The 128961-nt window shown below is 39.1% G+C and overlaps 1 protein-coding gene across 1 annotated transcript; it reads right to left on the reverse strand.

Moving 5' to 3' along the window:
* Positions 1-44128: 44128 nt before the first annotated feature.
* Positions 44129-106718, reverse strand: TRHR (thyrotropin releasing hormone receptor). The gene is made up of 2 exons (XM_089898814.1): positions 102116-106718; positions 44129-53833 (listed from the first exon to the last, which is right to left on the reverse strand). The coding sequence occupies exons 1-2, from the start codon at positions 102902-102904 to the stop codon at positions 53426-53428; spliced, it is 1197 nt and encodes a 398-aa protein (XP_089754940.1). The 5' UTR covers positions 102905-106718; the 3' UTR covers positions 44129-53425.
* Positions 106719-128961: the final 22243 nt, after the last annotated feature.

The raw sequence follows: 128961 nt of genomic DNA on the forward strand, positions 1-128961 counted from the left end.
ATTCTTTTTATTCATTGATGGATTTGATTTGCTAATATTTTATTGAGGATATTTGTATTCATTTTCATGAGAGATATTGGTGTGTGGTTCCTTTTCTTATAATGTCCTTATCTGATTTTGGTATTAGGGTAATACTGACCACATAGAATGGGTTAAGAATCATTCCCTCTGTTTCTGTCTTCTGAAAGGGATAAGGAACTGGTATAATTTTTTTCTTCAATATTTGATAGAATTCAACAGTGAACTCATCTGGTCTTGGTGTTTTGTTTTGGAAGTTTATTAATTATTGATTCTATTTCTTTAATAGATATATGCCTATTCAAATTGTCAATTTGTGTGTGTGTGTGTGTGTGTGTGTGTGTGAGTTTTAGCAGACTGCATCTTTCAAGGAATTGGTCCATTTCATCAAGGTTCTTAAACTTGTGGGCAATATTGTTCATAGTATTTCTTTTATCATTTTTATATCTATGGGGTCTGCAGTGATCACCTCTTTCATTTCTCACACTAGTAATCTGTGTCCTCTCTCTCTAGCTTTTGCTTGTTTAGCCTGGCTAGAAGCTTATCAATTTTATCGATTCTTTCAAAGATCTGGCTTTTTGATCTTCTGTTTTCAATTGTATTAATTTCTGCTTTAATATTCATTACTTCTTTTCTTCTCCTTCTAGGAAACTAGAAAAAGAAGAGCAAATTAAATCAAAAGTAAGATCTTTCTTTTTTTCTAATATATGCATTCAATGCTATAAATTTCCTCTAAGCACTGCTTTTGAGATATTCCACACATTTTCATAAGTCATGTTTCAAAATATTTTCAATTTGTCTTGAGATTTCTTCTTTGATACATTTGTTATTTATAAGTGTGTCATTTAGACTCCACGTATTTTAGGATTTTTTAGATATCTTTATATTATTGACATTTCTAATTTAATTCCATTGTGGCCTGAAAGCAAGAAAGTATATGATTTCTATTTTTAAAAATTTGTTAAGATGTGCTTCATGGCTTTAAATGTCGTCTATCTTCATGAATGTTCCATGTGAACTTGAGAAAAATGTCTACTCTGTTGTTGGATGAAACAGTCCATAGATGTCATTATATCTAGATGATTGATGCTGTTGAGTTCAACTATGTCCTTACTGATTGTTTGCCTTCTGGATCTATCCATTTTGGATAGAGAGGTGTTGAAGTATACAACTATAATAGTGGATTCATCTATTTCTCCTCGCAGTTCTATCAGTTTTTGCCTCATGTAATTTTCACTTTGTTAGAAGCATAAATGTTAAGGATTGCTATGTCTTCTTGGAAAATTGGCTCCTTTATTATTATGTAATGTCCCTCTTTATCCTTGATAACTTTTCTTGCTTTGAAATCTGCTCTGTCTGAAATTAATATAGCTACTCTTTCTTTCGATTAGTGTTAGCGTGGTATAGCTTTCTCTATCCATTTACTTTTAATACTTATATGTCTTTATATTTCAAGTGGGCTTTTTGTAGACAACATAACCTTTGGTCTTATTTTTTGATTCACTCTTGACAATCTGTCTCTTCTGACTGAGGCATTTAGATCAGTCATTCATATTGATTATTGATGTATTTGGATTAATATCTGTCATATTTGCTATTATTTTCTATTTGTAGCCCTTGTTCTTTGTTCCTTTTTTTTGTCTTACACTCTACTTCTGCCTTTTAAGTTTTTAATTTCCTTTCCTAGACCATCAGTTATACCTTTTTTAAAAAACTTTTTTTTTTAGTGGCTGCCTTTGAGTTTGCAATATGCACTTACAACTAATCCAAGTCCATTTTCAAAAAACACTACGCAATTTTACAGTGTGAGTGGCATAGTAAGTACCTTATAACAACAAAATAATCCTTATTCCTTTCTTTCATCTTTTGTATTACTGCTCATTTCACTTATATATAAACCTACATAAACATATGTATATGATATATAGGTTTACGTTTCTGACCTGTATTATTTTTATTCTCACTAAAGAACTTCTTTTAACATTTCTTGCAAGGCATGTCTCCTGGCAACAAATTCCCTCAATTTTTGTTTTTTTGAGAAAGCCTATTTCTCCTTCACTTTTGAAGGATAATTTTACAGGGCACAGAATTCTAGATTGGTGGCTTTCTGTTCTCAACATTTTAAATGTTTCATTCCATTCTCTTCTTGCTTGGTTCCTGAGGAGAAGTTGGATCTAATTTTTATTTTTGCTTCTATGCAAATAAGGTATGTTTTTCCTTCTTGCAAGGTTTTTTCTTTACTTTCCTGTAGTTTGAATATGATATGCCGAGGTGTAGTCTCGGGGGGGCATTTTTCTTCTTGGTATCCTCTGAAATTCCTGAATCTGGGGTTTGTTTTCTGATATCCATTCGGAGAAATTCTCAGTCATTATTCTTTCAAATATTTATTCTGTTTCTTTCTCTTTTTCATCTCCAGGTATTCTCATTATGCATATGTTACACCTTTTGTAGTTGTCCCACAGTTCCTAGATATCCTGTTCTGTTTTTCCCAGTTTTTGTTCTCTTTGCTTTTCAGTTTTGGAGATTTCTCTTGTTTTGGAGAATCTGAAGCTCAGAGATTCTTTCCTCAGTCGTGTCCTTTCTACTAATAAGTCCAACAAAGGCATTTATTTTTTAACATCTTTATTGGAGTATAATTGCTTTACAATGGTGTGTTAGTTTCTGATTTATAACAGTGAATCAGTTATACATATATGTATGTTCCTATATCTCTTCCCTCTTGCGTCTCCCTCCCTCCCACCCGCCCTATCCCACTCCTCTAGGTGGTCACAAACCACGGAGCTGATCTCCCTGTGCTATGCGGCTGCTTCCCACTAGCTATCTATGTTCCGTTTGGTAGTATATATATGTCCATGCCACTCTCTCGCTTTGTCACAGCTTACCCTTCCCCCTCCCCATATCCTCAAGTCCATTCTCTAGTAGGTCTGTGTCTTTATTCCTGTCTTACCCCTAGGTTCTTCATGATCTTTTTTTTTTTTCTTAGATTCCATATATATGTGTTAGCATATGGTATTTGTTTTTCCCTTTCTGACTTACTTCACTCTGTATGACAGACTCTAGGTCCATCCACCTCACTACAAATAACTCAATTTCGTTTCTTTTTATGGCTGAGTAATATTCCATTGTATATATGTGCCACATCTTCTTTATCCATTCATCTGTTGATGGACACTTAGGTTGCTTCCATGTCCTGGCTATTGTAAATAGAGCTTCAATGAACATTTTGGTACATGACTCTTTTTGAATTATGGTTTTCTCAGGGTATATGCCCAGTAGTGGGATTGCTGGGTCGTATGGTAATTCTATTTTTAGTTTTTTAGGGAACCTCCATACTGTTCTCCATAGTGGCTGTAAGGATTAATCTCCAAAATTTATAAGCGGCTCATGCAGCTCAATAACAAAAGAACAAACAACCCAATCCAAAAATGGGCAGAAGACCTAAATAGACATTTCTCCAAAGAAGACATACAGATTGCCAACAAACACATGAAAGAATGCTCAACATCATTAATCATTAGAGAAATGCAAATCAAAACTACAATGAGATATCATCTCACACAGGTCAGAATGGCCATCATCAAAATATCTAGAAACAATAAATGCTGGAGAGGGTGTGGAGAAAAGGGAACACTCTTGCACTGTTGGTGGGAATGTAAATTGATACAAAGGCATTTTTTTTTTTCTGTTGTCATTTTTGATCTCTAGCATTTCTTTTTGGTTATTTCTTAGGATTTCCATCTGCCTTCTTACATTGTCCATCTATTCTTGGGTACTGTTTATCCATTCGAGCTCTTAGCATTTTAATTAATCATAGTTGTTTTATATTCTTAGTCTGATAATTCCAACATCGCTGCCATGTCTGGTTCTGATGCTTACTCTGTATTTTCAAATTATGGTATTTGCCTTTTAGTATGCCTTGTAAGTTTTTCTTGATAGCCAGACAAAAGGTACTGGGTAAAAGGAACTGCCTTTAGGAATGTGATTGTAAGGTGTCAGGGAAAGGAAATGTTCTGTAGTCCTATGATTAGCTCTCAGTCTTTCATTGCCTCTGGAGTCCTTCTCATTCTACCTCCACCTTCTTAGGTAGAACAGGATGACTAGAGCTGGCTGGAGTTGGGTATTTCCTTTTCCCCAGGTCATTTAGGTTCTGATAAAACCTCAGAAGATTAGGCTTTGGTTAAATAGTTTGTCCTACCTTCTTCTTGTCATGAAGAACGGTGTTTTGACATATTGCAAAATGGTTCATTCTCCTCTCCATGAGGGGATTTTTCTCAAATATTTACTGTGAAAACCTGGTCAAACTCCTGCAGGAAAAACTCACAAGTGTGGCAGACCCCTCTATGACTGTGTCTCCCTGGTGATTTTTAACTCTCAGACCATCTACTCTAAGCCTCCAGCAATTTGCAATTACAGTTCTGCTTTTCCTACCCTGGCACTGGCTCCCATGGAGGTTTCGGCTCATATGTTTCTGCTCTGGTAAGTTTTGATTCTCTGTGTTTGCCTGTTGCTCTCAATGATTTTGGGGGCATCAGTTTGCCCTGTGACCTCACTTCTCTTACAGATCTAAGAAGACTTATTGATTTTTCAGTTTGTTCAAGTTTTTACTTGTTATTATAAAGGAGTGGTGGCTTCCAAGCTCCCTGCATGGAGAACTAGAAACTGGAAGCTATGTGTTACTTTTTTTATTATTTAATTTGTATTAATGCAATGTGATGGATAGTTAAATAAGTAGTTGGGAGGAGTATAATAAATCAAACATGGTGTGTTTTTTTTTTTTTTCATGGTGTGTTTTTAACCTAAATGGGTTTTTAAGCACATATTGTATCAGTTTGGGGGAAGTGTTAAATAAAGAATTGTAAACAAATATTCAGAACTCTTTTGATATGATGATAGCATTTTTCTAGGGACCTTACGAAAGAAGAATATTTTTATTGTTAAATTTACCTGGCAACTAACATATAATTATATATTATGTAATAGGGGATAGAAAATATTAACCACTTTATAAGATGAACTAATATACAATTAGAGTAAGTATTTTACGGTCTGATTTGATAAACTACACTTTAATGACCTCATTGAATATTGCACATTAATCTAAAAGAAATCATAAAATCTTTATTTGTGGATGTACTCTCCATAATAACTAGAAAGAATTGAATACTCTTAGAAAATATTCCAGTTACTCTTAAAAGACTCAGCATCACCAAGCTATATACTGCTTTGGCAAAAAGGTGCTTTTCTTTTATAAATATTGTGATATCTGAAAAAATTGTCCCTTTTATAAAAGCAATTTTTAGCCTTTAGTGTTTCTTAACAATGCTCTCTTCACTTTGTTCTCAGATTCTGTCTCAGGGAGTCATGTATGCTTTGAAAAGAGTCTGGGGAAGGGAAGAGGTGAAGACTGCTTACTCTATTATACATGTAATTTTGGAAAATTCTTACAAGGGCCAACATACCACTATATCTCTAATGCCATATACTTTAGTTTTATCAGAAATGTGTGTAGGACAAAGGAAAACCGGAAGACAGTCTTGATTAACCAACAAAGGACACTTTCTACACTATTTCAATTGTCTTTTGCTCATGCCCTAGATGTTTTTACGCCCCAGAACAATGACATAATTAGATACAGGATGAGTCATGGGGATGCCTTTCTTATGTAAAGTGGGAGAAGAAAGGGCTATTTTGAAAAGGGAAGTAGGGGAATGGAATCTACCTGATGATAGGAAAAAGTACCCCTGAAAGTTGAGGATCTGAAAAATAGATCCTCTCAAAATTATACCCCAATTGAAGACCACATCTTATACTTTTCCTGTCCCAACCCCACCTTTGTTTGTACCACGGAAATTTTGTTATCTTGACTTTGCTTTCTCAGTATGATATTCCAAACCTGCTCTATATTGTGCTCTGTATATATTAGCTTCATCTTTGAAAAACAAGGAACGAAAGAGTTCTAATAATATTCTTCCTCAACAGATAATGTCCATGACCTCATATTCAGGGTCTCTAGCAACATTGCCATCCTTTCTAGTTGTGCAACATGCTGGCCCTTTAAGGGCACCATAGTAGCAACAGGAAACTGCAATATGACCAAATCAGAGTACTAAGGCAATGACTATAGATTGAGTACTTTTTCTTTAAAAAAAATCATAAAATATATGCACGGGCTTCCCTGGTGGCACAGTGGTTAAGAATCCACTTGCCAATGCAAGAGATATGGGTTCGAGCCCCGGTCCAGGAAGATTCCACATGCCACGGAGCAACTAAGCCTGTGTGCGACAACTACAGAGCCTGCACTCTATAGAGCCCATAAGCCACAATTACTGAGCCTAAGTGCCACAACTACTGAAGCCTGTGCACCTAGAGCCCATGCTCTGCAACAAGAGAAGCCACTGCAATGAGAAGCCCATGCATAGCAACTAAGGGTAACCCCCGCTTGCCGCAACTAGAGAAAGCCCGTGCGCAGCAACGCAGACCCAAGGCAACCTAAAATAAATAAATAAATAATAAATAAAATACACGCACATAATAGCAAAATCAGAAAATACAATAAGAAAGAGATACATACTGTCACTCAGAAATGATATTTTGAAGTGTATCTTTTTTCTATCTATCCTTATCTAAATAAATAAATTTATCTTTGAAATTATATAATGCAAGGTGTTTCAAAATGTAAGTTTTAGCTCTCCAGCTCATTAATAACATTTCCACATTAATAAATTCACCTCTACAACATAATCTTTAATGGCTGCAGAATGTCCCATTGTGTGATTGAATCACAATTTAATCAATTAATATACTATAGTTGGATGTTTAAGTTGTTTTCAGTTTTTCACAATTCCAAACATTATGTGATTAACATCTTTGTAGCTAAATCTTCTCATACTTCCTTAGTTATTTCCTTGGAAATTACTCCTAGAAGAGATAGTTCTGGGTCAATATTTGAGTCTTTTGATACATAACCTCCAGAAAGGTTATATCAGTATGCACTCCCACAAGTAACATATGAAAGTCTCCTTACAAAATTATGTGCTTCACTTGAGGAATGCTAACACATCAAGCTTTGGTAAGGAGTGTATATTAGAGGTAAGAGAGTGTGTACGTTGCATACTGATTCATGTACATGTAAATAATCTTTTTCCAGATGGAAGACTACAGAGACCTTTGGTTTTTCTGCCTTTCCTAGAAGTCTCTTCATGGCTCCTGTATTCATAGGCTTTATAAATAGAGCTTTAAATATCTACTGATTTGTGGCAAACCAGGCAAGATAATTATTCTGCCACACCTGAAAGCATGTCTTGCTCTCAGCATCTGAGTAGTTTGAAGCTTTGATTAGCTATACAATCTGCAGAGTCCTGAAGTTTGGCTTATTTTATTTGAAGAAAGTCTGCCAACTAACTTGAAAGTCAGAAAGTAGCAGAGGCAGGTTTAGAGAGACAAACTACACATTGCAGAGGAAAACCTGGTTCTGTATTCTGAATCCAATGAATTATTATTGCCTGAAAAAATTACTACCAATGATGATAACAGACAGGATACTGAGAGAGATTAAGAAATTCCTTTTCCTAGAAAGGCACTGAATGATGACTTGAATTGTCATTAATACAGAATTTATTTCTTCCACTGTTATAAATATGTGAAAGGGGCACTATGAAACAAACTATGAATTGGTAACAAGACTGTCTGATGACAGAATGATATCAGGGAGGCATATGTGTCATAGAAGAAAGAAAATTGGAATTGTATCTGAACTTAAGTTATTCATTTTTCCCCCACCCATTAAACAAGTACTTGTTGAGTATTTGCTGTGTACCAGAAGTTGAACTAGGTGCTTAAAGACAATAGTGAGCAACAGACACAATCTTATCTTTACAGGGCTTAGGGTTAGGGAGAAAATGGACAACAAAAAGTAAATAAATTTTTAGCTCCAGCAAGAAAAGAGCTTGAAAGTTTTCACTGCCATCATTACAACAATAAAAAGCTGAACAAACTGAACATTCATGACTTTTCTTGGATCCATCAGAGAAATGAAGTCAAGGGCTAGGCGTCATGCTGAAATCTGGAGAGACAGGTGAAACTGGAGAGTCACAGCTGAAATCTGCTTACTGAAGCAGAAGTTAACCGGTATGAATGTTTAAATGGTGATTTTGACAAATCATTTAAGCGCATGCAAATCTTCAGGAAATCATTTAGGAAGTCAGCAGGCGAGAGAGCAGTGGAGTTAGAATCACAGCTCTAACCCTAACTAGCACTGACTAGGCGGTTTGGCCATGAGTAAGTCACTGACCTTTCCTGCCTCTTAACTTCCTCTCTTGTTAAAGATGCGACATTCAGAACAGAATTCAATTCATAGTTGTCTCTTACAAATATTAAATTTCTACAAATTAGCAATGTTCGTTGTTTCAGAAAATAACCTTGTTGTTTATGTCATAAAAATTGAGAAGTAATTTTCCTGCTTACTAAAGCATCATGTTCTGTTTTGATCTTCGCATTTTAAAGGACGTTTTTAGTGCTGAGAATCAAAACCAATGAGATCTTAAACAGAACCAGTGAGGAAAGCTTAAATGAATTGAAGTCATTTAGCTTACATAAAAAGGAAGATTAAGTGATGATTTGATGACAATTTTTCAATGAAAGAAAAGTTATAGAAAAGGACATAGCTAATTATTCTCTCCTTTCATGAAGGTTTTAATGAGAAGTGGCTTAAATTGCTAGGAAGGAGTTGGGAAGTATTGTTGACTGTACCTGTGAGGTGTACTAGCATAGATTATAGAATTTTCCATGACCGAAACGTACAGAACTAGGTCAGACAATGATTTGCCTTAAGTATTCTGAATTTTCCTTTGTAAAGACAGTTGATTGGTCCAAAAGGCACCTGGAGGTCTCTTCCAATCCTTTCATTCTGCAGGAGAAGGGATTAGTACCTATTGACTCTTGCTTGGTGACAGCTGCTTTCATAATGTTCCTTAATCCTTACAATAACACTATGAGTTGGGATAATTATTCCTGCTTTAGAGATAACAGACACTTTTTCCCCCATACCCTGGAAGGAGCATCTTTTTGCAGGTGAAGGGAATAACAACTGGGTCCTCAAAACTGGGCATCTGTTTATGTGCATCACCCATCCCGATGGGTGCCTGGTGGGGTCACCATCTGCTACTGCTGTATCTGCTGACGGTATAAATTTCCTCCACAGCCTTCAGTTATCTGGGTACTACCATCTGTGTTAGCCTTATGTCAGCCATGAGCTTTCTTTCAGTCTACTATTAATTTTTATGCCTCCCTTGGGACCTAAGAACTGTTAGATCCTTTGCCTTATGGCTTTAGATCTGGAGGAGACTTGGGGGATGTATCAGGTCTGCTTTCTCTCTCCACCTATCCTATACCCATTGCTCCTCTACTGCCTGGTGCTGTTTGGATGCAGGGCTTCTCTCAGAGGTTTGCAGTCTCTTTGGGCTAAGCCCTGGGCAGAAAGGCCATGTCCCCTGTACCCCATGATTCCTCTAAACTGGTCTGCCGTCTGGGATTAGAACGGGGTGGAGAAGTGTGGCAGAGGCTTGGGTGTTTCACAGGCACATATAACTCTTTTGCTTTACTTTTTCAGTTCTTGCCAAATTCCCTTTTCCCCCATAGCCCATAAAAGGTTCTGATCACCTGTCTGGGTGTTAGGAAAGGTATTCTTGTGCCATCACACATTCTTCCCTGCTCTATGTTTTGACTTTTCCAAGCTTTGCTTTTAATCAATAAAGATATGCTTTTAAAATTCCCCCCTGAAGTCCACCAGCAACTGCCCACAGGAAAACCAAGCCACATAAAATTTATTTTCTCTTTCAATTGCCTGGCTTTTGTAATGGAAAGTTACTGCTTTCAAGACTATTTTGGAAAAAAAATTCCAAATATGACAGTTTTTTTCTTACTTGTTTGCTTTATCTTCTTTCTCCTTGGGCAATAAACCTCAGGTTTATGATCTATGCGTTTTGTTTTAAGTAATTTTGACATTAAAACATAACAAACATATAGAAGAGTGCAAAAAAAAAAAAAGCATACAGCTTGGTGGCTTACTACAAAGTGATTACTGGTGATACCACTACCTACATCCAGATATAGAGCATTACCTGCACCCCAGGAACACAGCCCCCTTCCAGAGACTAGTCCACCTTCAAAGGTCGCCACTGATCCAAATTCTAATACTCTACCTGTTTTCAAATTTTATATAAACGAAATCATGGAGGATGACTTATTTGTGTCTGACTTGTTTAGCTCAAATTTACATCACTTCTATTGCTGTGAACAGCAGCAGTTTGTTCATTTTCATTGCTGAATATTCCACATTGCATGTATATCCCACAGTATGTGTATCCATTTCATGGCTGGTGGATATTTAGATTGTTTCCAGTTTTCTGGCTGTTGAAAACAATACTTCTCAAATCACGCTTGTAAATTTCATGTGGCACATGGTCTGCATTCTGTCGGGTGAATTCTTTGAAGTGATAGTCTTCACCTTTTAATTACAGTGTTTAGATACATTATCATTATTTTAATAGCTTCTTATCTTGCCTTCTTGCCTTTTTCTAACGCCTTCCCTGTACTATATTCTTTCTAAAAATCAACTAGATCCTGTCATCTATATTTTTAAACCACTTCAGTTGTGAACTATTGCTCTGGGGTAAATTACAGACTCTACATGGCCCGTAGGGCCTCCTATGATTTGACTTCCTGCACCTTTTGCTCTGCTCTAGCCAAACCTTGTTCACTTCTCCTAAATGCACTCTTTCACGAGCTGCTTCCTCTGCTTTAATTGTTTTCTGTCACCCCTTGTCCATTTCCCTCCCTACCCCTCATCATGATTTCATCTGGCCAACTCCCACTTATTTCTTAAGTCACAACTTGTCATTTCTGAGACAACACTGAAGGTTGAATTGTCAAATTTGGAGCATACAAACACTCAAGTGAAACATGGGAAAGTCTGAGCCCATCAACAAAACTATCAAAGTCTGTTCTTCTCATATTAGGATGTATATTAGAACATGTGAAGTTCTCAGAGGTGTTTGGTGGATATGCACAAAGGGAGCCATTTCAGTTATGGAACAGCTCCTTTATATAGCCCATTAATACACAGTTCCATGACATTTTCTAGTGACCTATAAATACCAAGTTTAGTGACAATAAGCAAACTTGATAGACCATCTCTTAGAAATGATTCCTCTACTTCCCCCTAGAAAATACCATTAGGTCTTCACGTTTACAAAGGGATTTGACTGTGGTAACTCTTGCTAGGCATCCCTTAGAGGAAGAAAATAGATTTCAGACTTGCGGTTAATCTTTTCCTTTCCAACTTCTTAATGGAAGTGTTTCCAACACTCTAAGTCTGGACAAGTGTCTCTATTAATGTTTTCATAGTTTCTTGTGTTTCTCCCATCTAAGTGATTTCTGATGTATTGCCTGTAACCCCCTCAATACTATGAATTCCATTAAAATGAGGATTATGTATATTTTATTTACTGTTGTATGTCTAATGCCTGGCACCATTGCTGAGACATAGTAAGGCCTCAACAACATTTGTGAATTGCTAAATTGTTTAAATATATCTGCTCTTTTAAAATAAGGTCTTTTGTTTACTCAGTTTGACATTGTTGGTTTTTAAGCTTGTTTGAATAAAGTTTATACATAGTTAACTTTGATGAATGATTCTGGCATAGCAGAAAGAAAAAGACTCATGGGTTTCTTGTATAAACCTTGTCATAATAATTAGATTTTATATTCTCATTGAATATAAGGCATAATATGTCTTTGACCTTTCCAGAGATGTATTATTTATTTCCAGATTTACTTCTGCCGACTTTCTCTGTATTATTGTCTTCTTTCTTTCTTTCTTTCATTTTCTCACTCTTCTCCATTTTTCTCCTATTTTTCCATCCTCATCTGTTTGCAATTCGTATTTCCTTTTTGTCTTTCTTTAAAATCCATTCCTTTTCTTTAGTTTTTGTCACCTCATAGAATTAAATAAATCAGATTTCCCTGGCATTGGAATTTAAGATTGAAATAGTAAGCTTCTTGTTTGTAGAATTAGTGGTTTAGATCTACCTTTGCTCCACAAAGGCTGACCTCCAGTTTATCCATAGGTTGACTGATAAGGTTATGATAAGACTGGTAAGACTGAAAAGATTATGGGTTCTGGCTATTTCTAAGTTATGCCAAAGCATCTCAGTGAAAAGGGATATATTCTCTCATTTACCTGGATTCAAACAATACTTCACTCTAATATAATTCATAATAATAATATTGAGTTTATGTGACAACTGACATTTTCATGAAACTAAGGCAGCATTCGTGAAGAGACTATTACACTGACTGCTACTGAGTTCTTTTGAATTTGACCCATGTATACTTTCTTGTGCCATGGAACGGTTCAACTCTGCCGATCCTTTTGCTCTAGCACACTTTTCTATGCAAATTACTGCTAAATCTCTATTCAAATAGCACTCAGAATTTCATTTGGTCTTCACTGAATAACAATGCACCCTTTATGCATTTAGTCCTTATCCCATTAGCCAGTCTTACTAGCAACAATTAAAGTAATACTGTTTGGTGAAAGATGTAATTATAATCATAAAGGCAAATATGGGCACTGACATTATACAACAATAGTTAGCAATAAGGTGGTTATCTGATGTTTTAAAGTAAGTTGATAATAATTTATTTCAGATAATTATTAAAAAGATACACAAAACTCAAAAATTTTATAGAGGGCTCCTGAGCCCTTGAGACTGTTTTTTGATCCCCATATGTCCACATCTTTGAGACATCGTAGCTTCTTCCTTGAATTCTTAGACCAATAATTCTCAAAGTTTGCCCCCAAACCAACAACATCTGCATCACCCTAGAATTCATAGAGATGCAATTTTTGGCCTCACACTGAACCTACTAAATCAGCAATATTGAAAGTGGGGCCCAGAAACCTGTGTTTTAGCCTTCCAGGTGATTCTGATGCACACCAGTTTGAGATCACTGTCTTAGACCATGAGGAGATACTATCTGCCCTGGGCTAGAATATAAAAGTAGGGCAGTGTGCTGCACGTATTCTAGAAGGTGCACATGACTTGATGTATATGGCATGAATCATTTAAGGAGCAGTATTCAATCTCAATTCTATAGTGGGGCAAGGGTCTTGTAAGTTTAATGCATGAAGAGGGCAGTAATAAAACTAAAATAAAGTTACTATTCTAAGATGGGAAGACCAGGAGCTACTGCTTATCTATGAAGATCAAACTGAGTCAGGAGAGAGCCGAGGTCAGAGAGTCTGGAGAGTGTGTGTCAGAGGGAAAAAATGTGAAATCCAAGGATTAAGAGTTCAAAATCGGTGTCTATGGACAAACCAAACTGAGATTCTAAACCAGTTGGAGACAATAGCTGATTGACTTTCTGCTGCCATCGAGAGTTTGGACCAGATAAGACCCTGTTGCTGTGAAAGGGCATAGCTCTGTTACCCTTAAGCCTTTGGTGTCCTGACAATCATGGTTTAGAGAGATACACTGAAGGCTATTATATGAAATTATATTTGAGAAAGGAAAAGAATCTTAAGATCAACTGCATCCATGTAGCTAGTACCTTATTCAGGATTCAGTGGGAGCTTCACTTCTCCAGGAAGATTTTCATGACCCTGTAAGGATAGGGTCCTGAGATAACTACCATGTGCTCCATAGTACGCTGAAGCTCTGCTATCATAGAAATCTCATACTGTAATGTAAGGGTCTTTTACCAACCTGTCCTCTCTAATCATAGTAGATTACGAACTGCATGAGGAACTGTGTTGGGAGTTCCCAAGATTCCCCTACCTTTGGAGATTCCCTAGAAATGTACACGAAACTCTTCATATAGACGTACTCATGGCTAAGATTTATTACAACTGTGTAATAAGGAGACACAAAAAGATGCAGGCAGAGTCTGGAGGAACCCATATATAATATATTGAATGAATGAATGTACATGAATTCCTTATGTTGTCTCTAGCCCATCAGGGGTCACACAGAATGTGCTCTTCCCCCAGCAATGAAAATGCAGCAAACTGTGTGTGATGTTTCTGTCCAGGGAAGCCCACTAGAGACATGATACCCAGGATTCCTACTGGGCATTGGTTCCATAGGCATGCTCTGCATAGCATATAACAGAATTCCAGACTCCCAGAAAGAAAACACGTGTGCAGCATAAACTCTCTAGCCATAGTCTAGCCCTTATCAGTTCACTGTTGACTGGGAACATTTGAAAGCCAAGTTTTCAGAGGCCAGACAAGGGTCAACTTTGCAAGGAGGGCTTTCTAAGGACAGCAGTGTCAAGCCTACTATTATAGCAGCTCTTTCTGCACAAGGACCATATCTGCCGTATTCCCTGCTGTTTTCCCAGCAACTAGCACATTGCCTGAGAAACAGTAAATCTTCAGGAAATACTTGCTAAAGGAATTTTAGACCCATACAGAGAAACAACATATTTCTAGAAGCTTTGGCCTGAGTATGGTTGTGTGTACATGCATACACACATGCCTGCGTACACACATACACACACGCCTGTGTACACACACGTACACACACACACACACACACACACGGCAAACACTAAAATATGCTTCACAATTTATTGACTGTAAACCTTTCTCAAGAGTTACTTAAGTGCCACAGTGCTATAGAAGATTTGGTTTCTGGATAGTTTGCTGTTTGAGGGTGCAGGTCACTGACTCCCTGGAGCTCTCTGCTGAACTGTCAGAGAATCTAGGGCCTGGTCCAAGCCTCAGGGCACCCTTTAGTGAGGCCTAGGGGTGGGGGTGGAGTGGATACGCAGGAGCATAGGATGGAAGCCATCCTCTCTTCCAACCTATTTTTAGGGGTAATAGGTCTCTCCCTTCTTTCCTTTCTTCCCTCCTTGCCACCTGCCTGCCTGTTAATCTCTCGCTTTTTCTCTAATGCATATGGACACATCAGCTTTGGAGTAAAGTGAGTATCCACCTTTGTTGACCATTAGTTTAAAGGCATCCCTGCCAGTACTCTCCAGTCAAATACCACCAGGAACATGCCTGAAGTTCAAGTTGGATCTATGACTTATTGACATGAGGGAGAAGACAATCCTTGGGGTGTCACAGTAAAAGCGTGTCAGGTGAAACTTATTATAGGATTTGGGCTTGTGTTAGGTGATTTGGGGAGGGTTTAAAGAAGCAGAATTTTGCTGTTGATTGGACGCTGTGAGGAATCGGGTAACTCTATGATTTAGTATCTTAAAAAATCTTTTTTAGGAGGAGGAAAAATAGAGAACAAAGCCATAATTGGTAAAGAAGATGCAGTTACTCATATAAACTGGGAGAGGTAGTTTTTTGTGCCTCGGACAGTATTCATGTTTTGTCTGTCTAGACACGATTACAGAATGGTCCTATTTTTGTCTTGATCCATCCTGGTCACAGGGTGGCCTTGTCTGATATTGACATGCTGTGAAATTGTTTACTGTTCAGCAGTAGAACACCAAGGGCTGGCTGGGAGTACAAGGCCAGCTCCTGGATATCAAGGACTGCTTTTCTTTCTCTCACCCCCACGGCTGAGCTGGAATTGACATACGGGGCAACTGATACACTTTTGGGGATGAGGTGAAGAAGCTGTGCTCCTATCAAAAGATAAAAAGTGACGGATCTACTTAACAGGGCCATGAACTCAGAGCTTAGGAGGGATAAATGTACCAAAAAGAGAGGCTTTATAGACAAAGCAATCAACAATTTGATAAGAAAATGCAATAAAACTACACTAATGTTACAGATTATTTTGGAGAAGGTGGGAGTCAAAGTTTTCTTCTTTGTTTCTATGCACATAACTCTTCTTTTCCAATTCAAGAGTAAGTTATAGTTCATTTTCTTGTCACTTAATAGTTTGAAAAGTGCTTTATAGCCTGTCATTAGTTTGATTCTCATAGTAACCTTGAGGCAAGTATTAAATTCTTATTATTGTTACTATTTACAGATTAATAAACTGAAGCTCAGAGAGGTTTAACAGATTTGCCCCAGAACACAGAATTAACTTATAGGAGTGAGTGACAGAGGATTTGACCTCTGATTCTGAATCTCATGCTCTTTCAAAAGGGACACCCAGCTTCCATTGGGGGGACTTCTTCCTTCTCATATAATTTAAATAAGTAGCATCAACACCCTCTTTGAGTCACAATCATAGTGCCAGCTTACATAGCACTTCCTGTGATTCAGACATTTTTCTAAGCACATTATATAAATTACCTCCTTTAATCCTCAACCCTTTGTGTAGATACAGTTGACCCTTGAACAACAGTGGTTTGAACTGCATGGGTCCACTTATAAGTGGATTTTTTTTTTCCAGTAGTAAATGCCACAGTACTACGCAATTCCCAGTTGGTTGAATCCGAGGATATGGAATCTCACATACAGAAGAAACTTGGATACAGAGGACCACTTATAAGTTATATGTGGATTTTCTACTGGTGGAGGGTCAGCACCCTTAAACCTGCTTTGTTCAATGGTCAACTGCTTTCATGTTCCAAAGGATGAAACTGAAGCAGAGAGGATGAAATTAAGGAAGAAAGAGATAACTTGCACAAGGTCATGCAGCTAATAAGGGGCAATGTCAGAACTTAACCCCAGGTAGATGGTTTCCAATGCTCATGACTTTTAACTACTGTGATTTACAGCCACCTGTGCTCTCTCAATTCTTACCCAGTGGGTGATTAAGTTGCTCTTGGGGTGCAGAAATTATGGATCTAACTGAAGTCTGTTATCCTCCTTTGGCCATCTCCTGTCTTCTAGGGTTCACGCTCCTCAAGAATACCTGCTGCCTTTATTAGCGCTTCCCACCCATTATTTCTGATGAGAAGTATTTTCAACTTGTTTATCTCAATCCTGGCAGGCAGACAGAGAGAAGGGCAGAGAGGGAGAAAGAGAGGGAGAGATGGGGGTGGGGGGGAGGGAGGCAGAGAGAGAAAGAGGAGAAAAAGAAAAAGGAGGAGGAGGAGAAGGGGAGGGGAGGGGAGAGAAAGAAAAGAGATCTCCAGGCCTATTTTTTTTTTTTTTTTGCGGTATGCGGGCCTCTCACTGTTGTGGCCTCTCCCGTTGCGGAGCACAGGCCCCGGACGCGCAGGCTCAGCAGCCATGGCTCATGGGCCCAGCCACTCCGCGGCACGTGGGATCCTCCCGGACTGGGGCACTAACCCATGTCCCCTGCATCGGCAGGCGGACTCTCAACCACTGCGCCACCAGGGAATCCAGGCCTATTTTTGTAATCTCTTGACCTCTTGCCCTTACCCAACTTTTTGCTGAATTTCACAGTCTTTGGTAGTGTCTCTGTTTCAGCTCCATGTTCATTCCTCGACCTTCATGGTGAACTTGACCTTTCTGGTTTGGACTCTGTTCACTAAGATCTGGGCCTGTGCTCACTTCCTGCTTTTGCCCCCCAGCTCCAGACCACAGGGTGCACATCCTGGAAATACTTCTTTCAAAGTTTCCCCTCCCAGGAGCTATGAGGAATGATCTAGACCCTGGGCCCAAAGATCACCTGTGCCTCAGCTCCTGTGGGGCCTCCAATGCCTTTTGCCTCCAGCAAACCTACCAGCTCTTCCTCCTCTGCTACTAAACTATTCTGAAGAACAGAGTTTATGCCTCAAAAAAAGAAGTGGTGCCTTTGTGTCAGCAGCATATAATTTTCCTGAAGTTACTTGGAGAAGCAGCTTCAAAGATGCTCTACTGTGACAGGGATGAGTGTGTGTAGAAAATAGAGAACTAAGCACTCTTCCTTGACTCTGCTAGTTGTTCTTGTCCTATCTTTGGTAATCCAGGCACTGGAGTGGGGCTGATCAAGTATATAAAGATCAATTCCGCCCTTCCCTGGACAACAGCCAAGTGAAGACTGTTCCAGAATAAGTTTACACGGTCAGCAGTGGGAGGACCAATCAGTTGTGTTACAATGTATCTTAAGAAAGCAACAGGATTTAAGTCTTTCTGTAATATTTCCTTTCTTTATTTTCTGCTAGATGCTATACTAGGAATCTGTGGAAGAAAGATAGATATTATTTGGCCTCTGCCATCAAGGGATTTACACTTGAGTGAGAAAAACAGGCACCATAAACAAACAGATTACAATATGATGTGATAAGTACAAAAAGGGAATATTGTATAGTTCTAGAAACAGCATACAGGAAGAAGCTATCGGTTCTCTGTATAGGAAGGCTTCCATATGAGGTTGTTTCTAAACTGGGTTTTGAAAGACGAATAGGAGTTGTCCAAAAAAACAAAGGGAAGATATTGGGTAGGAGGAAAGAATTAAAACCAGGATCCTGGTCACAATTAAAATCACAGAATGAGGACCTACTTCTAACAGTAGTATGGACTAAGGTACTATTAGAGGTCTCTCTGCCACAGCAAAACACTTCCAAAATGACATGTTAAGCTCACAGGAAAGTATGGAAAATCTTAAAGGGCCAGATCATAAGAGTGAATGCTGAAATCACAGAAGCAGATGAACACAGACACGGAAGCTGCTGTTGCTCTGGGGATAAAAAGTCTTATTTATAACCCAGAGTTTTATGTACCAAGGACCACTGCGTGGAAAGACTAAGTTTGGGGTATGTGACTCTATGTTAGACAACATCACAGATTGAAAACTGCTGAGAAAAGCAGATGACTAATTCCAGAGATTGTCTTTATATGCAAATCTCTTTGCAATAAAAGTTTCACTGTATGGATAATCAACATAAAATGAAAATGCTGTGTGACTGCTATGAATGTATATTCAAATTTCTGTCTTATGTGATAGTCGATACTTTTGAAATTATATTGCCAAGTATAAGAACTAGAAAATCTGAGAGAATATGACTAAAAGAGGATGAAAATTAGAAAGGTGAGCTAAAAGTAGCCTAACAGTCTAGTCCCCAGTCACCATCAGTAACTTGGATGGTAATGAATTTATACTTCCCAAGGCCACAGGGTTTTGCTGGGAGTCCAAATCCTTCCAAAAGCTAAGATAAATAGTAGTTCCCAAGACAACTCTCTGAAGCTGTACAAGTGAACCCTTTGAAGAATTTCCATAAAATACAAATGACAGTGGTTAAAATAAGGAGTTATTTAGAACCCACAGAGGAACATAAGTGAAAATAAATGAAATGTTAAAAAGTTATAGAAAGTTGCTGCAGAAGTCATTAAAAGAGGGGGGAGAATACAGTCTTTGAAGGATTTTCGTATTGTCATTGAATGTATGAGTTTCACAATTAACTCTTTTTGAAGAAAGATATTTATTTGTGCTTGCATTGATTCACTTAATAAACACTGAAAGCCAAGTATGTGCCGGATACCACGTCAAAAGCTGGAGATACGAAAATGAATAGACCTCACCGCCTGCACTTCTGTAATTCCACAGTCTACAGACTACAGTGTGGCCTTCGTGTAACAAATAATTGCAGGACTGTGAGATAAGTGCTGTAATAAGATATAGTGGTGACACACACAGCCCGGGGTGGATAATGAGATGGAACATATATTATCTTTTCATCTGGGATGAGCATCTACTTATGGCCGTGATCTTCCTTGCATTTTTAGAGTGGGGGCTGCACCAAGTCAGGGAAGCCTTGGGGGCTTTCTGACTCCCTTTCTGAGCTTTATCAGTGAAATTTTATACAAGTTATATTCCTATCTGTGTATATTTCACGTCTCTGTATACTCTAGCCAATGCATGCACAATGCAACAGCAAAATAAAAATATAAGGAAACAATAAACAAAGACGCATTCAGGTGTATCAAGGGAATAAATGAAGTGGTATGACTTTCAGGGCATGAATCTGTTTTCATTCACAGTACCTTCCTTTTTCTTTGGGGCTGGGGGCTCACAGGGGATTATAAAGAAATTACTTTCTCAAGGAGGTGTGGTGTAGAGTGATGACTGAGAGTGGGGGATACAGAACCTACATGGTCTGGGATCAACTCAGGCAGGGCCACTGACTACTCAGGGACGTCAGGCACAATGTTTAACTTAGCGGGCTTCCCTGGTGGCGCAGGGGTTGAGAGTCCGCCTGCCAATGCAGGAGACACGGGTTCGTGCCCCTGTCCGGGAAGATCCCACATGCCGCAGAGCGGCTGGCCCCTGAGCCATGGCCGCTGAGCCTGCCCGTCCGGAGCCTGTGCCCCGCAACGGGAGAGGCCACAATAGTGAGAGGCCCGCATACCGCAAAAAAAAAAAAAAGATAATAATAATAATAACTTAGCACAGCCTTAGTCTGCTCATCTGAAAAATGGGGATGTAATTTGCAATTTTTTTTTCCTTCATAATGTTATTGTGTGGATGCTTGCAAACAGCTTAATACATGTGATGACCATAATGATGATGAAAAGCCACCCAAGCTACAGGAGTGGGGTCTGGCCAGGGGAAACATTTGGTCCAATGGCTTTCAAAGTTTTTAGCGTATTAGCATCATGTGGGGCAGGGCTGGCTTCATGGATGTGAACCTGTATGGGGCCTTGTCCAAAGAGGGGCTCCCCCCGTGATTTAATGCTCTGCTGTTGCCATCTTAACACTTTTAAATTTAAACAGGAGCCCTATATTTTCATTTGAAAATGGGCCCTGCAAATTATGTAGCTGGTCCTGTCTGGGGAGCATTTAAAAATCCCAGTGCTTGAGCCCCACCCTGCATCAATTAAGTCACGATCTCAGAGGCTGGGACCAGAGATGCTTCTCATTTTTTAAAAGTTCTATAGATGAGTTTTATATGTAACAAAGTTGAGAAGCAGTGCCTTGATTTTCCAGTTGATTGCTGGCGGTCTAGGGCAGCTTTTGCCTCTGTGGCCTATGTCACCTTGGTGGGGGAAACTTGTTTTAGGTATAAATTTCTATTGCAAGAGAATTAACATATGTTCCTCGACTTTGAATCATGTCTATTACTACACTGCACACACTAGAACGCCCACCAATATAGCTGAGTGGTGACTGGTCCTGGAGTCAGACCATAGGAAACTTTCTTTAATCTGTAAAATGGGGCTTAAAATAACACCTATCAATACATCAGACAGTTGTTATGAGAATCAAATAATTCATATTAAATGCGTAACAGAAAGCCTGACACATAATAGGTATTCAATAAATGTGAGGTATTATTAATGTTATAATAATGTTGTTTTGGCTTTATTAGTAATAGGAAACTTTGATGACCTAAAAGATTCCTGTCATGAGAACATCCTTAAGGTACTTGTTTCAAAGTCCATGGTTATTCTTCAGAGTGTACAAGGCATTTAGTCCAAGGAAGTACAGTGGCTTGAGGCAAGCCACATCACAGCACATAAAGGCAAGCTGTGAATAATTTACTCATCCTGCCAAGCTGTCAAATTATTGAAGTTTTCCAAAGCACCATCTGACCTGATTTCTCAGACCACCAACCCCCACCCCCCCTTTACGGAGGACATGGCTAATTGGAAGAGAAAAGACATCCACAACCCTCATGCCCTTTGTACATCAAAACATGCCATCTGTCACCCCTATCCTTAGTCACCACCCCAGCCAACAAAATCTCTCCATCATCAATGACTGTACTTATATTTGTTCCTTAACTACTGATCATTATTTTTTGTTTATTCTGATATCCTTCATTTTTGATAGTAAGATGACAGAATGGATGCTGCAATACACTTTTAGAGCCTCAAGCACTGCTAAGACGCAGACGGATAGGTTTTTAAGCCTTATAGGGGGATGAGGACAAAAGGAAATATAAATGATATTTCAAGGCATAAACGAACCATAAACTTACAGCTTTAATTTTGCAGTTTGAAATTTTGTTTTCCTATTTTCCTCCATTTGAAGGATTACTTGGCATTTTGCTAGTACCGCAGAGGGAAAAAATTTATGAATGCCTTTTGGTAGAGAATTACAAAGAACTGTGTAAATACTAATTTAATTAGAATTCAGCATGGAAGCCAAAAGCCAGAAATTATTTATCTGCCTGACACCTGGTTGACGTGCTTACTTGGCACGGTGGTTCTTAACCCAGCAGCACTTCAAGATCACTTGGTGAGCTTCAATGAAATCTTACCTAAACTCTGGCTCCTCTTTCGACCAGTTAAATTTGAATCTTTGGGGATGGGGTCTGGGCATCATTTTTTTTTGTGTCTTTTAAATAGACAATTTTTAAAAAGCAGTTTCAGATTCACAGCAAAACTGAGCAGAAAGTACAGAGAGTTCCCAGCTACCCCCTGCCCACCCCCCAACAGCCATCCCCACTATCAACATCCCATACCACAGTGGTATGTATATTTGTTATAACCAATGAACCTATACTGACACATTGTTATCAAAGTCTACATTACAGTTCACTCTTGGTGTGGACAAATGTTTAATGACATGCATCCAACATTGCAGAATCATACATCACTGCCCTAAACGTACTCAGTGCTCTGCTTATTAATCCCTCTCTCCCCACTAATCCCTGGCAATCCCTGATCTGCTTACTGTCTCCATAGTTTTGCCTTTTCCAAATGTCATGTAGTTGGAATCATACTGTATGTAGCCTTTTCAGATTGGTTTCTTTTACTCAGTAATATGCACTTAAGTTTCCTCTATGTCTTTTCATGGCTTGATAGCTCTTTTCTTTTTAGTGCTGAATGATATTCCATTGGCTAGATGTACAGTTTTTTATCTATTCACCTATTGAAAGACGTCTTAATTGCTTCCAAGTTTTGGCAATTAAGAAAAAAGCTGCTAGGAACATCTGTGTACGGGTTTTTGTGTGGATGTAAATTTTCAACTCATTTGGGTAAATATTAAGGAGCAAATCGCTGGATCGTATGGTAAGAGCAGGTTTAGTTTCGAAAGAAACTGTCTTGCCAAGTGGCTGTACCATTTTGCATTCTCACAAGCAATGAATGAGAGTTCCTGTTGCTCTACATCCTCACCATCATTTGGTGTTGTCAGTGCTCTGGATTTCAGCCATTCTAATAGGTGTGTCGCAGTATCTCATTATTGTTTTCATTTGTATTTCCCCAGTGACGTACAATGTGAAGCATCTTTTCTATATGCTTACTTGTCATCTGTGTCTCTTTTTTGGTGAGGTGTCTATCTGTTCGGGTAGTTTGCCTATTTTTAGATTAGGGTTTTTTTCTTTTTAAATCAGGTTCTTATTGCTGAGTTTTAAGAGTTCTTTGTATGTTTTAATAGTTCTTTATCATCTATGTCTTTTGAAAATATTTTCTCCCAGTCTGTGGTTTGTCTTCTCTTTCTCTTGATGGAACATCAATTAAAAAAAATCTCCTCTGGTGATTCTAACATGTAACAGGATTAAGAACATGGAGCCCCAGCTAGAAATGTGAGAGATCCTTATAGAACCCTCAAGAGCTACATGCTTTAAGGGTTGAGAAAGTACAAAAGCAATCTTAAAAAACACCCTATTTGATTCTGGTGGGACTGTACCAGTAAGCAAACAATGTTGATGCCTGGTTAAAAAAAAGCACACACAAACACACCTTCAACCACGTAGGAACAAGAACTTTCTCAAGCTAAAAGCAAATTTCGAGCTGCTAGTTCCCTGGCCCTGAGGGCATCACAGCAGCAGAACAAAGTCAGTGCAAAACACAGTGTGGCCTCTTTTCTTTCTCACTTTTAGGTTTTCTCCACTTAGCTCAGGCGTTTGGAGTTCCCCTTGCACACTTCAGTTAGACCTGAGCCTCCCTGAAAGGCAGCCACACTAGCTGTTCCCAGAGGAGCATGGGAAGTGTTCTTCACTGCTGTGTGCAGTGCAGCCCACCCCCACTCACTGCTGGGTTCAGGTCCCTGAGGGACCAGATACTGCCCCCCACAAAAGTGAATGTCATCCCACTTCTGAAAGAGACTTCTGCCTTGAATCCCTACCTTTAGAGAACTTCCTGCCTAATATAGAAGGAATTGCAAAGGTCTCCTTTACTCTAATGCCTGAAAGCCTACATCAGTGTAGGACCTGCTTGCAATCTCTGGGGCCCCATCCTGACCCCTGTTCAATTCTGCAAAAGAGCCCCCTAAACTACAACGGCAGCTCTTCTACGCTGATGATATGCGGGAAGCAACTCTATAAAGGGATAGAGGGAAGGGGAAAGGACAGAGGTAGAAAGCATTTAATTATTTGGTAACCACTTAGAGTGAGCTACCCAATATCAATAATCCGGATTATGCCTGTGTGAAGTCTCTTCTTCACCCAGTAACCAGTGATCCTTAGTTATACGAGTCAGATCATGTCACCCCTCTTCTCAGAAATCTCCAGTGGTCTCCCAACTCACTAAGAAGAAAGTCCAAAGTCCTTATCATGGTCTACAAGGCTCTACGGGACCTGCACCCCATCGGTTCTGCAACCCTGTCTCCCACTGCTCACTGAGCTTCAACTGCATTGGCCTCCTGGCTATGCTTGGTATGCACCAAGCATCTCAGCTTGTAATTGCTATTCCCTGGGTCTGCAAGGTTCTTCTTCTGGAGGTTGGCATGATCCCTCCCTTCCTTATGGGAGAGACAAGCTGACCCTCCTATTTAAGACATCACCCCATCCACCTCTGTCACTCTCTCTCCCCTTACCCTGCTTTGTATTTCTTCATAGTATTTACATCCCCTTGACACGTCAGAGAGTTTTTGTTTATTGTCTGTCTTCTCCCACTAGAATGCAACCTCCATCAGAGCAGAGGCTTTGTCTTGTCCACAACTGCATTCCCAGAGCCTATATTGGTGATTATTAGACCTACACTGGTGTCAAGTAAAGTTTCAGAACATGTGTGGAGGGATCTTTCAAATGACACCCCTTAGCAGAGCCCCTTCTCCAGAACGCTAAGGACAGCTGTCCAACATTTCCACTTGAATGTCTCAGCATGTTAAAAGACTGTAAGCCACAGCAGAGCAAGGACTCTATTGTTTTGCCCACCAGTTTCTCCCCAGCACCCAAGACAATGTGGGTCTATGGCCTGTGCTCACTGTTTGTTGAATGAATGCTCAGAATTGAACACTTTCCCACCAGCCCAGCCATTAACTTGGGAGACAACCTTGATTTCTCCTCATTCTTCATCTTGTACATAAAATCATATCAATCCTTGGGGATTGTATCCCATTTACATCTATGAAATATACAGATTTCTCTCTAATCCTATGGCCATTACTCTAGTCTAGACTTCGTAAATCTCTGATTTCTTCAAATTCATTCTTTAGTTGACAGGTTTAAAAGTTTTTCTATTAAAGCAGATCTGATCATGCCTTTTTTATTATGCTTAAAACTTGTTAAGGACTTCACACTGTGCTCAAGATACAGTCCAAACTCTTCAGTGTGACTGGCACAGATTGCATGATTAGATCCCTGCTTTGCTCTTTCATATCAAATTCTATACACCAGACACACTGGCCCAAGGTTCTGTCTTAGCTCTGGACCTTTGCACAGGGTGTTCCTGCTGCCTGAAGAGCCTGGTTCTCTTCTCTCCATCCATACAGCTAACTCCTACTCCTGTCTTCACCCCCCTTTGAGATTGGATCATGTGCCTTTGCTGAAGCACCTCCTCAAAACACATGCATTCATTTGTACCCTTGTGAAGGTAAGGGCAGTGTCTAACTTGTTCTCCATTGTGTCACCAGTACTAATCCATCCCTGATACATAGCAGAAATTTAGCAAACTTTTAAAAAAAATAGATCTTTATTGGAGTATAATTACTTCACAACACTGTGTTAGTTTCTGTCGTATAACAAAGTGAATCAGTCATATGCATACATATGTCCCCATATCCCCTCCCTCTTGAGCCTCCCTCCCACCCCTCTAGGTGGTCACAAAGCACGGAGCTGACCTCCCTGTGCTATGCAGCTGTATGTTTCTTGATCAACTGAATCCTGTGTAGGCATAGTGATTAGTGTGTGTGGTGGTGAGGAGAGCATGCTGTGTTGTTTAAGTTTAAACATCTAGTATTTAGAGCAAGCCCTGTATTTCCACAATTGTTAGTTTCTTTATATGGACGGGGTAGGGTTCACCTATGTATCCCTGCGGCCTAACACTGTGCCTGGCATGTTGTAAATGCTCAGAAAATGTTTGAAAAATGAAGGTTGCATATATTATTGCAGCAGAATTTAAAAACACACACACTGCACCTCAACTCTGGTAAAAAGGCAAAATAGTGGAAAGAATGAGAGCTTAGACAAAGAAAAAAATTCAGATAATTTTGGTTGCTTTAATGTGGACTCTACTCCTGACTGTAGCAGAAATGGTCTTAATGCCTTAACCACCAAATAATTTCCAGTTTTACCACATTTTCTAAGATATTTGAACTGTTTAAGGGACATGCAGTATGAGTGTGAATGTGATGTTCACAGGATAACAATTAAATACACACACACACACAAACACACACACACACATACACAAATCCTGACTCTTAGGTAATATGGTGTAGTGGTTGAGAACCTGAACTTAAGGGGTCAGACAGACTTGGAATAACATACTGATGTGTCATTCCCTACATGTGGGAACTCAGGTAAATTACTTAATCTCCCAAGTCTCAGTGTATTAGACTGTAAAATGGTAATAATAATACCTAAATTTTAAAATGATGTATTGACAAGAGGGAGGAGATATGGGGATATACGTATATGTATAACTGATTCACTTTGTTGTAAAGCAGAAACTAACACACCATTGTAAAGCAATTATACTCCAATAAAGATGTTAAAAAAATAGAAATATAAAATGATGTATTGAAATACTGTATATAGCACTTGATATACCAAGCATAAAGTATTTTAGAAACTGTGCCTGATTATTACTAATTATTATTAAAAGATAATCCAATTACCCTTCATGTAACTGAATTCCTACTGAGCAGTAGTTCATCCTTTGCTTCAACAAAGCCCTGAAGCTCTCTAGTCGTCCTTTCATCAACACTAACTCGCCGTAATACCACCCGCAACAGGTCTAATATTTTAAGGTTGCAAACGGAATACTGCAGGCCCATTCTTCACTAGTCAACAGAATTTCTGATACAAAAATATCAAAGATTATGCATTCTGAAAGGAGAACTAGGGAACCTCTAGGTGATATCTCTAATGGAAATAGTCTTTAAATTTTCAATATAGGGGACATTATGGTGGGAGTTTTGGCTATTTTAAGGTAAGCCATGGATTAAGACTTGTTTGGAGGCAGGAGGATCAGGTAGCTATTTTATGAACATTCCCTCTGAAGATGAACAGTTAAGAGTGACGCATTGTGCATGAATGACAGGACGCAACACACCATCCTGAACTTTCAGCCTCTTGAGAAAACTGGGGGAAAAACACGAACATTTTCCATATAAAAATGGAATGCGTTGAATTTTCTGAATCTTAACAGGACAGAGCAAAGAAGCTGACTTGCCAGAAGGCTTTCTCCAAGTTTCGAGTAATGAGTCATTTAGAACAAAACATCTGTTGCATCTAGAAATTGACTATTGGGAGCAAAAACATTCACTGGAAAACAGATAATTTGAACCTATGTCACACGCAGTTTCACAAATAGTTTCCAAGACTAAAAAAAGAGAATTAGATTCAGCTCTCATGGCTAACAAACCAATATTGTTGCATCATGCCAATTCTATTGTTTTTGTTCTATTATGAGCACTGATCTTTAAGATTCTCCCGAGAAAAACAATCAGAGTGCAATTCTGAATGTCGTTCTCATTTGATTACCTGTCATCCAAAACTCTGTTCTCTAAACTTGGCGTGCACATGTATTTGTTCTTCTAAACTATAGTTACATTGAAAATTAGAAGACCAACCTGTCCAAGATTGATTCTCAGTGGCATTATTATGTGATGAAAAGATAGCAGGCTTTGCAGTAAGGTCTAATTTGAATCCTGGCTTGGCTGTTGATGAGCTGTGGGAATTTGGAGTTACTTACCTTCAATTGAATGGAGTTGCCTCATATGTAACATAGGGAACATAATACCTATCTCACAGATTTGTTGTAAAGATTCATGAGTATCCACTGTGCTCATTACAGGGTCGTTCTAAATGTTTTCCCTGTAGCTTCCCAAACTCCAGGGCAACTCTCATACAATCTCCTTATAAATATCCTGGAATGCAGTACAGGGACAAAAAGTGTTTTTGATGGAAAGGCATCTTGCATTGGTCCTTGGACCCCGTGGGTAGCCACTGTCAAATTCTGTTTTCCGATGAAAGGTGTTTCAGAAGGGATCTCACGTACTCGATAATCAGCTTAGAAAAAACCTAAAGTTTATTAACTGTTTCATGGTTCACAGAAAACCGAATAATTAAACACTAATATGCCAGTTGTTTATTGACTGACTTCTACGATCTTGGCCCGTTTTACACATCATTTCAACCTTAAAACAACTGGACTTAGTTTGTATTTTGATCACCCTAATTAACAGAGGGAAGCCCTGAGATGCAGAGTTGTGCTCAATGAAAGTGGCAAATTCAGTGTCTGATTCTAAAACTGGGCACTTCCACTTCATCACTCTGCCTCCCCAAATAATAGCATCTTTGGAATGTGTAAGTGGTTCAAGATACAGGATTACTTAACACACTCTACTCAGTATATTCACATTGTAATTTTAGGAATTTGATTTCCTTTGCTCCTTTCTATGTCCTTCTCCAACAACTATAAATTGTTTTTTATTACTTTAAAAATTTGATTCCAATCTGATGTCTAAATAAGCCAGACTTATACATCTAAATTGTATTTCTCCCTGAATTCCTACCTTCCTCCCTCAGGGCCTTCCCCACCTTTTATTCTCCTTCCTTTGGTCATGTCACTCTATTAAATATTATATATGCATTTACAAATACATACATATAGAAATATATCAAAGAACTCCAGATGTCTAGTCAGAAAATGATGCTAAAATAAACATGGCCTCCCCTTCCCGTTTTACCTATTAACTAGTCCTGGCCATTCCACAGTCGTTTGTAAAATATGGACATGCATCTCTGAACCTGGACCAATATTTCTTCCATATCTTCTCCATGGTTAGGGCATGTCTGGTCTAGGCCAAGAGTCAAAACTCCTTCTAATTTTAGATGTATACTCTCTAAATGAAAGAAATGCTATCCAATAAATTGTTTGGCAGTTCTTTTTCTCCTTTTCTTCCTGAGGAAGCAGATTACTACCTAACTTTCTTCTATTTGGAAACATTTCACTAGCCATTGAACTAGAGCCTTTGAGGTTTATTCATAACATACCACATGAAGAGTCGGAAAACATTCTGCTTTGATCACCAGAAAAAGCCCAAAGGTGGAAACAGTTGCAGAAAGGAAAAGAATGAAGGGTCAACATATATACAAACTAACTGCACTGAAGTGAAATGAAATGAATTCCAATGAAGAATGGATTCCCATGGATATATATGTTCTGGTTCTGAATTAAGTTTTTTAGAGCAAAGGAAACTAACAACCCCTTTTAATGATAAATAATTACGGAAACTTTTATATAAAAACTTTAAGAAATTAAGACGTTAAAGGAATTTTCTCTTTCCCTTTTCCATGAGAATTTCTGCCTAAAGTAATTTACTTGGCTTACTGTTTCCAGGGCTTCTGATGCTTTATTTGCGTTTGGTTAGAAATCCCCTAAAATTATATACTAAAGAATAAGTATGCTATAAAAGTATATACCTAAAAGTGAACATTAAAGAATATTCTAAAGGATAGGTACTACTCTAAAGGATAGGTACTACTCTAAAGGATAGGTACTACTCTAAAGGATAGGAGAAGGATGATGCTTTAATTCGTAGCATCAACTTATCCTAAAGATGATGGAGGTCATATATGTTACTAGGGTAAAATCCTCAAACACCATATGACACGTATACAATAATGCCCCATATTTCAAAAACAGTCCTCAATCTCCTATCTTCTGCTATTGTATCAGATACCATATATATGTTATAACCCATGCCTCAAGTTTTGGATTAGGAAATACTACCAAAGCACACATGGAGAAAACAACAACTAAAACAAACAAAAAAACCCACAACAAAATCCAGCCATTTCTTGTTTACAAGTGACTCAGCCAAAGGAAAAAAAATCAGGACACAGAAAGTCTGGAAATAACAAGATACAAAAAATGTACTAGGAAAATATTAACAAAGTAAAAGAGAACGTGGCAATATTAGTAGAGAAAAAATTATATTTCTATGAATTACTATAATGGATCTTTCTGGGATGAGAGTGTTAGATGAGGCAAAGAGATACTGCATATTTTAGAGGTAAAAGATTTTATATTAAACAAGTAAATATGACCTATATACATCTAAATGCATAGCTATAAAATATGTAAGGCAAAATATTAGAAATACAAGAAATGGATATATCTACAATTGTTGCAGAAAAATTTAACAAATTTTTCTTAGAAATTAATTGATAAAGAATAAAAAAGTATATGGCAGATATAAATAATTACCAAACTATATCTAATAAACATGCAGAGAACTTTGTATCCATGAACTGAAAGTATACAGTCACTTTTTGTATATATGGATATGGAAAGTCTCACTAAGAAAAGAGACTATATACTAGTCCACTAACTAAATAGAAAAATTATTTAAAAAATGGGTATAATAAGGAGTATTTGATCATAATGCAATCAAATTAAATAAAGAAATTTATAGTAAAACTCTAATCACTTAGAAATTTAATCTTTTCTAAATAAATTTTGGCTTGAAAAGGAAATCAAAAAATTAAAATTTATATTGTAACAGAAGACAAATGATTACATAATTTGAACATAAGTTTCATATGTTCATAAGTTCCATGGCCCTCCTCTGTGTACTCACGGGACCTGGTACTTCCCCCAGAAACATATCACATCACACATGTACAGGGAGCCCTTGGTTTACTGTTGTATTTCGGTGCCTGGCTCGCTGGCTGGCACATCAATAGTTGCTGAAAAAACAAATGAGTTGAAGCAACTGACGAAGGATTAATCTCCAAAACATACAAGCAGCTCATGCAGCTCAATATCAAAAAAACAAACAACCCAATCCAAAAATGGGCAGAAGACCTAAATAGACATTTCTCCAAAGAAGATATACAGATTGCCAACAAACACATGAAAGGATACTCAACATCACTAATCATTAGAGAAATGCAAATCAAAACTACAATGAGGTATCATCTCACACCAGTCAGAATGGCCATCATCAAAAAGTCTACAAACAATAAATGCTGGAGAGGGTGTGGAGAAAAGGGAACCCTCTTGCACTGTTGGTGGGAATGTAAATTGATACAGCCACTATGGAGAACAGTATGAAGGTTCCTTAAAAAACTAAAAATAGAACTGCCATATGACCCAGCAATGCCACTACTGGACATATACCCTGAGAGAACCATAATTCAAAAACAGACATGCACCCCAATGTTCACTGCAGCACTATTTACAATAGCCAGGACAGGGAAGCAACCTAAGTGTCCATGACAGATGAATGGATAAAGAAGATGTGGCACATATATACAATGGAATATTACTCAGCCCTAAAAAGAAATGAAATTGAGTTATTTGTAATGAGGTGGATGGAACTGGAGTCTGTCACACAGTGACCTAAGTCGAAAAGAGAAAAACAAATACCATATGCTAACACATATATATAGAATCTAAAGAAAAAAAAGCTTCTGAAGAACCTAGGGGCAGGAAAGGAATAATGACGCAGACATAGAGAATGGACTTGAGGACACGGGGAGGCAGAGGGGTAAGCTGGGATGAAGTGAGAGAGTATCAATGACATATATATACTACCAAATATAAAATAGATAGCTAGTGGGAATCAGCTGCATCACAAGGGGAGATCAGCTTGGTGCTTTGTGACCACCTAGAGGGGTGGGATAGGGAGGGTGGGAGGGAGTTCAAGAGGGAGGGTATGTGGGGATATATGTATACATATAGCTGATTCACTTTGTTATACAGCAGAAACTAACACAACATTGTAAAGCAATTACACTCTTATAAAGGTGTTAAAAAAAGAAAGAAAGGAAAGTGCTCCCTGAGAGAGTTTAATAATATGAGCCAAGGTATCTCAAAACCCACTACAGTTAAAATCCCAGGAACAAATCGAAAGAGAAGATAAGAAGGGTTATATACTCCATGCAAGCCTACCTTCTGTTCTAATATAAAAATTCCACTCTTGAGTATATATCTGAAAAAAATGAAAACACTAATTTGAAAAACTACATGCACCCCAGTGTTCACGTCAGCATTATTTACGTTTGCCAAAACAAGGAAGCAGCCTAAGCTTCCATTAACAGATGAATGGATAAAGAAGATGTGAGATATATACACATATTCATACAACGGAATACCAGTCAGTCATAGAAAAGAATGAAAATTTGCCATTTGCAACAACGTGGATGTAGATGGAGGGTATTCTGCTAAGAAAAATCAGACAGAGAAAGAGAAATACTGTATATCACTTACATGTAGACTCTAAAGATAAAACAAACTAGTGAATATAACAAAACAGAAACAGATTCACAGATATAGACAACAAACTAGTGGTTACCAGTGGGAAGCGAGGAAGAGGGAGGGGCAAGATAGGGGTAGGGGACTGAGAGGTACAAACTACCATGTATAAAATAAATAAGCTACAAGAATATATTGTACAGCACAGGGAATACAGCCAATATTCTATAATAACTATAAATGGAATATAACCTTTAAAAATTGTGAATCACTAATGTTGGACACCCAAACTTATAATGTACATCAATTATACCTCAATAAACCCACCCCACACACAAAATATATATATAAATTCCTAACTTGGAAGGAAAGAATTAATATGTTCATTTTATGGCTGAAAATGAAATTAGAGCACTTCAGTGAATGAATAATCTGTGTTGCTTATCTTGCTAAGTAGCATATTAATTTATGGTTTCTTATTGGTGCCCAAACACCAGGAATCATGGGAAGCAGTGTAATGTATTAAAGAAGGATGCTTTTACGTATCTGAAAAACATTCAGGTCAAATTAAGTGAGTAACAGTTCACATGGTAAGAATTAGGTTGTATCAAGAAGTTAGTCAATTTTTCAGGCAGACAGGGTTAATACTGCTAGTGATGGGGTGGGCAGCTATCAACATGCTATGATGGGTCGGGGACAAAAGATCTGCCTGCCCAAAGAGGCTTTTTCTTCCAGCCTTTCTGAAAATCCTCTTGGAGCCACTTGTACTGTCAGTGTCTCCAAGTGGATCTGGCAAATGAATTAATGCCTCATTGGACAGCATGATACCTTAACCTCCTTTATAAAAATGCCAATTTATTTTGACATGAGTGTCTGTCTGGTGGATCTAGGGCAAGGGCTCTCCGTGTTCCCAAGGTGATCAGGGATCACCTTGTGAATCAGTTAAGGTACAGTAACACTCGTAATCTACCGATGATTGGTTAAGTGGGAATAAGGGTTCAGTGTCTTAGAATCTAAGTCCTGTCCTTTATTGATTCCTACACCACTTATCCATTCTTTCCTGAAATCTTAGCAATTTTTCTGTTCATTAACATTCTTTGACATTTTCATGCTTGTTCATATTTTGTGCTTTGCCCATAACGTTCCCTTTTCCTGAAAAATGTATTTTTCAGTTTTTTTCTCGATCTCAAGATTTTACCTATTTTAAGGACCTTTCTTAAATGCTTCCTCCTTTGTAATGGCTGTCCTGGTATCTTCAGGAAGAATTTACCATTTATTATATGTGATTCCAAATACTCTGCAGATCGCTAGGTTAAAAAGCTTATTTCAGTGTAGCTGTGCATGTGTCAATTCACAACTGAGGATGGGGGTGGCCTTGACCTTGCACAGTGCACATTGTAGGTGCTCAATAAAAAATTCTTACTTAGTAAATGAGCTTTCATTATATAATTCACTGACTCCAGGTGGCATGGGTCGATGACTTGGAAAATGTGTAATCTAAGCTAACTCTCGGGAACTAACACTTGCAGACAGCTTGTATCTGAAGGATTTATAAACTCAAATCATTGCCTCAGATCGCAAAGTCTGATTTTAAAAAACTGGCCTTTGGAGTTCAACAGGCTATGCTCTAACCGGATCATATTCATTCTTCCATTCGGTGAAATGGATTTTAGCTTGAACAATCATTTATTCAATTCTCTGCAGAGGACAGCTTAGACTTAGATATATGCAGGTTATTCTGTCATTCAGGTTTAATTCTGTTTTTGATGCTGGAGGCTGCCGACATAGTGGAGTCCTGGATGGAAACCTAGGCTGCGCACCCACAGGGGGTTCAGGACCAGGTGCATCCAGCCTTGTCTGAATGGCTGACAGTGGGGAGTCACCAGCAACTGATTTTCTGGAGGTTATTTGAAAGCCTCGTGGTGAGGAGCTCACGCACAAAGAAGGAAAAGTTATGGAATGAAATCTTGGTGTGAATACAATGTGGCATTTTGAATTTAGGAGTGTGATTTATGGCTCAACCCTCTTAGCATCAATTAAGTTATCTGTGAACTCAGACCAGAACCATTTTTCTTTTTCATGCTACTTGCATACTGATGACAGAAATAACTGTAGACCTTTAGAAAGTTGCTCTTCCAAGTTGCTCAAAATAAAGAGAAACCCCTGCAATTTCCGAAATGTGCCCAAGTTGCTCAAAATAAAGAGAAACCCCTGCAATTTCCAAAATGTGTAAGCTACTCCCAGGTGGTTCTTGGTCCATAGTTTCTCTTTCCTACACCCTCTTCCTCAGGAAAACAATCTCCCCACATGACTACTAAACCCAGGACTGCTGGCTGACGGCCCTTCAACACACCTTCTTCCTTCCTGCCAGAATCCTGATTTTGCTCAGCTATCCATCCCTGCACCACACAGCACACATGAGTAAGAGGAAACTGACACCATCTCCAGTACCAAGTGTGGATGATAATTAGCCTAAAGGGATCATCACATGGAATTCTCTTGGCAACTATTACTGATGCAGGAGTGGGCTTCTGACTTTAGTTGGCTCAATTAGATTAAAGTGAAAGACATATTCCTTCCTTGAGAGCAGTGATTTCTCTCTCTCTCCCCCCCTTTCCCCTCCTTCTTCCCCTTCCTCCCTCTCCCCCTCCTTCTAGATGTGAACAAGAGACCACATGGCTATAGTTGCTGCTGGCAGCCATCTTAGGACCAAAACAAGAAGGACCATTAGGATAAAGCAAACACTATAGACAGCAGAGCAGAAAGACAGAAAAATCTGGGTCTCTGATATTGTAGCTTGAGCCCATGAATCAAATCACCCTGCAGTTTACTGCCATACTTCGTGTTACGCGAAATAATACAGTTCCTTATTGTTTAAGCCTAGACGAGTCATGGCTTCTGTTACTGCAGTTGAAACCATACCAACAGATATATTATGAAAATAGCTAACTATGAAACTGCGAACACAAAATTTTGTGTTGTCCTCAAACAAAACTTAAAGTTAACCTGACTCATTTAGTGATTTACATAATTGTTATCACACTGCATAATAATTAGATATAAATTATAAACAATGCACACAAATGACTAATTTCCCAGGGAGACGGTGGGAGAAGGTGACATGGAGCAATGAAAAGCTTACCTTATTCAGAACTATGGATGGAAATGTTCTACCCCACTTACTTCTAAGAAAAGGAGCTACACACACATTTGTGATCAATAATCAGCTCCCAATTGGAAAGGGACTATTGCTTATTGAGTACTTACTGGAAGACAAGCAGTCTCCTGGGTGCTTTTTATATAGCTGGAGTCATGCAGTCATTGAGAGCAGTAGATGTGGAAGAGTGGCTTAGAACTTGTTCCATTGGGGCACGTGCTGGATGCAGCCAATTTTGAATTGAAAGAGCAGATGGGGTATACATCTTCTCTACTCTGCTTCACCCAAATTCCACACTTGGATTCCCAAGATGACTGTTCTCTTAGCGAAATCAATCTTTCCCAGAGCACAGCCACTTTGCCCCAAGGGGCTGGTTCCAGAGGAACTTCCGATATCATCCACATACAGTGTCAGAATCAGCCCTTCCACATAAAACTCTTAGGCCCTGGTGTTAAGGCTGGATCAACAGCTGAAATAGCTACCCTTTTTTGTCAAGGTAAATTTATTTCAGGTGCCGCATTGCTTGCCAATGAAACCTGACTGGCGCAATCCCAGAAAGCCCCATCGGGTCTCACCAAGTTCTGTTCTCAGGAACAATGTTGGATCTGTGGTCCCTTATTCCCCAGAAGTCCTCTGGGCTCCTAGGTAACGCTTTTGAGATCCTGACTTGATCAAGTTTAAAAAGCACTAATCTAAGAGTGCCTGCTTTCCTACACTTGAACAACCAAGGGGGCTGCACAAGTGGTTCACCACTTGATAAAGGATTGTTAAAATTTATATAAAACAACACATATTCAAATTATACACATGTATATGTATGTAAAATCAGATCATTACACAAATGTTCCATATCTTTTTAAAGGTCTCATGGAATTCCATCTATAAGAATACCATAATTTACTAAATCAATCTTCTAACACTGAACTTTTAGATTGTTTCTATTTTTTCTCTTCTATAAATATTTCCTCACAATGAACACCAAATGCATAAGTTTAAACGTTCCTGGTAACATTTTAAAAGAACTGTTCAAACTGACCTTGGGGAAATCCAGAATCATTGTAAATGAATATGGGGACTATTGTGGAACGTGTCACTAAGTCTACCAGAAAGATTACGAGCCAGAACCACATAACTGCTCCTTTTCAGAGCAAATGCTACCCGCGTAATGGACCCTAATTCCTCTTCTTTGACCGTTTCCTTGCTGTGTCCTGTTGGGCCCTATTAGCCTCCCACATCTACTTCCTCAGCTTTTCGTGTTTCCTCTGCTCTCCCCCCAGGTGCCTCCTGACCAAGGCCTTGCTCCGATTCCGCCAGCCAGGCACTGGGGTGCTTCAGGGAGCCCAGTCCACGGCTCTCTGCTTTCTTCCTCAGCCTTTTTTGGAATTGACAGCTTGCCCCAGCCCAGCTCTCTGTGACCACACGAGGGTTTTAAATTGTTCTGAGTAAGGCAGGAGTTATGGGAAGGCTGAAGAGCAGTGCTGAGGCCGGGAAGTTGAAAACTTAGGGAAAACCCGCCATTGGGTTGCACCCACCGGCCCTGCAAGGCCTGTACTTGCCCAGCTTTAAGACCCAAGAAGGGGCCTGGAACCAGCAACAGAGACATCAGTGGTTTAATGCGTGGGGGAAACTTACGTGTCTGAAGCAAGGTCCTGGAGCAACACCCCACCGTGTGCAGCCGACTGCGGACAGGACATGGCGGCGGTCTTCTCCGAAGATTGCTAGTTATAGGGGGAATTGACAGCAGGTGGGCTCATTAGTTACCAGGGAAACCAGCAGAGGGGTACGCCCCTTCCGGCCCCTTTGATGAGAACAATCACCAGCTGGGGCCTGGGGCAAGTACTAGGCAAGTCAGTCACGTGTGAAGGGCTTAGGTGAAGCAGGCACTGGTCGAGAAGGGGATTACAGAGAGCGAGAGAACAGCCATGTTGAGTGGCCTGACCATACACCCACTTTCAGAGCACAGATCCCACTCTTTCCCTAGGTGCCTTTTAGCGATGATATTTGATATTCTACTTTATTTCCTTTTTGCCCCAGGCTAATGTTTCAACGACTGCACCTGAGCTGCAAGTTTCATTTATTTTTATCTTCTGTTGGTAAGCATCCGGACCCTACATTTTGAGAGGCACTGGCTTCTGATTCTATTAGTCCTTCTAGCCCTCCTTGGAGCTCCTGGAGACCCAGGTGCTTCCCCTGCCTCTGCTCTCGCGGTAATGAAGAGGCCGTGCTGCTCAGTCATTTAGTCATTCATTCATATTCATAGAAAAGCATAAAGACAATTTGCTTAATTACACGGCTTGATGCTGCCATGTGTCTCCCAATTTTCCGTGTGTGGTTTCTACAGTGTAACAGTCACTCTCCATGAATTTAAGACCTTTAATTGCTGGGGAAATTTCTCCAGGAGAAGTAAGATGCAAAGAGGGAAATTGACTTCCAGGATTCCATTTAAAGGATGCTTATTTGACTCTGGTCTTATTGAGGCTGAGCTGCCGCTTTGTGATTTGAATGTACAAACCAAAATTAAACTTCTGGTTTGCATTCTTCTTTTGCTAATGAAAGTTTGTATTTACCTGCAGGTGAAGATTTAGACCTCACTCTCTCCTGAGATCACTGTGAAAGAAGAGAATGAATAATTGCATGGTCTCTAAAACATGGAGAGAAAAATGCTGCAGGTTTTCACCATAAAATTGAATTACGTGAATCTATCAGTTAATGTCTACAGGTTGTGAGGAAGTAGAGTGTAGCCTCTGTGACTTTCCTCCAAATGCACTGAACAAATCCAGCCGTTCTAGGTTTGTTGGGTAGAATGCTTTGCGATGTCAGTGCAGAGTCTATAGGATTTCAAAACAACAGCTAAGGGGACTTCCCTGGTGGTCCAGTGACTAAGACTCCATGCTCCCAATGCAGGGGGCCTAGGTTTGATCCCTGGTCAGGGAACTAGATCCCACATGCTACAACTAAGAGTTTGCACAACGCAACTAAGAGTTTGCGTGCCACAACTAAAGATCTGGCAAGCCGCAACCGAAGATCCCTCTTGTGGCAATGAAGATCCCGCATGCCACAATTAAGACCCAGTGCAGCCAAATAAATAAATAAATAAATATTAAAAAACAAAACAACAGCTGGAAAGTAGAATAAATATCATCAAATACATTTGCTTTGAGCATCTTAAGAGCTAGAGCTCCCTGTTTGATTTCAAAATTCCACTTTTATCAGATGTCAGTTGGTCAAACTAAGCAGTATTTTTTTCTTTCCAGTCATTTAGGGTCTAATGAAAGAAATATATGTTTCACTCTGGCTCTGCCCCTCACTCAAGCTGTCTGAATGCTTGAGGCTACTGCTGGCTGAGATATGATCTGAAGCCAGGACTGATCATGTCTGAAGCTGGCATTAGTATTACTTGTTTGGGTAGGATTGAACTAAGATTTGAAGTAAGCTAAGGATCCCTTGAGTTTTGGGGTTTTTTTTCCATTTGTTCTTACAAGTTACAGAAAGAAGAAATAAACCAGCACATCTACTTTGTTCCTCAAATTTAATCTGTTTTCAATACAGCTGTAATTTTTACGGACCCGAAACTGGGATTTAGTCACCACTCTGGTGGGCCATTGCCCTTCATTATTTACATTCATGAGCTGAGTTGTATTAAAGGAGAAAAAGATGCCAGAGTTGGGAAGTTTTGTGATGAGTGTCTGAGAGGAGAGGTGGGGGAGAAGAAAAGGATATTATTATGTTGCTTTTTCCCAGCCTTTCAAGAGCTTATTTTTATAGGAATCATTGCTACACACAGAACATAAGCAGTGGTATGCAGGGCCAAGCTTATCTCAAAACATGGTATAAAATAGGGGAAAGAAGGGGATTTTACATGGAGTAAGGAAAAAAATGCAGTTGGGTTTTGTGTGTGTGTGTTCTTTTGTTGGGGGTGGGGGTTTGGGCAACTCTAACACTTTACATCTTTCAAAGTCAGAAGAGATGTTTCCTTGGGCAAATCTACATTGCCATGATGAGAACGTCAGCTAGGAGATACTATCTTGTTGTTTTGCCTCAATAAAGAGGCTGAAGTTGGAGACAAATAAGACAGGTCCTGAGCAAAGCGATATACCCCCAGGTCTGCAAGAAATACCTGAAAGGGAGACTGAGGCCTTGTTGTTAGGCAGGCGGGTTGACCAGCCAGTGAAATTATGTATAATACTAACGTTACTGTGACTTCATTTATATCCAGAGACCGGTGAATCCCAGGAAGATCCAGAATATATTTGCTTCTGTTTTAGACACAACTATCTATTTGGGACACCGGATTTCAATTTGCTTGGAAACAGAGACACTGCACTCTTGCCTTAGGGCACTTTGAGTTAATGTCACATTATTGGCAGACAAGATCATCCTCTTTTGCTTCATTTCCATTGTTTCAGCATATTTGCATTCAACGTCTTTTTCTAAAATCTGATGAGAAAACTTTTCTGTTTGTTTTGTGCTGTATCAAAATAGGAGATTGTAGAAAGTGGTATCCTCCTAGGGGTGATAAGAACCAACGTGAAAGCTGCCTCTTGGCAGTGGATAGTGTATGGAATGAGTTAGCTGCCTTTTTAAACAGAGGGCTGAGAGTGGAGGGGGTGGGATGTAGGAAGGGCAACACATAGGAGTTTTGGTGAGTCTCCTAGATTGTGGACTTGCAAGGAGAACAGTAAGAGGATGAAGGGTACCAAGAGTAACTCTTAAAAATTTTAAAGAAAGAATTTGCCACCCGTTAGTAGCTTAAATGTTCAAATAGCTGCCTATCTGGTTGGCTCAGCTATCTATCTATCATCTGTCATCTATCAGTCATCTATCTATCCATCCACCCATCTATCTTCCTTAAATATATGATGTCAACCCTCAGTACAATAAGGATATTTTCTTCAATTTATAGTACCAGAAACAGAAAAATTATAACTTTATGTTTATGTGGTTTTGATTTTAAAAATTGTATATTTAACTTATGACTTATATTGCTTTTTTGGTGGGTAAAACAGTGGTAAATTGAATACACACCTAGGATCTTTTCTGGGAAATAGTCCCTAATCAGAGTAAAAAGAGTCTCTATCAATGAACTCTTGCACCATGCTGATGTTTTAGCATCCTGACCTTAATAATGCTCCGTGAGGGACCAGGAGGAGAATGAATGGGAAGAAAATGAGAACGGTTATGAGAAAGAGATGGTGGAGAAGGAGGTAGCATACTAGCTCATTTAGGACAACTAGTCACATGGCACAACTTGCCTGCAGAGGGGTTGGGATAATGTGGTCTTCCTTGTGTCCATGATGGGGAATAGAGCCAGTAATCTTTATGCTTTATACGGTGCTCACAAAGATAACTTTATTGGACATGGAAGCTCCAATGCCTTTGAAATTCTAAAAAAAATTCTCACAATGTCTATTGTTATCTATCCTTATTTAGTGACTCTCATGTGTGTGTCACTGTGCCAGATACACTGCACACATTTCTTATTTAAATTTACCTAAATGTTGTTTTGGTCACTTTATAGATGCTCAGGGAAATTACACAGCCACCCTGAGATTACATAGTTAACAGTTGTACTAGTGGGATTTCAACCAACATCTACTTTAAAGTCTCAAAAGTAAGCTTCCACGTTGTGATTTGATATTCACCAAAGCTGGACTGGTCAGTTTTTGTAGCAGCTGGTGAATGTTGAGATCATCTTCCCTTTGAGTTGACTCCTTTCTTCCACTGGCTGGAATTCTAAAAGTCTGGAGAGTCTAATTCCTGACACACTCTTCTTTTGGAGAACCATACTAGAGGCCTGTATTATTCTCCATTACCATAATGATCAAAACATTTTTTTTCTTTTAAAAACTCTATATAAGCCTCAGCATATAAAATGTCCTAAAACGAAATAATCCTTTCAGTTATTCTGTTATAAACTGTATGGGTCACTACTTGTGATCCCAAATTAAAATCTGTCATGTTACTTGGGATAGATTTTTTTATAATAATACACACACACACACACACACACACACACAAACAAACACATACACAAGATTTTAATAATTTTTATTGGTTTCTGGGACATTTTTCATTCCTACTTTGGTGGTTAATCAGAATTTTAAAACCCGTAACTAAGAGGTTCTTTCTCTTCCCAATAAACACTTGTATTTAAAATACTTAAAACGTTGATGATCAAATTCTTCAAACATGCGCCTGCTTTGCTCTGGGAAATGCACAATCAGTAGTTGGGGCAGCATGTGTTTCTGCTCATCCCATTCCTGAAAAGACACTGAAATCCCCCTTCATGTGAATAGTAATCACAATGTTCAAGTGAGAACATAGGAGCTTAATGTTGGTCACGTCTGCCTGGTCTTTGAGTCTCTTCAGTCTCCTTTGTAGGGCTGGGGTCACTTGACCTCACTTTGAAAGCTCAGTCTCATTCCAGGCTCTCGAAGAAGTTGTGGCTTCAGCTGGGTCTATGTAAACACTTACAGCTCGTGACTGTGCTGCTCCACACAGCACCAAGCCACCCACACTTCAGCACGGCTCTGATTATTTACATTGATATTTGTCCAGTTAGATCTCTGAATATCATTAATTTCTTTCAAGTGCTCTCCTTGTCTAAGTCAATAAACAATTATGATGAACTTCCCAGTATCGAGTATATGTAGTGTAACATGTATGCTACCAGTCGTGGTGTTGGCACGTTGTAGATGCTTACTACCCATTTGTTGCCTTAAATTGAATTATGTAGATGCCATTTTTCCTAATAGACTGGACTCCCTCTCTGTTTCCACAGATGGATGGGCCCTCACCTCAACTTCCTTCTCACAGTGCCTGCTAAATGCAGGAAGCAGTTTTAATGCTGGGTTCCAATCTCTTTGGGTCTCCTAAGTGCCACTCTATTGATTATATCATACCAGTAATAAGACATGGTCATATTAATTTTCATAAAATCCCAAACATATGTAACTGATATAAGAAATTAAAGGACAGCAATTCGTACTCATCGTATCCATTGCTGTTTCCGATCAGCGAGCAGAAGTACAGTGTGAGGTATAACCTAGGAGAACAATATGAAATGTGGGTAAACTTAGCAAATGCTCAATTTGAAAGAAGCTGTAGTTCACCATTTGGCTATAAAAGTGAGTGTTTCCACATCCTTCATATCTTGGCATTAAAAAGAATGTGTTCAATGTTCCAAGCAAAGGCCATGATTCTTTCAACTGTCTCCGATCCTTCTGGTAGACAATTACATTCTTCTCAAAGAAAATGACTTATTATGAATGAAGTAGCAGTGCTCCTATTAAATGTTGAATATTAAATTCTGAAAGAACTTCTTTCAATAAATCCAACACAATATGATACTTGGAAAAGTTATTTTCATTAATCCTTGTTTTATTTCCTTTTAGTTGTTGTTATTGTATTTCTTCCCTTCGACTGTTGGGATACTGTCTAAAGATGTTTCTGTACACCTCTGTCCAGTCATAGCTAATAGTACTAAGAAGCTAAACAAACAAACAAGTATTTTAATTGTTGCTATTGTCACCTCTTTTTCAGGTTTTTTTTTTTTCAGTTTAAGAGTTAGTCTTTCTTAGACCTCGGAAATTGCCACAACCATGTCACCTGCCATAATAGCTGAAGACATAAGACGTGATTTTCAAGGTCTGGAGTGTGAGGTAAAAGTTGAAACACTGTTGAAACATTGTTTAATCAACAATGATGGAGTTTCTCTGAGGGTACCTTGGCAATGGCAGAGTCATTAGAAACTCCTTGAAGTCAACTAGTGTCCATTTTATAATACCTGTGAATGACTGAAGTCATGTAGTAGATGCATGATATATTTTAGTCAATGTATGGTTATACGGATGAAATGAAGAAAGCTGTCTATGGTCAGTTTGGTTTTTTAATTATTTTATGCTTCTCTATATTCTGTAATCTGGCAGTGTGTTTGTGTGTATTTGGGGTTAGGATGGGGCTTTTCTGGTTTATACTACTATATAACAAAATATGAAGCTAACTGATTCAAGTGAGAGACATTCAAAGAGCTCCTTGCAAAAAAAATCCCTGCACTTGAATTATGGTTTGACAGCTATGAGCTTTGCTAGTGGTTTTGTTAAGAAGGTTTGCCTAATTTTGCCATTTGACTAATTTAAAAAACTATCTTAATATCAAGATAATTCTGGATCTCATAGGGAAACATTCTAGGTCATACTTAGATGCTTCTATCTCCATTTTACAAATGCAATGATTATATGCTGAGTTACATACTTATAAATTACATAAGAGAGATCGAGAAGAAAAAAGATTAATTGAAATGACAGGATCCTTTACGGTAGTATAAACAACTTTTTTTTTTCTGTGATTCATAAATTTTGTGCTATATTAGAAGTGTAAAAACTGGTAGCTATATGCAACGTCAGTTCTTTGAGATTTTCGAAGGCAATCTGACTGGAAATACAGTGAGATCCGTTCTTGATGTTACTTTCTGATGATGATGTTTCTGACCTGCCACTGAGTAGACATTCACATAAAAATCGTAAAAAAATTGTAAAATCCCAAATCAGAGTCTCAAACAAAGATTTGGGTGTGAATGTTATATTTTGGAGGTGACTCCAGAAAGCAGAAGTGAGAAATTTAGGAGAGAGGAACAAGGTAGGAAGAAAAGTTAATGAAGGTTATGTCTTTGAGCTGGTTACCAATATGGAAACTGGGGGCTGGTCAGGCTGAAGACCTTCTAAAGAACCTTTTGAAGATGCTCAGAACGTTGAGCATCTTCCACCAGAAGATGAGAGGCTGGCGCTTTTGTCCACTGGTTTTCATCCCTCACTGTCTTAATGTTGTCCCCAAGGACATTAACTCCCTTGGAATCTATGCTCAAGCTGAGTGGCTTCCCACAGCTTTGAAGAAAGTTGTGAGGCAGAAAAGCAGAGTCACCTCTGTTTGCTGGAGCTGCGAGGGAAAAAATGTGCATGGAACTGTCCACCACAGCTGTGCTGAAATCATGGAAGCCAAAGAGGAGATGTGATGCAAGTCTCCACAGGTGGCTGCTACCACTGGTTGATTTGCATAGATTCATCTAATATTATCTCACCTTTTACAACAAATCTATCAGCAGAGGTCACAGTTTTGTGGAGTGGATGGAGTGATCACATTTGGTGGATTTTTATCTTATTTTATTTATTTTTATTTTTTAACTTTTTGACAGCACCGCACAGCTTGCAGGATCCTAGTTCCCCGATCAGGGATCGAACCAGGGTCCATGGCATTGGAGGCTCAGAGTCCTAACCACTGGACCTCCAGGGAATTCCCTGGTGGATTTTTATGTCAGAGGAAACAATATTAAATCATGAAGCTGAACATATTTTAAGGTTAGTATAAATAAGTGGATGATGTTTGAGACTGAGGAGATCTAAGACTTTCAGTGTCCACATGCAATTTATACTCTTAGTAGTTATCTGTGGCATAAAATGCTTTCTGTCCATTAAATTTAACCATTTGCTAAACATATTCATTCACATCCATTAACAGATACTTTTGGTGGGTCCATTATGTGCCAGGTAGTGTGCTAGTTGTTGCACTTTACTGACCATGGTGCATGAAAACGTGTCTTCATTGATTTTTATAGCATTTTTAGGAGATTTGGGAAAGAGGAATATGCTATTTGGTAAAATCCCACTAAACTAATGACCTGGGATGGGGGCTGAGGAAAAGTGACATTGCTGAAGGTGCTATCCATCATGATATAAGAACAAATGTTTTGGAAGATAAATAGGGTTAGTGGTGGCAAGGTTGTTTTATTCTTGAATAAAGAGGATTCAAAGAATCCACTGTTGTTCACTCAGTGCTGCAGTGCTTCAAATGTTATTTTTATTTTATTTTTCTCATGTTCTCCAAGTATGAAAGAATAAGGTCATTCCAGCAAAGTTTGAGATTTACTTAAGCAAGCATTTTCTTTTACATGGCAAGATGAACTTTATCAAATAGAGTCTGTATACTAGAGCAGTGGCCCCAGGAATAAGCCAAATCCACTTCTACAAGAGCTGAACTTTATAGTCCACGTATTTTTGCCTTGCTTATTCCAGGTAAGTTGGAGATTACTTGGAACTACAAAGGTAACGGAGCAATCTGCTTTTCAATGATACACACAAGTATCTGGGTTTACTTTGCTATTGTTCAAAAAGGGACAGACACCTGAAACAATTACTTCAGTGCTGTCCACACTTCAGCCACTTGTTTAAACCTCATGATTTTTCGTCTTATCTAATATCAACACCAAGCGAACTCATTAACATCATTGACATCGTGAATTTGATGAGCTAGGCATATTTGCTCCAATACACATTAAAATGACTATTGAAATGGAAAACGTCTATCTCTGTGTTACTTATAATCATCTCAAAAAACCACACTGGTACATGTTGGGTGCCACTGGATTAAAATTATGTTCTTCTGACCAAGTGGTTAAGAGTCAAGCTGCACCAAAATGAAATAATTTGGAAGACAAAGAAAACTAAAGAGCCAGTTCTTTCAGTTTGATGCTTTATTGCTCACAATACACATATTGGTACAGACAGTTTCCCACAGCAGAGCACATGATACTGTACTTTCTTAAAGAAGAGTCCTTGTCCCACAAGGACACAGTGATTAATTCCCAAGTGATGAAATGAGTCAGCATACAACTTTCTAAAACTGATAGAAGGAAGCCAACGCATTCAGGAGCACATCAAAAGCAACATGCAAGTCCACGGTGTCACAAGTGATCTGAAGCTAATCACTACTCGCTTTTCAACACAAAGTTAATCTTAAAGCTTAAGTTCATGAAAGGCCTAGGTCCCTGAGCTAGCTCTGATTTCTATGGTTAACATAGTTGGATAAATCCAGGGTTGTTAAGGACCCCTGGATAATACACCCAGGTATAAATACTTTAAAATATATGGGGATGATACGATATAGAAACAAAGATATACATGTATATGTATATATACACATATTTTCCACTTCGAAAATTAAGACTATAAGAGTACTTTTGGAATTATAATGCTTATAAGACAAATAGTGTACTATATTTTCTATACATAATAAATGAAATATTTAGAAAGTAAATATAGCTGACCTATATGCTTTTTAACTCTATATTCTAGTGTATGGGTGAATATTTCCTCACCAAATATAAGCACAGGTAGGTTCTTGACTTCCTTTACTTGGAGTTTTATTGGTGGTGGCAAATATGAAAGGACTAGCTGCCTTCCTTAATCTCTCATGAAATGGACATACTTTGGACCCGTATCCATAATGTCCAGAGCCTTGCTCTAATGTTTATTTGTACCTCCCTGACCTCACTCGTCTTATTTCTCCCACATGTATTGTCTTTTCTTTATCTAAATCAAACGTATCCTTGAAAGAAGTCCTGTGTTCTCTACAACGTTATCCTTAATGACTCCAGGCACCAAAGATGTCCCTTTACCTCTGAAGAGTTCAATTGTAGTCTGAAATCACACAATTTGGCTTCCAATTATGCATTCTGTATTTCTTATGTTTCTGTGTTAATATGTTATCACGAGATTGTAATCTCCTTGAGGGCAGAGGCAATGTATTAGTCTTGAATTATTAAATTAGGATGTGGAAGTGCTATTGAAATTGTCAAGCACTACACATATGTAAGGAATTGTTCTGACCCTCATCTAGCACACTTAATGTAGTGCCTTTCACTGAGCTGGGAGAACTGTTTAGAAAAATAAAAACCAGATAGAACTAGTTATCTTATTGTGTAGAAAGATTTAGAGGCAAATTGGACATTAGCAGAAAATTAAAAAATATATTAGCTTGCAATTCATTGATTTATTCATACATTTACCAGATACTTAGGGACATCATCCAAGTTTAGATAATTTGTGGAATACAAAGATGAAATAGACTTACTCTCAAGGATTTTTTCATGTAGTTTGTTTATTAAGAATTATGATATTAAAGAGCCTTGAAGGTCTATATTGGGGGCTAAGACTCAGTGGTTTTCCAGGTATGGTCAGAGGACTCCAGGGATCAAAATTACCTAATAAGAATCTTGGGGCAACATCAAATAAAGTGCATTTTAAGATAAGCTTCCAGGGCTTCCCTGGTGGCGCAGTGGTTGAGAGTTCACCTGCCGATGCAGGGGACGGGTTCGTGCCCCAGTCCGGGAGAGGCCACAACAGTGAGAGGCCCACGTACCGAAAAAAAAAAAAAAAAAAAAAAAGATAAGCTTCCAGATAATTCTTATGTATATTAAAGTGATTTATTATTCTTGGCTAAGGTGTAAACATTTAGCCTCCTTACTGGGGCATTTTGTGCCATTTCAGGAATACAGAAAATGTTCTTAATTGTCTTCTAAATTCAGACCTGTGGTTAAGTTCAATCTTATTCTACTGCCATGTTGTGTTTATTTTTCTGTTCTGGAAAGTCTCCATCTTTATCAATATCAGTTCATAACATTCTTGAGAAAGTTCATTCTCCCTTTCTTACAAGTCAGAGAACGACCATATGCACAAAAATTAAGTCCATTATTCTGTGAGGAATGAAATATTCACTTATGGGTGTTGCTTAGAGGCTCAATAAGTTGCAGGAACTCTAGCCAACTCCATTGTTTTTAATTCCATCCTTTTAACTTGTATAACATTCAAAATGCTTTTATTTCCATTATTTCAGTTGAGAGCCTGTAGTACAGACTTGACCCAGATGCTCCTCCACGAGGATATACAGGTGATCATTGTGTGGACTTGCTGTTTATTGGCCATAAAGCTGTCTTTTGTTCTCTTGCAGGATCCAGATTTGACAGTTCGGACAATGTGCTGTCCCAGCTGAACTATTTCATCCAGCTTAATTTTTCCAGACATAATCTCTAAAATATAAACCAATCACCTCATGTTGGATTTGCCATAAATGTACTTGGTGTAGAATAATGTAAACAAGCCTGACAACACTGTCTACAAACATTCTTGGCAATTCTTTTCACAGAGATTACTCGAATATTAAAATCAGAACCATATAGATTTAGTTTATATCAGCATAGTCCATTTGGTTCTAACCGTCTCAGAAACAAAACTATTCCCCAGTGGGCACTCTCGTAAATGAGCTTTTCTGCTGAGTGACTTGAGATTACAGACTAAACATAAAAACAGAATATTACAGGGCTGTATCTGACCTTTCTCCCCCGTGTGATCAATGAAGTTAAAAATTAATCAATATTTCTAATTATAGTTCATAAAATAGAATCATAATACATGAACGATCTTAATTGCTTCTTTAAAACATTTCTGTTTCTAATTCATGTTCTAAATATTGCCAAAATGTTATAACTTGAGATGATATTATATTGATTTAGTTTTTCCTCATTGGATTGTGAAATCCTTAAGAATGGGGAGAGCCTTTTATTTTCTTAAATTTCTGCAGTAGTTTTTCACATATGGAGTATCCTTTATTGGTTTCTCAGTGAAGCTCTGAAATGCCAGACTTGCACTTATCTGTGAGGGAAAAAACATTGAGCAGCTCAACTCTACACATGACTCCCCACCATGAAAATTGGGACCTAAATAGAAACTTTAGAAGCATCAGTTCTTCCACAATTTGAACATGATTTTATGAAACACACGTGTTCAGAGCAACTATATATATACGTATATATATGTGTGTGTGTATATATATATATACACACACATACATATCACATATATATACACACATACATATCACATATATACACACACATACCACATATATACACACATACATACATATCACATATATATACACACATACATATCACATATATATACACATATACATATCACATATATACACACATACATACATATCACATATATTTGAGAGTACACTTAAGATAGTTCAGGTCCAGGTTTAGTCTTGAATAAAGTCACATAAAACTGGCTGCTCTGAGGAAAACCATGTTTGCGGAGGGAGAAGAGTTTGATAGGGGAGGTGGGGAAGGAGAGAAAAATATATTTATTACTACAGAGTGCTGTAAGACTTCTTCATGTGTATTACTCTAAAAACTTATATTTGCTCAGCCAAATCTTGGTTTTGATGGTTATTTGCTGTGGACAACTACAGATAAACAGAAAACACATTGCTAGAGATGTTCATACTCTGCTTTTTCCAAGGAGAACAAGTGACTCCAAATATTTTAAATAAATGTCCTTTTAGCCTGGATGGACTGGTTGTCTGTGGCTGTTCCATCATTCACATCCAGTTCCCTTACTCCATGATCAAATAGTCCAACCCCTTTGTGAGCTGCACTTGGGAGACATAAATAATGTTGCATATATTATTTATAGAATTCACAGAACCATGGGTAAGCTATTTAAAATCTCCTTTTCCTCCCAAAAGTTAATCTTTTCTCTCTTCTCTCATGTTTATAGATTTAACATAGTTTGGAATGATGTAACTCTTATTCTTTAAGAGTAAGTCCATAACCATGTGGACTCAGCTTTACTATGACATACTGTCATTATTACTCCAACACATTCTTCTGAAAATGAAACAATTCAAGTATCTATTTAAGACTTAGTTACACTAACCTAAGTTTTATGGCTATAGTTTTCTTTGACTTAACTAGCTGTTTAGCACAAATCAGCCATGTGTTTGGGTATATTGTCAAGGTGTGCTGTTCCGTGCATTTGGCCTGTTTAAGAGTGATTACAGAGTTTTCACTTTTCTCATTTCTCTTTAGCGTTTAGAATATTTGTGTTGGAGTGAAGCTCTAGAACTAAACTCATAATACTGATGGAGAAGTCTTAAGAGGAAATTTATGTCTGCTTGTTTTATTCATGATCTGTGCCCTTTACCTAATTACCTCAGGTCCAAGATCTAACCAAAGACACTCAGCAATTAATGAAATTGGAAGTAATAAAATAGCTCAAGGAATTTTATTAAGGGAGGCCTTAATAACATCACTCCGTCAGCAATTTTTAATCTATTTTTCATTTGATGGTTTGTTAACTTTTGATTATTTATGGCAATATTTTATGATTTAGTACAGTGTGATAAAGAATACCTTAAAAAGTTATATTTCTGCTGTGTAAACCCAAATATCTATTGGATATTGCATGGGAACATTTAATTTCATAATGGCATTTGCTTTAGAGTTGAAACGCTATGAACTGTGTTCTTTTGAATTTCCCACGTGGTCTAAAACTAACAGATTATTAGCAAATAACTTTTTAAACATTAAAACAAAAACTGAGCCCATATATTAAATTTCCAAAGGTGGGAAGAGTATATTGTGTTCTGTGTATAACATATAAAACTAATCATAATTTTTTTCAACATCTGATATTACCACTCTGCAAAGAATATTTTTTTAATTATTTAAGCCATCAGGTCACAAGAGTTTTAATCAGCATGCTGCCTTATAAAAAGAAAAAAGAAAGGCATTTCTTCATTTTCTTTCCCTAATATCTATACAGTTCAGGGAATTAATCCCTGATCCCTGGTCTTATCATAAAAAAATCACAGCTGTAGTGAGACTGTGATGAAGATAATGTTGATTAAGTACCTACCAGCATGCCTGAGACAGAGTAGATGCTCAATGATATCAGTTCTTTTCCATAATGAAAAAAATCTAATATATTCCAATCTCCATGGATAAGCAATTTACACATCCATGTGTATGTACTTGTATGCACCTGCATACGTGCGTGTGTGATTTGGGGTTGGGTCACTCTAGTGCTCTATCTATATGATCCCAAAATTAATATTTAATCCAGGATGAAAAGTCAGTTAAAAATAGTTTTCTTAGTGTCGTGCATATAGACCTTTAGTGTATTTCCTGTAAGTGTTTGCTTGCATTTGTTTACGGAAACAGTGACAGGATAAGAATGTTTTCATGGAGTAGATGAGGCCAATTTTCACCAAAGCATGTTCGGGACTGAGGTTCTGGGTGGCAGAGTCTCCATGAAGCAGCATTTAAAAACTGAAGTTTGAAAAATATTCTTCGTAAAGAAGGTGTTTATGTGGGTAATTATCATTAGCAATTAGGTTTCAGGGAAAAATCCACAAGATAAGTATATACCGTGGAAAGGGAAAATGCCAGTCTATGGGGCACTTAGAAGTACACAGTACTTTTTGACCCAGTCATTAAAAGTCAGACACAGACCTACTAGAGAACGGACTTGAGGATATGGGGAGGGGGAAGGGTGAGCTGTGACAAAGTGAAAGAGAGATACAGACATATATACACTACCAAACGTAAGGTAGATAGCTAGTGGGAAGCAGCCGCATGGCACAGGGAGATCAGCTCGGTGCTTTGTGACCGCCTGGAGGGGTGGGATAGAGAGGGTGGGAGGGAGGGAGGGAGACGCAAGAGGGAAGAGATATGGGAACATATGTATATGTATAACTGATTCACTTTGTTATAAAGCAGAAACTAACACACCATTGTAAAGCAATTATACCCCAATAACGATGTTAAAAAAAAAAAAGTTATTACTGAACCAACACCAAGGACGATTTTTACACTTGGCCACATCTTAGTACGTGAGTCGATTGAAAGGGATTAAAGTAGGACCTGACAGATTCACATTCACAACTCTCTAATAATCACTGGAATAGAAGAGCAGGCCTTAGTCATAACGATAAAGAGATATTAATAATGAGATGAAATTAGTTTTAGCTCTATTGGAAATAAAGCCAACAAAATTTTGCATTGCTTTGATTTAGAAACTGTAAACAAAATGTCACAAGCATTTGGAAAAAAAAAAAGAGAGAGAACCTACAAATGACAAGCAGGCAGGAAGGAAAGACACTTGCAGACAAGTTGAAATCCATAGGCTACAATGCTCAGTGGGGAGTCTTCAGCTGGAAGTGTAATAGTCAGCCCTTGGCTGACTTAGAATAGCAAGTAAGCTTTTGAGAATGTTTCAGACTTTTAGCTAGATTCAGCTAAAAGGATTTGCTTGACATGGCTCAGTAGTTTATAGGATTTTCTTCTCAAATGCTCAAATAGGATTTTCTTCCTTAAAAGTCTCAGAGGAAGAAGTAAAACCTTATTTTGAATACTTGGTCTTGTCTTGGTTACTTTTCAATATTAATTATATGTTAGTATGTATCTTCACAGTTATTTAATCTTGATATTTCTCCGGTCTCACCCATCATTTAGACGCCTTGCAGAGTACAGAGCTGGATTTATCTAAATATCAAATCTACATGTCTTCTCAATGAGTAATTTTGGCTATTTTGGGGTTTGGCTATTTACATTAAAGTTGAATGGTGACTCACCATCTACACTTTGTAAGATATAAAAATCAACTCAGAATTTTATAAGCATTATGACTTTTTTTTCATATGGTGAATATATTTGTCTGAAATCTCATTTTTACTCCTCAAAATTTTTTTCTGTTTTCCCCTGTAGTTTCAAATATTCATGAAAATAGCACTGTACTTTATTAAAATGAAATGCTAAATGAAAACATTAAAAATTTTCATGTTGCCAAATTACCACATGTATAAATAATTTGGGAGGGGTGAGAAAATACATTTGATAAAGTTATTTTGAATAAGGTAAACTGATGTCTAGATTTTATCTAAACTTCACAGCCCCAGAAAATAAAGTCTCAAATTAAATGGAAAATTTCCACCATTTGGGTTTTTCACAGACCTGCTCAGTTTTTCTATGATATACATTTTCTTGATACGAGAAGGAAGCTGTGAATCATTCTAATGGGTTAAAGTGTCTTGGGGCAGTAGTGTTAGAGCACTGGCGAGGACTTTATCTGCTCTGTCGTCACATACCAGTATTGGCTGTTTCCTCTCTTGGGTTGATAACTGCACAGATTCTCACTTTCCTTATCATCCATTTTCTTCTACTTCATGAATCAACTTTGGCTAATGGTTATTTCAGAAGCCAAGCAGGTGTCATCAAAAGACACTTCCGTGGCAGACAAGTAAGTGTCAGTGACAGTGATGTCATCAAGCTCTGTGCTGACATGATCTGACTCCTTGATGACGCTGTAATTGAGGGCCACACTGTAGTTAGCCGGTTTCTCCACCGGCTCCTGCTTACAGTTGCAGAGCTTTCTGAAGGCTGCACGGAATTTCTGGGACATGAGATTGTAAATCACTGGGTTGATGGCACTGTTGAGATAAATGCAAATTCTGCAGAAGAGCAAGAACCAATTTTCTTGGAAAGGGCTGGAGAGAAATGAGTTGACAACCACAAGAGTTCTGTAGGGCATCCATAAAAGGGCAAACAGAATGACAACCACTGCCAGCATCTTGGTGACCTGTGGAGAAACAGAAATGCAAAGCAAACACAAATTAAAACAAAACAGAACCGAAACGTGAAAATAAAACGACTCCGCCTCTGCCCTCCTCCAGCATTTAGTTCCCAAGATGTAGTCTGAGACAAGGACTTAAGTGTAGGCAGTTTACAGTATTTGGGAGATGAACCCAGGAAGCAGGATTAAAGGCATAGAAGAGAGTGTGACAGAGGAGGAAAAGCCAAAATACGGTGTGTTTTTGAGACAACTCCTACTGCGGGCAACTGTGGATCAAGTAATGCGTTTCGGGATCATCTGTCCAGAGACAGGGAAGCTGAGGCATTTATCTACTGGCTGCCATCTCCCCTTTGTTGAGAGGTGCCTTAGGGGCTTTAAATGCACGGTACTTTCAAGTTTCACCTACCTGGAAACTCCTAGGGGCTTTAGACAGAACCTTGAGGCGGAGAAGAGAAGAGACAGTCAGGGGACATTGGATGCCTGTAGTGCGGTCTTCTCAGCAAGCAGGAACCATCCACAATAGCCATGAAATCATGGCTGAAACCACAGTCTGTCTCAGAGGATGTGACCCAGGGCACCAAAAGTGTCTGCTCTGAACGCTAGGACACCTAGGGTCTAATCCCATCTTTACTCACCTTTCCTTCAACAGCAACACTTTACATATTTTAAAATAAGTTTTTAGTTATCTATAGTCTCTTACAGAGTTTGACAAATTTCAGCTTCCTCAGCCCAGACTTTCTAGATGTTCTGAACTTGAAAACTACCGCAAATAGAAGGAACTGATACTTCCTCTTTCATCCTTCCCCACCTCTCAGCTGTTTTCCTAAAGCCCTCTCCACCAGCCTCTATCTTGTTCTGGCATTGAGAGAGATCCTGTTTTTACACAGGGCTTTTAAAAGTTCTTTAGTGTAGAAATAAGGATTCCACAGCTAGATACCCACTCTGTCATTAGTATCTACTATAAATTCAGCTCCTTGTACTTAATCCTGATAATAGAATCCATCTTGCTCTCCTGTGTTAGAATACCTTCCGTTCCCCTCCTGGCACTCCTTCTGATACTGGGGCTCTGTCCTACCCTTAACTATATCTTGTCCACCCCAGGAACTCCCCATGAATCCCACATCGTGGGGGTAATGCTACCCTCTTGCTGTTATTCTATAGTAACTGCCTTCTTCCGTGGCTCATACCATTTGCTGTAAGACTTCTCACTTAGCGACACACATAGCCTTTATCGTTTTTTGAACCACTACTATCTTTTTTTGAACAACTCCTACAACTTCTTTGCAATGGCGCCTATGAGCTCTCTATACACCTACTCTCAAGCTACTGTGTTTCCTCTGCTTCCAGGGCCATTTGATCACTTTCTTGAAGTCCTTCCTACCCTCTAAGAATGTGCCCCACGCCCTCCAGCTCTACCTCACTCACCGTTCCCTGAGTGATCACTGTTCACTGTCCTTCTGACTCACCGCGTGTAGGATAATTACATTTTACATTTGGCTTACTGGGGTAGGGAAGTTGTTCAGTGGGAAGATATGACTTTCACATTGGTTCATTTAATACCAAGTAAAACATTTCAGAGATTCTTGACTTCTTTCAGAGATAAAGAGGATCTATTCAGACAAGAGGTTAATGGAAGCCTGCTTTTTCAAAGCTGACTTTTAAAATTATGAGTAAATATTTTAATTGATCCTAGGAAACTAAAGGCTTAATTCAGTGATAAATACTCTGAGCTTTGGAAGGAGCCACAGTAATTATCATCTTCATCGTCTTCATCATCACTCACATCCCTGCCTGTTTCCACCGCCCGGAACTCCAGGTTCTCTGATATCAGGTCACTGCTTCACACTTACCAATATCCTCTCACTCCTTGCCAAGGACTAAGCATCTTATATTTGAGCCCCCAGTTTGATTTACAATTGGAGTGCTAGCATCACATTTGAGTCTTTATAAATGGCCCATCATAAAGATATGTAAACATAATCTTATTTAATGCTTTTAATAATAACTCCGTGTGTAAGCTAGTATTGGTTCTCTTTTGCCTATGAAGAAATTGAGGTTTAGAGAGTATATGTGATTTGTCTAAAGACACATGGCTAGTAAGTGACACCCATGATTCGAGCTAAGTCTGCTTAAGCCAAAGCCCATGCTCTTTCCTTTATACTTTGCTCTCCCTGTGAAAGTCTTTTGCATTTTCATTAATGATATTTCTACCATGTTACTCCCACATGGTTGCCAAAAACATTTAATCTCTTCTAAGTATAATTTCAACATACTTATTGCTGCTTAATTTCTGAACTTAAAGGTTGAATTTTACCTGTTTATTTTTCCCTACTATTTTAAGATGAAACACTGAATGCACATATAATATCTACCTACCTCTTTTTAATTCATGTAAGGGGGCAACTTTCATTGTCTCAAAGAAAAGCAATTTGTTTCTAGGTTAGTATCTCTGCCATGCGCTTCCACAGGCCCCCATGCATACATTGGCATCACTCCCCAAACTTTTAATTGCAATGAGTTATATTTGTCCACCTGTCCAATAGATGGTGAGCTTCTTCAGGACATGAGTAAAGTTTATTCATTTCTCTTTCCTCAGGTATTTAATACAGTATGTGACATAAGATAGCCCTCAATTAATGTTGAATAAATTCAGGCATGGAAAGTATTATTTCAAAATATGTAATCATGATCCTTTTCTGTTTTTTTTTCATTCAGTGAACATTTATTAAGCACTTGCCATATCCTAGGGACTTTTCTAGATGTTGGGGATTCGAACAGTAAGGCTCTCTCCTCTTTTCATGTTGCTTGTATCAATGCATTGTGAAGTCACTGACTTTATACATTAAAAATAAGCAGACTGTGATATGTGCCTTGTGATATATATGAGTCCAGGGTTCTGAGGAAGGATTAACTTACTCCACCTGCAGAGAAGGGGAGGCTTCATGAACCTGGTTCCCTTGGAGCTGCCCCCTATTCACTCCATACTCCATCCTGGAGGAGACACCATTCCTCGAGTATTCCTTTTCTGGGTTTTTAATACTCCAACATATTGTTAGAGGATTTTTGCAAACACTTAATTTTTTAATATTAAAAATCCCTTTTAAATAGAGATTGGTTAATTAGTAAAATGAGTCCTTAATATACTTCAGCTTTTTGTTTGAAATATACATTTTTTAAATGTTAAGGAAGTGTTAAAATAAAACAAATGCAGTGATGTTTCGAAGACTGTCCCGGAGGAACATATGTCTCCAGTGGGATAATAGAGAATACATTCAATCTCACTCATAATTATTTTTAGTTAATTCCAAATATCTTTGATTGAGCTTAATCACTTTCTAAAATGTTCCCAAGTTTTTGGTGTAGCCATAGCTTGGATTTTAATAGTTCTTAATACAGGAGCAAATACCTAGAAAGGAAATGTCCTAGAGATTGTCTTCCATACCCAATTAATTTCACTGTCGGTTGCTGAAGTTTTATTTCTGTTGTGGTTCCAAATAAGTGACAAAAATGCAAATTTGAAAATATTGTTGGGCCATTGTTTTTAGGCGTTGACATTTTTACTGGGGAAGTGCATGGGATACACAATGGGTTGAAAGATTGCTTATTTACAGACGCCTCTGCCCCAGGACCTAAAGGTCTTTGAGAAACAGCATGAAACAATCTTCAGGGGAAAATGATCTTACCATATATATATATATGGTATATATATATATATATATATCTATATATTTTTGATTGGGAAGGAATTAATTTACTCATTTACTCTAGGAGATTCATTGGCATTCCTACTGTGTACCAGTCAATGTCCTGGCTGTTGAGGATTCGACAGTGACCCAGAGACACATTGCCAATAGCTTCATGTATCTTATAATCTGATACAATGTGACAAATGCTAAGACAGGGGAAAGTTTTGGTTCTATGAGAGCCCCCGATCTGGACCTGAGGTTGAGTGAGGATTTGGTCTCAGTGGTAGTTAAGCCAAAGTCTGAAGATAAGGAGAGGCAGGACAAGTGTTACTGCAGAGGCTGGGTGTGTGTGACAATCTGGAGGCATGAGATAGTGGGGCATAGCATGAAGACTAGAAGTAATTTAGTGTGCAAGTTCTAACTGCAGACCATGGAAAGAAGTGGAGCGATCTCTTTTCTCTAGGAAGCTTGTGGAAATCATAACAAAATCCATCATTTTCTGTGGGGTGCTTGGCATTCCTTCTGCTAGGACAGAAGGGGAGATGCAGCTGCCACAGGGGATGTAGAGTGTTGAGTCCTAAAAGGGTCAGCTCCATGGAGCTAAAAAGTCAACGAAGAAGTAGGCAGCCATTTTTGCAGAGTATATTGAGGGCAAGGAAAAGAGGTCATAAAAATCAGTTGATTAAAACATAGTGTTCAGCTGGAGAAACTGCTTACAGGGATGGCTGAGAAGAGCAGGGTGGGAACAGGAGGGTCTAAGGTGGGCAGGCCCCGTCCTTGGCCACCATGGTGAAGGGTTAACTTTTTCGTGAGTATCAGCTGGAAACTTTAGAATCAAGCCCTACTATATATATTTTACTCTTTATGATATTTAATTATGTGGAATAAGTGCCATATAGTTCTCACAAGAGAGTTTAATTCAGTCCTCAAAACATCATTTTGTAATCTATAAAATCTCTAGATAAAGACCCTATTCAAGGATTTCTTTTCTTCCTTTAAAATTTTTTTTTAAAAATACATGAACTGGGTAGATGTCTATCTGACTGTTGAGATGTCTATCTGAAGGTTGAGATTACATTTCCCTGAGTGGACACAAGCTCAACTTTGCATATGTGTGCTGTCTGTGAAAAACCAGAGGCGAACTAGTTTCTCTATTCTAGGCTGCTGAGGAACCTCGTTTTACTAACTACTATCTCTAGTACTATGACTTTTACTACAAGTTCTAAAACTATTAGCTAACGTTTGTATATAACCTTTAAAAAGACAGTGTTAGATTTATAGAAAAGTTGCAAGGTTAATACAGAGAGTTTCCAAATACCCTGCACCAAACTCTCCCTATCACTAAGACCTTACACTAGTATGGTGCATTTCTTTGTCACAATTAATGACTATTCTTACACAGAATTAGTTAACTCCATACTTTATTCAGATTTCATTAGTTTTTCTCTAGTGCCCTTTTTCTGTTCCAGGATCCTATCCAGGATACCACATTATATTTAGTCATTACATCGTCTCAGGTTCCTCTGGGCTGTGACAGCTTCTCTAACTTTCCTTATGTTTGATGGTCTTGATAGTTTTGAGGAGAACTGGTTAGGCAGTTTATAGAATGTCTTTCAACCTGAGTTTGGATGATGTTTTCCTCATGGTTACAATGAAGTAATGGATTTTTTGGAGGAAGGCCACAGAGGTGAACTGCCATTTTCAACACAACATATCAGGGGCGCAGGCTATCAACTTGACTTATGACTAATGATGTTAACCTCGTACATTGCTTTATTGAGATATAATTTACATATAATTAAGTTCACCCACTTAAAGTGTTCAATTCAGGTGTTTTTAGTATATCCACAGAACTGTGCAACCATTACCACAATCTAATTTTAGGACATTTTCATCATCCTGAATAAAAACCCTATACCCATGAGCAGTCACTGTTCACCTTCCCCAGCCCTAGGCAACCACTAATGTACTTTATGTTTCCATAGATTTGCCTATCTGAATATCTCATATAATTGGGATCATGCAGTCTTTTGTGTATGACTAGTGTCTTTCACTTAGTGTAATGTTTTTAACGTTCATCCATATTGCGGCTTATATCAGTAGTTCATTTCTTTTAATTGCTGAATAACATTCCATCCTATGTATATACCACATTTTATTTATCCACTCATTTGGGTGGTTTCAACTTTTTGCCTATAATGATTAATACTGTTATGAACATTGGTGTACAAGTTTTTGTGTGCATGTATGTTTTTATTTTTCTTGGGTCTATAAGTAAGAGTGGAATTGCCAGGTTGCATATTGCTTTTTAAGTTACAAAGTATTCAAGAATATTAAACAGTTAATATTTGATGTAATTCTGAAGTAATTCTGATAACTATTACAATGATGCCTAGTAAAAAGTACTAACTGATTTTACAGATCAGGACTCAAGAAAGATAAAGAGTAAAAGACAAAACTAAAATAGTTGGGACAACCCTCTTAGGCTACTCTTGTAACTTGGAGAACACCTACAAGACAGAATAGCATGAATAAGAGGAAATGAGTAGTTTTGGAGAAAAGGATTATTTATTTATACAAATAAAAGCTTTAATTTATCAGGCAAGCCTGTCTAGAGTGGGCTCAAGAGAAGATGGGAAAAGTGGATAGTGATTATAAACATATCTTTTGAGTTTTTCTGGGAAAAGCAGTAGAAAAGCAGAAGGGCTGCCAGAGGGTGATGAAGAGTCTATTTTTCTAAAGATGAGAGACATCACAGCATGCTTGTTTGCTTAGGGAACAATCCCCAGAGACAGGGGAAATCCTACGATCCAGGAGAAAGAGAAAGAAGACAATTGGAAGAACTATGTTCTTGAATAGGGAACAGAGTCCAGTGCCCAAGTGGTGTGGTTGGCCTCCTCTCAAGTGTAGACACAAAATTACTTTGTCAATATCTGCTTTTCTTTTCTTTTCTTTTTTTGTTCTTAGCCACACTTGATCTAAGCAATCAAGATAATCTGGGAGAAAATGCCACTTTCTTGTCAATACCCTGAATCCTGAATGGAGTCCTGAGAGCAGTTAATTGTTTAATTCCTTGGAATTAACAAAGTACTTTCACTGTCCTTAAACCATTTTCTGTTCATGTCCCAGTGAGATCTGTAGGACAGGTGTTATTATTCCCATCTCATTGATGAATGGAAACAGCTCAGAGAAGCAGAGAAATAAGATCATACAGCTCACATATAAATAGCAAAGCTAGTTATTAAACTAAGGTCTTTCAACTCTAAGTCTAGTTTTCTTTCTAGATAATTACAAAAATCAACATATATGGTAAGCTGAAGCCTTCAAATTTGCTGTAACATATATGCAATGGAATATTACTCAGTCATAAGAAAGAATGAAATAATGCCATTTGCAGCAACATGGATGGACCTAGATATTGTCATACTGAGTGAAGTAAGTCAGACACAGAAAGACAAATATATGATATCACTTATATGTGGAATCTAAAAAAAATGGTACAAATGAAATTATTTATAAAACAGAAATAGAGTCATAGATGTAAAAAAAAAACAAACATGGTTACTGGGGGGATGTGGGGGGGAGGGATAAATTGGGAGGCTGGGATTGACATATACACACTACTATATATAAAATAGATAATTAATAAGGACCTACTGTATAGCACAGGGAACTCAGTACTCGGTAATGACCTATATGGGAAAAGAATGTAATAAAGAGTGGATATATGTATATGTATAACTGATTCACTTTGCTGTACAGCAGAAACTAACACAACATTATGAATCAACTATACTCCAATAAAAAAATGCTTTTGAAGTATTTGGAAAGGATAACATTATCGGCAGGAATCATTGGTAGCCCTGGAATCACATATGATTTTTTGCCCCAAATTGGAGCGTTGCATTTAGAAAGTACTGATTAGGGAGAAGAAAACTGTCATATCAAGGCAGATAGGAATCCTTCATACCAATTTCCTAGGGAAAAAACAAACAAAATTTAAAATGTGAAAGTAATAAAATAGAATAAAAAATAAAATGGAATAAAAAAATAAAATGGAAACTTCTTTTTTGGGTTACAGCTCAATTAATAGTATGCCATTCATGAGGATCTGCTTACATAGAATCTGAGGACATTTTGATTAATTATCAGAGATTGGTTTATTAGTCTGCCTAGGAGGTCATGGAGAATGGTTGATACCTCAGTACTCTGGGAAATTTAGTTGGAATTCTTGTACTGATTCAGAAAAATAAATTGATTTTTGATTCTATGTATGATTCAGAAAAAACCCTGTGCCTGGTCATGGGCCCTGCTGTTATCTGGACATTCTCCCCTGGGAGATAAATGCTGTGGCATAGTCCTTCTGTGTGTTAGTGAGGGACAAAGTGCAGTGGGCATAGAAGGAGCTGGAATTGGTGTCCAGCATATTGGTTTCACAATCCACCTCTGAGTTCTGAGGAGATTGGGCAGGTCACATGACTTATGTCTGAACCTCATATTCCGAGCCAGTAAATACACAATCTGGATTCCTCTCAAAAGTCTCTCCAGTTTGAACATTCTGAGAAAATCGAACTTATATGTTATTAATAGTAACACAATATTCAGACATGTTTGTGATCTTTTTCACATAATGGGATTTTGTTATTTGGGGATTATAAGGCCAGGCAAAGGGAAATAACACCAGGAGCATATGTATCCCTCAAGATGCTGATGAACTATAGGAAGAGATTCAGTTCCCAATCACAGTGATTGTTGGTAATCATCTTAATTGCTGCATTCAGAGAGGTGATGAAGTTTCTTGAAGTGTTGAAGACATTACTAGAATTTATATTAATTTCCTGTGGCTATCTAAGAACACAGTGCATCTCTAGACCCAGGACCCTGGTTTCCAGACCAACTATTATTTATTTTTTAAAGTTCATTATAGGGCTTCCCTGGTGGCACAGTGGTCAAGAATCCGCCTGCCAATGCAGGGGACACGGTTCGAGCCCTGGTCCGGGAAGATCCCACATGCCGCAGAGCAACTAAGCCCGAGCGCCACAACTACTGAGCCTGTGCTTAGAGCCCACGAGCCACAATTACTGAGCCCACATGCCACAACTACTGAAGCCCGCGTGCCTAGAGCCAGTGCTCTGCAACAAGAGAAGCCACCACAATGAGAAGCCCACACACTGCAATGAAGAGTAGCCCCTGCTCGCTGCAATTAGAGAAAGCCCGCGTGCAGCAATGAAGACCCAATGCAGCCAAAAATAAAATAAAATTAAAAAAAATAAAGTTCATTATAACTGAAATATTGTTGAAGACATGGAGTTATAGAAAGATATAGAGGTATCACTTTGAGAAGAAAGCAAATAATTAAATCCTTTTTTAGGCGTATTGTCAATTTAAAAACTGAATTTATAGAAGATTTAAAAAGAATAGCCAGACAAAAATTACTTAATAAAATGTACCAAGGCCCATGCAAACCTTTGGCTGTCATTTAGGGGCAGAATATCTAAATTTCAGGGCAATCTGAAAAAGCTTTCTTAGAACTAAAAAGGCAAAGCCATATTACAGGAAGTGACAACCACGTCAGTAAATGTACTCAAAGAATATTTACCACTTTTTTTTTGCGCAGGCCCAGTGGCCACAGCTCACGGGCCCAGCCGCTCCGCGGCATGTGGGATCCTCCCGGACCGGGGCACGAACCCGTGTCCTCTGCATCAGCAGGCGGACTCTTACCACTTTTATGAGTGATCATCAAGAGCATCTTAGGCTAACTTCAGTTTGCAAAGAGGCTCTTTTATCAATATTGGATCCCACATTCTATAATGCTAAAGCTCTGTTTTTGGCTTCATGAACAAAGTAAATGAACAACTAACTTTTATAGGATTGCATAACAGGTTGGGAGAAGGCCTTTGTATGCATGCCTGTGATATAATAAGTGTTCAATTAACAGTTGAATTATTATTGAGTAAATACTTATTTTTTGCAAATGTTAAAATGTAATTGTGGAGGTCTGTGTGGGTGCAGGGCTCTTTAAATTAGCGAAGTGCTCTAGTTCTTGCACTTCTGACTGGAATGTCCCCAGTTTCAGAAGTGTACATCCTTCTAGACACAGTCTGTTGGTTAATGGATATAAAAGTTAGCCTTTAATCTTCTAATGCCACTTTTTGAAGGGTGACAATATATTCTGTGGTTGGAGACTATCCACGTTCTCCTGCATTGCTGCATACTAGCAAAGTGTTCTGTTACCGGGAGTATTTTGCTCTCAGATGGCCTATGATCAATGTGATCGATGTCCTCTTGCATTTTGTTACATCAGTTGAGCCAACTGAAGGAAAAACTTGACTAGACAATTATATAAATCTGAATTTAGCCACGCTTCTACACTGATTGGGGTGCTCTGGAATTTTCCACTTTCAGCTTGTTCTGCTTTGTTCTCACTTAGTATCTGCACAGGCAGTTTAAAAAAGACAGTTCTAATCAATGTGGGGTGCTTCATATCCTGGTGTGAGATCATTGACGGGATTTAAAAATTAATGATGGGGCCAGAAAAGGCCTTGGAATCAACTCAAAGTCAGTTAAAGTATAATAAAAGTGAATAAAGGCTGAGTGGTGACTCATGGTGGAGAGATTGTGGACTGTCATATCCTGTGTTGTGGATTACTTATAGATTTCTTCACAAGAAGCCACACAGGGATGCTAATGCATGGGTTCTTGACTCCACCTGTCAAGTACTGTATCTAAATGTTCTACTCAGAATAGCCATTCTGGCAAGAATTCTGAAGTGTTTTCTGGGCTCTAGTCTGATTAAAAAGGTCCATAAAAATGTTAGCAGAGGTTCACAGTAGAGAAACTGTGGTTGTATTTGGTGATGCTGAGGAAGGAGAAGCAGTGATTAAGTGAAAAAAATGGTGATACAAGATTTTTCAAGTATAAATTTGTAAGTGTGGTATATCCAGTGAAATTGAAAAAAAATTTCTTCACAATTCTAGGGGTGTTGAGGAAGGTGGACTTGTCCAGCAGAGCTGTTTCTTGAGTGAGACGATTGTGGGGACAGAAACCTGGACTCTGTGTCCCAGGGGGGCTTCATGTGCCAGTAAAGCCACAAGTGGCCACTGCTGTTGGTAAGATACAAGAGTACAGATGAGAGCTGAAGTAACAGGGTGGCATATTTCTGTGCAGAACACGATGTGACCCTTCTGTTGTGACACGTCCAGGTCTCCAGAATAATCACTGAGCGTCACCAAAAATACCAAGTGTGAGTCACTTCTTGTGGGAAATGGGCAGAGCTCTGCACCCAACTCTGATGTGGGATGAACCCTCAAAGCTTGTACTTTCTTTCAAGAGCAAAGACAGGCAGAGGCACAGACACATGAAGAGTTAGAAAAAGTGATGGAATGTTGAGCTGTCCCAGTTAGTAGAGCTAGGGTTCAGGGTAAAATTACACCAACACCTCTCAGGGTAAGAGAGAGAGACCCTGAGTGGCCGGCCGTAAGCCTCACTTTCTGAGAATCTCTGAGAATCTGTGTTAGATGGGGACTGTGCAGTATTTCTTAACATGTTTCAATCTAGAATGAAGAAAACTGGATGAAAATGAAAGGTATTCCAATCTAGCAATGGGAATTGGTAGATGAAGGAGAGAAAGAGAATTAAGATTTATGAAATACTTACTATGTACCAGACAATGTGCTTGTCAGTTTCTTCATGATAGCCCTACGTTATCTGCATTTTACAAAGGGTAAGACTGATGCTGAGAAATGTCACACGTTAAGGAATAAAGCCACAGTTTAAAAACATGTATAAACATGTATATTTGACTCCAAAGTCTCCTTATCCTTCTTACTATAATACCTTGAATTTGGGGAAGAAATACGTTTTTCCTGAAGTTTGCAAAACCAAAAAGAAAAAAGCAAACCCATAAAATGTGCTGCTTAAAGGTTGGAATTGATGAAGGCTGTATGTGCAGGGGAGCAGGGAGGATGAAAAACTAATTCTTAAGGGAACCTTCCTACACTGTTGGTAGGATTGTAAATTGGTGAAGCCATTATGGAAAACAGTACGGAGGTTCCTCAAAAAAATAAAAATAGAGTTACCATATGATCCAGCAATCCCAGAAAAGACGAAAACTCTAATTCCAAAAGATACATGCAACCCACTGATCATAGCAGCGCTGTTTACAATAGCCAAGATATGGAAGCAACCTAAATGTCCAATGACAGATGAATGGATAAAGAAGATGTGCTACATATACACAATGGAATACTACTCAGCCATAAAAAAGGATGAAATAATGCCATTTGCAGGAACATGGATGGACCTAGAGATTATCATACTAAGTGAAGTAAGCCAGACAGAGAAAGACAAACACCATATGTATCACTTACATGTGGAATCTAAAACATGATACAAATGAACTTATTGACAAAACAGAAATAGACTCACAGACATAAAAAGCAAATTTTATGGTTACCAAAGGGGGAAGGGGTGGGGAGGGATAAATTAGGAGTTTGGGATTAGCAGATATAAACTACTATATATAACATAGATAAACAACAAGGTTCTACTGTATAGCACAGGGAACTATATTCAATATCTTGTAATAAACCATAATGGAATAGAATATGAAAAAGAATATATATATATTTATCAGAATCACTTTGCTGTACACCAGAACACAACATTGTAATTACTTCAATTTTTACTCCAATTAAAAAAAAGGGCCGAGATGATGTTAAAAAAAAAAAGAAAGCCTCATTCTTAGTTCAACACAGTGTTTATGTCTCAGCACCTAACAAAGATACTCCCATTCATACTGCAATACTAAGTCCGGACAGAACATATTTTTGGAATGTTTCTGATTTCAAGTTCTTCTGCTAAGAGTAGAAAGCAGCTGTGTGCTAGGTAACATATGCAGCTGGACTTGAGGATTAGATGCGAAACGTGCTGCAACGCTAGCAGCTACTGTAGGGTGGAGGCTTCGGTACTGGCTACAGGGACTGACTACTGAGCATGATGAAAGGCGGGCTTCCTTCCTGTGGCTTGGCTGTTTTCTTGTTCACAGGAGGAGGGTATTTGGAAACATGCTGGGAAGGGAAAAACTCAGCTGGCACACCTGGGATTCAAATTATAACATCTCAATTTAGAAAATGAAATGTCAGTCTGAATTCTGTCATGAGCCACGCTGGAACAATGCTGCAGTTCAGCTGCTGTGGGTTGAATGTCCTATTTAGTCTTTTCTGAGTGTTCTCTCTTCCAGGTAAATTATTGGAGAATGGCTAAGCATGTGGAAAAGCTTGTCTTAATAAGTCTTCCTTTGGTTTCCTTACCTTTGTACCTAGGGTATGTTTAGTTCCTTTGATCATTTTTCTCATTGGAATGAGACCTTAGAAATTCTGAATGAGGCATCTTGGCTGGCTCTGAGCTGGGAATCCGGTTACTGGCTATCACACATCTATGAAGATACCGATCCTTTCTGAGGGAGCTATTTCCCAATCTCATCTCTCCCTTGTGCTTCTCTGGCCTCTTACGGGAGACACTGTAGACTGTAATACAGACAAGTGATCCCTCAGCTGCTCACCCACCAGGGGATGGGAAATCAATGAGAATATTTTAAGATGTAGAATATGAATGATGGAGGGGAAGGGAGGTAATCTCTAAATAGCAGTAAAGCTCTCAGGGCTGCCAAACTTTTAGTGGGCATTTAGTTGTCTTGCTTCTAAAGGTCTTGGACAAAGTCCCTTATCATGGGGCTGAGAGCACTTGGGAGGCAGCCAACTCCTTCTCTACCTGTGTCTGTCCCTGGAGAGACAGCCCGTACCATGCTTGGGTCCAACTGGAGTTACAGAGCTAATTTTCTAGCTGTCCCAAAAGAACCCACAGAGACAGCCAAAAATGCGGGAGATACGTTTCTTTCCTTCAGCAAGCCATAAATTCAGCATTTTCACTGAATTTAACTTTCTGATGTGTTAAACATGGGTCTTAGAAGATCTGGTTTGAAATTTTAGCTTCACTAGTCATTACCATTCAAAGCTTTCTGGAGCCTTGGTGTCTGCATTTAATATAGGAAAATATATGTTTGAAGATTAATTGCGAGAAAGACAGGAAAACAATACTCTCTAAAAATAGAGAGTGGTGGGTATAAACCCTTCTCTAAGTTCCTTTCATCTCTTCCTGTTTATTTTTTCTGTACTGATAATCACATTCTGAAGAGATCCTGTTGCTTCATTTGGTTCTTTGTTTATAGTCTCTTTTTTGTCCTTAGAATGATGAGGCCTCCTTGAGGATCCCTGTTCTACCTTACATGCAAGGAACAACGTGAAGGTCTGGTACCGAGTAGGTGCAATAAATGTTCAGGAAAGAAATGAATGTACAAATGAAGAAACAATTCACTAACGCTATTCTAAGTTTTGCTACCTCCGTGGAATTCCACGTGGTTGTTTGATACTTCCAGCCCTAATTGCAAATGTCATTCTTATTTTGGGTCTGTTTTCTTTCCTGGTACATAAGATCTTGATGGTGGGAATAACGTGTAGAGCACATTTTTATCTCTAGCCCCTGAGGCAAGGTTTGGCATCAAAAAATGCTTGAAGGTAAAAATTAAAATCAGTGTGTAAAGATTCAGTGTCCAGAAGGGTCATGATAGATCAGACTGAAATTATGTTGAAGAAAAATTTCTGGGGAATAGTCTGTAGAAATAAAGAATTGTTGGATATATTGTTATGAAGAACTTATGAAATGTAAAGAGCTAAAGAGATGCTAACTCAATATGATTTATTCTGAGTTCATTTCCCATTACTGGATGTTGACTGTCCTCTGTTAATATATACCAAAGCTTACCTCCAAAAGATATAAATCTCACTTTATAGCCATTCTTGTTCTGTTCTTATCTGCTGCTGTCAAATTTAGTCATCTGTGGCTTCTCTGTCACTCATGAAACTGTAGAAAACGATTTTTCTAGATATCACTCTGCATCTTAAATTTGTATTTTTAGAGCCTATTTAAATCAAGGATCCTCCCATGTAACAGGCAAAGCATTTTCTTTAGGAGATATAGAGTCAAGTGAAGGCAGGGGATATACTAGCTGCTAACTTAGCCTGCCTGTGATAAGCTTGAACTTTTCTGTTTTGAGTAATTTTGTGGAATTCAAACATATTTATTTAATATGTACTTATCATTTGTTTTTGAACACCTGTCATTTACCAGTGCCTGTACTAAGTATATAATATTCTTACAAACTCTTTTTTTTTTTTTTTTTTTTTTTGTGGTACGCAGGCCTCTCACTGTTGTGGCCTCTCCCATTGCGGAGCACAGGCTCTGGACGCGCAGGCTCTGTGGCCATGGCTCACGGGCCCAGCTGCTCCACAGCATGTGGGATCTTCCCGGGCTGGGGCACGCAGTGGACTCTCAACCACTGCGCCACCAGGGAAGCCCTACAAACTCTTAAATAGGAATAGTTCAGGGGTCAGCAATCTTTTACTATAAAGGGCGAGATAGTAACTATTTTAGCTTTTTTTGGGCCATATAGTCTTTGTCTCAACTACTTAACCTGGCTATTGTAATGCAAAAGCAGCCATAAACAGCACATAAATGACCAGGCATAGTTATGTTCCATTAAAACTTTATTTAGAAAAACAAGCAGTTGAACAGGATTTGGCCCATGACTGTAGCTTGCCAGCCAACTGAAGAGTTGAACACTTTAAATAAAACAACAAATGGCATATAATGTATTTCAAACTATTGTTGTATTTTATGACTAATTTTTTTCAAGTTCTTCATTTCATTATCAACAGAGCTTATGGAAATATAAACCAAATAATGCTGGCTTTTAGCTCGTGAACCAAAGTTTTGATTTAAAATTTGATTTCTCTTATGACAGAGTCATGGTTAGAATTACCTCTCTAAAAAACATCGCCTAAAAAATGTAATGTTGGACTTTCGGGAAGATGGCGGAAGAGTAAGACGCGGAGATCACCTTCCTCCCCACAGATACACCAGAAATACATCTACACGTGAAACAACTCCTACAGAACACCTACTGAACACTGGCAGAAGACCTCAGACCTCCCAAAAGGCAAGAAACCCCCCACGTACCTGGGTAGGGCAAAAGAAAAAAGAATAAACAGAGACAAAAGGATAGGGACGGTACCTGCACCAGTGGGAGGGAGCTGTGAAGGAGGAAAGGTTTCCACACACTAGGAAGCCCCTTCGCGGGCGGAGACTGTGGGTGGCGGAGGCGGAAAGCTTCAGCGCCGCGGAGAAGAGCGCAGCCACAGGGGTGCGGAGGGCAAAGCAGAGGGATGCCTGCACAGAGGATCGGTGCCGACTGGAACTCACCAGTGCGAGAGGCTTGTCTGCTCACTCGCCGGGGCGGGCAGGGCTGCGAGCTGAGGCTCGGGCTTTGGTCGGAGCACAGGGAGAGGACTGGGGTTGGCGGTGTGAACACAGCCTGCAGGGGGTTAGTGCGCCACGGCTAGCCGGGAGGGAGTCCGGGGAAAAGTCTGGACCTGCCGAAGAGGCAAGAGACTTTTTCTTCCCTCTTTATTTCCTGGTGCGTGAGGAGAGGGGATTAAGAGCGCTGCTTAAAGGAGCTCCAGAGATGGGCGCGAGCCGCGGCTAAAAGCGCGGACCCCAGAGACACACATGAGACACTAAGGCTGCTGCTGCCGCCACCAAGAAGCCTGTGTGCGAGCACAGGTCACTATCCACACCCCCTTCCGGGGAGCCTGTGCAGCCAGCCGCTGCCAGGGTCCCGGGATCCAGGGACAACTCCCCCTGGAGAACGCACGGCGCACCTCAGGCTGGTGCAATGTCACGCTGGCCTCTGCAGCCGCAGGCTCGCCTGCCCTCCAGGCCCCTCCCTCCTCCCCCGGCCTGAGTGAGCCAGAGCCTCCGAATCAGCGTCTCCTTTAACCCCATCCTGTCTGAGCGAAGAACAGACGCCCTCCGGTGACCTACACGCACAGGCGGGGCCAAATCCAAAGCTGAGCCCCTGGGAGCTGTGAGAACAAAGAAGAGAAAGGGAAATCTCTCCCAACAGCCTCAGAAGCAGTGGATTAAACCTCCAAAATCAACTTGAGGTACCCTGCGGCTGTGGAATACATGAATAGACAACGAATCATCCCAAATTAAGGAGGTGGACTTTGAGAGCAAGATTTATTATTTTTTCCCCTTTTCCTTTTTTTGTGAGTGTGTGTGTGTACGCTTCTGTGTGAGATTTTGTCTGTATAGCTTTTCTTCCACCATTTGTCCGAGGGTTCTATCTGTCCGTTTTTTTTTTTAATTTTTTCTCTTAATAATTAATTTTTATTTTAATAACTTTATTTTATTTTACTTTATCTTCGTTCTTTCTTTCCTTCCTTCCCTCCTTTAGACAATGAATCATCCCAATTTGAGGAGGTGGACTTTGAGAGCAAGATTTATGATTTTTTCCTCTTTTCCTCTTTTTGCGAGTGTGTATGTATATGCTTCTGTGTGAAATTTTGTCTGTATAGCTTTGCTTCCACCATTTGTTCCAGGGTTCTATCCATCCATTTTTGTTGTTGTTGTTGTTTTTGTTTTTTTTTCCTCTTAATAATTACTTTTTTATTTTAATAACTTTATTATATTTTATCTTACTTTATTTTATTTTACTTTATCATCTTTCTTTCTTTTTTTCCTTCCTTCCCTCCTTCCTTCCTTGCTCCCTCCCTCCCTCCCTCCCTCCTTTCTTTCTACTTCTACTAATTCTTTCTTTCTACTTTTTCTCCCTTTTCTTCTGAGCCGTGTGGATGAAGGGCTCTTGGTGCTGCAGCCAGGAGTTAGTGCTGTGCCTCTGAGGTGGGAGAGCCAACTTCAGGACACTGGTCCACAAGAGACCTCCCAGCTGCACATAATATCAAGTGGTGAAAATCTCCCAGAGATCTCCATCTCAACACCAGCACCCAGCTTCACTCAATGACCAGCAAGCTACAGTGCTGGACACCCTATGCCAAACAACTAGCAAGACAGGAACACAACCCCACCCATTAGCAGAAAGGCTGCCTAAAATCATAATAAGTCCACAGACACCCCAAAACACACCACCAGATGTGGACCTGCCCACCAGAAAGACAAGATCTAGCCTCATCCACCAGAACACAGGAACCAGTCCCCTCCACCAGGAAGCCTACACAACCCACTGAACCAACCTTAGCCACTGGGGACAGACACCAAAAACAACAGGAACTACGAACCTTCAGCCTGCAAAAAGGAGACCCCAAACACAGTAAGATAAGCAAAATAAGAAGACAGAAAAACACACAGCAGATGAAGGAGCAAGATAAAAACCCACCAGACCTAACAAATGAAGAGGAAATAGGCAGTCTACCTGAAAAAGAATTCAGAATAATGATAGTAAAGATGATCCAAAATCTTGGAAATAGAATAGGCAAAATGCAAGAAACATTTAACAAGGACCTAGAAGAACTAAAGATGAAACAAACAACGATGAACAACACAAAAAATGAAAGGAAAAATACTCTAGATGGGATCAATATCAGAATAACTGAGGCAGAAGAACGGATAAGTGACCTGGAAGATAAAATAGTGGAAATAACTACTGCAGAGCAGAATAAAGAAAAAAGAATGAAAAGAACTGAGGACAGTCTCAGAGACCTCTGGGACAACATCAAATGCACCAACATTCAAATTATAGGGGTTCCAGAAGAAGAAGAGAAAAAGAAAGGGACTGAGAAAATATTTGAAGAGATTATAGTTGAAAACTTCCCTAATATGGGAAAGGAAATAGTTAATCAAGTCCAGGAAGCACAGAGAGTCCCATACAGGATAAATCCAAGGAGAAATACGCCAAGACACATATTAATCAAACTGTCAAAAATTAAATACAAAGAAAACATATTAAAAGCAGCAAGGGAAAAACAATAAATAACACACAAGGGAATCCCCATAAGGTTAACAGCTGATCTTTCAGCAGAAATTCTGCAAGCCAGAAGGGAGTGGCAGGACATATTGAAAGTGATGAAGGAGAAAAACCTGCAACCAAGATTACTCTACCCAGCAAGGATCTCATTCAGATTTGATGGAGAAATTAAAACCTTTACAGACAAGCAAAAGCTGAGACAGTTCAGCACCACCAAACCAGCTCTACAACAACTGCTAAAGGAACTTCTCTAGGCAAGAAACACAAGGGAAGGAAAAGACCTACAATAACGAACCCAAAACAATTAAGAAAATGGGAATAGGAACAAACATATCGATAATTACCTTAAATGTAAATGGACTAAATGCTCCCACCAAAAGACACAGATTGGCTGAATGGATACAAAAACAAGACGCATATATTTGCTGTCTACAAGAGACCCACTTCAGACCTAGAGACACATACAGACTGAAAGTAAGGGGATGGAAAAAGATACTTCATGCGAATGGAAACCAAAAGAAAGCTGGAGTAGCAATTCTCATATCAGACAAAATAGACTTTAAAATAAAGACTATTAGAAGAGACAAAGAAGGACACTACATAATGATCAAGGGATCGATCCAAGAAGAAGATATAACAATTGTAAATATTTATGCACCCAACATAGGAGCACCTCAATATATAAGGCAAATACTAACAGCCATAAAAGGGGAAATCGACAGTAACACATTCATAGTAGGGGACTTTAACACCCCACTTTCACCAATGGACAGATCATCCAAAATGAAAATAAATAAGGAGACACAAGCTTTAAATGATACATTAAACAAGATGGACTTAATTGATATTTATAGGACATTCCATCCAAAAACAACAGAATACACATTTTTCTCTACTGCTCATGGAACATTCTCCAGGAGAGATCATATCTTGGGTCACAAATCAAGCCTTGGTAAATTTAAGAAGATCGAAATCGTTTCAAGTATATTTTCCGACCACAACGCCATGAGACTAGATATCAATTACAGGAAAAGATCTGTAAAAAATACAAACACATGGAGGCTAAACAGTACACTACTTAATAACGAAGTGATCACTGAAGGAATCAAAGAGGAAATCAAAAAATACCTAGAAACAAATGACAATGGAGACACGACGGCCCAAAATCTATGGGATGCAGCAAAAGCAGTTCTAAGAGGGAAGTTTACAGCAATACAATCCTATCTTAAGAAACAGGAAACATCTCGAATAAACAACCTAACCTTGCACCTAAAGCAATTAGAGAAAGAAGAACAAAGAAACCCCAAAGTTAGCAGAAGGAAAGAAATCATAAAATCAGATCAGAAATAAATGAAAAAGAAATGAAGGAAACAATAGCAAAGATCAATAAAACTAAAAGCTGGTTCTTTGAGAAGATAAACAAAATTGATAAACCATTAGCCAGACTCATCAAGAAAAAAAGGGAGAAGACTCAAATCAATAGAATTAGAAAGGAAAAAGGAGAAGTAACAACTGACACTGCAGAAATACAAAAGATCATGAGAGATTACTACAAGCAACTCTATGCCAATAAAATGGACAACCTGGAAGAAATGGACAAATTCTTAGAAAGGCACAACCTGCCAAGATGAATCAGGAAGAAATAGAAAATATGAACAGACCAATCACAAGCACTGAAATTGAAACTGTGATTAAAAATCTTCCAACAAACAAAAGCCCAGGACCAGATGGCTTCACAGGCGAATTCTATCAAACATTTAGAGAAGAGCTAACACCTATCCTTCTCAAACTCTTCCAAAATATAGCAGAGGGAGGAACACTCCCCAACTTATTCTACGAGGACACCATCACCCTGATACCAAAACCAGACAAGGATGTCACAAAGAAAGAAAACTACAGGCCAATATCACTGATGAACATAGATGCAAAAATCCTCAACAAAATACTAGCAGACAGAATCCAACAGCACATTAAATGGATCATACACCATCATCAAGTGGGGTTTATTCCAGGAATGCAAGGATTCTTCAATATATGCAAATCAATCACGTGATACACCATATTAACAAATTGAAGGAGAAAAACCATATGATCATCTCAATAGATGCAGAGAAAGCTTTTGACAAAATTCAACACCCATTTATGATAAAAACCCTGCAGAAAGTAGGCATAGAGGGAACTTTCCTCAACATAATAAAGGCCATATATGACAAACCCACAGCCAACATCATCCTCAATGGTGAAAAACTGAAAGCATTTCCACTAAGATCAGGAACAAGACAAGGTTGCCCACTCTCACCACTCCTATTCAACATAGTTTTGGAAGTTTTAGCCACAGCAATCAGAGAAGAAAAGGAAATAAAAGGAATCCAAATCGGAAAAGAAGAAGTAAAGCTGGCACTGGTTGCAGATGACATGATACTATACATAGAGAATCCTAAAGATGCTACCAGAAAACTACTAGAGCTAATCAATGAATTTGGTAAAGTAGCAGGATACAAAATTAATGCACAGAAATCTCTGGCATTCCTATACACTAAGGATGAAAAATCTGAAGGTGAAATCAAGAAAACACTCCCATTTACCATTGCAACAAAAAGAGTAAAATATCTAGGAATAAACCTACCTAAGGAGACAAAAGACCTGTATGCAGAAAATTATAAGACACTGATGAAAGAAATTAAAGATGATACAAATAGATGGAGAGATATACCATGTTCTTGGATTGGAAGAATCAACATTGTGAAAATGACTCTACTACCCAAAGCAATCTACAGATTCAATGCAATCCCTATCAAACTACCACGGGCATTTTTCACAGAACTAGAACAACAAAGTTCGCAATTTGTATGGAAACACAAAAGACCCCGAATAGCTAAAGCAATCTTAAGAACGAAAAACGGAGCTGGAGGAATCAGGCTTCCTGACTTCAGACTATACTACAAAGCCACAGTAATCAAGACAGTATGGTACTGGCACAAAAACAGAAATATAGATCAATGGAACAGGATAGAAAGCCCAGAGATAAACCCACGCACATATGGTCACCTTATCTTTGATAAAGGAGGCAGGTATGTACACTGGAGAAAGGACAGCCTCTTCAATAAGTGGTGCTGGGAAAACTGGACAGCTACATGTAAAAGTATGAGATTAGATCACTCCCTAACACCATACACAAAAATAAGCTCAAAATGGATTAAAGACCTAAATGTAAGGCCAGAAACTATCAAACTCTTAGAGGAAAACATAGGCAGAACACTCTATGACATAAATCACAGCAAGGTCCTTTTTGACCCACCTCCTAGAGAAATGGAAATAAAAACAAAAGTAAACAAATGGGACCTAATGAAACTTCAAAGCTTTTGCACAGCAAAGGAAACCATAAACAAGACCAAAAGACAGCCCTCAGAATGGGAGAAAATATTTGCAAATGAAGCAACTGACAAAGGATTAATCTCCAAAATTTATAAGCAGCTTATGCAGTTTAATAACAAAAAAACCAAACAACCCAATCCAAGAATGGGCAGAAGACCTAAACAGACATTTCTCCAAAGAAGATATACGGACTGCCAACAAAGACATGAAAGAATGCTCAGCATCACTAATCATTAGAGAAATGCAAATCAAAACTACAATGAAGTATCATCTCCCACCAGTCAGAACGGCCATCATCAAAAAATGTAGAAACAATAAATGCTGGAGAGGGTGTGGAGAAAAGGGAACCCTCTTACACTGTTGGTGGGAATGTAAATTGATACAGCCACTGTGGAGAACAGTATGGAGGTTCCTTAAAAAACTACAAATAGAACTACCATATGACCCAGCAATCCCACTACTGGGCATATACCCTGAGAAAACCATAATTCAAAAAGAGTCATGTACCAAAATGTTCATTGCAGCTCTATTTACGATAGCCCGGAGATGGAAACAACCTAAGTGTCCATCATCGGATGAATGGATAAAGAAGATGTGGCACATATATACAATGGAATATTACTCAGCCATAAAAAGAAACGAAATTGAGCTATTTGTAATGAGGTGGATAGACCTAGAGTCTGTCACACAGAGTGAAGTAAGTCAGAAAGAGAGAGACAAATACCGTATGCTAACACATATATATGGAATTTAAGAAAAAAAAATGTCACGAAGAACCTAGGGGTAAAACAGGAATAAAGACATAGACTTACTGGAGAATGGGCTTGAGGATATGGGGAGGGGGAAGGGTAAACTGTGACAAAGCGAGAGAGAGCCATGGACATATATACACTACCAAACGTAAGGTAGATAGCTAGTGGGAAGCAGCCGCATAGCACAGGGAGATCAGCTCGGTGCTTTGTGACCATCTAGAGGGGTGGGATAGGGAGGGTGGGAGGGAGGGAGACGCAAGCGGGAAGAGATATGGGAACATATTTATATATAAGAAAAAAAAAAGATACGGGAGATTTACGACCTTAAAAAAAAATGTAATGTTAACACTGTACTTTCAATAATCCTGGGAGCTACTCCTGGGAGCTACTTTTCTAGAAGGTATGATGCACTTTCATGGGTGATTAAGTCAGGAGTATTTCAGAAACCAGTATAGGAGCCAGTTGGAGAAGGTGCATTTACATGTTGATTGGTAGTTGGTCCTCCTGTCCCTAAGCAAGCCAGTCCTTTGGTTTTTATATCAAACCCTCCTAACTTACTAACGTCAAAGACTCTTCTCTTACAACAGTCACTCTGTGCTGGTATCCCGGTCCCACCACTTACCAATTGTTAGACTTTGGGCGCTACTGAAACTACTTCTGAGTCTCAGTTTTCTCTTCAGGGAAATGGTGAAAGAAATTTTACCTACCTCCCAGGGTTTTTGTGTGGAAACATGAGATGATGTAGATCAAGTGCTTATGCTAGGTCTTGGGACATAGCAAATGCTAGAACGGCGAAAGGTATTTTTGAAACTAATAATAGAAAACACTCATTACTTACTATGCATCAAGTGCTGTTCTAAGTGCTTCATTTACACATTAGCTCATTTAATTCTCTACAATAGTATCATGAGGAAGGTACTATCATCTCCATTTTACAAATGAGGGAACCCATATACAACTTACAAGGGGTAAAACTGGGATTTGATCCAGGCAGTTTGTCCCAATCTGCTCTTTAACCACTCCGGCTGCCATCGAAAAAACGGAATTCTCTTATCCTGTCCCTAAAAAGGCAACTGTCTCTTCTTTCCCAGTTGAGAAGGGAAGATAGAGGTTGTCAGACTTTCTCTTACAAAAATGAAGAGGCCTGACACTGTACCTGGATAAAGGAACATTTATCACAAACCTCTCTCAATCACTGACCTACCTAGAGGTCCCTATTCCCACCACTGGGAAATACTTCAGTTCTGAATTAGAACGTAAAATTCATTTTCTTTTAGAATAAGTGCTATACAAGTTTATGAAATATTATTAAATAGTATCACTAATTCTACACTTCCTGTGCATAAAAGCCAAATGACTAATGTTAAGCCAGCCTGTTTTAACATTTCATCAATGGGAAAAACCCTGTTGTTTCAGGCATTGATTTATAAATGACATTTACTAATGCCTGCATATAGAATCAAAATAACACTGCACTCTGCTAATGGGCTATTTATTTGATATCTCTGACTGTCCTATTTAAAAGCATACCCCTTCTATTTCAAGTTTTCATATCCTCCTTATCTGCTTAATTCTTCTCTAAAATCTGATACACTATGTGTGTTTGTTTATATATTATGTGTATTTATTCCCTGATTCCCACCTCCCACTCCCCCTTTAGAATGTAAGGTCTACGGGACAGGGATTTTTGTCTTATTTTTTCATCTCTGTTTCTCAAGGTCTAAACAGTGCCTGGATCATTCAAGCAGGTGTTCAACACATTTTGTGGAATGAACGAATCAATTTAACTGTCACATATACAAGAAGAAGTTCCCCTTTTCTTAGGCAGATAGGCCCACTCTATACCTAATCTCTGAGATACTAGTACCGTGGACAGGTATGTGAGGAAGTAGAGTGTAGCATTGCTATTAGAGGGCTTAGATCAGATGTTAGGATTAAACTCTTTCCCCTCCTATTTTTTGACTGGGGGCCCTGAGCTTAATGTTGCTAAACCTCAGACTCCTCACCTTTAAAACTAAGATGAGAAAATTATGTCTATGTCAGAGGCAGAAATGAGATGAGATGTGAAAATCCCTGAGAAACATGCCTGGCTCAATGTAGCAAAAGCTCAATAATATTACCTATCAAAAAGGTTAATAAACAACTGACACCTAGGCAAGTGGGACAGACTACTTGCTTGGTTACATTGGTGGGAGGAAGACAAGGCAAGTGGCCTGGGGCATGATTTTAACTGAAGAATCTAAGGTAGCATATTTAAACAGTGACTCTCCACCTGGGGTGGGGAGGCTTTGAGGAGGGTTGTAAGAATCTCTTGGAAGTTTCAGCCTTTTCCGGTAAGCGGCCTGAGGTGACTGCTAAAAATGGTTCACTATTCATTTGACCGAGAAAACCCCACAAAATCATGCGAGTCAAGAGGTTCAAATCTTTGTGCTCACTTTAAGAACACTCATGAAACTGCCCAGGCCATTAAGGGTATGCATATCCATAAACGGTTTTGTGAATTTTATCCTTGCTAATCACCACGCTTCAAGTTGTCTTCATGACAAATTATTGGTGTTTTTGAAAGAATAGTTTATATTCCTCCATGTTACTAAATAACTTGACTCTACCCTTAATATTGGCATTGTACTGAGTCAGTTTAGTTGAGGCAGGAAGATGGCCTTATTGAATAAATAGAATTCTAGTTATAATATCTTTACTCTGTAACTCTTTAAAAGATAGCAGCAGCATCTGAAGGTGGGTCTACATTTACATCAGTTTGCAAAAATTATTGTGCCTTCCTTAAATGCTACCAAGAGTTTCATAATGGTCATTAAAAATTATTTGAGAAAATTCATACCATCACAGTCTAGAAATTTCTGTCTTTTGGCTGAGTTTAATAGGACCATGAGTTTTCTTTTGGTGCCTCAGTTTTCATGATTTAAAAAAAAAAGTTCCAGAGTGCATGGATAATTTTCTATTTTAAAGCATGTTTAGAAGGGGACAAGAAGCCTGGTATGATTTAATAACCTCTTTTGATTAATTATTCTGAGGAAATAGGTGGAGTTGGGGAGGCGCCAGCAACAGAAGCTGTTATTCATGAGCTTAAGAGCCACCGTGAATAACAGCATTTTCCCCACCTGTCTGAATTTTGGGTCTGCACTGGATTTTGAGTGGCTGGCACAGACTTCTTGAGATGGGAGAGCTCCCCTGAGGAATAAAGAAATATTCTGCGTGATGCTGAAGTGTGAAGAGTAGCACTGATAGAAGAAAGTGTTACTATGTGGAGCCTCTCTGGCTTTTCCCTTTAGCATCTCAAGAGTCCTGGTGAGGCACGGGAAGCTGGTATGCTTGCATTTGGACAAGAAGGGTCAAGCACCCTCGATCGTGTGGATCCCTATTTATTAAGGGTGTCTGCACCTCATGATACCCTCTTTCTCTGAGATAAAGTCAAGAGCAAAGTTAAAGTAAAGGACTGTGTGCAAAATGGAGTGTGTTGCTTTTGCCCCAAGGCTAATTGCTTTTACGTGTGTTTCCAAAATCCTCTAAAGATAAAGTGGACAAATATCATATATCACTTACATGTGGAATCTTAAAAAAAAAAGGGTACAAATGAACTTATTTACAAAACAGAAGTAGAGTCACATATGTAGAAAACCAACTTATGGGTACCAGGGAATAAGGGGGGGGTGAGGGATAAATTGGGAGATTGGGATTGACATATACATACTACTATATATAAAATAGATAACTAGTAAGAACCTGCTGTATAGCACAGGGAACTCTACTCAGTACTCTGTAATGACCTATATGGGAAAAGAATCAAAAAAAGAAGAGTGGATATATGTATAGGTATAACTGATTCATTTTGCTGTACACCTGAAACTAACACAACATTGTAAATCAACTATACTTCAATAAAAATTTAAAAAATAAAATAAAGTGGAAAGAGCCAAGATGTTTGAGGGGAAGGAAGAACAGACTGAACACTAGGCATGTCAGCTGAGGATGCTGATAATGGAGAGGTCTGGCTCTAGGTGGTGAGGAAGGAGTTACTGCCCATGAGCTGGTCCTATTCACGATATTTTTTGAGTAAGGGGTTTATCCAGGCACCTGGCTCCTCTCCATTTGGAGGCAGGGCTCCCCGTGGCAATTTTGGCAAATGTAGAAGTCCCTGCCCTGTGGCAATGCATCACATCTGATGTGATCTGGCCCTTTGTCCTAAGATCCTTGCCTCAATAAAGGGGAATGAAGTGCTAAATGTGAAATTGTACCCATTGTGGATGTGTCACTTGCAACAGAAAAGGAAACAACCTTGAGGACAATGAAATGGCTCATCTAAATAGGGCACCATGCATAAAGACCTCTGATGGTCCGAACAAAGTGATAGATTTTCCTAATTTGCTGGAGAAGATGTTTACTGGAATAAGTCCCAGAGGAGGTCCACTGCAAGTACTCAGATGTCACTAAGAAATTAGATCGCCTGTAATTTACTACTGCTCCAGTTCATTTTTTCTAAACAGGAATGCGACTGAACACTGTTACCATTCTACCTGTCATCTACTTTTCCCATTTCCCACAACGAACTGCCATGTCCCCTCCCTCTGCCATTGCCCTTTCATTCTCAATCAATATTGTCCATCTTATCACTGAGAAAATAGAGACCAGCTTGTGAGAACTCACCACTTCCTGCCCCAGAACTTAAAACTGATCTGCAACAGTCATCCTCATCTCTTTTCCTTGTATCTTATTCATTTCCTCTTTCATTCACTCACTTTTCCATTTATTTACTTAACAAACATTTATTGGGTACCTCTATGTGCCAGGCACTGTGCTAGGTGCTAGGTGATGTAAACGGGTCAGTGACTTAGAGACAAACCCTGCTGACAAGGAAAACAAGGATGCACCCTTTTCTCTCCAAGGCTGACTGCTTTGCCCACACTCTTCATGGTATCCTTTGTTGCATCCTCAGGAACGGTGCTCTCTCCATACTCAGTCTCACGTGTGTATCTACAAATAATTCCTCCCACTCTACCAGCTCTTTCCCATCAGGATTTATACAGGCTCAGGTTTCTTCATCTTAAGAAATAAAATACAAGTAAAACAAACATAAATGCCCTGCCCTGTTTCTCACTGTCATTATTGTTCTCTCTCTCATAATCAAGTTTCTTAAGACAGCTGTTTACTCTTACTCTCTTCCCAGTCTTTTTCCGCTTAGAAATTCATTCACCAACTCCATGAGATCCGATTTATTCCCCCCTACACTTTATGGAAACGCTACTCACAAAGGTTACTAATGCATGTTTTAGGTGCTTTTTCAGTTCTTATCTTTTCCTCTTTATTGATCACTATTGAAAGTCCCTTCCTCTGGCTTTTGGGACTCTACTTCTCCTGTTCTTCCTCCTTCCTCTTTGGCAATTTCTTTTTCTTTTTTTTTTTGCGGTACGCGGGCCTCTCACTGTTGGCGGCCTCTCCCGTTGCAGAGCACAGGCTCCGGACGTGCAGGTTCGGCGGCCATGGCTCACGGGCCCAGCCGCTCCGCGGCATGTGGGATCTTCCCGGACCGGGGCACGACCTCGCATCCCCTGCATCGGCAGGCGGACTCTCAACCACTGCGCCACCAGGGAAGCCCGTGGCAATTTCTTCTGTTTATTTCATAGGCTGTTCATCCCAGTCTCCCTACAATTCTAGCTACTCCAGGGTTTCCGTTCCATTCCACAAAATTTCTTCCTGTAATTATACTTAATCCGGAGTCTTCCACAAACCTGATTTGTTCTCAGATCTGTATCTCCAGGCCAGATGTTTCTTCTGGGCTCTAATTCTATATTTCTAACTGCACCCATGTATCCTACTGACACTTCAAATACTGCAAAGGCAGAATTGAATAACATGCTCACCCCCACACCGTGAAATATGTTCCTCCACCAATTGTCTTCATTTAGGCAAATTACACTCTCCAATTAATAATAACGTTTATTATTTTCATGTTCCAGGTACTCATATGGGCATGAGATTCCAGAATGCAGACTCTCAACTGTCATACCACTTTTTTTTCTCAATGGTGCAGGTGTTTGAGTCCTTTCTCTCCCCCTTTCTACACATCTGCATATATCAAATCTATTGATTCTATTCCAGATGTATCTACTTCTTTCTATCCTCACTGCTATTTACCTCATCATGTTAGGCCTTTGCAGAATTACTCCGATTATCTCGCCCACATGGTTGCAGCACTGTCCTAACTAATGCCCTTGACTTTGATCTAATCCTTTGCCTACTGAAAACAGTGATCGTCCTCAAGCGCAAATGTAATTATAATACACCTTGCCTTGCAGTCTTCCAGTGACTTTTCATAGCCTTTAGAATATTGTCCAAATTCTCAGTATCCTAGATTAAGACTTTATTTCCTGGTTTAGTCTCCTCTATTGTTGCCCAGCCTTAATGAAATACTTGCAGTTCTTTGGACTGATTGTGTTCTTTCTGGACTCCTGGTCTTCAACGGTAGAGTCTCCTTTGCATAAACCATCTTCCTTCCCTTCTTCACCTACAAAGCTTCTATTAATTCACAAGGCTCAGGTTAGGAGTCTTCTTTTCCAGAAGGCCTTCTTGATGCCCACCTTTCCCCAAGCCATCTAGGTCAGGTAACACTAATCTGTGCTTTTTCCCGTGATAACACTCATTCCTTTATGGCTTTAATGATCAGTTTACTTTCATGTTTTTTCCTGTTAGACTGTGACCTTTTTGTGAGCAGGAACTCTGACTTTTTCATTTTTATATCCTAGTGCCTAATACAGTGCCTGACATATAGTAGGTTCTCAATTGACTCATAAATGAGTAGGTACGAATTTGTCCTTACTTCCACTATTTTCCCATTCCATATAAGAATGCACTGGAAGGGACTGTAATAATTGAACAAGGCCATCTTTAATTCCAGGATCATACCTCCACTGTGTACTACAGTTGGTTTATATAAAAGTAGTGACTTGATTGCTCTTAACTTATTCAGAGACTTGTCTAATTGATTTGTAAAGAAATTCCTGGTGGTCCATTCTAGCACTTTATAATATCTAGTCAAATATTTCTCCTGTAAATTCACCCTGAATCTGAGCTTATTTCTATCTTTCCCAGTAGAACAGAAACTATCTCAGCGCACACTTTTCTCTCACTCTTCCCACCCAGAGTTTTCTATATGCATAATATTTCAAATGTTTGCCAAGTAGAATCACTCACAAAGCTGAACCCTTATCAGGGGAAACATGGCAGTGTGTCAATGCTGCACTTGGGTCACTTGACTTTAAAAATGATCTTTGAAAAGTGATGGGGTGCTCTGCATTTACTCTCTTTCCTCTTTCATTCTCATGATCATGCCACCTCGCTCACTGAGTCACTTCCTTATTTTCAAAGCTAAGAGCTGCTGCCTGAGGAAAGTATGCTGAGTTCTCCCATAGTCATAAATCCACGTAAGACTCAAACAACAAAGGCACGGAAGGGAGAGGCAGAGGATGCTGTACTTACTTGCAGGTACTATCAAATTATGTTCAGGCAAAATCTATCCAAGAGAGATAGCTTTTGGCTAAAAGTGTTGTTTACAAAAGGTTGCAATATTTTCTTTTCCAACATAATATTATCTATTTTTATTTCAACTAAATATGGATGTCAGGTGTTTTACATTATTCATCCTATCCCATGTGCACATGTATTTAGCCTTGTTTAATTTTCAGAGCTAATTTAATTTTTAGTTTTCAGGTGCCTCCCATGCAGCTCTGAAGAGCTGTGTTTGACTCTAGTGGCAAGGACACGACGCCCCAGTTTTAGATAAATCCACTTATTCATTTAACCGAACCTCCTCGCTCTCCCTGGCTCATTCTTCTTTCTTTACTTTCCCTCCTAACTGGAATCATCCATTACAGCTATGCCTTTGACACTCTGGCTGTTCGAGGACAGGGAAATTGTGTGTGGTGTTTTTTTTTTAATCTGTAGCAAAGAATCCAGTCATCTTCTAGCCTCCTAAATGCAGACATTCCTCCAGAACTAGGTTTTTGTCAGTCTGTCCTTCCATTTTAAAAAATTCAACTCTAGCCAGAGTCCGGATCAAGATGGTGGAGTAGGAAGACCCTGAGCTCACCTCCTCCCAGGGACACACCCAAACTACAACTATATAGAGAACAAGTGTCTCTGAGAACAACCTGAAGACTAGCAGGACAGCTTTTCTACAACTAAGGGTATAAAGAAAAGGCCACATCGAGATGGGTAGGAGGGGCAGAGATGTGGTCCAGTCAGAACCCACGACCCCAGCGCAGTGACCCACACGTGGGAGGGATATCACAACCATGGAATTCCCCTCTGAGGAGCTAGGGGTCTGAGCCTTACACTGGGCTCCTCAGCCCAGCGGTCCTGCGCCGGGAAGATGAGCCCCCAAAACAGCTGGCTTTGAAATCCAGAGGGCCTTATGGCCCAGAGAGCTGGAGGGCTGTGGAAAACTGAGATTTCACTCTTAAAGGGCTTGCACATAAACTCGTTCCCTCTGAATCCCAGCACAGAGGCAGCAGCTTGAAAAGAACCTGGGTCATATACAAAGGAGAATCATTGACTAACATAAAGGCAGGTACCGGAGGCACAGGTATCTGGCTGCACTTCCTCTGGGGACGAAAGCACTGGTGGGTGCCAGTTTTCTTTTACTTGCCTTTCACCTAGCTGGCCCAGCGCTGGCAAGTGCCATTTCTGTCACACTCCATCAACCTAGCTAAAACCGTGCTCCCCACCCTGGTGTTCTCTGGGACCCACCTCACTCAACCCACCTGTCCTGGTTGCCCCTCTGAAGTGGCTCTTGTCCTCCCCAACCTGTCAGGCTATTCTAGCTGGCAAAGTGCCCCTTCAAAGTGGCTTCAGCTACAGGAAGCCAGCCCTACAAATCGATGTACCAGCAGCAATCGAGGTTGGACCTCCCAGCCAGCTGCACTGAGGGCCAGCCCTCATATCAGCATGTCTGCAGCAGTTACAGACAGGTTTTGTAGATATTTGGGACAGGGACCAGCCCTGTCCACCAGGGAGTCTGCAGCAGTTGTGGCTAACCCACACAGCTAGCTGGCCTGGGAACCAACTCTGTCCACCAAGAGGTCTGCAGCTATCATGGCTCTATCACAGTAGGAGGACATGCACATCCCACACAGGGGATACCCCTGGAGCACCTGCCTCTTTTGACTAGGTGAGATCGTACCATTGAGCCCCACAGAACACCTTCTACATAAGGCCATCCTTTCAAGACTGGGAGACATAGCTGATATATATAATATACAGAAACAAACGCAGAAAGTTAGGCAAAATGAGGAGACAAAGAAATACCTTCCAAATGAAAGAATAAGAAAAAACCTCAGAAAAAGAACTAAATGAAACAGAGATAAGGAATTTACCAGATAAAGAGTTCAAAGTAATAGTGTTGTAAAGATGATTACAACAGGAGTAGAATGGATGAACTCAGTGAGGACTTCAACAAAGAGGTAGAAACTATAAAAAAAGAACCAATCAGTATTTTTTAGTAACTAACTAGAACTAAAAAATACACTAGAGGGAATAAACAGCTATTTAGAGGATGCAAAAGAATGGATCATTGTTCTGAAAGACAGGGTAATGGAAATCACCCAATTAGAAGAGCAAAAAGAAAAAAGAATAGTTTAAAAAATGAGGATAGTTTAGAGACCTTTGGAACAACATCAAGTGTACTAACATTCACATTATAGGGGTCCCAGAAGGAGAAAAAAGAGAGAAAAAGACAGAAACCTACTGGAAGAAATTATGGCTGAAAATTCCCTAACCTGTTAAAGGAAACAGACAATCAAGTCCAGGAGGCAGAGACACCCAAATGAGATGAATTGAAAGAGACCCACACCAAGACACATTATAATTAAATTATCAAAAGTTAAAGATAAAGAAAGAATCTTAAAATCAGCAAGAGAAAAAAACTAGTTATGTACAAGGGAATCCCCATAAGTCTATCAGCTAAATTTTCAGAAGAAATTTTATGGGCCAGAAGGGATTGGCATGATGTATTCAAAGTACTAAAAGAAAGAAACACTTATAACCAAGAATATTCCACCTGGCAAGGTTACAATTCAGAACTGAAAGAGAGATAAATAGTTTCCCAGAGAAGCAAAAGTTAAAGGAGTTCATCACTACTAAACCAGTCTTACAAAAAATGTTAAAGTACTTCTTTAAACAGAAAAGAAAACGCCATAACAAGAAACAAAAAAATTATAAAAGAAAAAATTTTACTAGTAAAGGCAAGCATACAATAAATGTGGTGGATCGACTATCTATAAAGCCAGCATGAAGATTGAAAGACAAAAGTAGTAAAAATCATCTATACCTAAAATAATTAGTTAAGCAACAAACAAAATAAAAATATGTAAAATACAATGTAAAAAACGTACAATGTGGGGTAGGGGGAGTAGCCAACTGAATTCAACAGTACATTAAAAGGATCATATACCATGATTAAGAGGGATTTATTATTATAGGGATGCAAGGATGATGGTTCAGTATCCAAAAATCAATCAAAATGATATACCATATAAGCAAATTGAAGAATAAAAATCATATAATCACCTTGATAAATGCAGAAAAAGCATTTAACAAAATTCAACATTCATTCATGCTAAAAGCTCTTAACAAAGTGGATATAGAGAGAATATTACTCAACACAATAAAGGCCATATATGACAACCCACAGTTAACATTATGGTAAAAATCTGAAACTTTTCTTCTAAGATTGAGAACAAGACAGGGATGTCCTCTATCAATAACTACTTTTATTCAACACAGTATTAGAATTCCTAGCCACAGCTATCAGACAAGAAAAGAGATAAAAGTCATCAAATTAGAAAGAAAGAATTAAAACTGCTGCTGTTTTCAGATTATATGGTACTATATATAGAAAATTCTAAGGACTTTACCCCAAAACTATTAGAACTAATAAATGAATTCAGTAAAGTTGCAGGATATAAAATCAATACAGAAATCTGTTGCATTTCTATGCACTAATAACAAACTATCAGAAAGAGAAATTAAAAAAACACTCCCACTTACAATTGCATCAAAAAGAATAAAATACTTAGGAATAAGTTTAACCAAGAAGATGAAAGACCTCTACTCTGAAAACTATAAGACACTGATGAAAGAAAATGAAGATGACACAAACTGGAAAGATATATAGTGCTCATGGATTGGAATAATTAATATTGATAAAATGTACGAAGTAATCTACAGATTAAATGCAATTCCTATCAAAACATCAGTGGCATTTTTCACAGAACTAAAGCAAATAAACCTAAAATTTGTATGGAACCACAACAGAATGCAAATAGCCAAAGCAATCTTAAGAAACAAAAAGAAAGCTAGAGGTATCACACTCCCTGATTTCAAACTATACTACAAATCTATAGTAATCAAGACTGTATAGTACTGGCACCAAAACAGACACATAGACCAGTGGAACAAAATAGAGAGCCCAGAAATGCACCCACACTTATGTGGTCAATTAATCTACGACAAAAGAGGCAAGAATAAACAGTGGGGAAAAGAAGGCCCCTTCAATAAATGGTGTTGGGAGAACAAGACAGCTACATTCAAAAGAATGAAACTGGACCATTTTCTTACACCACATATAAAAATAAACTCAAAATAGATTAAAGATTTAAATGTAAGACCTGAAACCATAAAACTTCTAGAGTACACTGTGACATCAGTCTTAGCAATACTTTTTTAGATCTGTTTCCTTAGGCAAGGGCAACAATGACAAAACTAGACAAATGGGACTACCACAAACTAAAAAGTTTTTGCGTAGTGAGGGAAACCATCAACGAGAAGAAAAGGCTGAGTACTGAATGGGAGAAGATATTTGCAAATGACATATCTGATAAGGGGTTAATATCCAAAATATACAAAGAGCTCATACAACTCAACATCAAGAAAACAGAACAACCTGATTAAAAAAAATGGACAGAGAAGCTGAATAGACATTTTTCAAGGAAGACATAAAGATGGCCAACAGGCACATGAAAAGAAGCTCAACAGCACTGATAGGAGGGAAATGCAAATCAAAACCACATTGAGGTATCACCTCATACCTGTCACAATGGCTATTATCAAGAAGACAACAAATAACAAGTGTTGGTGGGCTTCCCTGGTGGCGCAGTGGTTGAGAGTCTGCCTGACAATGCAGGGGACACGGGTTCGAGCCCTGGTCTGGGAGGATCCCCCATGCTGCGGAGCAACTGGTCCCGTGAGCCACAGCTACTGAGCCTGTGCGTCTGGAGCCTGTGCTCCGCAACGAGGGAGGCTGCGACAGTGAGAGGCCTGCGCACCGCGATGAAGAGTGGCCCCTGCTCGCCACAACTAGAGAGAGCCCTCGTACAGAAATTAAGACCCAACACAGCCAGCATAAATAAATAAATAAGTAAATTAATTAATTAAAAAAAAATACCAAGTGTTGTCAAGGATGTGGAGAAAAAGGAACACTGGTGCACTGTTGGTGGGATTATAAATTAGTGCACCCAGCTTAGAAGACAGTATGGTGGGTCCTCAAAAAATTAAAAATAGAATTACTGTATGATCCAGCAATTCCACTTCTGGTTCTGGGTATTTATCTGAAGAAAACAAAAACACTAATTCCGAAAGATATATGCACCCCTATGTTCAGTGAGGCATTATTTACAATAGCCAAGATATGGAAACATAAATATCCATCCACAGATTAATGGATAGAGGATGTGATATATATATACATATATATATATATAATGTATCTATTATATATAATAGAATATTACTCAGCCTTAAAAAAGAATGATGTCTTGCCATTTGCAACACATGGATGGACCTAGAGGGTATTATGCCAAGTGAAATAAGTGGGACAGAGAAAGACAAATACTATATGACTTCACTTATACAGGCATACCTCAGAGCTATTGTGGGCTTGGTTCTAGACCATGGCAATAAAGAGAATATCACAATAAAGCGAGTTACATGTATTTTTTGGTTTCCCAGGGCATATAAAATTTGTTTACACTATACTGTAGTCTATTAAGTGTGCAATAGCATTTTGTCTAAAAGAAACCAATATACATACCTTAATTAATTCTTTACTGCTAAAAAATGCTAACCATCATCCAACAACCCAGGGTTGCCACAAAACTTCAATTTGCAAAAATTGCAATACGTGTGAAGTGCAAAAAATGAAGTATGCTTGTGTGTGAAATGTAAAAAGAAAACAACAAACAAAATAAAACAGAAACAGAGTCATAGATACAGAGAACAAACTGGTGGTTAGCAAAGGGTAGGGTGGTGGGGTGTCGGGTGAAATAAGTAAAGAGGATTAAGAGGTATAAATTTCCAGTTATAAAATAAATAAGTTACAGGGATGTAATGTACAGCATAGGAAATATAGTCTGTAATATTGTAACAGCTTTGTATGGTGACTGATGGTTACTAGACTTATAGTGGTAATCAATTAATAATGTATGTAAATGTTGAATAACTATGTTGTACATCTGAAATGAATACAATATTGTATGTCAACTGTAGTTCAATAAAAAGGATAGATAAATAAATAAATAAATAAATTCAACCCTAGTCATACCTTCTTTCCTTTATTCTATTGGTTCATAAATGCACATATCTGATTCTGACTACTCAACAGTCTAAATTTTTCCAAATCCTAAATACTTACAATGTAAAATTTCCATATCCTCATCTTAAGCTAAAGATTTCTGACAGTGTTTTTAACATCCTTTCCCTTAACATTTCTTTCAACAATTTTACCATTTTTGGTCTCCTGAAAAAATCTTTGGAGTCATACTTGACCCTTCTACCTTTATATCCAGTCTTTACTAGTTTAGTCATTTATCAGTATGTCCCTAGGCGCCATGACAGGCACTGTGGACACAAAAATGAATGGGATAATGTTTCTGCCCTTGTGGGATACACAATCTGGTGGGAGAGACATTTGAACAAATTACTACAGCAATGCGGTGCGCGCAGGCCCTCATTTGACCCTCTCATAGGTCATGACGCAGAGCAGGCTTCCTTTTTCTCCATTGGCAGGGACTGGTGTTTGTCCCTCCCATTTGTAGCATTTTGTTCTTGCATCTGTATGGAATGCTCGTGGCAGGGGGAGTATGCACACTGGCTTGGAGGTAGGAAAGAGTGTGGCCAGATAAGGAAACTGCTTGTAGAATGGTATGTTGGGGACAGAAAGGGGATAAGCTTGAGAAAGTAAGTGGGGAGCAGAACATAAATGTCCCAGTGTGCTATTATTATGACCTTGGATTTAAACCTATAGGGAAAAAGGATATTGGAAGACTTCAGGCAGCATGATGCTGTTATCAAGTTTGCATTTTAGATGATTCTAGCAGCACCCTGGGGGATGAATTGGAAGAGGGCAACTAAGAGGCAGGGAAGTTGGTTAGGATGCTTATGCAACAGTTTGGCGAGGCAGAGAGACCAGCCTCCTGGTCTACAGTGCAGGGATGACATGATGAGACTGGAATTAAGGAAGTAGCATTAGAGAGGAGAGGTTGGATGTTGGGGGCGGATTTCAGAGGGAAAAAAATTCCAGGTGTGACAACTTCAGGAGAGTAGAAAGTTTTGAAATAGGCATGAAAAGAGGGAACCGGTGATGGTCCTGTAAATGGATCAGCAGAGGTTAACGAGGGCCCATTGGAAGGGAAACTCCAAGGCTGGGATAGCTGCGCCCTATAGAATGTGATTTCCCTGGTGTTGGTCACCAGCCTGATGATGGGCTTGGGGAGGCAGGTGGTGGTCCTGTGCTTGGTTTTCTGGTCTCACTGTTCCAGCCCCAGTCTGCATGTCCTCCAAATTTATTTCCCATAAACTTTTGGCCCACATCTGACTAATCTCATTACTATTCCTCAGACAGAAAATGCTTTTTAAAATTCTGAGCTTTTTTCTCCTGTTGATAATACTGTCATATCCTTCCCATCTCCCTCCTTTATCTGGAACGACCTCTTTCCTCTCAGTCTCTTTAACCCGGCCCAAACATCCACCTCCAGGAAACTTACTTTAGCCCTCACCAGTCTCACCTTTATTTGATTTTCTCTTGCCCTGTGGTTGAAATGGAGCAGGTGTGCTGGGTCAACATTCTGGCTTTGCTACAACCAGCAGGTCACTTTGCATTCACTTGCCTCCAAATTCTCTTCTACAGTTAGCTCCTACTTCTCAGGATTGTTGTGAAGATATATTGAGTTAGTTCATATAAACTTAATGTATTTCTCTCTGGGCACATAGCAGAGCTCAAGAAATATTAATTTGATCTTATGAATATGCTGTTAGATCAGCCTGGAAGATCAACCTCTATTATAACCTCTAAACTTTGTCGTTTTGGGGAATTACCAGTCTGTATTTTTTGCTATTTCATGAATAAGGCGGGGTAAATAATATTTTAACTAGAGCATATAATTTAAATGTAGTAAATAAGCATTTTTAAACGCTTACTATGTACTAAGCATTTCCTCACAGCAACCCTATGAGTGGGTATCATTAGTATCCCATGTTACATTTGAACAAACAAGTATCAAGGAGTAAAATAACGTATCCAAAGTTACAGAGATAGGAAGTAGAATTGAACTTACGTTTTTCTGAGTCTAGAGCTCATGCTAGACTCTGCCTTCAGGTAGATGTCCAATGTACGGAACCCCTGGCTCTAACTGCAGCCTGAGCTGGGAACTTGAGCTTTTCAGAGAGGTGGGAGGTATGAAGAGTGGGGAGGGCTCTACAGGTGGGAAAAATTACATGAGCAAGGTTGCAAAATCAAATGAGCTTATTATACATGGGAGAATCTGGTGAGACACGCCCTTCTATGCGGAAGGAGTAAATATAGTTAAGACTGTTCTTCCTCTTGTATTCTGTGCCATGCTTGCTAACACCACTGCCTGCCCAGTCACTCCAGGTGAGAATCTGGGACTCACTTTAGGAACCTCTTTTTCATTTGCCAAATTAGTAGTTAAATTCCACTGATTTAACTCTTGTATATCCTTCCTAGACTTCTCTACACTTACGCCCGAATTCAAGTCTTCTTTGCTTTTTGCTCGGATTGCAAAAGCCTCATTTCTGTTTCCCTGGTTATGGGCTGGCTTCATTGTAAAATTTTATGAGTGAAGTTCCCGAAAGTCAAATCCAGTTTGCCACTGTCCTTATTAGAGTTCTTCAGTGGTTCCCTGGTGCCTCAGAACCAGATTTAGTTGCTTTCAGTGGCACACAGGGACTTCCAAGGTCTTACCCTGGGCTCTGCTTGGCTACATAAATTCTGCTGGTTTCACGTTGGCCTGGCGAACACCTACTCATTTTTCTAAAGCGAAGTGACTCTTCTCTGTTGAGGGCCTGCTCTCCAGCCTTATGTATGGTGTTCACTCATTCCTTGTTGCCTCTTCTGCACACTGTACAGCCTAACTTTGTATTTTCCAACTGTTTTTTTCAACTTAAAAAAAATTATAGTTGATGTACAATATTATATAAGTTACAGGTGTACCATATAGTGATTCACAATATTTAAAGGTTATACTCTATTTATAGTTATTATAAAATATTGTCTATATTCCCTGTGCTGTACAATATATCTTTGTAGATTATTTTATACATAATAGTTTGTACCTCTTAATCCCCTAACCCTAACTTTCCCCACTCCCTTTTCCTCCCCCCACTGGTAACCACTAGATTGTTCTCTATATCTGTGAGTCTGTCTTTTTTGTTATATTCACTGATTTGTTTTACTTTTTAGATTCCACATATAACTGATATCATACAGTATTTATCTTTCTCTGTCTGACAATATCACTTAGCATAATACCCTCCAAGTCCATCCATGTTGCTGCAAATTGCAAGATTTCATTCTTTTTTTTATGGCTGAGTAATATTGCATTGTATATATGTACCATATCTTCTTTATCCATTCAATTGTTGATGAATGCTTAGGTTGCTTCCATATCTTGGCAATTGTAAATAATGCTGCTATGAACATTGAGGTGCATGTATCTTTTCAAATTAGTGTTTTTGTTTTTTCACACCTGTCAGAATGGCTATCATCAAAAAGACCACAAATAACAAATGTTGGTGAGGATGTAGAGAAAAGGAGACCCTTGTGCACTGCTGGTGGGAATGTAACTTGCTGCAGCCACAGTGGAAAACAGTATGGAGGTTTCTCAAAAAATTAAAAATAGAGCTACCATATGACCTAGCAATTCCACTCCTGAGTATATATCTGAAAAAAACAAAAATACTACCCCAATACTATCACCATTTTTGAAAGGTGATCTTTTGTATTTTACAGAAAGTTCCCATAAGACAGTGATTATTATTGGTTTTCTGGAGTAATGCCTGACATGAAATTGGTGCTCAATAATTGTCTATTAAATTAAAGAAACAATGGATGAACAAAGCCAGAAAAATGATGAAAAGGTCAGATTTTAGAGGGCTTTGAAAGCCAGTCAGAGGAGATTGGCGATGTTTCTTTTTGAAAGAAGATGATGTGTGCAAATTGTTTTAGGAAAATTAGCCACATAGGAGTGCTTGGATAGATTTATTCTCATCTTAATACTTCTGCTCACACTGTTTCCTTCCTTAAGTTGCTATCCCTCTGCATCCCTGTGCATTCAGTCTAATGTACCTCTCTCATTGGGGAGGATATCTGAAAGGCTCTTTGGAAAGCCAACAGGATTCTGTACAAAAAGTAAATTATGATTTGAGTCCGCCATGTTTCTAAGTCAGTCTGTTCTGTCTGGAAGGTGGAAATCTTGCTCAAAAGTCTTATCTAGTAACAAACTCACTATCATACTAGCTGGTTGCTAGTTTTTCTGTTTTGGAATTCAAAAGACATTCAATAAAAGACAATAAATTTTAATTAAAATCAGTGAAGGATATGGAATAAATACGCAATAATTTTTCAGGGAGCAAAATAGAGTGTTGGAATTGACTTAGCTCCAAAGTATTCGTGTATGTACTCTTTTACACTTTCATTTATTATGTGTGATATGCACATAGAGAGAAGTATACTGATCAGTATTTAACAATTGGCTCTCCACAAAAAAAGGGAGGGGCCCTGAAATGTCATATTTGCTGATTTCTGCAGTGTTACTACTCCAACCATGACCAATTTTAAGCAACCAGTGTGATGTCACTGAACATAGGTTTGGGAAGAAATGCTAGCCACCTGCTGTATTGCAAAGCCTGTACTCTTTGGCTGCAACACACGACTATCTATAAACTCTTCTGGGAGCCTGTGACATGCCAAATTCAGTGCTGAGGGCACTGGGGATACGGGCCCTACTGTTACAGATGTTAGTGGCAATGGGAAGACCAACAGGTAACAATTATGATACATAAGAATTACTAAACCAGAAGTATATGCAATGTACTGCGGACACATAGGCAGAATACCTAACACACATGGTTATAGCTAGGCATCCAGTTACATAGATCTGCCTGCGACATTCAGGGAAGGCTTGATGGGATGCATGGGGGGCACTGTTTGATCTGAGACTTGGATGATAATTGAGAGTTTGCCAGGTGAAAGGTATTTTGGCTGAGAGAACATAGCAAGTTCAGAGAACTACAAATAATTCAGTATCACCGGAGCATAAAGTCTGAGTTAGGAAAGCCATAAATGATGAAGCTAAAAACATATAAAGGAGCCAGGATCTTACTTGTTATGCTAAGATGTTTAAACTCTAGGCCTCCGGGAACTTTAAAGCATTTTAATAACATATCTGTTTGTTAGAGAAACCCCCTAGTGAGAAATGTGCAGAATGATGTGGGGGGACAGAGGAATGGGAGTCAGAGAGGCTTGGTGAGGTGTGTCCTGAAATAGAGCAGGTGAGAAATAGTGAACTAGGACAATGGTAGTGTGATGGAGTAGGTCAAATAATGAGTTATCAGCTAGAGTCACTAGCACTTGACTATTACTTGGATTTGGGGTGAGTATATAGGACAGAAAAGAACTTAGAAGGACTCCTAGATTTGTGGCTTGGGAATCTAAAATAGGAAAGAAAAAAAGAGGTAGGGGTTTACAAAGGAAAAAAGAATGGATTTAGTTTTAGACATATTGGATTTGATGTAATTACACGATGTCCAAAACTCAATTAGGCGTAGGGGTCAGGAAGATGTCTTTGCTAGAGCTGTGTACTAGACTCTCATAGTTGGGAGTTGTAATCATGGGTGTGGGTGTAAGTAGGTAGAGTGACAAAGGTCAAGGATGGGGAGGAGAGATGGGAGTTAGATATAGCAGGACCACAATCTGGTTCAGGCTTCCCTCAGTAGACAGTTCACTTTCATTGCCCCACTTCAATGATACTAGACTACTCTCTCCTTGAACGTGTCCAGTCCCTCCCCTATCTATTCCTCTCTTTCTGTTGAACTTTCTTCCTTTTCTCTCTGTCTCCTTATTGCTGCTTTTAGACATTCTGCCCATCTTTACAGGCCCAGATCAATGCCATGTTCTCCATAGAGCTTTCCTCCATTCTCCGCCATTTTGCTTTGCCCCTCATGGAGGCTTTGTCCTCTGCTGTAGAACATAATGGTCTGCTCAGGATTATTTGTGTACATGGCCAGTAGTGAGCTCCTTGAAGATGAAGAGTGTGTCTTTCTGTATCCCCGTAGCCCCCACCTAGGACAGCACTAGGTGCTTTTAGGGTTGTGAGTGAATGTTTCATTAAGGTGAGGAGGGTAGTGAATATAAAGTGACCTACTGCAAAATTCTGCTGGATGTTGACCTAGCTCTAGCTTTATACCTCTCACCCTTCCCCCAACTCAGAAAAAAAGTAAAGGAGACTAAGAACATGGTTACGGCCCAGACTTAATCTGTCTGGAACTTGGAATACCTGCAATTTGAAGAATTCACGAGAGGCTACGTAAAGAAATATAGTTTGTCATTTTCAAGGTTAGCTGATTTTAAGGTGTTTCTTGGTGTGTGGTAAAATCAAGAATTCTGTACGAGTGCAGGTTTTTCCTTTTTGTAGGCATACAGGAAAATTTATATTTCTTTACTGGTGAAATTATGTCTCAAAGCTGCAGGCATAAAATTGGGAATACACAATGTGCGCTCATCTAACCAAAGGACACAAAACATGTAACTGCAGGGCACTTTCACTGAGGCAATTTATGACATGTAGTTTTTCCTTATATAGGATGTGAATTGGAAAACTTTTCTTTAATAATAAAATAAGATTGCACACTTAGATAACTGTGTGCTAAGTTACAAAAATTGCACTTTTTTCCCATCTAAGAGATCTTTATACTATTAAGGATATAGTTGAACCCAGAAAAATGGAACAAATAAAACAATTAAAAATGAAAGGTGGACCTGTGAAAACAGTACAAAAACAGTCCCAGTAAACTTGAGGAACCTCTGATTTAGGCCTAATGCTGGAGAGTTTAGTATCATTAATATACTCTTTTTTGTTGTTTTTTGCCGCACCTGCGGCAGAATTCTTAATTTTCCATGAGCACATCCTACTCGGTTTACTCAGAGTCAGAGTCAGGAGGCTGCCTAGGGGAATGGAAGTCACTGAGAAGTAAAGGACTGATGGAAGGGTAGCTGATGGTACAGGAGGGAGGAGAGACAAAAAAAAAAAAAAAACCCACAAATTTTGTCTGATGCATCTCATCTGATTTGAGTAACTCCATGAGGAATTGTTAGTATCATTTTATTAATGAGAAAACTGCGGCTGAGAAAAACTGACTCACAATCTTATCCATTTTCTTTTACTCTGTGCTATCCTTGAGAAGATTAATTTCACATTTTGTGTAAAAACAGCATATAAAATTATATATCTGTATATTGACTATAATGATATAAAAAGATCAAGTGAAAACATGAAAATAAATATGACTAAATGCTAATAAATTGTGGGTTTTGAGAGGTGGGGTAAAGGATGCCTTTTTTCTTATTCCTAGTTTTCTGTGTTTTCCATAATACATGACTGCTTTTCTATCATCAGCAGCGATAACAGCAACAACAGCAACAAAAGGCACATATTGCTTTAAAAGGAAAGCTGCCTTTGTCTCTTGGGCTACCAACATTCCTCTAGGAAGGTAGAAGGCTTTTAAGAAATTTATGGAAACAAAGACTGTTTGGCATTTCAAAGGCTTTTTAAGCCAAACAAAATCCATAATGAAAGTTTTGCCATAAACTTTTGGAGTTGCTACTTGGACTATGTTGCACAGTTTCCCACCAGATATACTGTAAAAAACAAACAAAAAAGTATGTTAGTGTGACTCAACTGAAAATGAAACTGATAGCCTGATCTGTAAAATATCCTGCATACCCCGTATCCTGTGGAAATAATATATTTGAATTGAATGTGTTTATCCATAGTGTAGTCCTTTACCAAGATATTTCTGTGTCTCCAAAATACTGAAAGATCCAATCAATCCCTTTGATATATGCAGTCAATGATAAAGATATTTTATCTACACAGTGCTGAACACCTGAACTGACTGAACAGAGAGAGATCTTTTGGGAGTGTGTAGAGCTGAAATGGGAAAAATGTGATCATTTAAACCATGTCTCCATTATCATCACAGCCAATTGTAAAGCAAAAGATTTCGTCAATCAGATAATTCTTTTGTCTACACAATTCCAAGCCATTATTCTGAGTAATTTGTTTCATTGAATTTACCAAATATTTAGTTGGTTTCCTAAAACATAATTGAATCTGAATAATAGGAAGAAAAAAGATTCTGGTCTGAATTTTCTGCATAGGGGATATAAGTTAAAAGCAAACAAATGAATTAACAAAAACCCCACACTTGTCCCTTACATATAAATACTCTCTTATTTCTTCTTAAAAAGTAGTTCTTTTAGGCTATGCACATTTAACTTTCATTACTTGGTTAGAAAGACCTGGTCCAGACAGAATATTTATTAAAACGTACATTAAAATTGCCTGAAAGAAAAAACATGCAGAGAAAATATTAGAATAATAGTCCTTGGGTTATAGGAGGTGGAGTTAGAACCTTTGGAAGGTTTAAGAAAAGAACCGTTTCAGAAGAGGAAGAGCCAGATCAAAGGGTCACTGATTTTGGACAAAACTGACTCCCCTTCATGGCTCTCATTCCATTCATTGGAGGCACTACCGTTCTTCCAGACTCGGAACCCTGAAGCCACATTGAATTGTTCCCTCTTCATCCTTTGTATCTGATATGTTCACATCTCACCCTCTCTTTCTTTGAAAGCTCTCTCTGGTTCACACCTTACTTTACATTCTCCTGATAGAGAGTCGTACTACTTCATGCCTGAATTACTACCAACAACTTCCAAAGTGGTCCCTCTGCCACAAGTCTCTCAGCCTCCAATCCTGCCTGGTCCACAGCTGTCAGATTTATTGTCCCCAAACATCACTTTCCTCATTGCTGCCGCCTGCTCACCACTCACTTTCTTCATTGTCCCTGCACTAAGTTCAAACTCCTTGCTCTGCCTGATAGCTGGGACCCTCTACAGCCCTTTCTCTCATTCTCCTTCTCTCTCTCTCTCTCTCTCTCACACACACACACATCAATCCAATCGTACTTTTTGCTGTTCCCCAAAGACTTCATTTTAGTCAACCAAATCACTACATACTATAAAAATCCCCTTCCTGACCCCTTCTCCAAATCCATACCATTCTCATCCCAGCCATGTCCTTTCTGTGTAAAGTGCTGTCCCTCTTGACTTTTACTTTCCAAATTATCCTCATCCTTCCAGAGCCTTCTCAAATGCCACCTCTTCCATGAAGGCTTCTCTGATCCCTCTAGACCCATAATTTCCTTTCTTTTCTCTGAACTCTCCTCCTATCTATAATCAAGACTGAATTACATGACATATTACTTCAATACACTTCTTTTGATTTATATGGCATCCCTTGTTACTCAAGGAGGGTGTTTTGACATTTGTAACAGGGCACTTCATTGTGCAGGGCTGTCTAGCACATTTCAGGTCATTTGGCATCCCAGGCTCCTGATGCTAAGTGACAGGGATGTTATTGTGACAACCCCAAATGCTCTGAATACAATTCCAAATGCCCTAATTATTAAAAAGTTTCTTGGAGAAGTTTCTATATCATATACACACCTGCTCAACAAATGATCTTTGTTTAAATGGTGAATGCATATTTTAAAGAATAAATATTTCCCTTACAGTTGCCAACATATTAAAAAAACTCAGAATGAAACTAATTAAACATTCAGATGAACCAACACTCTATTTTAGGTGTCATTCATAAGGTATTTCATTAAACCCTCACACCAGCCCTGGTTGTTATTTATCCTTATCCTTAAAGATGAGGAAACTGAGGCTCAGAGAGTTCTGCTTACCCAAGGTCATACATCCAAGCTTGATTAGAGCCCTGGCCTTTTAAAGCCCAGGGTATTTGGAGTCAAATCTTTGGCTTTTTCTCTTACCACTCAGCCTCTATAAGGGCAGCCTATTTGTAATAGCTTTGAAATAAGAGTGTGAACATGTAACACAATTAGCAATTTGAAGCACATTATTAATGCTGATAGGTGCTAATGACTATAATTGAAAGGGAAGATATTAGACCAGACAAACAATATTTTAGAATTTAAAACAAGGATCTAAATTAGAGTCTAATGAATGAATCTACTCCTTGACCTTCTTTGCTACAGACATTACCCCATGTTTAGTCTCTAACTGAGAGGTATGTATTCTTTACTCTCTTATTGTATTCTTCACTCTCTTAATGTTTGTCTTGGCAGATGGCCAACAGATCTCTCTAAGTTTCCCTTAATCAAGTTTTGGGTAACAGATGCCCAATACAAGGCCCAGTAAATATGCCTTGTATTAGGTAGTACTGCTAGACCCAAACAACAGAAATCTAAGAGCTGGCAATAGTTGCTCAACTCTTCCCTAGTTGCTCAAGTCTTTTCTATCACCTGGGCATCTTTAATACTAAATGTTATATAAATCAAGTATCATGGTATCATTTAAAATGTTGTATATATTTCTTTCTAGTGACAGTTCATTATTCATTTCATGCATGTCTAAAACACCTACATTTATTAGTAACTTATTTCACTATGTGCCCAATGTCCAATTACAGTTCTTCATATTTCAGCTGATCTAGAGTTTAGGAAGTGATAGTGTGGATGATTCATGTGCTTACTTTAAAAAGTACACTCATGGGCTTCCCTGGTGGCGCAGTGGTTAAGAATCTGCCTGCCGATGCAGGGGACATGGGTTCGTGCCCCGGTCCGGGAGGATCCCACCTGCCGCGGAGCGGCTGGGCCCGTGAGCCAGGGCCGCTGAGCCTGCGCGTCCGGAGCCTGTGCTCCACAACGGGAGAGGCCACAGCGGTGAGAGGACTGCGTACCGCAAAAAAAAAAAAAAGTACACACTCAGTTTCTATCTGTGCACATAGGAAGAACTGCATTCCTGCAGGATTTTAAAAAACAGAAAGAAAATTCAACCCATTTGAAAGAGCCAGTATTGTTGATTTCAAGTTTTTCTTTTCAGCTCTGAGGATATTTACCATCTATTTTTTTTCTGCTTAACAAAGAAGGAAAAGGACCTGAAAGCCAAGTTCATAGATAACTTAGAACAATTGTGTAACTATAGGTAAATGTGCATATGATATAAAAGTATTTCATTCCTGTATTGTCTTATAAACCATATCTACTGAAACAAAGTGAAACCCTTTGTTTAACTCATATAAAACCATTATTCAACTGTAACCACCTGAGCATTCAGGTGATCTGAAACGTAAAAGGATTTTTAGTAATCCTTAGCAAGAAAAACAGACATTTAAAAAAAATTCAATAATTGTTTGTAACAAATTGAGCTTGGTGTTAGCCTTTGCCTCTCACTGTTGTGGCCTCTCGCGTTGCGGAGCACAGGCTCCAGATGCACAGGCTCAGCGGCCATGGCTCACGGGCCCAGCCGCTCCGTGGCATGTGGGATCTTCCCGGACCAGGGTACGAACCCGTGTCCTCTGCATCGGCAGGCGGACTCTCAACCACTGCCCCAACAGGGAAGCCCTGGTGTTAGCCTTTTATTAGAACATTTCCTGAGCAAAGTGCATTTTGAACTGCTACATGCTGGGACACTTTGTAGGGAGGTGGAAGAGAAGGTAACAGAATCTTTCTCCACTAAGACTAAAAAAAAAAAAAAAGTTCAGTAACCCCTCTCAGTTTCATTACTGTTTTGACTCATCTTTTCTCAAGCTATCTTGTCAAATATTTGTCAGACGATAGAATTTTTAAAAATATCCAGCTGCTCCCTATAGAAGCCAGAAATGGTCTAAATATTTTGATAACATTTCTCAGAGAGACGCAAACATTTTAAAGGTGGAATTCTAGGGGTTTTGTTATATCTCCTTATATCCTAATAGCACGTGAACTGGTATCTGCTGATGTGCTATCAACATTTTCCCATCTATTTTTAGGTCTTCAGTTGTTTTAGAGGTGGATTTAATATGTAAAGCAGAAGCTTACACTGTGAAACATTTGCATGATTGTATTTTAGTTTTACCATTAGCTAAGTAGGGCAAAGTTGATCCCATCTCACAGGGAGCTCTCTCCCACATTTCCTCTGTGGACTTGGAGGTTCAGATTTGCTTACCTGCTTCCTTGAAGATACTGTGCTGTTGAAATATCTACTAGAGGTCTTTGAATTCAAATTCTTGTTCTGATGGGTTGAGTCATTTTTCCATGTCTTAGAGTTTTCTTTAGGATCTGAAGGAATGGGATTTAAGAAGAGGATCCTAGCTATGAATCCATAGAGGACAGTGGCCAGGATCATTGGAACAACATAAAAGACACCAAAGTCCATTAGGTAAATAGGTGAGTAGTAATTCCTGGAGATCTTGTAGCCACAGGACACCACAATAGCATCTTTATAGGTGCTAATATTGAGATCCAGCAAGAAGAACCACAGCATACAGTAAATGGATGTGAAAGCCCAGACAAAGATGATGATCTTTTTGGCTCTGGAAAATGTGCAGAGAAACTGGGCTTTGATGGGGTGACAGATTGCTATGTACCTCTCAATGGTAAATGCTGTGATTGAACAAGAGGATGCATTAATGCCCAAGTACTGGAGGTAAGTAATGCAGAGGCATCCAACGTAGCCATAAACCCAGGAACCATAGATACTGTCCGTTATGTTGGGGAGGCCTGCGGCCACCAGGACCATGAGATCAGCTACTGCTAGACTCACCAGGTAGCAGTTTGTGGGCGTCCTCATGTGCTTGGTTCTCATGACCACCAGGACTACCATGATGTTGCCCACGATGCCCAGACCACAAATAATGAGCACAAGTAAGATGGTGACCACTTGGTATTCTAGGGCCACCACGGCTCGAGGCTGAAGTTGGGTTTGGTTCAATTCACTTACTGTCTCGTTTTCCATCTTTAGTGGCTTGAGGTTTCTCTGAAACACTTCTCAACACATCTTCTTGCCAGTGCCCTGCCTTTATCACAGTGGTTCTCTCCCCCTGTGAAGAGTTACAATTCATATTCATTCACAGCATCACCAATTCTGATCAAGTCACAGTCACTTACAGGTAATTCTCCTCTCCTTTCACCTCCCATTTTTCTGCAGTAATAGGGCTCATATGTACTCCCCAAAACTCCTTTTATTGCAACTCTAGTGTAGGATGGAATAACTGTTTTGACTACCTTACCATAAGAGGCACTGGTTTTTTTCTTAATGGAGAAAAATGCTCAAGAAAAGAGACACAGAAAATGCTCCTTGTTTTGAAAGGGTGCTCAATGGAAAAAAAGAAAAGAAAAGAAACAATATCTGCTACCTGAAAAATAAATGCAAAGACATCTCTCAGACGCTTGGGAAAAGTACAAAGGAGAAGAAAAAGATACGAGGGGGGAAAAAGCCAAGAGGCTCAATGATCAAGCTTGACAGAAAATTAGCATCTGCTTCCTCTGCTCTCAAAGGGTGAGATCCCTTTGCTACAAAATAGCAAGCCTTTGAACCTACCTCTCCCCGTGCCCTCTGCCCTGCAGACCCAACAGAGAACAATTTCTTCTCTTACCTTTTCCTCTGTAGCGTTGCCTGCTTTTCCAGGTAGATGAGGCAGTATTAAGCGTGAGTTTCCAACGCTGCAGAAAACCTCGTCTACTTTGTTTGACAGGGAGACTACTTAGCAGTGCTCTGTCTTCAGAACTGCGGTTCTTCTAAACCCTTGCAGCCTTTCCAACTGATGACAGACCATACAGCCGCAGCAGAAGCAGCAGCAGAAGCAGCAGCAGAGAGCCTGTCAAATCGTAGATCGTTCCCTAATGAGAACATGCTCGCTCTCTGTCTCCCCCCGCCCCCCTCCCGCACACGCGCAAACACACACACTCACAATGGCAAATGCCAGTCAGTCCTCACTGATTCATAATCTTCTCCCCTTGAAGGATTTACTCTTAAATGTGCTAGTGATACAGTTCTAATCTGGAAGGCTGAAATCACCAGCAAGGGGTCCAGAGGCAGCTGGTCTTATAGTTGTTTATAGTCTAAGTTCTACAGCAACTCCAGTACCTGAGGCAGCCCTGAAATATATTTACACTCCCTGTTTGATAGGACTTGGGGATGGCAAATCCTTCTCAGTCCAGACACAGCCCTTGAAGCTTGAGATATGTGACTGAGCTGAAATCAACTTCTTTCCCTACTAGGGAAACCCTTAGACTATTTCTCCAGTGAACGAGTGAAATTGACTCCCTCCTCTCATATTATATGAATGGAAAATGAGTTGAAATGGATTTTAAACCATTTCAGCTGCAATCTTCTGAGGCTTATAAAGATTATTTTTTAAAAACCTGTTTGAGCTAAGAACATCAATTCAAACCTACATATGATCTGTGAACTTTGTTTTTCACCTCTGGCTCTGCGTCACTTACTAGGATCTCTCTAACTGCTCTGGACGCCTCTCCCCTCTTCACCCACCCTGTGGACTGCCAAACAACATGTAGCACCCAGCAATGTTTTGTGTCAATTTATTTCTAGGTGGAATCTAAACCAGGGCCACTCTGGTAACCGCCTCTGAAACAAAACTTTATAAACAATCTTTTTTAGGAAAGTGTACTTCGGCTTGATTTTTATTTCTCTGAAGTAGCCCATGGGCAAATCTTTATACTTTTTAATGGGGTCTCAGAAAATATGTCTTTCTTCTCCAGGCACCAACTGAATACACCAAATGTTAATGTTTGTCCACTTTTATTTCAGACTGACAACGAATAACAGCCCTTAACTTAATGCCCTATAGAGTGAACAGGTTGATTCTCTACTCTAAGAAGTTTAGATGTTCTTTTTTCTAGAAGATGTCAATGGAAGAATAGATTCGGTGTAGACAGGACCATGAAGGAATCAGAGTCACGTTCAAGGCTAGGTAACAATGGGATGAAGGCGAAGCTTGGATCGTATTGAGTGAATTCCACCCTCTGAACCATCGAGGGCTCCTTGAGTATCTACTTCTCCTTCTAAATCAACCAGAGTTACAAATTAATGACCCATGACTCAGATTCAGGCTTCAGAAATGTATTGTTTGGCCTGCACAATGTAGGCTCAAAGGTAGACTATCGTCTGTCTACCTTTCAATATTGAGAGATTGTATAGTAAATCTGGATTTCTGCCTCTCATAAACATGGAAAGATCTGGCAACCAAGAGTCCATATTCCTGCTAGAAATAACCATCTGAAGCTGAGTAGTGGTTGTGAGTAGCAGTCTGTGGGGGGATAGGATGTGTCCTCTCCTCTTTTCCTCCCTCTTTTCTGTCACACAGGCCAGCTTCACTCAGTAATCCTGCACACCTGGCCTCTGTGAGTCTTGACTCTTGTATCACATGCAGTTCCTGAGAGAGACAGTGGAGGGTACCAGCCAAATACAAACTCTTTTACCCTGAATAGGATTTCTGCCCACCTTCTAGTTTGTTCCCTCAACTGGTTTAGCAGATTGGGTGCCAGCTTTACTTCTCTCCCTGCCCTAGAGGACAGAGATTGCTCTGAACACCTTGTTTCTGGTCGAGTCCTCTGCATTTTGGAATGAAAAGTGCTTTCTAAGGTGAAAGCATTGCCTCCCTACCCCATCCCAACCCCACCACCTCCAATCTGAAAGGCCTCTTCAAAAGTCACACTTCATAAAGCACATCTTCCCCTCTCATTATCCCCAGGATTTTAGTCAGCTTTCAGGCCTTCTGAAGAGACCTTATTTTAAGTCTTGGGTAGTAAACATGAGGGGAGAGAACATCTACAGTGCTACCTGCCCTGGCAATTCCACCTCCCTCCAAATCTTAGCACATTCTTCAGCATTTCTATGTAAGGACACCATTCTGAGTCTTCAGTTTCATTGCCTTGGGGCTGGGAAACCATTCTCCAGGCTTCTTCTCCCCTCCCCTGTCCCCCTTAGGAACAGGATTGGTCTTAGCTTCTGGGCCTATCTGCTGCCTTCCTCCTACTTCCTATTAGCTCTTCTGCTTTCCTTTGAGCTCTGTTGGGCTTAGGGAATCTTAGTTTTTATTTCCCAGCTCTTCATTTTTTTCTTCTGATTATTTTTTATTTTTATTATTATTATTTTTTGCTTCTGAGAGAGCATTTGCCTTTTTTCCCCTTTCTTCCTCTCCCAACATAACAATTGTGGTAACAGAATGCAACTGCTGATTTACTGCTGCAGGCTGCTGCAGTCTTCATTCTTTTAGCACTTAATTGTTAAGCTCTCACTATGTACCAGGCATCTAGTATATAACATTTTGTTTTTACCTTCAGATAGGTCATGGTGTATTGGGACAAGCAGACTTATGAACAGTTACAAATATGCATAGATATGTTGAGAGGGCTTAGGTTGTGAAGGGGAAAGCATTTGTGGGCAGTAGGCACAACAGACGGAGGGGCCAGCGAGGGCTTCCGAGGCAAGGTCACATCTGAGAACAGTCTTGAAGAAAAGTGTAGCTTCTTTTTGAAGGGTGGGATGAGTGAAGATATTCTGACTGGAGGAGACAGAATATATAAGGCCCAGCTGTGTAAAATGGCAAGGATTGTGGGGGGTGGGGGGGTAATTTTCTGGTTCTGCTTTGGTTGTGAGGCGTATGAGCTGGTGACCGCGAGGCAGCTTTCAGAGTAATGAGCGCTCCTTTCTGCTCTGACTCACACCACCCCTGGCTCCTCCTTCCCTCCCCTTTAGCTAGCTCTTTCCTCTCTGGAGAGTACAAACTTCTGCTTTCACCATCCCAGACTTGCCTGTCCCTTATGGTCCTGTCTGTTTTCAAGCTAATTTATGCTCTTTGCAAAATTATATTTTCAAAGTAACTGTGATTTCATAAGGTAGGTTTTTTATTTGTAAATCTCAATCAGATAATATCTAATAAATGCTCCCTAAGTGTAAAGAACTGCACAGAAATGGATATAGAGTCTGTCATACAGAGTGAAGTAAGTCATAAAGAGAAAGACAAATACCGTATGCTAACACATATATATGGAATTTAAGAAAAAAAAATGTCATGAAGAACCTAGGGGTAAGACAGGAATAAAGACACAGACCTACTAGAGAATGGACTTGAGGATATGGGGAGGGGGAAGGGTAAGCAGTGACAAAGCGAGAGAGAGGCATGGACATATATACATTACCAAACGTAAGGTAGATAGCTAGTGGGAAGCAGCCGCATAGCACAGGGAGATCAGCTCGGTGCTTTGTGACCATCTAGAGGGGTGGGATAGGGAGGGTGGGAGGGAGACGCAAGAGGGAGGGGAAATGGGGATATATGTATACGTGTAGCTGATTCACTTTGTTATAAAGCAGAAACTAACACACCATTGTAAAGCAATTATATCCCAATAAAGATGTTAAAAAAAAAAAAGAAATAGTGTACAACTAGATTACACTTTACATTTTGGGTTGAGATTTTTTTCTCACAATAATATCTTAAATTCTAACCAACTGTGACTTCTATATCTTTTGAGTAATTCTGACTAGAGAGAAATGCATCCTTTGAAAATAGTTCAGTGGTGTCTGTTTTGAAAAAAAGTTGCTAAGTCATGGTTACAGCATGTAGATGGTGCATGAACTTCTCACTGCCCACTTTCAGTTTTGCTCTGTTTCCTCTGCCCTTTATCCAGGCCTTCTCAGTCGTGTGCCACTTGGCTAGCATCAATAAGAATGAGCATCACACTTACAGGCTCCTTTGTAAGAATGCCCTTGGACTCCAAGCTGGGACTCTTTTTTTTTTTTTTTTGGCCTGGCCTCAGACTGGACCCTCAAGCTTGAGGAAAGATTTAGCACTTCTGCTTCCCACTCTTGGCATTCCCACCCAGAGAGCTTGCTCTTGGTATCTGGCTTCCCCTTTCTTAGTTACCCCAGGAAATCATCTGCTTGGCCAAGTCTCTGTCCCTGAGACACAGTGGCTGACATGATTTTACACAAGAGGAATTCTACATAAGAGGAATTCAGGAAAGCCCTACCCTGGTCTCTGAAGGTGATCTTAGCTGTCTAGGTAGTAGCTGGCGATCAGAGGGTTGTCATGAACCCTTTAGTAGAAAGATGATTATTTATGCTATCAGCATTTCTCAAACGTTAGCGTGCATCTGGATCTCCAGGAGAGCTTGTTAAAACCGTCCCCAAATTGCTGTTTCAGTAGCCCTAGGGTGGGACCTGAGTATATGCATTTCTCATAAACTCCAGGTGATGCTGACGCTGCTTGTCTGTGGACCACACTTCGAATAACCTTGTACTATATGATCTAGCTCAGCGGTTCTGGTGTGGGAGGTGGGAGCAATGTTGAATCAGAATCACCTAGAGAAAGTTCTAAAAATTTACATATCAGGTTAGCCCTCCTAAGTATTTTGGGTTTTGGTATATGTCCTCAGATTGGACTAGGGCCTGAGAAAGAGAGTGGGGCTCTGGACAAAAGCAATTGACTTGTTCTCCTTGGTATCTATCACTCTTTTTCATCTCTACTATCATACCCGGAGCTTGGCTTGGCAGGTGGGGGATTGCTGCGAAAGAGAAGATCTATGATCACTGTGGTCAAGTGGCACTGGGGTCAGAGATACTGTAGAGCATCCAGCTAGGTCAGCGGTTTGCAGGACCCAGACCATGGTGAGGAGAGGGCAAAATTTAAGGGGGTGCCCAAAACCTCAGTAATTTATACCATCAATATTTTAATGCAATATTTTTAAAATTAAAGTTTATGCAAAAAAGTCTATGATGAATACAATATCAACTTTTTAAATAAAGACAGCATCAATATTATGAATTTTCCCTTTCCGTCCCTTGTTGAATTTCAGAATCGTCTGGGGAGTTTTAAAAGATATAGATAGTTAGGTCCCTTTCCCAGATATTCTTATTTAATTAGTCAGGAAGTGAAGCCTAACCTTTGGTATGTACGGTGATGATTAAGAACCACTGAGCTACACCAACCAATGTTGGTCTCTGGAGGTGAGGGAGTGGTGGTATGTGGGTGTCCAGGCTGTGGGAGGGCCAGGGAGATGAGTAAACTAGGTGCGGGTAACCCACCCAGATTTGGAAAGGTGACAACAGAAAATGTTGGCAACAGAACACTAGCACAGACTCTGGTTCCTGGGAAAAATTATATAACTATACAGGTTTCTAGATTTAGAAGAGCAGAGTGAGGTACAGCCTATCGAGTTGAGATTCTGACACAGAAACCACAGAAGACTGGGTCACTGGAACTGGGATAGAAGGTTTGGATTCTGGAAGTAGTAAACAAAGTCAACTCAGGATTTGATGCTAAGTCACCTAGATACTGAACTAAGTATCCTTCAAAATTTCCCTGTTCAGGTGTAAGCTTGATCACAGAGCTTTGAGTAAAAGAAAGCATTTGGCAAACATTATAGAAAAGGTGTCAAAATTCATTTTCGCTGAAATTTAAATGTTAGCTAGAGAAAACTGTCGGCTGTTGATCAACAAAGAAAAATACTTTATGAAATGGGATTATGAAGTTGTGTTTGTGCTTATTGGAAAAGGTACAGAACCTGAAAGGTAAATAAGTTGTACAGTAATACTGTATATTTTGGGCACAAAGCACCCTTCCTTTCTATTTCTCAACCATATATACTCTTATTTTTCCATTCCCTAGTGTCCACACTTCTGGAGAAAATAAGATCTTAGATTTAAAAATGAAGTATAGTAGAAGTCAACCTAAAAATATTTCAAAATGAAAAAGCAGAAACATATATACATAGCTTCTTACCCTCTGCAGTCTTTAGCATTTGTTATCTGGCTGGGTGAAGCATGTTCAGGAAGTGTTAACACCAGTTACAAAAGTTTCCCCAAAGTGTCATGACCTACACAAAAGATTGAAGAATAAGAATTTTAATCAAAACTTCTGAGCTCATAAATCAACTATACCTCAATTAAAAAAAAATAAATAAATAAAAAGAAAAAACGTCTGAGCTTCTGATTATTTTGATTTATTTCATGTTTTATGGAACACTAAAGTTAGTTTTAAAAATGCATATAATATTAAAAAGTTACTGTAATTTAGTTATTATAAAATTCTATTCTGTAAGCTGAACATGGCTGACTCTGGCTGCTAGGAATTTCAAGTCCGAATTTGTATCCTTACATAAATGGTTGTGTAAGGCTTTATCAATAAAATGTTTTTTTTGCTTACTAAGTCTATCAACTTTGTATTTGACCTTCAGTTCCTCCTCTGCTCTTATTTATTATGTCAGACACACAGATGCAGACACATAACACTGCTTCCCAGATATGTATATATCATTTAAAAAATCAATTTTATCGAGGTACAATTTACATAAAGTAAATTCACTTTAAATGTAGAGTTTTGTGAGTTATAGCAAATACATATAACTTTGTAGTCACGACCACAATTAAGATACAGAAAACTTCCATCGTCCTAAAATGTTTCCTGTGTTCCTTCCCATGCAATTCTGTATTCCCCGAACAATTCTATGTTCAGGTAAATCTTGCTCAGCTTTCTACCTCTAGACTATATTTATCTTTTGAAGAGTTTCAAATAAGTGGAATTATACAGTACGCACTCTTATGCACACATAAATCAGCACAATGTTTTTTATATTGACCCATTTTGTTGCCTGAAGCAGTAGTTTGTTCCCTTTTATTGCTGCACAACATTCCATCGTATGGCTATACGGATATATCATATTTTATCCAATCGCCTGTTGGTGGATATCTCACTTGTTTTTAGGTTTTGGTTAATATGAATGAAACTGCTATAAATATGCATGCAAATACAATGTCTGTAAAAACATTCTGCCATTTTTCTTGGATAAGAATTACCAAATTCCAAGTGTGAAAATTGTTGGGACATAAATTTAGTATATGCTTATATTTTTAAGAAATCACCAAAATGTTTTCCAAAATGATTGCACCATTTTCATACAAATTTACGTCATGTTTTGTTTTCATAGAAACCTACGTAATGGCTACATATAAAAAATTCAAAGCAGAAAGTAACTGTACACATTTAGGGTGAAGTGTGCTTTATGCATTTGTTTGTCCCCCAGCATGCAGCAGGGAGAATACACAGAGTATACAGAAAAGGCAGTTCGTGTACAACATGAATTTGTTGTATAAATGAGTGAATAAATTTTCCCAAATGATTACCTTAAACTTAATTCATAGAACAGATATGCTGAGTAAATGACATAATATATATCAAGCACTCAGTCCAGTACTCGGCACATAATAAAAGTTTAGTATATTTATTATTCTATAAACACAATGTGTTCATGGAAAATAAAACTGGTATTATTAAATTTGCTAAAACACCACATACCACCTTTAAAATTTCTAAGTTATAAAATATGTCTTGCTGAATCCAATGGGGTTTTTTAGTGGTTTGGCTAAGGTATATCTCTGTGGAGATCCTAGTGCTGTATCTCTCTTATTCTTCTAAAACCCAGTAAATGTGAATTATAACATTAAATGTTTTCATGCCTCCATAACTGTTTATTAATTAATTAACAAAATACAAGCATTTGTTCATTCACCATAATTATGTTCATAATGAATGAGGGAATTTGTAGAATTGAAATTCTTACTGATGCCTTCGAAATTACAATTGTGATAGGAAACGTTGAAAAAAATGGCTTGTTTTAGTTGTCAGGAATTGTTGGCTTACATAGTATGCTAAGTCAGAAAGGAGAGCACAGAATACTGAAACTGTACATATTAAAAAAAAAAAAAAAAGGGAAAGGAAGACAGTAAGTAGTTAAGAATAAAATCCGGTCACTTAATTATTAGATTGTAGTGGCAGCTGACTACTTGGTGTTACTGATGAAATCATCCAAGCACTGATGTGCAGAAGGGATGCATCTCCCTGAGGAAATGTTTTTGGACCCCCGCACAGGTGGCCCAAACCCTTGGAGAAGGTGGGTGGGGCTTGTTGGGTGTGATGGTGATAGGAAACAGGGGTTTGTTTGAAGGAGATAAGTAAGATCTGCCAAAATCAAAAGCATAGCATCTTAGAGAATCAAAGGCCACCTCAACTGAAAATTATCTTTTTAAAAATAAAAAGAGGCATTAATGTGGAACAAATTTTCAGTTTGTGACATCGTCATAGTAATTTCCTCTAAGGTGAGATACTTCTGTAATATTTTGTTACAATGTTTCTTAAACTTTCAGTCTTCTGGGAAATACTTTTCCAAGAAGAATGGCAAGAAAGAAGTGTGGTGAATGAATTAAGAGACAACATTGCAGAGTGATTTCTCACCTTCAGTGTGGAGGTGCATTTGTCAGTCCACCTGCTCATACATTCACACTTGTTAAATGCTGCCTTATTGAGTGCCAGTTATTTGACAGGCTCTCTGCCAGACTCTATAGATAGAAATGTGAATATGAAAAGCACAGAGAAGTTCCCAGCCTGGCAGGGGTGACTTATACAAACTGCCAATTATAATGCAGTGTGTTAGCTGCTATAATTGAGGTATGTACATATTTTTAAAGCTGTAAGGTGTTAGGAGTGACTAATTCTATGTGAAATGGTATGGAGTAAATTCACAAGACCAAGGGGAAGGACTCCTTGGTCCAGGAGAGAAAAAAAGCAATAAAGAGTTGGACAAATGGCCCCTGACCAATCAGCTGGGGTGTAGGGAAGCTACCATGCATAGAAAATTCTCAGTGGACAGCAGTAGGTGCCACGTTCTCCCTGAGGATGTCCCATGGTGAACGCTACTCTATCACACGTGCAGTGCCTGACTCCTCCACCCTTGGACAAACATAGAGCCCAACGCAAAGGCATATACAAAGCCCATCGTTCTTGACAGACTGACTGGGTCTTTCATCCCGGTTCACTTACTGTCTGTGTGACTTTGGTGAGTCATTTAACTTTTCTGCACGTTAATATCTTCATTTGTAAAGTTAGGATAATAATAGTAGCTATCTCATAGGGTTGTGTGTGGGTTTTTTTAGGATTAAATGTAGTAATACGAGTTAAAATTATTAGAACTATGCCCACACAAGAGTGTACTGAGTAAATGTTAATGGCTGCTATATTTAGAGGAGAAGAAAAAGACTGTTTTCTATATCTGCTGATTCTTTTTAAAAATAAATTTATTTATTTTGGCTGCATTGGGTCTTTGTTGCTGTGTGCAGGCTTTCTCTAGTCGAGGTGAGCGGGGGCTCCTCTTTGTTGTGGTGCGCGGGCTTCTCACTTCGGAGGCTTCTCTTGTTGCAGAGCACAGGCTCTAGGCACGCGGGCTTCAGTAGTTGCGGCACATGGGCTCAGTAGTTGTGGCTTGCAGGATCTAGAGCGCAGGCTCAGTAGTTGTGGCTCATGGGCTTAGTTGCTCCACAGCATGTGGGATCTTCCCAGGCCAGGGCTCGAACGCGGGACCCCTGCATTGGCAGGCGGATTCTTAACCACTGCACCACCAGGGAAGCCCAAATCTGCTGATTTTTGAGGCATGGTCCTCTGAAGTTGTACCCAGCTAAATTCTTGTTGATTTCAAGAAGTGGCAGGGCTGTCTACAGAAGCTGGATGCTCATCTGTATTACAAAGAAATGACAAAGCAAAGACAGGATTCGAATCTATTTAATGATGAAAGGAGTGGAGAGCATAGCTCCTTTTTTGCTGAACAAATTCTTTTTTGTTTTTTTCAAGAGGCAGTGATATTTTATTTTATTTATTTTTTGCATCTCACTCTTTATTTATTTATATTTAACATCTTTATTGGAGAATAATTGCTTTACAATGGTGTGTTAGTTTCTGCTTTATAACAAAGTGAATCAGCTACACATATACATATATCGCAATATCTCCTCCCTCTTGCATCTCCCTCCCACCCTCCCTATCCCACCCCTCTAGGTAGTCACAAAGCACCGAGCTGATCTCCCTGTGCTATGTGGCTGCTTCCCACTAGCTGTCTATTTTCCATTTGGTAGTGTATATATGTCCATGCCACTCTCTCACTTCGTCCCAACTTACCCTTCCCCCTCCCTGTGTCCTCAAGTCCATTCTCTACGTCTGCATCTTTATTCTTGCTCTGCCCCAGGTTCTTCAGAACCATTTTTTTTAGATTCCATATATATGCGTTAGCATACGGTATTTGCTTTTCTCTTTCTTACTTCACTCTGTATGACAGTCTCTAGGTCCATCCATCTCACTACAAATAACTCAATTTCATTTCTTTTTATTGCTGAGTAATATTCCATTGTATATATGTGCCACATCTTCTTTATCCATTCATCTGTCAATGGACACTTAGGTTGCTTCCATGTCCTGGTTATTGTAAACAGAGCTGCAATGAGCATTGTGGTACATGACACTTTCTGAATTATGGTTTTCTCAGGGTATATGCCCAGTAGTGGCATTGCTGGGTCGTATGGTAGTTCTATTTGTAGTTTTTGAAGGAATCTCCATACTGTTCTCCATAGTGGCTGTATCAATTTACATTCCCACCAACAGTGCAAGAGGGTTCCCTTTTCTCCACACCCTCTCCAGCATTTATTGTTTGTAGACTTTTTGATGATGGCCATTCTGACTGGTGTGAGGTGATACCTCATTGTAGTTTTGATTTGCATTCCTCTAATGATTAGTGATGTTGAGCATCCTTTCGTGTGTTTGTTGGCAATCTGTATATCTTCTTTGGAGAAATGTCTGTTTAGGTCTTCTGCCCATTTTTGGATTGGGTTGTTTGTTTTTTTGATATTGAGCTGCATGAGCTGCTTGTAAATTTTGGAGATTAATCCTTTGTCAGTTGCTTCATTTGCAAATATTTTCTCCCATTCTGAGTGTTGTCTTTTCATCTTGTTTATGGTTTGCTTTGCTGTGCAAAAGCTTTTAAGTTCCATTAGGTCCCATTTGTTTATTTTTGTTTTTATTTCCATTTCTCTAGGAGGTGGGTCAAAAAGACTCTTACTGTGATTTATGTCATAGAGTGTTCTGCCTGTGTTTTCCTCTAAGAGTTTGATAGTGTCTGCCCCTACATTTAGGTCTTTAATCCATTTTGAGTTTATTTCTGTGGATGGTGTTAGGGAGTGTTCTAACTTCATTCTTTTACATGTACCTGTCCAGTTTTCCCAGCACCACTTATTGAAGAGGCTTTTTTCCGTTGTATATTCTTGCCTCCTTTATCAAAAATAAGGTGACCATATGTGTGTGGGTTTATCTCTGAGCTTTCTATCCTGCTGAAAAAATTCTCGAAGTAAGTCAGAGAGACTAGGATGCCCATTCTTATGACTCCATCTGACTGAGGCTTTATAGTCCCTCTGCCTGTTCTAAAGGGATTCTCCCAAATGACTGATGTTTACCAAGCTCTATCAAATGAGTATTTAAAAAGAGTATGAAATTGCTAAGCATTGTTATCCTCAAACTGCAAGTTGAGATGCAATATTGAGTTGTGGAATCAATTTAAAATTTCAGGACAAATTTTTTTTAGATTGCAAATAATATGGGTATTATTTCATAAACTTCTAGTTTCACTTAATTTATATAAGCAATAATATGATGGCTGACGCTGTTCTAACAACTTTAATGTATAGTAACTCAGTTAATTCTCATAACAATCCTAGGAGATAAAGCTCATTTCCAACTCCATTTTGCAGGTGAGAAAACCAAGGGGTTAAACAACTTCACAAGGACAGAGAGTTGATATATTCCAGAGCCAGGATGCAGACCTGGAAGTCTGGCTCTAGATGGTATGAGGTACATGGTGATAATATATAATATACATCTTACCGTGGGTATGGGTCAAATGGGTTTGAAAGCCACTCTGATGCAGAGAAGATAGGCAGCCCCCACCATACGAGCATCCCTGGGCAAATGCACTAGCTCTGTAGAATTTCCAACCTCTTGGCAATCACAGCCAGTGTTAATATTCAGGTTACTTCTGAATCTTAGCCAAATGATTTAATCAATTTAAGAATGAAAGAGGAAGGTAAGTGTATGCAAAAGAGTAAGATGTCCAAGTCGTCAAGGGCATGCTTTTAGGGAGAGAAAATGGTGAACTGCTAAGACGTGCAGATTACAAAAAATTCAGTTAATATCCCGCACAAAGTGGTATTTCAGAAAATAAATGTTAACTGTGCACCTTCTTATTCTAAGGATTGTGGGAAGCAAAGATAAGTAGAACAGGGTCCAATGTTCTCAAATAGTTTATAGTCCAATGGGCGAGACAAGCAAGCACAAAATCTGAGTTATACTATGACTTGTAAGTCCAACAATAGAAATGAGAAGAAATGCAGTGAGCTTCTCAGTTGTACATAAGAGTGGCCACCAACTTGGCCTGGAGGATGAAAAAAGCTCATGGAGAAGCCAATCCTGGACCTGAATCTTGAGAGTAGAAGGAGGAGGGAGGATTTCAGGCTGAGGGAAGAATGTGTGTAATAAACTGAAAGGGTGGGAAGGTGGGGCATGTTTCTAGAACTCTGGGGTGTCCCAACTTACTCACTACCATGTTCCCTAGTAATGAGAATGTCTTTGGGAACAAACATTCTATTTTTTTCTACAACATCCTAACATTTGAAGACGCACTGAACCTTGCCAAAATAGCTGCATTCTCCTAGGCTCTATTGCGTGTGCGTAACTGAATACTAATGCAGCTGGAAAAAGAAAACTTCTACAACATTATGCCTGTCCCTAATAAATTCTCGCTGAATCTGCTTACCTAAGGGCTCAGTGTACTTCAAAGACCGAAACTCGATTGATTGATTGATTGCCTTCCGTGGGAGCTGCTGCAGGCAGCAACTTTCCTTGCTTGTCTCAGTTAGATTAGGGCAAGTGTTCGCTACCTCTCCAGGGCAGAACAAGTCATGGGAATACCTTCTCCTCATTCTAGACACATGCTTTTAACAACGTTTCAACAAGCAACATTAGCTTTTTGCAAACCAGGTTCAGTTTAACGTGAAGTGATCCAACGTCATATGAAAAAATAATTGGCTTCATGCTTGGAAGAGCAGGGAGGCAAGGTGTATGTGTAATGGAAAGGAAAGCCTTGAGTGTCCCGTAAAAGACTTGAGTGTTCCATAATGAGCCTGGACAATTTACTTCAATTCTCTGAGCCTCAGTTTCCTCATCTATAAAGTGAAGATGTTGGAATAATTGACATGTTCTGGTTTTAAATGTTTGATTTTGAGGTTATTTTAGACTCTTGTTGAGAATCAAAAGAAATGATGTTTAAGGTTCAGGTAGCCCAGAGTCATACTCTATTGCCTCTCCTGCACCGACATCTTGAGGGAACCAAAATGGAAAAAGTGGGTTTCCTCTCTAAGCTGGACAAAGCTGTCCTCTGGACCTAGGCAGGGAAGTGGGACCCTCTGATTGTGCCCCTGATATTTTATCACGTCTGCAAAACTGCATTTGCTGGCAGCCTACAAGGCTGCTCTATTTGGGTCTCCTGTGTTGGTTTACCTCAGCGTGGAAAATGCCCAAGTTCTTGTGCATCATACACGTAAGGCCACTAGCTTGCAGAGACTGCAGAGGCTAAAAGCTGCATAAGGGAACAGAGCAGAACAACCCACGTGATGTCAAAGAATCAAGCTCTTGGGGACCTTTAAACCCACTGTACATATGCAGATAAATCCCCTTGAGAGTACAGGGTAGTATCTCCTCTTTGGAGACAATTATTATATTTACTTCCTTGCATTCTGTTCTTGTGGAATGCACATTAACAGAAGAGAAAGGCAGAGCTCTACTGGTCTAATGATGTATATTTTATGGTTCTTTTGTTGAAAGTTCACCTCTTTTATTGGTTGTCTACTTGACTGTGGTTAAGGAAATGCCAAATCCTGCTCCTGTCCTGTTGCTATAGTGATTCCTGAGAGATAAAAGCCAGGCATGAAATATTCAGGGGCAAGTTTTATTAAACTAATGTTTAAATTAAAAATGGATTTTAATTTATTTATTAAAATATTTGAAATTCGGTGATCATGGAAGCTTTACTTTTTCCTCTGCCTTTTCCTCCTTGATTGCTGTTTCGTGCAAACAGGTGCTTTCAGTGAGTGACTCACTTGTATTTTCTTATTCTCAGGTGAGAATCGCTGGACCACAGTGAAGGCAGTTGAGTGGCTGGATCAGATGAAGGGACCAGCAATTTTTTTTTTCAACAGTTTAACCATCCATTATTTGATGGGAGCCATAAAATTAATTTCAAATAAGAGATTTTAAAATACTTCTTTCCCTTCCCACTTGAACACTGGCTCAAATGTTTTTAAAGTCTCAATAATTATATTTTGGAAACTTGGTTTTGTTTCTACAATAGTTCCATTTTGTAGAATGCCCTCATCCAGTTTTGCTGGTGTGCCATGCTTCCATTTCTGTCCATACATTTCAAGACAGAATAAGCTAACCTATTGGTGGTAGGTCAGAAATGTGGTACTGTGTCAGGTTCACACACAAGAGCAAAGGTTGGAGAATGAACTATCAATAGGTGGCGGTAGGTGGAAAGGAAGGCTTGCTTGGACAGCGGGTCATCACTTGGGTATGGCAAACTTGGAGAATCCTCCCCAGCCCTTTCTTAGTATTGCATAGACCAGGTGCCAGAAAACTTTTTCTGTAATAGGCCAGAGAATAGCTATTTTTGGCTTTGCAGGCCATACCAACCTCTGTTGTAACTGCTCGCTTCTGCCACTGTAGCATGAGAGCAGTCATAGGCAGTATATAAATGAATGAGTGGCTGTGTTCCAATCAAACTTTAGTTTATGAACAATCAAATTTGAATTTCATGTGACTCATGTGTGAATTTCATGTGTCACAGAATATTATACTTCTTTTGATTTTTTTTCCCCAACCATTTAAAAATGTAAAAACTATTCTTTGCTTATGGCCACTAAAATAACAGGCAGTGGGCTGATTTGGCCAGCAGGCTGCTGTTTGCTCTCCTCTAGCATAGAATGTTAACAGGGTGGAATCTGGGGTCAGATTGACTGTCTTTGAATTCTGCACTCTTCCATTCTACCTGTTTTATCTTTTTTTTTTTTTTTTCGGTACGCGGGCCTCTCACTGTTGTGGCCTCTTCCTTTGTGGAGCACAGGCTCCGGACGCGCAGGCTCAGTGGCCATGGCTCACGGGCCCAGCCGCTCCGCGGCATGTGGGATCCTCCCGGACCCGGGCACGAACCCGTGTCCCCTGCATCGGCAGGCGGACTCTCAACCACTGCGCCACCAGGGAAGCCCCCTGTTTTATCTTGAGCAGTTAATTTCTCCTTGTCTTGGTTTCTTCATGTATACAATGAAGTTGGTAATAATACCTACTTGTGGAGTTTTTACGTTTTAAGTGCGGGGATAGATAAGAGCGATTAGAATTCTTCTTACCACAGTAGGAGCTCACTAATAGGAGCAATTCTCATCCACAGAGGACCTCAGGGCACTAGGGGAGATGTTCTGTCACGGTGGGACTGGAGCGAAGTCAGTCGTAAGATCTGACATCTGCGGAAAAAGCCAGGGTGACTTACTGAGAATGCGGCCACCCCTCCTTTCCTCCGCAGTCACCAAAGCAATACAGGCTGCCTTTTGCCCACCTGCCGACCACCATCCATGGCCTATTTATGATGAATGCTTCCCTGTGGAAATGGCTGCTGGTGCTTTGCATGCTGGTGCCTTCTGTCACACAAAATTTAATCATTTTTATTTGCCTTCCACAGCACTTTCTAAGTGTCGGCACGGTCCTTTCAGGACTGGTGTCATCATTTCCAGATCTTATGATGGCCATTTTTTATACCTCATAAATCCAGAGAGGCAAATTTTTGCAGAACATCACACAGCTGTTGGGCAGCAGAGAACTGCCTTTCCAGAGTTGTCCATGAAAATACAAAGCTGTCTTTATGATGTTTACTGTTTTCTCTCCTTGTTTTACTGTTCCCATTTATTTTTGGTTCCTGGTCCTTTAGGGGAGCTTAGACCTAAGGAATATTTGTTTTGAGGGGGAGGAATTTTTAAAATATCTTGAAGTTATCCTTCTGATGATTTTCTTTTTTGATGATTGTTTTCAAATCTTGCAAATCAGTTTTCCCCAGAGGCCAAATCATAATCTTAATTAATTTTATTTTAAAGGCACAAGCCATAAGAAGAAATGATGTACCAAAATATTCTAATTTAGGAAAATCCAGGTGGCAATTTCGTAATGGAGACCGCTGATGACACTTTTTATTGTTTCTTAAAAATGGTGTCAGACATTTTCTGAGATTGGTGATTTTCATAGGTTTGTGATTCCTATGAAAAATTTTTTAGGTGGATGATTCTCTACTGAGTTGTGTTGTAATTAGTTCTGTTTTTAAAAAACTTAATTATATTATTCATTCATTCAAATCATAAAAACCTGGGCTCTGGAGTCAGTTCTAATCTTGGCCCCATCATTTACTAACTTTGTAATTTTAAATAAGTTATTTAAGCTCCCTTTGCTCAATTTTCTTCTCTGTAAAAAACAGGAGGGTAATAATCACACGCATCTCATAGAATTGTAAAGAATAAAAGTCATAATTCATAAAAATTTCTTAGAATGGTGCCTAGCACAGAATAAGAATTCAAGAAATGTTAACTCTTTTTATTCTTTAATTATTCATTAGGGAGTTCATTTGTCTCTATTATGCTCAGACCTTGACCCTGTTGACCTGAAACAAATAGACTGCCAGATATTTTTGCAGCAAAGATGGGCTTATTCAGGATCAGCAGAGAATTACAATTCAGGGCAAGGCACATGCAAGTCCCCACACAGCAAGGGAAGGAGAACATTTTTATAGAGGGGGAAAGGAAGTTGGGAGGGTTACAGTAAGCATAGAGCCCATGGCTTTTCATTGGCCGAGCTGTTGCCAGAAAAGAAGAGTCTTTCCTCTCTCTGTTGGGCTCTGCTATCCTCACAGGGTGTGGGAGCTCTCCCAACTCTATTTTACAGAGGTTTCTGTTTATTAAGTTTTTACAGCCCCTTTCCCTTACTAGCTGTGTGACCTTGGGCAATTTGCTTTAACTCATAATGAGCATCTTAAATTTTTTTAAGGAATCTTTCTCAACACATCAGATTAACAATTTGAAATAGGAGAAAGAAAGCAAATAATAGGAAAAAAGGAAAATCAGTAGTTGAAATTCATTCAACTCCAAAAACAGTCTTTCATCTCAGATTTGAAAGAATTCTGCTTGTGCATTAATAAAGGTTTCCCTCCTGTCTGATTCAAGCTCATGATATAAATTACTTTCAGGTACTGCTTCTACAATGCTCACAATCAGAAAGAGGGGTTATACACGATGCATAGGCAGGGATATCCTGCCTGAAAGCAAATGTATCCTTTTGAAGAAGAATGAAGGAAACAGCCATGGCCAAGGCCAGCCACCAGAACTTTCTACCTGTGAGCATGAGTCACAGAGTGCTTAAACAGACAAGCAAGAACCTACCTGAACTTTTCAAATCCTGGTAATAAAGAAACATACTTTTGGTCAAAACTAATTTTTTCCATAGCCATCCACAAGTCTGAATTCACATACTCCTGCAAAACTCCAAATGCAAATGAACATTTCTAGAGCACGTCGACAGTTTCATGGCCAGCATGCTTGATTGGTCTGCTGTCCCGGGCTCTGAGTGAGTCATGGAGCCCAAGGGATCCATCTGCACTGGGGCTTTGTAGGTAGAGCAGATGGCGGTCCTGTTTCTACATGGCGGTTTGGGGATAACCGCTCCCTTCTTAATGGGGAATAAAAATAGATTTAGTTAAGTTCAGTAAAGGCTGCAATTAAACAATTTGAAGATCTTTAAACTATCCAATAACTGATCCTACTTTTCCAGTTTGTTCCCTCAAACTAAATTTGAGCTGTCAGACTGACACAGCTTATGTACATTGGATTATTGAAGACAGGAAGTAAAATCATTCCAAAGCATAGAGCTTAGACTTCACAGTCCTGAAGGCAAGCTAATGAGGAACTAGAGACTGCCTTTAACTTCTCAATAACTTCTGTCTTCAAAACAGTAATGCTAATTTAGAAATACCTCGTTCTGCTCTTTCTTTACATTATTATTTTTTAAATTTATTTATTTTTGGCTGCATTGGGTCTTTGTTGCTGCGCACGGGCTTTCTCTAGTTGCAGTGAGCGGGGGCTACTCTTTGTTGCAGTGCGCCGGCTTCTCATTGCAATGCCTTCTCTTGTTGAGGAGCATGGGCTCTAGGCACACAGGCTTCAGTAGTTGTGGTGCACGGGCTCAGTAGTTGTGGCTCGTGGGCTCCAGAGCTCAGGCTCAGTAGTTGTGGCACACGGGCTTAGTTGCTCTGCAGCATGTGGGATCTTCCTGGACCAGGGCTCAAACCCGTGTACCCTGCACTGGCAGATGGATTCTTAACCACTGCACCACCAGGGAAGCCCCTTTACATTATTGAGAATCCATTATTTTTAAAAGATTTAAGACATTAATTATAAAGGTGTTACATTTTTATCTATAAAAAAACTGTAAGTACTTGGTTGTTCAGATTTAACTTAATTGCTTAAGAATATTTTATGAGGTAAAAATAGAAGTTTAAAGTTCATACTTATTTGTTTACCAATACCAAATTCCTCTTCTGGTTACTCCCAGGGATCTTATTCTCACAGCTAAAGTTACTTAAACTCTAACTGAAGCCACAGCCCTGCCTTAGGCCCTATGATGCAGAGCTATTTTTAGTTTCCCCACTTTGCTGGTGAGGAAACTGAGGCAAGGAGATGGTAAGAAACTCACCCAGGATTGTCCAGCTCATGTGGAGCAGAGCTGGGATTTGAACTTGGATGCTCTGTTCCTGGAGCCTGTGCTCTTAACCACATGCTCTGGGTCTCCCCAATGCCTACCACAGAGAACAGACTCATTCTTTGTGTCCTCCTTTACCCAAGCAGGATGGAAAAAGAAGCAGCACACACAAGAGTGGCAAAACCCCCCACAAAAACAAGGAACAAAAAAATGCCACAGACTCTGTTGAATTCTAAAACATGAGCCCCCAAAATGTTTGGAACTGTAGCAGCCACCATAGCTGCCTTCTTCCCCACGACACTTTGAAGGAGGTGTGGCATTCCCTGGGTTGCATAAATGCCACTCCATTGTGAGACATTAGTCTCACTCCACTGTAGTTACATGTCATGTATAGGAATCAGAAGGGCTACATGATGAGCAAATTTTGACAAATCAACTCTCTCTCTCTTTTCTTAAAATGCTTGAGGGGGAAGGCAGTAAAAGCAAAGACAGAACATTATATTGGTTTCGTTAAGGTTTTGCTTTGTCTGGTGTAACATTCTTAATTATGAAGACAAAAAGTGTTTTGATGAAGTGTTTTTGATCAGGTGGATGAATAACTATCTTTAGTAGGTGGGTAATTCAGGTTTACATGCAGTGATATTAAATAGACACTAATGCTGTGGCCAAAGTCAAGTCTGCATAGCTTCCTCCACTTCTGCTGGTCCTCAGAATTCTTACTAAATTTTTCTTCTCAGGGCCCCTTCTTTCTCTCAACTGGAAAAATGCCCACTGGCATTTAATGAACCCCTGTACTCTCCACAACCTGGTTCATATCATGATGGCTTCATGTGGATCTCAACGTGCCAGCCCAGCCACAGCCCTCTTTGAATCAGTCTCCAGTTCCTAAGGCTGCTGGGTGCCCACGGTCCCCCTGAGCTCTAGCACTCTGCACAGCTTTCAAGTACTGAACTTGTCATGCATATGACTCGGTATTATCTCCACTGCTTCAGCTTAAGAGTTTGAGGACTTGCTTTGTAACACCCATATTGTACGTGTAGTACATCAAGCGTATTTGTGGACGATGTTAAATGAAGTCACCTCCCACAAAACAACTGCTTTAAAGCCCACCATTGCATTTGATGATATCCTCATCCCTAGGGAAGAAAGCACCGTCTCGGCTAGTGTGATTTGCGTCAGGAGTATTTCTTCTTAGGAATTGTGGCAGATATTGTTGTTTGCTTCCCAACATTCATTTTTCCTTGAGCAACGTACTCAGCTCTGGGCTATAACTCTCAGCTTCTCTTGAAGCTCTGAGATACAAGTGGAAATTGCTTTTCAGAAGTTCTAGGAAAGCTTCAAGAAAGCTATAAGGGATCTGGGAAGTAAGCTCTTTGAATTTTATTTTTTCCTGGAAAGTAAGTGTGACGGTTGGAGATCTAGCAGGCTTCATGGATCATAAAATAACTTTGAAGATGCTAAGACTTACTGAAAGAAAAAGCCTGGGTTTCTGATGATCATGGACAGACCAGCTCTAGACTTCCTACTTTTTTTTGTGAGAAAGAGATAAATTTTTACTTTACTTAAGGCATGACTTTACTTATTTGTTTGTTTGGGTTCAAATTTGCAGACGAATATATTTCTAACCAACAGAGAAGTTAAATGAATATCCAATTACATTTTAAGTGGCACGGAACAGCAAGAAGTTAATGGGAATTCAGTAATACTATCAGTACCTTTATAAAAGAAGGAAACATTGTTCCTCAAGTTTCTAGTCTAAATTAGGCTGGGATTGTTAACAACTGACAAGATAGGAATGCAACAAGTTGTCATGACCAATTCATTGGAAGATATGAGAGGCAGTTTCGTAATGTGTCAACTTGGCCAGGATGAGCTATATTTCTCAGATTCCCTTTTCTGTACATTTCCAGACAGGGTCGGCCACGAGAAAGAACCTTGTAGGATATGTGAGGGCAGAAGTGAAGCCATAGCCATTGGTGGTAACTTATACAACATATCACATACCTGCTAGTTCACCTCATCAACCGTGAAGCAGTGGCCAGGCCTGCAACTACTCCGCCTTCCTTTGGATCCTCTTTCAGTGCCTCTGAATCCTGGACCAGGTATGTGTGTTTAATTCCATGATGAAAGGCCTAGATTTCTGCAGATACCCACACCATCAAGGTCAGAAGCAACAGGAAATGACACAGGTTTCAGTTCTTCTTCGTGGATTCCAGGATGTGTTTATGGATTCCAGCTCTTTCTGGCTGTCTCTCACTTTATCTCCGTCTTCCCTTCCTGACTGGCTAATGAGCGAACCTCAAGCTGTAACATCAGACGCAAAGACAATAACCTTACAAAGATCACTTAACCAGCTCCCACAATTGTAGAGGGTCAAATCCCTGTAACAAATCCCTTCATGTTATGGGTTCCTCCAGTGGTTCTGTTTAACTGATTGAAGCTTGACTGATGCAATGATATCAATATCATTAGAATCAGCACATTTCCAAAACAGTTTGAAATTTAAGAGGAATAAATAAATGAAAGGTGGACCAATTAGGGATGAAATGCCAAAAATAAAATATAACTAGGCAGAAGCAGAAAAGGAGTCTTGTATGTCATTCTTGATCTCATTAATTAATTCAACAAATATTTATTGGGTGACACATAAATGCCAGACACTTTGCTATGTTCTAAATGAAAATAATAGGCAACAGATTTGGTCCTTGCCAGCCTGGTACCTGTTCTAGGAACTAGTGATACAGCAATGAACCTAACAAATACCCTTGTCCTCATGGAGTTTACATTCGAGTTGGCTGACGCAACCAATAAACATGTAAATAAATTAATTAAATATGCATATGTCAGATCATAATAAGTGAGACAGAAAAACCAAGTAGAGGTAATAAGCCCTTCATTGCATGGTGGGAAGTGGCAAGGATTTAGAGATAATGTGGGTAAAGTATCTGACCCACAGTAGACCTTTCATAAACTATAGTTATTGTTGTTGGCCTTATTAGAATTGTGGCATGAAGATAAAATATATATATATATATATATATATATATATATGGAATCTAAAAAATACAACAAACTAGTGAATATTACAAAAAGGAAGCAGACCCGCAGATATAAAGAACAAACTAGTGGTCACTGGCAGGGAGAGGGAAGGAAGGTGGGGCAAGATAGGGCTACGGGAGTAAGAGGTACAAACTATTAGGTAGAAAATAAGCTACAAGGATGTATTGTACAACACGGGAATATAGCCAATATTTTATAATAACTACAAATGGAGTATAACCTTTAAAAATTGCTAATCACTATATTATACACCTATAACTTATATAATATTGTACAGTAACTATATTTCAATTAAAAAAATAAAAAAAGAAGGGGGAAGATGTGATAAAAATCCATGGAATAGGAATCATTAGAACTCAGTAACTGATTACTCTTGATATCTAAGGGCAGACAGAGTAATGGGATTTGAATCCTGGCCTCCAGAATATGAGGAGTTTAAACAAAATAAAGAAATAGTCCTCCTATTGGTAAGATAGTGAAAGAAAAAACTTCATGAATTAGCAGAACTAAACATGATAAAGCAGTCTGGAATGTGGCAAGGAAGAGTGCATATGGGCATAGGGAGGAATGTGCGACCCTCCATAACATAAACCCAGGGTTCGTTGCCAAACCCGGATCTCTGAAGAGCCCTAACGAGAAATTTAAACAAGACGAAAACTGACTGGTTGAGTCACTTTTGTTTGGAGGGACCCAATTCCAAGCCTGTGTAACTTCATGGTCTTCTGATTCTTGGATGATGCTTCTGCTGGTACCTGGACTGGACCATGAAGGGAATCAGGAAGGCAGCCTGGCTGCTGGTGGGGCTCGGCTGAATGATGGACTGCTGGGGCTAATGGAACAACTGTGTGAGACTGGACATGGGCACCAAGCGTTGCACCTGCCTTGCAAGCTTCCCTGCAGCCACTGCACACTCCTTAGAAATCACCCCCATTTGCCCTTAATAAATAAATACACAAGGTAGAAGAAAGTGAGAAGATCTAATTACCATCTTTAAGACACTTATTTTTCCAATGAAGAAAACTGAGTAGTAGGCGCCATGTTGTTAAGAGAATTAAAGAAAATGTTTAGCAATTAATAAAACCAAATGAGATATGATGGGCTTCATTTCAGCAGGAGATATTATAATAATAATTACACTTTCAATAATTGTACAGAGCAGAAAGTCACTGATCATCTCCCTTGTGTGCTGAAAGTTGACTCTCACTGAAGGATTAGTGAGGGACTGAGGAGAGGGTGGGAAAGCAGTGACAGAAGAGACTGGGTAGAGGTGGGGGGTTCTGTCCCAAACTGTCACCATGACCACAGATGATGACAAAGGATATTGTCCGCTTAACTGTCTGAGTGAGATATCCTCAATTACACTCACATTTTTACTGAATTATGTGGAAACCAAATTCTTCAGCTTTCTAATGGAGGAAATATTGATGTTCTGGCAACATTTCCTTGCAGAAGACAAGCTATGAAAAGGTTAGGATGAAAACAAAGAATCTTTTGGTTTGGAGCACTGAGGAATCAAATTAGTAACTCAAATATTCAAAACAGAAGGCCCTGAGACATAGACAGAAGCTACTTTCATTGACCCTGGTATGTACTTGAAATGTCAAAAGTCCTGATGTTCAAATTGGGGGGAGAAATTATTGAAGACTAAACACATTTAAAACCTGGAAATGATTTGGAATTAAGGTTTTCAACAGGAGAGTCTACTAAACTTAGATTAGGCCCCTTTCCTGAGTTAAAGGGAGAGGCTAAGCATAGTATTCTCTAGGATAGCCTTGCTTGACACCATGATCCTGGATTGCCTCCCCTAAAGCATTTATAGTACTCACATAATGCTCCTTGAGGGCAGTAACCGCCTTTATTCAATAGCTTGTTCTTAGTGCCTAGTGCTGTGATTGGCTGAAAGTCATAAGAATGGTAAAATACTTTTGAGAATACTTGCTTTGTGCCAGGTATTGTTCTACACTCTTCTCCTGTATCCAACCATGTGGTCCTCATAACCATCCTAGGTAGGAGGTGTTATTATTACTCCCATTTTACAGATGCAGGGTATAGGCAGAGTGAGGCTACACAACTGGCTCAAAGTCATACAACTCATAAAGGGACGGTCAGAAATCTGTTTTCAGAAGCTTGTTGCATACCAGCATATCATCCAGTTTATGGAAATATGATCATCCTAGAAAAACATCTTTATAAGTATCTGTGAAATGCTCACTGGTGAGAGCAGTACTTAAAATGATCTCTCCTAACTTATCCTTTTTGAACTGAGACAATATTTGTACTATAAATGTTAAAAGGAGGGTTTTGGGACTCTCATGACAGAGTATTAGAATACCAGAAGAGATGTGAATTCTTACTATTGACTAAACATAAAATAGAGTTGCTTACAGATATGGCCGGATATGAAATATCTGTATGAAAGAACAAAAACTTCATGTATAATACTTCCTTTTAACTTCTGAATTTTAGTAACCATCGTGAATTCGTAGGAGCACCATTTAGTACTAAATTTTAAGATCAGAAAAGATAACATATGTAAAACTTTCTTCATCAAGATTCTGTCTTCATGACCATTACTACATTTGACCTTCACAACAGCCCTAGTGTAACGAAGACCAATGTTCCAATTTCATTTTATAAATGACAACCTTGAATGTTTGACTGACTTGCTGAAATCACAGAGAGTGCAAGGCAAAACAGGATGTTATCTGAAACCTGCAACTCTGAGTCTAAAATCCAATGCCATTTTTACCGCACTTCATTTTCTAATGGTTTGGAATATTTTAAAGACAACTGCAATACATTTGTTCAATATGAATGATGTAGAAATACCAACTGTCCCAGTTTGTCTGGGATCAAGGAGTTCTCTGGACACAGGACTTTCAGTGCTTAAATCTAGAAAGTCTCCAAAAAACTGGGACTACTGGGTTACCTTCTGTAAATCTAATTGTTTATATAATTCAAAAGAAACCAAAACAACAGTTGTTGATTTTAATGGCCATGTGTATTTATAGGGGAAAAAAAGCCATGGAAAGATTAGCATGCCATTCAGTGGGCTGTGACTAAAAGTGAATTAATAAATAAATGAGAATATTATTCACATTAAAAGCTGGAGGGAATAAATGTGGCAAATTGTGAATGCTCGTCTTTCGACTCATTAGAAACACATAATCATAAATTGGAGAAGTGACGTTTGAAATATTGTTCAGAGACAGATGGGATATTTTCTCCTGAGTATTTAGTGAGAGTCTGATGAAGTCTGGAACAAAAACACGGTTTT

This window comes from Delphinapterus leucas, chromosome 17 (assembly GCF_059928025.1).
Source record: "Delphinapterus leucas isolate spDelLeu-1000000601 "Yukka" chromosome 17, BTC_Dleu_Yukka2, whole genome shotgun sequence".
NCBI lineage: Eukaryota > Metazoa > Chordata > Mammalia > Artiodactyla > Monodontidae > Delphinapterus > Delphinapterus leucas.

What these genes read in the sequence shown, in the direction of transcription:
- TRHR (XM_089898814.1), bottom strand. Translation starts at nt 102,904, where the DNA reads ATGGAAAACGAGACAGTAAGTGAATTGAACCAAACCCAACTTCAGCCT. An exon ending in CAGTATCTTCAAGGAAGCAG is followed by an intron (nt 53,834 to 102,115) that starts GTAAGCAAATCT and finishes GTTTCTCCACAG; the next exon opens with GTCACCAAGATGCTGGCAGT.